We start from the raw sequence: 144,179 nt of genomic DNA, 5'->3' as shown, positions 1-144,179 counted from the left end.
TCTGATACCCAACCTGACATATAGACACAGACAAACAGGCACACACAGATACAGACATCCATTCCCACCCTCATGCTCTCATATGCAATTACTCAACACTCAACCAACGTGGAGACAGACATAGAGAGACACTGTACACACAATCACACTCCCCAAGCGTACTCTAAGCCCCGGGTCTAGGTACCCTTGCCCCTGGAGGGGGAAACTGCACCCAGACCCAGGTAGTGCTACCCTTTTCCCTGGGGTGGAGAGAAGCAGGGCAGACCGCCCCGACTCCGCAGCAGCAGGGAGGCCCCACATTCCAGACCCCAATCGGACAGCCAACTCCTCCTCCTAGCCCCCCCCCCCCCCCCCCCCCCCTGCAGTGAATGGGGGTGTGTGAAGACTCCAAACCTCCCTCTGCCCGCTCATATGTAGTGTTGATGCATGTGTGTTCTAAGGTGCATTTAAAACCCAGGAGGGCATGGAGCTACCTGCCAGAGAGCAGCAGGTAAGCGCATAGCCCCTCCTGATAGCCCTCAATGTCTACGTGTATTTAAAATTGAGAGGTGGGCAACGACGCCAGGGGTGAGGTGTACACCCTGATGGTCTTTTGGATTCCGTGTAGCGTGCCCACCCCCAAGGTCCTATATGTATGTATGTGTTATGAGAGTGTGAGTAATGTGAATGTCTAAGTTGTGAGATAAAATTGAGGCACAGGCAGCCAGAAGGGGACAGAGGGGGGGATGCCTTCCCTGCACCCTGGTGACACATCTTTACCCCAAGGCCCTGCATGTGTGGGTGATTGTGGTGGAGCGGGAAGAGGGAGGCAGCTGGAGATGGGGAGGGAAGGAAGGGAGGGGCGAGTGGCCCCTCCCTGGGGCCAGCTCCCCCGCTGACCCCAGTAGGCACCCCCATACTCTGCAACCTGCCAGGGAAAGGGGGCCCAGGCCCGTCCGGACCGGGGCCCAGTACAGCAGTGCCGCCCGGCCCCACAAAGCCCGGGACAGCCCACCAGACCCCACCTCAGAGAAAACTGCACCCACCCCGTCATCCACTCATCTTCCAGACTACACAAGACAATAGACGCCCAGGCTGAGATCTTCCTCCACCTCTCCTGTATCTCCCCCTCCTGCATAGTGAGTTCCTGAAGAGAAGAGAGCTCCTGCAAGATGTAACAACCTCCCCCACCAGTAGAAGAGCCCCCCAGGTGGCTCGATGCACCGGCGGCACCCTGCGCCAGGACTGGGCCCCCATACACCCACCCGCCCACAACCCCGGCGACACACCAACCAGGACCCAAGTCCCCGAGGCCCAGCCAGGGCCCCAGCCCAGAGACAGAGCGCCCCCAGAACCTCACGCCTATCCCGGACCCACCCAGGGGCAGCCAGGCTACCAGGTCAGTAACCCACGTCCGTCAGCACAGACCCTCCCCTAGCCACAAGGAAACCGTCACCTAAGAGCCAACAGAGCCCTTAACAGGCCATGACCGCAACCCCGGGTTGAGCCCTCCAAGGAAGATGCTCCTGGGGAACCCCCCGACGCCCTAAGCCTGTCCCTACCCCCACACCAATCACAACAGCGAAGGTAGGACCAAACTATGACCCCCCCACCCCCACTAGGTGATGGAGCTGATCAAAGGAGCCCAGAGCAATTGATCTGATGTGGTGGCAGAGGCTGTAGAAGACTAATGTAATCTAATAGATAATTTCTATATTGGTTAGAATTAAGATTATTTTTATTTTTCCAGTTCATGAGGACTGTTTTCTTGGCTATGCATAGGGCAGTGAAAACCATATGGGCTATATTCTTTTCTGTAGTGACATAATCTAAGCTGCCCAACAAACACACTAAAGGGGAAGTTGGAATGTTACATATAAGACACTTTGATAAGTCTTCACATATCTCGCGCCAAAACTTCTGAACTGGTGGACAGAACCAAAGAGCGTGGATATAATTGTGAAACAATCTGAGGGAAATCTGTTTATGATGAAACTATTATCTCTGAGCACTTTGTTACATAAACAGCAAATTAATGCCTTTTAAGTACTTCAGTGTTGCTATAACTTTTAACAGCTTAAAAAATTTGAGTAAAACAAACGTTTTTTTTAAATAGTGCAAAAATGTCAAAGCAAACAAGCAGAATTTTAATCAAAACTAACTGAAAGTTAAAACTATTTCTTACCACCTACAACGGAGAGATGTAAATTACACACTGACATGAGTTAGGTGGAATAGACTGAGCATTGATTAAATTTTCACACCGCCCTTATGCAACAGTCTGGCTGCATAATATTAACTTGATAATGGCATGATCAACAGCACTCATGTGTCAGGAGCATAACTGAGAGCTGGGTATGACAATTTCTACCCTGTCTTGTTATCTTGCAAAGTGTGTCACAGCCACCATGTCACACCTCAAAGGGCCCAAACAGATGGACAGCTTAACATTTTTTATACACATTCTCTCACCTTGTTTGACAATGTAATGACAACCCGTACAACACATAGCTGCATTCATGATCCCAGATATCTACAGTATGTGTGGCTGTCTGATTCTGTCCAATCTGCTATAATAAGGCTTCGCTGTGTTGTCTGATATTATTCCCTACAAAGTTAGAATGCATGTCAAGGAAGACTTATATACCATATGACCCTGGTTTCATCTGGGATAAGGTTAGTAGGATTTATCTCTTATTTTTTTGGTCAGTATTGTTTAAGAAAATACTTTGCCACTGATGAACCCAAGATATATTATTTGTAATAAGGTTATGGCAGACATGGATAATACAAGCAAAGGCTAGACTGTAGGATCTTATGGCAATGGGTCTGAAATTGTCCTTAATCCTTTTGGTTGAAGCTTGAGTCAGTATGTGTGTAAGACAAACAACCAAAAGACAAAAAAAAACACAGGCCCATTTATTACAGGCCCTATAGAAGGTCAGAGTACCCGCAGTGGTTGAACTTATGTGTGGCCTTCACTCTGGTGGATAATGAGTTCATACATTGATATTTATAGTTATGTCACATCAAATGGTGTCATCACAGAATGAAAAGCCAAATAACTGACTGGTAGAAAAGTTAAAAAAAATGTTAAAAAAAGAAGAAAATATCCTTAAATGATTATATGATCATTGTTCTCACCTCCCCTCTTTCTACTTCCTACCACTCCTGTTCGCCCTTCCTTTTTGCACTTTGGTTCTTCCCGCTGATCTACTTTTCTGTTTCTCCTCCCTTTCACTTCTCTCCCAAAGTCTGTGCTCCCTCTCTCCGCCCTTTCACTCCCCTTGAGTCTCCCTCTTTCTCCTCTCTACTGTCTTTCCTTTTTCACCCCCACCCCCAATCTATAGGGATAGAGACTCAGTAGAATTACCATCCTCTTGATCTATAATTACCACACAACTCTCTCTACCCCTGGCTCCCTTTCTCCTTGCTTACTTGCCAGACAGTCTCAGATTGTACACAGGATACATGCATCATTGTTGAGCATATGTATGACAAGTGTGTGATAGAATAACCAACATATTGAATAAACAAGAACGAATACATGATGTCTGCCATCACATCTTTTAATTTTCATAAAAGCTCATATAAATACAAGGTAATGTTCTGTGCACAGGGAGCCTAATTGTCTAATTGCATATCCAACTGTGCAGGTCTTATATCTATGGCAACGTTTGTGCCTTTTCCTTATTTAACTAACGACTTCTAATGATAGCTTGTTATCTTAGTGTAACTTTAGTTACTGCCCTTCAATTTTGTATCATTTAATTTATGTAGACTGGAAATGACCTTATGTTGCATATTAGGCTGTACAATATTATTTTGTGACTTTGCATTATATATTTAATTCATTATTATTTACTGCACAAGTTATTTATTATAACTCCTTATGAAAGGTAATTTTGGTTCCTACCTGGTAGTGTTTATGGTGGGACTCTTTAGAGTGTAACATGCTCTGAGTATTGGGGAGATCAATGGCTGTGTCCCAATTCAGGGTCTGCACGCTTGGAGTACGCGCACTACGCGTACTACGTACGGTGTGTACTATAAGTACGAGAAGTGCGGAAGTGAGAGGCTTGTGAAATGGGACGGTCTAGCCTTCGTCGCACTGTTCAGGTTGCCTAGCAACCATGATAATAACCGCGAGTAACGTTACATACAGCATTGTGTGACAGAAATGAAGGAGAAACAAATGTTTTGTTAGTCATGCATTTTCGTCTTGACATCACTTTGATTAGTTGAGTATCTGAGGCTGAGACCACGGGACTGTAAAACATGATTGTTGGGCTTCATTTCTGTACTGAGCAGTCATTTCAAGATTAGTCAGTAAATAACAATTAGTTGTTCATGAGACTAAAATCATCCCACTGTGGTAATGTAAATATAATATGGCCAATATTATAGTATTGTCAGATTATTATGATATATATATATATATGTATATATAACGGTGGCCCCTAGAGACAAAGCACGTACAAACTCCAAAACACTTACAAAATCCAAAACACTTGCAAACTCCAAAACACATGCAAACTCCAGAACACGTACAAACTCCAAAACACTTACAACATACAAAACACGTACAAAATACAAAACACATGCAAAATCCAAAACACGTACAAAATACAAAACACATGCAAACTCCAAAACACTTACAAAATACAAAACACGTGCAAACTCCAAAACACGTGCAAACTCCAAAACACGTGCAAACTCCAAAACACATGCAAAATCCAAAACACATGGAAACCCCAAAACACATGCAAATTCCAAAACACAACGGAAGTGCTCCAGGACGCTAGGGGCAGTGTTGAGCTTTTGTTACCTAGTAACTACACAAGCCAGGAAGTACCAATGACCGGATTTGGGGTCTGCAGCCTTAAAGGCCGCATTTTAAGGCTGATTACGTCACAGCGACACGACGAAGGCTGTCCCAATTCAAAGGCTGCTCGAAATGCGGCCCTTAAATGCGTCCTTAATTTCCCTGAATTTTAAGGATGGGTCAGTGTAGCCTTCATGGCCCAACATATCCCAGACTTCATAGCACGGCGGTGGTGTGGATAATTTTGCCAAAAAAAAACGGCGGAAGCGGAGCGAAGAGTAAACTTTCAGAAGTAAGTACTGAATATTATGTCACTTATTTATGCGCAAATGTTTTTATAATAAAGAACATTAAAACATTACTGTTGGCCACATGTCGGGAAAGTTATGTGACATTAGCGACGTTTGTACTAACTTGGTTTTAAAGCCTTTACTTCAAAATATACGCCGTTCAATAGCTGACTTTAATCTTACAGAGAATGTGATGATTTTATGCGTAATTAAAGTCAGTCATGTCAGTCAGCTGACGGTTCACTCGTTAAGCTGAAAGAAAGATGCTTTAATCACAGGAGTCACACATGTGTCCACTGTACCATCTGGGAACTCTTCTTGTTTAGCACTCGTAATAACACAAACACTAAATCCTGCTTCTCTTGTGCTGTTTTGTAGCAGTGTGTACACCTGAGACTGTCACCTGTCTGTCTGTCCTGCACTCTCTCTCTTTTTCTTTCTCTCTGATTGTGGAATAAAAGTATGAACATGTATTTATAAGTTACACTTGTGTTTGAATCCTGCAGCTTATCACACATTTGATTTCTATGTGTGACACCTGCAATTGTCCAGAGTGAGGACAGACTGAGGGACCCACTGCTGCACATCATCTGTGAGGCTTTGTATCCCTGATGATCCACCAGGACAAACTCAGCAGTGTGTGAGGAAGAGGAGGAGGAAGAGCCAGCAGCAGCTGACAGATGGAGAGAATAGACAGACTGTTCCCTGTTTGTGAAGGACTGCTAGAAAAGTTTAACATAACTAATTGTCTGTCCTGAATCAGTCTTATTAGGTAATGTTCAAATAATCTTATCATTCCAGTGTTTTCAGTGTGGGAGAAAGTACTCAGGGCCTTCAAGTTACACACTATGAAAGGCAGCAACAAGTTTAACATTCAGAAACCTAAAGTATGTATCAGCAGCAGAATGGACCTAAAAATAAATGTTTGTTTCAGTTCTATGAAGCTTTGAGTATTTTGGATTAGTAGTACTGCTGTGTTTGTTGTATCATATTGCTGTAATTGTTTATATGCTTTATATATTCTGAGGTAAGTTGATCTATAGTGTTACATCATATTCTATAAGGATGTTATGTGTTTGTATACTTTCTGCCCAGTTTGACCCATTTAGCAGAAGTCAGCCTGTTTAAGGCTCTGATATCTATTCTGTATGACTTAAAGCAGTTATGACATGGTCTGATTTTCTCACCCAATAAAGGAATATTTAATATATCAGTCTACTCTTCATTTTTATCAGAAACAGTTATCACAGCTTGTACATTTTCTTTTTACACATGTATGTAAGCATTGAGCCAAATTTAGTAATGCCAACATACCGAAGGAACAACATTTGTCTCTTATATATGATACACCTATATATGCACTGTCAATATACATTTTGAACCAGCTGCAGATGTCAGAGTAACAACTGACTGACCCCCACATAAAGTGCGTTACAGTAGTCCACAGGGGAAGAAATAAAAGCATGGATCACGGTTTCAAAGTGCTGCCTAGAAAGAAAAGATTTCACTCTTGCCAGTCGCCTTAAATGATAAAAACTGGACTGGTCCAACTTAAAACCAAGGGCAGTAACAACAGGTTTAAAATAAACTTCCAGGGGTTCCAAATCAAAAGAAGAGGACTCACAGGGGCCACTGGGTCCAAACACCAACAAATCTGTTTTCTTTTCATTCAAATTTAAAAAGTTTAGAGCCAACCAAGCTTTAATGTCATCTAGGCATGTCAAGAGAGGTTTTATTCAGATGCCATCCTTCTGCTTCAGTGGCAAATAAATTTGTCATTCCTATATACTTGTCTTTGAGTGAAGATTTAAGGTGATAAGACATGTAAATAACTGCAACTTGAATCTGTACTGAAGCTCAGTATTTGACACAGAGTTCATGTTCACTGCTGTAATAGCTAATAATGACTAATATAATAACTATAATATTGGCCATATTATATTTACATTACCAAAGTGATATAACTTTAGTCTCATGAACAACATTAGCTAATTGTTATTTACTAGCTAATCTTAAATGACTGTTCAGTACAGAAATTAAGCCCAAAAATCATGTTTTACTGTCCTGTGGTCTCAGCCTCAGATACTTATCAAATCACACAAAGCTCTTGTAGAAACAAACAAACAAATGAAAAAAATATGTTCTCCTTCATTTCTGTGAAACAAAGTTGTATGACACGTTTCCAGCGGTTAGTATCATGGTTGCTAGGCAACCTGGGAAGCGCAACGGAGACTAGACCGTCCCATACAGCCCATGTGTTTGCAACAAACTTGCCGTTTATTTTGCAAATCGAGCTCAACACTGCCCCTAGCGTCCTGGAGCACTTCCGTTGTGATTTGGAGTTTGCATGTGTTTTGGAGTTTGCATGTATTTTGGATTTTGCATGTGTTTTGGATTTTGTATGTGTTTTGGAGTTTGCATGTGTTTTGGATTTTGTATGTGTTTTGGAGTTTGCATGTGTTTTGGATTTTGTACGTGTTTTGGAGTTTGCATGTGTTTTGGATTTTGCATGTGTTTTGGAGTTTGCATGTGTTTTGGATTTTGTATGTGTTTTGGAGTTTGCATGTGTTTTGGATTTTGTACGTGTTTTGGAGTTTGCATGTGTTTTGGATTTTGTACTCGTTTTGGATTTTGCATGTGTTTTGTATTTTGTACGTGTTTTGTATTTTGCATGTGTTTTGTATGTTGTAAGTGTTTTGGAGTTTGTACGTGTTCTGGAGTTTGCATGTGTTTTGGATTTTGCATGTGTTTTGGATTTTGCATGTGTTTTGGATTTTGTACTCGTTTTGGATTTTGCATGTGTTTTGTATTTTGTACGTGTTTTGTATTTTGCATGTGTTTTGTATGTTGTAAGTGTTTTGGAGTTTGCATGTGTTTTGGATTTTGCATGTGTTTTGGATTTTGCATGTGTTTTGGAGTTTTTGCATGTGTTTTGTATGTTGTAAGTGTTTTGTATTTTGCATGTGTTTTGGATGTTGTAAGTGTTTTGGATTTTGTACGTGTTTTGGAGTTTGCATGTGTTTTGGATTTTGCATGTGTTTTGGAGTTTGCATGTGTTTTGAATTTTGTACGTGTTTTGGAGTTTGTACGTGTTTTGGAGTTTGCATGTGTTTTGGATTTTATACGCGTTTTGGATTTTGTAATGTGTTTTGGAGTTTGTACATGCTTTGTCTCTAGGGGCCACCTTAAAATATATATATATATATATATATATATATATATATATATATATATATATATATATATATATATATAGGCTTTAAAACCAAGTTAACGCTGAAAGTACAAACATCACTAATGTCACACAACTTTGCCGACATGTGGCCAACAGCAATGTTTTAATGTTCTTCATTATTAAACATTCGCACATAAATAAGTGACATCATATTCAGTACTTACTTTTGACAGTTCACTCTTCGGCCGCTCCCTTCTGCCGTATTTTGCGGCAGAATTATCCACACCCACCGCCGCGCTATGAATTGTGGGATATATGGGACCACGAAGCGTGCACCGGACCACGCTTGATATTTGGGGAAATCGATGGTGCATTTGGAGTATGCATTTGAAGTACACTTCGGATTGGGACAGCCGTCGTCGCGTGGCGGTGACGTAATCGCACTTAAAATGCGTACTTCAAGCGTGCAGACCCTGAATTGGGACACAGCCATTGAGTAAATTTTTGAATGCACACTTACCTGCCATGTTGGTGTTTGTTCTAGAAAATATTTTTAAGAGAAATGTAGCCATTCACCCACATCCCAGAGAGACCAGGGAGCGCTACCACAACAAGAAGCTAGCTTGCCAAAAATGTCTTGTGGTGTATGTGAAGTCTAGCTCTAATTCACTTTCTTTTTATAAGGGAGAGGACTTTAGTGTTTCAGTCATATAGTTTTGTCACAGCTATATTGCCAAACTTCAAACATTCAGCAATACAGTGGCCTGGAGACCATAATATTGCCCAAATTATTGCAACCATGCAATAAACTTGCAGACTCATTGCCTTTCATTGCCAGTCATTTCATATCTTCAAAGCAGCGTTGGTGTTTTCACGCCGGTGGTTAAACAGCAGTAAGTGCCAGTCTTTTATCAGTTTATGACTAAATAGAGTCAAGTTAGCACATACATGCTATCTGCTTGGAATGATGATCCTTATAAAGTTGCCTTATAGTAGGCCACCTGTGCAATCGCCTTGTAATCAAAAGTGGTCACTCGCAGATTGAGTGAGCAACATCTGGAAAAGTACTGTTGGCAGGTCAGATGCCACAACTACTTCCAAGAAAAACTAAATGCAATCACTGCTCAACTACTAATTTTCCTCAGTCACAAGGAGGTTGCCATCCTGTTTTTTCTCTAGTGTGACTAGGCCATAAAAACATCTGCAAAACCAAAAGTAAGCTATAAGTGAAGAAGCCAAACAGAAAACAAACCACTGGCTTGAGGTTCTTATTGTTGATATCTGCTTACTTGCCGATTTGTACATTGCCAATTTAAAATAATTCTCATGAATATCAGCTACAACTTTGTAAAGAATCAAAATTATGCTGAGAGATAACTTAAAAAAATCTACTAAACACTTAGTAAACATAACTGAGTCGTTATTGTCAATATTAAAAGAAATTTAGAAAATAAACTTTAATGATCTAACAATGTGCCATTATTATGAAGTGTTACTATGTGTAGCATTTTGTTCTGTTTTAGACATATATAACCACTGCACTTTTGAAAATTGTGGTCATTAGGCCTGCAGACTCTCTGTTGGAGGGCTTTATAATGCTCTCAACACTTAACACTAGTTGGTCTGGAATAGCACTTAATGTAGCAGACTCTCCATACAAGTGTGCAAACGGAGAGGGAGCGGGTTGGGGGAGGGCGTGGGAATGCGTTGAGATTGAGTCTCTGTGTGCCTTTGATACCTAGTGAGATGGAACGTAATGGTGTCAGCCTAGTCTAAGTCCACATACAGAAGACTATATCTTTCATTCTGACAAATCTGCAGTAAATGTTCACCTTTTCATCCATGATAGTGATGAACAGTGGGGATCACAGTGTTAGCTGGGCAATTCATTCATTCATTCATTCATTCATTCTATACCTATTACTATGTGGACTGAAATGTTTCTTCGGATGAAACTGTGTAAATCCCTGAAGTCAGAATCCTATTGACCCTACTGGTTCTCTGACTTTTACTTCACTAACATAATTAGGTAATTTTAAGCTGTCTTGTTTTATTGTTTTTGATCAACCTTTGTTGTTATTATTTATTTTATTTTATTTTCAGTTGTTACAGACGGGACAGACATGACTGAGGGATAGGAAAGGGAGAAAGAAAGATGAAGGAAAAGAAAAACAGAAGGGAAGAGGGACAGTGAGAAAGGGCACTTAAAAAGAGAAAGAGAAAAAAAATCTCCTGGATCACCTGTTGAGAGAAAAAGAAGAGAAAACAAACAAATAAAAAACAGAGCAACATACTAAACACAACACCATCACGTTAATCTAGCTAAGTGTAAACAGCAGTAAATACTAAATATTGAATGTTGTTGTGTAGCAAGCAGGACCGACAGCGCACAATGTGCTCGGAAATAACAGCCAATAAAGGTGTAGTTTATGTCTATGAACAGTGAACACCCGTGTGCACACCTGTGTGGATCAGCGCGCTTATATTCAAAAGGTTTCCCCATGTAATGGTCTGCTAGAGGATGTAGAGATCCTGTCTTGTCTTGTTTTATTGGACTAATATTTTGTTTTTAAAAATTAATTAGAGTGTAAACCTTTTATTTTTTTAGTGTATTTGTACCTTCTTTGAGTGTGAATACTGAAATATGCAGTAATAGTGGGAATGCCATGCAGTACAGGTTTCGTGCTATGCACCATAACCATTTTAATGGTAGTTATCAGCCATGACCAAAATCTTTTCCTAACCTTGAATGAACATTTTAGTTCCCCTGTCATAAATGTTATAATTTTATAATTATGTTTTTTCAAAACTGTCAAATATTTCTGTCCCATTACTATGAATGTGCATGAAGAAATTTAGACTTCTCACTCACCAGTCCTCATACAGATATACACTGAGACATTCAGCCAATATTTTAGGGAAGGAGAAAATGAGTAAACACAGGTTTGTCTGATATAATACTTAACTCTGCAGCTGGTACCCGGAAAACTGGGAATCACAGCATTAAATGGAATATAAACTCAACTGAATCAGTCAGTCCTTTATATGATGAAATCAAAGATGTGTGAAGCAGTGACCCAGTATACTAGCCCTACCATCTATAGCAGATTTGAGAGCATAGTGGGTTCCTGTTCTTAACTAGCATTAACAAGTCATCTAAAAAAGGAGTCAGTTATCCAGTTGTTTAACTACGATGAAATTAATAAGGCAGTAGATGAGGCAGTGAGGGTAAACACAGTTTGTAACCTACACTTCTATTCTCCTCAACATCTATTATTCATTGGCCAAGATGATTCTTTCATGAGGCAAGCTAGTTGCACATAATTCATAACGCAGGCTGTGGAAACTAGGACAGAGTGAGATACAGGCAAAGAGGGGGGAAATGGGTAGAGAAGGGGGGGGGAAGGATGAGAGGGCTGAGTGAGAAAGAGGGTGACGAAAAGGATGAAGACAGAGGGTGTCAGGATGAGGAGGTGAGAGAGAAGAAGAGAGGCAGCAGGATCTGGGTTTACAGAAATGTGGGGAAACATGCCGCATAGCCTGTTCCAGTTCACCATAGAGAGAGAAAAAGATGGAATTTGGAAGATTGAAATACAGGAGAAGAAGAGCAACAGAGAGATAGGGATGAGGGGGGAAAAAGGAGGAAGAGAGCTTAAAAGAGGGGAGGAGGTTGCATCTAGCTGATGTGACAGACATCTTTATCAGGCAAAGGGGGGGGGGGGTGGAGCCTAGAGTAAAAAGAGAAGTTTATCATTGGTGCTTTGTTTTACCAAAACAAAGGGGGAATACATTTGTTTGAGCTTAACTGCTGTGGTGGTGAGACAAATGGATTTCCTGTGGCTTTTTCTCCACAGAATCTATACCAAGGAGAAGCCATCTTGTGATCTAATAGTCATGAAAACTCCATTATTATTCTTAACTTGACAATAGGTTGCTCAGGGGAAATTCCCCTTAATGCAGTTGCATTTAATTTTCGTCTTTAGAAAGCTTTGCTAGCAAAGCTTCTCTAACACATCTGACGTAAAACAGTTCAATCTTCCACTTGTGGTCAGTGCTGTCTGAATCTCCAAGAAAGAGGAAGATGAGAGACGTAAATGAAGAAAGAGACAGGTGTAATTATCTGATTGAAGAACGAGACGAAAGTTTAGCCCACTTCGCTTTGGTCTGGTATTAGGAGCAAAAAAAGATCAGAATTCAAACAGCCCTGTGTGTGTATGTGTGTTTGAGGAAGAGACGGATGACAGGCAAAAACAGAGAGAGAGGGAGATCACAGAGAGTGTGCACTTTTTCCCCTGCTATATAGCTCTGAGCCATGTACACAGCAGAAAGTCACGACCCCAAAGTACATGCATGATCTGAATTCCAATGACTTTTTATACTGAGACAGAGCAGCTGTGACTGTGTGTGTGCATCTTTGCTTGTTGGGTGGAAGCACACCAGGAATAGTATTCTTGTTCAGAACCTACAAGAAGAATGCACTGAGGTGGTGGTGGGGGAACCACAGCACGACTAAGCAAACTGACGGACGCATTGCAGAGCATTTTTACTATACTGGAGGCTCGGTCATGTGTCACTTGAGAATTCCTAGAGGAGCTGAGGAAAAAGGAACAGAATGCTAAATTGTGGCAATGACATACCACCCTGGTAGCATACACCAAACACACACACACACACACACACACACACACACACACTTGGAAAGCTAATCACTGTGCAACCTTCTGCTTTATAGACAACTGGGAAAAAACTGATTTTAGAAATTTACACAGACAGACATGCTAGAATATTTGTTTTCAAAAATGAGTTCTACAGGAAACACCATTATGACGTGTTTTTGAGCCAGCTAAAATCTGTGTTTCAAATCCTTATTATCTTTCGAACACTGGTAAACTGAGTTATCTATGATTAAAGTCCTTCTATATGTAAATTTTACCACTTGGTACCTTTCTTGGCAAGCATTCCAGGCACTTTTTATTATATTTAATTTTTTATTTTATTTGATGTCTAATGTATTAATTTTTTAATTTGTAGTCTTCCGCGAGTGTTATTTAGATAGTCCTTCTTTATTTACAAAACAAATGCACTGTTTTTATTGCTGCCTCCATGTGGCCAATAAAAAAATAATAAGTACACATAAGTTTCTAAACATCCTTCTTATTGTTAAATCTTATATTAACTTAGATGTTGTTCTGGGTTCTTTTGTGACCTCGTGGATCAGTCAATTTTGGAGTAATTTTGATAGGGTGGCCCCTCCATTTGTGGATAATGGTTCTCACTGTGGTTCACTGCAGGCCCAAAGCCTTACAGATATGTTTGTAACCCTTTGCAGACTAATAGATGTCAATGGCTTTATTTTTCATCTGTTATTAAGTGTCTTTAGCATGTGGCATGATGTGTTTCTTTCCGATATCCTACTAGCCTACTTCACTTTGTCAGAAAGTTTCTATTTAAGCGATTTCTTGATTCAACAGGTCTGTCAACAAATAACAAAAAAATCGGGAAGAGGGCAAATACATTTTCACAGCACTGTATGTCAGTTTTCTACCTGTGTCAATGTATGTTAATAATGTTATGTTTTGTCCCCAATCCTAACCTAGTATGTCTATGTGAGAATAAACAGATACGCATTCATATATTTGATCACTGTTGTTTCTCTTTAATACAGTGATGTACTTTGTCTCTCATATTACAGTGTATGTTACACGCAAAGTAAATCTGTAAGGCCATTAACACATTGCAAAAAAAGAAAAATTACAATCAATATCCTTAAAGGCAGTTAAGTAATCTTTAAGCATGTAGAGTACTGAAAGCAGTTACACGCTCCAATCTGAATTAAAAGCAGCAATTTTATTGAAAGTCAAAAAAAGGTCTGGCAGGAGTGATGTAATGCATGTTGGTGTGTCATTTACTTGGAGATGTATACTTACATTTATAAAAAAGTAATTTACTCTAATTCACAGTTCATCTATAAGAGAGGTAGACAGGGTCATCTTGTGTCGCAGATCATTGGAAAGCGGGGTCACCCAAGGTCAGAAGCAAAATCTACTCCAACTTGATTTCTTAAGTATGTTATTTAAGAAGTAATATTTCTTTTTCACTTCACCTAAAACCCCTGGATAAGCACTCAGCAGAAACTTTAGAAGGCCTTGGATAGGAACACACCCATTTGAAATCAATAGTGTGAGACAGTGCCACCTTTAAAGATCAATAGTATCACTTAATGGAAGTGTTGGGTTTTGTCATTGTATTTTGTAATTTCTCATTATATGCAAAGAAAAAAGAATATACCCCTAAAATTTTAGTAGGTCAAAATGATGCAAAACTACTAGTGACTTATTTCTTTTACGTAGAACAATTAATTGCTGTCTGTCTGTCTGTCTGTCTGATATATATGATATATACAGTTTTTGAGACTTCTACATCATTAGCGGGATTGCTTTTAGGCAAAGCCAGATGTAGCTAATATGGTGCAAATTAAAAGTCATATATGGATTTTTTTTTTAAAACAAATTTGTCAGATGGTTAATATATATATTTAAAATATATATACATATATGTTTCTGACAGTTATTTTATACTTCAGGCTTTAAGGTGTTAAGAAAAAAGACAGATAGACAAATAGTGAGCTCACCTGGATTTATTTATGCATTGTCCATTACACTTTCTGTGGCCAACATCTAATAATACCAAAGTTCACTTAGATTAATTTAATGATGTGTTAGATGATGTTGGCTGACTTCCAAAACCAGGTCATGTCTTCAACTTGAGGAAACACTTTTAATGCCACATCCCATGTCAACAGAAGGTATTTACAGAACCTTGATCACTTTTGTGTAAACTAAATTGCAAATATATTTACAAGCTGGTAGTAAATACAGTGCATGATTAGGTTGTTCGAGACTTAAAGGATTCATGGAATGAATGTTGTAAATTACAATTCCAGAAAAATAGAAAATCCCAGTCTGAACCCCCCTTTTATCCATACCTCAGAGAAACAACACACTGGTATTGATTTCCTGCAGAAAAGAAAATGAGAATATGGCAAGACACAATATAATATTTAAAGCTCCAGAAGAGTTGATTCACTTGTTTTTACCACATAATCTTATTCTGCAGCTATAAATAAATAGCAAAAACACATTTTGGTGTTGCTGGGGTGTGATTTGTCCAGTCGGTAGCAAGCAGCTAATAGATCTTTAGAGTCAACGTGATTTTTTCAAACTGAAAAAAAAAAAAAAAAAAAAAACACAAAAAGATGTAGAAATAATCATATACTCTTATGTCTTCCTCATAAGACTAGAAAAGATTCTCACATTGTTCTCACTTCATGTCTACAGCAATGCACACACAGTAATGATTTAGAACTCATTTATTTGACAGGTTTAAGTTTAACTTGTGGCATTGTCTGCTTGTTTTCTCCGTCTTTATTGTCTCGGTCTCTTCTTTTTTTAACACTGTGAGGCGGTAGGTTGACAGCCCCTGTAAGAAAATGCCATGTAGCATTTCAAATGATTGCTTAGTTATTCAAAATACCTGTCTGTCTCTGTATGTGTCTTTGAAAGCTGCATGGGTATTATGCATATGTCAATGAGTGCATGTAAATGTATTTGTGTGTCTAAGCGTGCTAATTGTAATTAGTCGTTTCCTGTATCAGGCTGTTTGCAGTTTGAAGCTCAGGCTCTGCCAAGTGCCCCAAGGGTGTGTGTGTGTGTGTGTGTGAGTGTGTGTTTGTGTGTGAGTGTGTGCGCGTGAATGTATTTGACACTGGTGGGTCTTTGTTTGTATTGGGGTCAACTGACATCACACTTCCTCTGCACTAGTATTCCCTGTCTGGCAGTCTGTGCTTCTGTGTGAGTTTGTGTGGATATTACCACTGGCAGAGTCACAAAACCCTTAATAAAGCTGTCACCAACCCAGTGACTTCCCCCCTCCTTGCTACTTTGCACTACTTTGCTGTATGATTCTGTCTTCTTTCTCTTGAAATGAATCACAAAACCAAAATTGTGTTCTCTTGCACTTCCCCCACCCCTTTCTGTCTTCTTATGTGTTTATTTATTTTTGTCTTTGTTTTTTAAGTTGTTACATCTCTCTTTCTCCATTGTTGAATTTTCCTAGTGATTTCCTCCCCTCCTCCTTTTTCTTTCCTTCACCTCTTTTTAGGAATGGAGGGTTTACAGAGCTTAAAATGTGTGTTGTTAGGAACAGGGCCTGTCTGTGTACCACTGGTTAAAACAGCATTTAGCTACCAGACTGTAAATGGCATTTAAGGGAACCTGCTGTATATACATGTAGCTATACATGTACATAGGGTTGGGAATTAGTAAGAATTTAGTGATTCCAGTTCCATTATCGATATCACTTATCAATTCAATTTCTTATCAGTTCAATTATGTTATTTAATTACTCTCAGGAAGTAATTAATTATACTACTCTTTACATTAGTTTTGTGTTACCTGTTGAAGTTCAGGATCTAGCTGCCGTGCTGGGATTAGCATTCCCTCAGCTTTGATATTAGTATGGATTCTTGGCTAGCTTAGCATTAGCATGCCATCTGCACACATGCTTGCAAAGAGCCTAAGCTGTGTTAGCAGAATAATGCTGCACCGTCCTTTTGTGGAATAAAAATATGTCCATATCCACGCTGTAGACTGCTCTGCTGTTGCCCTACTCTGACACACTAACTGAAATCAGCTGATTGTAGCTGAAGTGCAAGTAGAATCCATAAGCGGTATTGATACTCGGGCAGATCGATGCCTCAGAATTTGACTACTGGGAACTGATTCTCTACAAGAGTCAGTCCTCGATTCCCATAACTGCCCATAACTATTCACTGAAATATATCTTATATTTGAAACCCAAATATACATAAACGCCTTCCCACACAGAAATATCTAACAGAGCTGTCATAGTGCTGGAACTAAGTAGATGAGGCAACTACCAGGGGTGCTTTGTGCCACAGAAGGAGGTTCGGCTCTCTTTCTTTCTAGCCTATACTTCTTTGAAGTTCCAATTTCCCTCTCCTCATGTTTACTAGTTGTGTATGCTGTATGTGAGAGAGGAAAACACAAGAAATTCAAGCAGTAAATGACGTGATATTCATTATGTTACAGTTAAAGTCTCAACTCATCTAATGCAGTACTTTCCCAGCCAATAAAATGCATATATACTTTGTAAACAGGCACTGGACTACAGAAAGTAGACTTTTTTAAACTGACATTCCAAAGAACTGTGGATGTAAAGCAAAGATACTGCCTTTATGATGTCTTATGAAAATTTGAATACTGATCTTTATGAGATTCTTTTATGCAATAAGAGGACTTCAAATTAAAAAGCTAGCACTTTGGAATTTGTGTATTTTCGCTCAAATTATGATGTAATTATATTTACCTTCAAAAACTTACCAGGCGATACACTAGAATTAGGGAATAAGAAATAACTGCAGTGTAAATAGTTTTAAGTATTGTGGATTGGGATGATTTTATGATTTATTCTGGGGGAAAGGATTGGAAAAACAAGCTTATAAGCCACTTCTTTTATGTAAGTATTAGCTGGATATCAGGCACAGGTCCCTAAAGATTTGCAAAAAGCGTGTTAAAACTTGATTCTATTGTGCATTATACAGTTTTTTTAGAACGAGTACTCCATCACTTTGTGGAAGGAAGAGACAACTTTAATTTTTTTTTCCGTTCTTCAATTTTTTTATATGATGTTATTTTTAATATATTTTAATTATTTTCAAATTGTATATATTTCACAAAAAATTACCATATTATGAGTCTTATCAATTTGCGATTGTCTGCTTCAAAAACCATTGACATTTATAAGGTTTTATCAGTGTACAACCAGAAATCTGTCGCTTCAGCATTTTTTGGCCACAGTGCCTGCAGTACATGAAAAACACATAAAGCCATCAGGTCTTTTTTTACGTCTCTTTTTATTGCTATCCTATATGTCTGGCTGCAAGCTGCTCTCCCAGCTCGACTGTAGTGTTGCCAGCTGTGCAATTGCTCCCCTGACAGGTAAATCATGAGGCCTGATGAAACAAGCTAGCAATGTAATGTCAGCTTTTTAAATAAAAAATTTGTTTTGCCTCCCAAATTCTTGCTCTTCACATAAAATATGAGTACTGTAATGTGTTATGACCATGGCACAGACAACATCAACCATGAGATTTCTTATGGTGTTGACCTTCAGGAATCCTTGGCATGGTCAATAAACCAGACATTCAACACAATAGACATTTAGTGTTTTCACCTTAGAGGATACTGTAATAACTCTCACTTTATATGTAATACGTATTAAGTTTAATATGAAAAATGCTGCCAGATTTTGGCTTCTGAAATAACTTTTTTTTAAAATTTGATCCCTAACAGTTTGTTCAACTACTGGATTCATTATAAAGCCAGTCCTTGCCAAAGGATGTAAATTTGAGGGTAATAAACGAGCTATTAACCAAAACTGATTTATTTTTGCATCGTTACACTATGAAGATCAAGTGAGCCCATCTACAAGATGTTATTTAGAGAACCTCTGCAGTGTCTACCAGCTGTGCCAGCTCTTTCCTGGCAGGCAGCATATTCACAAAACCATCTGTGTATGCAGGCATCAGAGAGCAACACCAGCGGAGTATATATGTCCTCCTTTAAAGTGACATTGTACCTCTGCTTTATCCACAGATATGAAGAGCAAATGCTTTAATCATGCTTCTCAAAGAAGTTATCTGGTGATACACTGAACCCATCCATCTATATTTTATTTTCCTTTTTTAAAGAACAGATATTTTAACATCATTTTATGAAATAACGTGCAGTCAACGGGAATAAAATACAGCCATTTTCCTTCTTTCTTATTTCTAGCAATGCAAGGTTGGCTAAAATATGCAAAACTGTAAGACAAAATTTTTTTTTTCTTTTTCTTTTCTTTTTCTTTTTTAATAGCAAGGTAGGAAGTGATTCTGCTGAGAAAGATTGCCCCTGACCTGGCTATAGTGCCCTTAATTACTAGCATTTTATACTGCATAGACGCACAAAGAATAATTTCTGCAAGGTATGGAAAAATATTGGTCCCTTGTGAAAATGAGGGACACCCTGGATATAAGACCATAGTAAAATCCCAAAGTGTGACAAATTGTAGTCAGTTGCACTAGGGGGGAGTCTCTAGTCTGTCTAGCACAACCACATACCTTGTCAAATTTGTATTTTAAAGAAAATTTCATGGGTTACTTCTTCTCAGAAAGATTTGTTGTAAAAGCATTTTATTCATATACGTACAAATGCAAAATACAGTGTTATTATTAACTGCAAGACACCAGTCACTGAAGAGCTCTGGCTCTAACCCCATTTCTGCTGGTAAAAAAAAATGTATATTTTGTGTAGTGTATTTAATGCTCATATGCCTCACTTTGAAAAAAAAAAAGGGGGGGGGGGGGGATATAGGCATTAAACAGGCTTTTGAAGTTTATTGGTAATGTGGACAAGAGATATTTTATTTTGTATTCTTATGGTGACGATTTATAATCAGAACTATCATTGATCAATCATTCATCATTGTCGAACCAGTTGACAGAATAATCTCTGAATTATATCTATGGTAATCTGAGCAAAATATTAATGTATGCATATTATCATCACTTTAATTAGTCTATTGTTGTTCTCTATCATTCTTTCTATCTGCTTAAGCTATTGCAAATGGTATCCATATCATTGTATTCACACCTCTCGAAGCTGTGGGTCCAGTAGGGCCTTCTACATTCACCTACACACATATTCAGGCCTACACCAACATGCACATAGAGAGTCATGGAAAGTACACACGTTCACTCCCGCATGTACTAACAACAGGGAGGTCGTCTCAGGACAATCTCTCGGTTGGACACACAGTCTCACAAAATTGCACAACATATCACAAACTTGTTTGTCTCGAAAGTAGTATCGGATGTCTATATAAGGAGAACTTTGGAACTGTTATCATTTCCAGTAAGATCTAGCTGTGATGTCATCAGGGTAATATAAGGATGGGGAGCGGTCTGCTCGAGGAAGATTGGAAGATTGTAGGGTTGCTGTTGCAAGTTTCTTCCCACACTGTACTGTGTGCTTTAATAAAATAATTTGTGTTGACCCACTATGGACTTCCAGTCGTATGTCTCTTCCTCAAAAATTCGAACCATGACAGTAATCAGTAATTTTTTTCTGTTTGGTTGATTCAGTTTTTTCTTTTCTTTTTATTGTTTTGTGCTTCGTTTATGTTTTTTTTAATATATATATAAATCTTACCAGCTGTTTAGGTTTTATTAAAGACATTTTAATTCAACAGCCATTTTCAAGAGTCGACCATATATATCAAATATAGATATTTAAGTCTACATGTATAAGATTTATTTCATTTTTTTATGTAACAGGAAAGCAGGAGTAATATATGGTAATTCTCCAGGGAACGTCTTTCATATTACCTCATTTATATGCATCTACGCATGCCAGCAAGTTTATTTCTGCTCTATAGGGTCTCATTCCTGAAACATTCAGATTTAACATTACGTGTACATGTGTAACCAAGGGGTTGATACTTGTTTCTGTCTTAGTTGGTGGTAGTAGAACGGAAGCAGTACAAATGTGAATATTCTAGTGAACCTTTGTGATCCAATCCCACATGTGACTGACACTAGCTGGAGCAAAGCCATAAATGTTTCCCATTACCAATTGTTAGAATATTAACTTCTGGTTAGAGGGTTGGAATGAATCTGCTATTAATACAGATATTATTCATAATTAATGAAAATGCTAATAGCAATCTCTGCAGTTCCATTTAACTGTGCTCTTATTTAAGGTCTGTGTCAATGTAGTTACCCAAAATTCAAATTAATTAGTAATTGAAAAACAAGTCAGGAAACCAGGACCATGGCACGTGCTGTATTGATGGTGTTGCCATAATCCCCTTCCATATTGGACATAACCCCACTAACACCTGCTGACATCTGGTTTCTGCTGTCGTGGGGAAGAGAACAGTCAGCATTCTTTCCCAGGTCAATTGATTCTTCTGTGGTCAAAGGTATTCATGGGCTACGCCCCCAATAAGCAATAATGGAAACATAAAATTAGGGTCGACACAATTTCCACCCCTATTCCAGTGTAACGCTGTGATGCAATTTCAAGAGGCGACTCTCTGTTATCTCATTTACCCTTTTGAAGCTCATTTGAGAGTGATTTGTTGCTTTCTGTTCGCTATCACTTCCACACTGCAGTATTTCATCTGTCTGGCATGGCAAAAGAAAAGAAGCAGCATCGGGTTTTTTTTAGGTTTTTTTGTGTTTTGTATTATTGTAGGGTCTACCTTACAATATAAAGCACCTTGAGGTGACTGTTGTTATGATTTGGCGCTGCGTAAATAAATAAAATTCAACTGAATCATTTGCAGAACTTCATTCACAATTAATCTTTAATCTACTCACGTTTTTAAAACTGGCATTGGTTATTTTTAAGTTTGTACAATATAAACATAAAACACACCCATGATGGGATATGGCAATATAAGAGGTTTGCTGAACACATTTTTGTTGTCTTATTGTTGTTCCATAGATGGATCAATGCTATTAATACTGCAGTATGGGAACCCAGTGGTAATTGTCTGAAATGCAGCCTGTGGGCATAACAGTTAAAGCTTTGGGGCTTCTGCTGAAAACAGTGGATGTCTGGATAATGGATAACTGATATCCGGGGCAGCACTTCCTGTTCCGTGCACTGCTTCCTGCCTGTGATTTAAAGGTTGCATTCACGCCAATGCATTACATTAATGTTTGCCTGAATGCAGCTTATTCCCTCTCAGACATGCCTGGATACTTCTACATGCCTAAAAGCTAACAGCAAATTAAAAGAAAGAAAGAAAGAACTTGTCCTATGGGTACTGTAATGCTAGCGCCTCTGACTTCATATTGTTTAAACAGCAGCATTCAGTCATGAACACACGTTTTGTCACTGATATAATGTTCAAATATATGATCGCACATGACTCTGTTAGTGGGCAAGATTTTCTGTGTGTTTCTATATCAGAAAATCTGACCCTCAGGTAGCAGCTGATAAATTGTGTACATTGTATTTTAGTGGAAATGTGCAAAAGGAACAGAGATAAGAGATGGACATGAAATGAAAGAGAGACGGCAGCCTTTTGTTAACGCCACTGAGCTGGACTTACAATTGATTGGATTACCCTGGATTCTGTGTGTGTGTGTGTGTGTGTGTGCGTGTGTGTGTGTGTGTGTGTGTGTGTGTGTGTGTGCGTGAGCCTACATCATCTATACTTCTGAAGGCTACATGTCTATGCAAAGCTCAAACAATGGGGTGCGATTTAGAAGTCATTTACTTTTTACATTTCCCGTTTCTTTCAGAAGTAATAGAATTTCTATATCTTTGGTCTTGCTTTCATAATTCTAAATTCTTAACTGATTACAGAAACACAGAGGTTTTGAGACATTGCTTATGGTTATTTTTTTTTTAATAGAATCTTTGGAGGACCACGTTTGAAGTGTGGTGATATGACAATGAAGTGTAGGAAGGGAAAACAAGTGGGAAAGTTTACCACCAGAACAAAGTAAAGAGAAAGAGAGTAAGAGTATAACATAGGATGTATTGGAGAAAAAGCTGTGGGAGAGGAAAGCAAAGTGACAGAAAAGTGCATGGACTGATGTGGGGTAAGACTGACTGAAAAGAGAGGGAAAGAGGGGGTAGACTGGAAAAGACAAAAAGGATGAAACGGATAAAAGAGGATAGGGGAGCTGGGTAATGCCTCTGGGAAATGGAGAAAATCCATAGTAAAAATATACCAAAATACTGAGGGGTGAGGGAGTGGGGGTTGTGTTATGTAACTTCAAAATGGTAGCTCTGATTTTTAAAATAATCTGAATTCTGAAGCATCCTCATGTATCCTCCAAGCTGATTTTTGTATAATCAGAACAAAGACACTGTGTCCTGTGACTTAGACTGCATGAAGTTGAGGTGAACTGAAGCCTCCCAAAATTTAAGGGTAAAAACAAATGAAGAAACAAACAAACAACAAAAGGAACCTTCACAATGAAATCTTTTACCATCTACTGCTTCTGACTGCTTTATAGAACGTGGTACACGATAACTTGTCCATATGTACATAGCGCTGCAGAACTGTACCCCCCCCCAGCATGTTTACACTGAGTAGGAGATGCTCTGTATCTCATTGTACAACTGTATAGTGACAATAAAGGCATTCTATTCTATTCTATTCTATTGTATGTATTACATAATGCACATGTTTTATATTCATACCACATTATGCATCTGGCCACTTCTCCCAGCATTCGTTCCCTGTATGCAGCCAGAAGGACTCACCCGCACTACGGCCTGGCCACTCTTGCTTTGCATCTGCTCTGGAAGCGATTGGGAATGACATCTACTCAGCCACCAAGTGGTAGGCCATCACAGAGCGGGGTCAGTGGATGCTGAGGCTCACTGTGTGCCTGCAAAGTCAGTGCAGTCCTCAAAACTTTAGATTAGCTCAAGAAGAGTAAGAACAATAGTAAAAACCTCACCAGAGAGAATGCTGTGAAAGTATTTCTCAAAGTGGGGCTGGTTGCTAATTTCTTCTTGTGCATTAGCCCTGGTAGTTTGGAGGACAATGCCGTAGCTCCCACCTCCTTCTGTCTCCTGTGCTTTTTCGGCAATAAGGGCGTTTCCAGAGTACTTCAGACTTTGGAAAATCTCTCTGAACTTCAAAGTTTTGCTCCCCTCCATCCTGTGATCATTTGCTTCATCAAGCTTCACCTGTAAACACAGGATAAATAACATAGACATATATAATGATTGCTGTGAAATCAAGTCTTACATAGGTTATATTTTTTTCAACATACAGTGTTGTTGCTTTCCTTTTTTGTTTCACTTTTAGTCTTACTGCATTGTAAGACTTACACCAATACCAAGACCATAAATCAAAGTACTGTCTTTATTTAGTGTTTATGCAACAGCTCATCTTACAGTAAATCCTTGAGCCCTTTTTTCTCTTCAGTCTTCACTAGGAATAAGTTCTTCCTCAGCCTCTACATACACTTTTTTATATAAAGTATATATTCTGTAGGTCCTGAGTTAGGAGATAAAAAGTGTGAAAAGAGAGCAGTAGGATTTGGAGCAGCATGCAGAGGGGAGCAGCCAAAATAGAGGGAGAATATCAGCAGCCCTGCCTGCCAGCCTCACTGAGCTGCTAAGCAGGGCTTAACGATGCCCAGGGGGTTGTGTATGTGTGCGTATGTGCATGTCAGTGTGAGTGTGTGTGTGTACATTTTTTGTGCGCTTTCCTTCTTTATAAGCCCAAACAAGAGCTCCATGTTTCGGGGTCAAAGAGAGGCCAGAGAATTTGAAATGTATAACTTTGTTTGAGGGCAGATAACTACTCAAGCAGTTAGTAAACTATGAAAGGCAACGTAGGTTGTTTTATTTGCATCAAAACAGCAGAAAGAAGAAGCTCTGTTATTCCTTATTCCTCCCTACACTGGAGTCCATTTGTGGTGCTTGAAGGTCGCTTGACAGTTGGATACTTAACTGTCTTTTAGACAGCACGGTGCCATAAGGAAACATCTGTCAGACCTGCCCGCTCTTTCTACAGAGTCATGATGATGTTGTCAGCTTCTTTTTCTTACCTGACAGCAAGGAGTTTCACCGTGAGAGTTGAACAACTAATGATGTTGACACTATCTCCCAGATTGTTTGTCCTCTCCTGAATGAACAGTCAACCTGAGCAACCCGTTGGAGCTACCAGTGCATCAGTTAGGACAGGTCTCTTCCTCTATGGAACCTGTAGCAGACCTGGGGGTGTAATATGAAAAAAAGATTAATGGGTTAGGGAGCTATGGTGAGACTAAAGCCAGAATATTCTCTTTTCACATGACTCCAGCAGTAATGTATGTTGTACCTCACCTGTTCAGGTGGAGGTTATTTTCAGTTTTAAAAGTAATTCAACAGTAAAACGTGCCAACTTTAGAAAACTATATTTGCAAGCCTGTTGAGTTGTACATTTGTGAGGCCGTAAATGGAAGTAATACAATTACAGCAGTGCAAAATGTGTGTTTGACAGGGGAATTAACATGCATTCAGTAGATGAACAGAATAAATATTTCTGATTGGTCTGCACTGTGCTGATGTTCCACATTAGAAAACTGATACATATTTTAATGTATTTAATGTATTTATTGTAAGTTGTAGAAGTAAATCTAGCCATTTTCTTAACAACTGATCCAACTTCAGATTGTGGACAAGCCACCAGGCTATTGCAGGGCTTACACAGAGACACAAACAACCATTCACACTTGCATTCACACATATGGCCAATTTAGAATTACCGGTTAAACTAACGTGTATGTTTTTGGACTATGAGAGGAGGCCAGAGTTTTCAGACTGAACCCAAGCAGACACAGGGAAAACATCAAACTCCACACAGAACAGCCCAAGCTGGACTCAAACCCAGGACATTCTTGCTAAAAAACATTGCTAACCACTTCTCAGAAGCAACAGAAAACCAACTTCCAAATTTACAACATTGTTTTTTTTTCCAGCCCTGTGACCAATTCCTCAGAGGTTGATCAGTCCATATTGCGCAGAGGACAATAACATAAAAAAATACCTTGGTTAACAAATAAATTTCAGATTCACCATTGTAACTATAACTTTGGGATCTAATTTACTTACTTACTACTTTGTTGAGACAGCTAATGCAAAGAAAACCTGTCTATTTTCAGCTTGCTTAGCAATGTACCCTTCTGCAGTTGGGAAAGGCAAAGTTTAGCTGTTAACATGATGGTGCCTCTTCTTCATGGTAGGTGCTCGAGTGTGCCAGCATGCACAACAGAAGGCCCCTGGAACTTTGCCAAAAAAGGCAGCCAAAATTCATGATAGTAACTAGAAATACTCATGCTGTTGTGAAAAGTAAAAATGTTTATCATTCTCTTCTTGAGCCCTAAACAGAAACATTTCTATTCTCTTACAGTTTCTACACATCATGGTGGGAATATTCTAGAGGGAATACTGTAATAAAGTTGAAATATCCCTTTAAAGCCAAATGTGTTGTAGTGTTTCACTATTTAATGTCATGGTATTCTGAAAAATCCCAGAGTTTCCTTGAACAAGGGGCCAGCTGGTCAAGTCCAAAAGCTGATTATTTGGGGAACTGGGTGATAATACTGTATGTGTGTGCATGAATCTTTGTGTTGGGGTTAAAATACACAGTAATGTCGTGTTTATATATAACGTGCATGCATTTAGTTATAAACTTATTTTTTTATGGTTACACCCTGGAAAAACACATCAACATTATATGTCCTTCATATTAGTAATATGGTGAGAATAAAAGAAATCACTGCAATTATATGACTGCATGTTCATATGGGTAAAAGGCATTTGGTTACATACGGACAGCTTAAAAGGTTGAAAAGCTTAGATTCTTTCCAACCGGATTACTGTAAATACTAGAAAATATTATGTCAATTGGTCCAGCAGTAAATATGTACAAAAAAGAAGACATGCTAGAGTCAGCTATTTAGTTGTAAAGTGAGATCTTCTCAGCTGGAAGGCTAGGCCAGTCTCGACTCCCTAGACTTGCAACAAAGGTGTTTAATGTGTACTGTGCCAACAAGACGCTCACTGCAACAAATGCGTGTGTGTGTGTGTGTGTGTGTGTATGTGTGTGTGTGAGAGAGAGAGAGAGAGAGAGCAGAGGAGACAGGCAAACCTCTACAGTATTTACAGTGTGTGTGTGTGTGTGTGTGTGTATGTGTTGCACTGACCCTCTCTGACCTTGCTTTCCCTTTCCCTCCCCTACTGTCATGAGTGAGCAGACACAAAATCACAGCTGACTATTCAGCCCCCAAGGTACCATCACATCTGATTGCACCAAACCACTGGTTTTGGAAAATGCTTCATGGTGCTCTACCATGTAGTGATAAAAAAGACATTCTGCCACCAATGAATAAAATGGGAAATGGTTGTGGTTTTCAGATGAATGGCATGCCTATTTATTTATTTATTTTAGCATGTGTATTTACTAATATGTGTAATTTGAACTTACTGGCCATACTGTTATTAAAGAAACCTTCACAAGACATCAAAAGGACAATACCTGCAATTTGTTGTGAAGCAGTATTGTCTTTTTCTATATCTTTAACTGGCTATATATACATTTGCTAATAGGAAAAGCACAGATATTCAGAGTCACATGGAGAGTTATTACTCTGCCATGCAGAGCCCAGCCTGTCACAGGCCGCAAAACAGCTCTGATGAACTGTACACTTCCTGCCTGGCACGAAATGGAAGACACACAGAGTCAACAAATGGATGGTGAACTTAGTGGTGTATTTAGCAACTAAAAGGACAGAGCTAGTAGAGACCCACAAAACATAAATGTTGGAATGAATGCTGCATCCCCCAAAAGAAAAAAAATATATACAAATTCTTTTTTTTATTATTATTATTTTCATGGCTAATCTAATCTTGTTTGAGGATCTTAGTCTAAGTGCAGCTGTTGTATCCTCTAAACTGATACATCTGGAGAATGCCTACCACTTCCTGCATCGTCTATTTTAGGGAATTCCACCTGTCCATCCTTGCTTTTATATAACTCCATTATTGCTGACCTAAAAATATCTAAAAGTGAAACCTCACTCTTTCCACCCATTTACCAAACAGGCATAGAACAACAAAAATGCATTCTCAACCAACAAAAATGAGAAGATTCATCTGATGGTAAGGCTCCTTGCGGGGTGAATTTTTCTTACACTTTCCTCCGCAGACCTTTTATAGAATTAAACCGACACCTCTAGGAGACAACAACAGTTTCTGGCATCCCAGAACCACCTCCACACCCGCTGTCACTGCTGATCAGACCCCTACACGTCTACAATACACTACCACCTTGGAATTACACCTACAGTTGCATTTGTGCTTGGCAAACAATTTTTTCACATATTTAAAAGGACGCAATATTTAAAATCTGAGGTTGTTCATTTTCTGTAGCAAAAACAAAACGTGGGGCCCTGTGCGCCTATCAGCGAGGTCACTGAGTATCTTGATGTGTTTCCAAGTTGGGGTGAGAGAGAACTCAATACCTGTATCTATCCATGTGTTATGTATGCATGCGTACATCTGTGTGCATACACAAGGAATGTAGGAGGTGTCCGCAGGGTAACACATGTGAATAACACCACGAATTGCTTAGTGATTAAAGAATGTAATTTCACCACAGAGAATGAGAGAGAGGAAGAAAAAGTGAAAAGAAAAACACATACAGAAAACACAAATAAGTAACAGAGATAAAAATACAAAGAGATACTGCATTAATTGGTCTAAATGGATAAAGGTAACAGAGAAAATGTAGAAGATGGTCACAAAGGAAAGGAAAGCTCACATTACAGAATCAACATACAACTTCTTAAAGTCTCACATTCAAAAATTATGAACTGATTTTAGGCAGTTTGAGGAATTATAATCTTACAACACAGATTATAAGAAACTAAAACTCAAATACACCAAAGCACATTTAACTGGAAAGCAAGACAATTGTACCGAGATGGCTGATGGTGCACTTTTTTTGTTTGTGTGTTTTTAGTTGGAGCAAATAAACTCAATAAAAATATTATGAAAAACGAAAAAAGTATTTGGAGACTGTTCCAGTTTGTCTTAGTACACTGAATTGACATCAAAAGATAAGATAAAAGATAAAAGTAAACTGAAAGCCTTGAATTAAACCTCTTAAGAAAGAAATCTTCATCTAGATGGGATAATCAGTGATTACACAATTAGTATACCTGTAGACTCATACTTTAGGTTTATGTAAAACTAAGTTGTATATTTCTATTAAAAATCAGGGTTACAAAGTAGTTTCTTTCTTCTTTTTTAAAAAAAATAATTAATTATTTTTTTTACTGCTAAAAGCGTTGCAGAACACAAAAGAAATAAGAAGAAGACAGGGGTGAGAAACCATCAGTTAAAGAACCCTCAACATTGATGGATACAACATAGATGTATAGCTCTTTGTCAAGAACTGTGTTGCATGCCAAGCATGAAAAAAATATAAAGTGTTAAAAATATTTTCTTCCGCCGATCCAATCCAGAGTCAACGAGTGTGGGGGATCCTATCCCAGCTATCACAGGACTAGAAGCAGTCACTGGTCTAACACAGGGCTACCACAGAGCGAGACAGACAATCATTGTCAGCTGTCTGTAGCCTGAAAATGATCTATAAAGTCCACAAACGAAAGTGATTATATGAGACACAGGGGCTGGAAATGCTGCCCAGAGGCAATATTTATTGGAAATCCACATCCTGTTCACTACTACTGTACAGAAGATCTTAATACTACTACATTAACTGTATTACCAGTAAATTATCCTACTAAATAAGGATTACTTTTGCTTTTACAGTCTGTTTTCCCTGACGTGATACACCAGGAACTACTGAAAGATTATAAAGCAAACACTGCTGCAGCAGCAGTCAAATAATGCGTCTTTAAACATTCTCTCAGTAGTTAAAATGGCAGTTGTTGCGTTATAAAACATGTTGTCAAAAACTGAATACAAGCACTGATAACCCACATAACTGAAAGCAATGCAGCTGGACTGAAGCAACAGGGATATGTGTTTTTTTTTTTCTTTTTAAAAAACACCTCAAAGTACCTGCGCTCTGTTCTTTACAAATCCAATTTTGTAGCAAGTCTCAATCGTGCAGAAACGCAGAGCAGGAGAGGGCAACTTAATACGAACGGTAAGTAATGCTTTTACGGTCAACAGAGGTAAGTGAGGGGTAATCGATTATTGGAGAAATGAGTTCAGCGGCAGTGGGGTTCACCTGTGGAGGGTCTGTGATTGGAGAGACTGAGCTTCACTCCGCCTCCCGACGCGCTGCCCGCCTTCCCAAAACCAGAGCGCACTCGGCTCCTCATTGCCTCCTTCTTGCCGCCGCATAACATGATCCCCATCTTTCTGAGCGGACGCATAACGCGACAGATGGTTTCACTACGCTTTCCCCTTCTGTTCTGACCGAAACTGCTGTTGTTTTAGAAAAAAATCTTGTTGCTGGTTTTGGGGTTTTTTGGATGCGCCATGCAATCTCGTTGGTGGAGTTGTGGCATTCGGTTGGTGACATGGACATGGGTTTGGAGCCTGGCATTGCTTGGAGCGTGGTGCATTCCCGCAAACGAAGGTAAACTAAAACAGCAAGGATTTAGGGTTACTGACAGCGCTGTTTGGCGCGCGGTTAGGTTTTAACGGGCGCCGAAAATCGGTTAAAGGTCTGCTCGTACCACAGCTGGTGCCCAGACCATCGGTCTCTGACTCCTTGGCTGGTCTATTCGTTTCTGGAGCCGTTTGACGGCAGAAAGAGGTCATATATAATATTAATACAAACAGATTATCTTTATGACAGCTGTGTGCCCCGTGTGTGCAATGACTCTGTGTTCCCAAACTGTAATGGGTCGAATAAAAAAAGACCTTTGGACAGAACATGTCTCTTTCTGATAACCATTCCTCTGAGGACATGGCAGCGCCAACAGACGCACAGTGCGCTGCAAAAATCTCCGTATCACTCTTTAGCATTTTTGTCTTTAGCGTGTAAGGTGCTCACCATAGACTGGACGAAGAATGCAAATTCACATTTTTATTTTTGTATTTATTTCTTTTCTCTCTTGGTAGTTACTGTAAAACGACTCTAAAATTAAATTGACCACTTGGCTTCCCACTTATTAAAATGCTGACGTTTAGGTGTGACAATAACTTAATTTCCCTGAAAACTCATTTAGTTTGGGCTTGCCTTGTTCCTTTATAGGTTTGTTCATGTTTGGTTCTTTCAGCACTTATCATGTCAGATTAATCTGTGACCGCTCATAAATTTCCTCAGTTCCACAGTATATTGCAAAATACCTGCAATATTCTTATCATCTGAACAAATGCACACCTACACTGTCCTACTAAATGTGAAAAGTGGGCAACTGTAAAGTGGCATAAAATAAGGATAAATATTTGACAATGTAGGCAAAAAAAAAACTGAGTAAGAAGTGTAAAATAGTCTGCCAAATACTGTTCCCACGCCATTGTCTGCATGAGCAGCATTTTAATAGCTCCAGATGAATACCATTGTTTGGAGCTATTAGACAGCATTATCCGGGAAAGAGAGAACATTCATCAAGCAGCATATTCTCCACATGGCAGATTTATTTGGTAAAAGTTTATATTCACCAAAGTTCTCAATATTTGGCCACAGGACACTCAGGGGTCCTGGAGGGTTTCGCAGGGCGTCATTGGCCAGCACATGAAAAGTTCACAAAGATTGTTTAGATTATATCTTTCTATTCTTTTTTTTTTTTTATGAGTCCAGGAAATCATGATGTTTCGTGTTCAGTTTATGAATATATCCTTAATGTGATAAGGTGCACCACTACACTGTGGTTAAAATACACCTAGTACATTTATTCGTCGTTAGTATCAAAACCTGCTGTCAAAATACTTGAATACCCCCCTTTTTTAAGCCAAAGCCTTTTTTAAAGCCAAGCTTCAGGATGCAGTCAATGAAGTGAGTGAAGGGGAAATAAAAAAACATGCCAGCATTTGATCTTTCACATCTGGCATATACGCAGACATTTGTTTTCTTTGTTGTCTTCAACTATCAAGTTAAAACCTGTTCATCTCATTCTAATTTGCAGAGAAAAGATATTAAACTTTTACTTAACCAAACACAGAAATAAAGCTGTTCAACACCCAGCCAGTCAAGAACCATTTACCAGAGGTTAACCATTTAAAACCAACGTTAGATTCATTTGACAGATATTTGCATTGCAAATGATAATCACCATAGCACTGCATGCATAATTGGAGAGGTGAGTGAAGCCCATAATTAAACTAGCCTCTTCTCTCATTTGACTAATTAATTGTAATTAGTAAAAAAAAAAAAAAAAATACAATTAAGGAATTTATTTTTTGCTTGTGTAGACAAATTTGAAAAATATTTGGGTATTTTGGCCACTTGCCCATCTCAGGTTTTGTTTTGAAAAAGAGGAAGTTCTTATCTGACAGCATGCTACTAACCTCATGTAAATGTTTTGTTTTCACTTATTCGCCAGTCTAAGTACATTTAAATGACTTACTTACTAAATCAGGATGCAATTGTTCAAAAATTAAAATAAATAAAAAGGAAGTTGTGCACACATTACCATGTTGAAAATTCCGTCTCTTGAAACTAATCAGCTCATTTTTAAAAAACTAATGAAATTCAGAGTACATCCCAGAGCCTCACATCTGTTACATTATTACTGTGTTTGATTAATCATGATGTGTGACACGAGGAAGATATGGGGTTTGGGGAGCCTAAACGGATTTTAAAAGCTTTCACTTTACTTTTTGTTGGCTGTGGCATTGATCAAATGGAAATGGTGAATCTGGAGTAATTACACCAAATGGCTTGAAAGAAAGAATATTTGTCTGCCTCTCTCTGTGTGGGAGGGGAAAACAGACCATTAATCCCAGAGAACTCTGAGCTAACACGTAAATTGTCAAAATCAAACATTACAAGGTACACACAGGAAAAAAAGAAAAAAAGATGAGGGGATTGCATTAATTAAAATTGCACATTTCATATGTGCAGGTAAAAGTAACAGGTAAGATATGGTTACACACGAGACTGTTAAAGATAACTTAGGTCAAGGAGTAAAACTGCATAGAGTGTAACTGAAAATAATTTTCTTTTGTCTAACAGCAACAACACTTAACTCGAGGAGAATTTTATCAGTATTTCCAATGTTAAAAATCCACACATCCTTCAAAGGATTTAAAATATGTATCCTTGAAGTAATGTCACTCAAGACTTTAAATCACTACATTCATTTAGCTGAGATGACTTTTAATAATAAGTGCTATAGATCATTGTCATAGCCGAGCTCTAACTTGTTAGGTGGTTTAATCCTTAGAGAGAACAAGAGAGGGAAAGAGGTAACATATCCCTTATGATCTAGTTCAGTATCACTTATCTCTTCTTTATGGCCTAATTAGTTGTCTAATCGCCTCCTAAGGACATCTTTTATTATTCTCTGTAGAACAGTGAAGACAGTAAGACAGGAGGTGTGTCTGCGTCTGTGTGTTTGTGTGGTGCTCGGGGTTGCAGAACGTCTGTGTCTGAGATATTGAGCAACGCTGCATACACCAGTACACCTTGTGATGCAGATCATTTATGGATGCCTATCATTTTGTTTACATTAGGGCAGGGTTCATGTGTAGTTTGGTTGTTTTATGACAGCACATGTAACTGTAAATGTTACACTCAACAGCTGGTTAGGAAGTCACCAATGTTTCTGAAATTGTGTTTTTGGATAGTTGGCTGATTTTTTTTTTTACATACATTAATGGTTGGTTTGTGTAAATGTTACATGTGAAAACCTGTGCAGGTGGCTTTAAAGAACAGCAGAAGTTTTACCTTATCCAAGATTTTTAGGAGGTTAAGTCTTAAAGATTTGTTTTTACCAACCTGGCTAAGCTGTGATGGGTTAAAGAAAAAATGTCTTCTAATGCATAGTGTGTCCACCAGTCCCCTGCTGGACTCAAATGCAATTTCTGTTTTTCACTTCTGTGTCATACCCAGTCCTATTTTTTGTTGCTCATCATCAGATTTCATGTTTACAACATAGATGCAAAAACATTTCTTATGAAGTTAAACATGTGACAGAGCTTAACCAAAATAGAATAAAGGCTTCAATTTAGACATGAACTACTTAGTCATAAAAACAGGTAGAGAGACGCGGCAAGGAGAAGTATCCCCTTTGTCTGCTGTTGTAGGTAGATACAGATAATGTTTGCTTCAGTTAGCAATATTTTCTAATGTCTATCTCTTAATCTGCTTCAAGTATAAAAGCTCGTCTATGGGTCACTTGGTTGGACTTTTCTTTTATTGTTTGAGTACACATTGTATCAAAGAAAGAACAAGCCAAATGTTATCGTAGAGGAGATAAAGAAAACTGAACTCCGCTTTAACAGAATATGAGCTCAGTTTATGACAGCATACGGTGTTGTAAACTGTGTCACATCATTAATATACTGCGTGTTAACCTGCTTTGTTCTCGCCCAGTCATGTGGCCACAATGATTTAGTCAGATTCTGCACCTGGGTGTTAACATCTGCCTATCTCAGCCACATCCAGTATGTTTATAATGAGAGCTTAGGTTCAGTAAACATCTAATATTTTCCAGATGTTGACATGTGTTTTTGTTGAGATAAAACTAACAAGCCACTAAAGAGAATATTGTTTAGTGCCTCCAAATATGTCAAAAAACTGAGATGACAATTGCCTTCACGAGAGGCTCTTTTGTCAAGACCTGTTGTGCATTTGATGCAGAAGAAGCATGTGGAGGCACACACGCAACTTGCGAGATTCCGCTGTTACCAGTCTTGCACAAGAGTTGATGGAAACACACTTTAAGGATTTGAAGTGATCAAGTAATTGCACTTGACAGCTTTCAGCCGGGAAGCTGAGCAGGGAGGTTTTCTTTTTTTTTAATGGATTAGTTTGAGTTTGAGTTGTGTTGCAGACACTGAATTGTGCGTACAAAGTTGTGTGGGAGTTTTTGGTTAGCAAGATCCCACATTCTCATTCATGCACACATTCTAATTCAATAGATTTTACATGTGGAATTATTTTTGACAAATGAATGTGGATAGAAATCCTTTGACTTGGGCAAATATTTGCTCTGATGAATGAATCTGTAATAAGTATAATGTCTGGCTTCTATTTTCGTAAGCATTTCTTTGTGACTAAGGTGTCATCAGTTCTTAGCACATCCATTTGAGTCTATTCACCAATCAGGCTTTGTGATGGCCTTCATTAGCTGAATATGTGTAAATCATTTTATCTTGGTGACTTGGTATAATAAGGGAGGGGTAAACAAAGTGAGGATTTACATTTCTTCTTCCTTTTACATTTCTAATGAATCAGCTTGTTGCTCATCTTTACTAACAATTCTTTGTATTCTCAACCTTCAACAGTAAACCTGCTGGATTCCCGCTCTGTGATGGGAGACCTGGGATGGGTGGCCTACCCTAAGAATGGGGTGAGTATACCTCTTTCTAAGATGTATTGAAAAGGTGTTGATTTGTAAAAGTGTGGGTGAGATTAGACAAATACTAAATCTCCATTTTTACAGATGCTGCAGTAAGTTGTTAGCAATTATGATGTTTTTGATTCATGATTAGTGATCTTTTTTTTCTTACCCATTAGGAAAGTAAACTCATTTGTGTGCAAATCAAAAGACACTTATAATTATAGTTTACACTGAAGCATACTGTAAGTTATTCTTTTGTTATATCAAGGTGAAAGATCATTTTATTTCCAAGAACTTTCAGTTTATTATCAGGGTAAATTGAATTCATGAATAATATATCGAAAGTCACCATGGAATATTTTATTCTCAAGCCAGGAATTGAATTTCCATTTCCAAGTATTCCCAAGGTGAAGGCTAATTAGAGAATGACTTACTAGACTTACTAAATTGTTATTTCATGGTATTATATAGTGTATTTTAATGAGGAAAAATGGTGCTTTAAAAATGATTAATGTCTTTTCGATTTTCAATACTACCTTAGAACATCAGACATTAAGCTACCACTGAGTCTGCCATACTTCCGTGAAAAATGGAAGTGTGGAACATCTGGGGGTTTACAGTGCCGTGGCTTATTTAAACAGAAATGTTTTGTGCATCGATTTGATCCACATTAAAAATCTCCTAGTGGCAAATCTTCTCTGAAAAGATGCAGCTATACACACCGTACCAATAGTGCTGACCATAGCATTTTCTTAGCTTTGAGTATTCAAATCACAGCCCACTCTGTGGCGGTATGTAGATGGGAAAGATAGTGCTGACAAAAGCAGCCGTATGTGCAATCATATTAATGAAGATTTCATTATGGCGTGCGAGTTTTTAACAGTACAGCTGCATAAATAACTACATATAGGGGAGATGGAGAGAGGAAATAAAGGACTTCATTAGACAATCCAAGGATCCCTTAACAATGTCTTAATTAGTTGTTATGTTTATATTCAGCTGCTTTTTAAGACGACTCATTTTGGGGGGTTGTCTAACAAAGACACACCAAACATGTCTTTATTTCCCAGTTGGCCATTATAACGTGTTCAGTGTTGGTACAACAGCACACTATTTGCAGTCTTGGACATTTTTTCACACAAGCACACACTTTCACACTTCAAATTTTGGCTAAATAAGAACTTGAAAAGGCACGAAAGTTATTTATTTAATTATTTTTTAAGTCTCATGTTCCAGATGGCTTGTTTTATTCCTGGTTTTCTCCTCTTCCCTTCATCCCCATCATTGCCTTTACTTCCGTTCTTCCATGTCCCTGAACATGTGCAAGACTCCTCATCTCCAATTTCTTCTTATTCTTGTCCTCTACTTGCCTTTGACTCTTACTCTCTTCTCTTTGCTTCCTTTGGCATTGTTTTTTTTTTATAAAGATTTGACAGTTTTTTAAACTTGAATTTAAACAAAGGGATTAAAATAAGAGCTTTAAATGTGTCTTAAAATGTGATGGATGACCTTGAAAAACTTGGACAGATTTCAGAGAATGCAGTAACACTAAACACAGCATAATTACTGTAACAGATAAATGTCTTGAAGTAGGAGAGTGAAACACTCTAGTGATTTACATGGTAGCTTGAAATTGGATACTTGGAGTGGAAAATCATGAATACTGTGTTATAAAATCCTGTTTCTAAAAGCTGGTTTGTGTTTACGATGAGTTCCTTGAACTTTGTTGTTTAGAGTTGTTGTTTCTTTGCTTCTTTATCCACATCTTTTCTCTATATACAAGCTCAACATTAACCGAAGTTTAAAAAGACCTCTGGAAGTTGCTGTTTCTAATTTGGAAGTCTGAGTGGAAAAAAATCACCAGGCCTCGCTGGCTGGTACCCAGAGTTATTTTTGTTTATTGAGACTTGGATCTTTATTCTGTCAATGTGGAAAGAGAAGTAGGGAGAACTGGATATATAGAACGATAAAATGGGATTTTTCCAGATGAAGATATGCATGAGAAGCATGAGAAACCAGTATTTCTTTGATCTCGAGAACAGAATGCTTTCATCTTAAACTATTTTTGATAGAGGAGAAAGTTCCCGAAATAAGGACAATAGCAATTGGAAATTGGAAATCTAAAAGGTAAAATATAGTAGCTTTATTTTCATTGGGATGTAATCATAGGAAGAGAGCAGATGATAAGGCAATTATTGAACTTGTTGTGGTGTTGTGTGTTCATGTGAATGGGGGAAAGACCAAAACAGCTTTTTAAAACAGGCTGTAAACATGCTACTTTTTTCAGCTTATTTTACCCTAAGTTCTATTAGGATTGACTTGAGGCCAAGCCTCATCTGGCCAGTGAAGAAACTGCAGTATTTGGTTTCATTTATCAGCACCAGAGACTGACAATTGTTTGCACATGAAAAGACTGAGCAAGAAATGCTGTCGTAATTGAGGCTAAACATGGAGGAGTTTTGATTCATCAACATTTGAACTTTTTTTCAATGTTGATATCAACTGTATATCTCCCTATTGCCAGTGGAGGAGCATTTACTGATAGTTTGGATATGACTTTTATGTTTAATTAATTATTTTTAGATGTTTAGGGTCATATAATAAATTCTAGTTATGTGCTCTACATAAAAAAGACCACCATGTACAGTGCTGTTCAAATATCTTGGGCCACCAATTCTTTATGTTTTGCTAGGAAAATGGGGAGTGTGTGCAGGGTTTTATTGAAATGTGCAAAAACACATGCATTATATATAATGCAAAAGCAGAGTTTGTACAATTCTAATGAGCTGGAAAGTCAATATTTAGTATGACCACCTTTATTCTTCAATACAGCCTCAGGCAAGTTCCCTTGTAATTTCTTTAAGTAGTCTGCAAGAATAGTTCTTCTGGGTTCTTGAAGGACATTTTAAAAGTCCTCTCATGCTTTCCAGATAGTATTGATATTTCTTTGTTGATAATTCCACACAATTTTGACAAGATCTCCAACACCGCTGGCAGAAATGCAGCCTCAAACTATGACAGAGTTTTCCACCACCACACTCACTGTTGTACCTCTCTTCTGACCTCGTTCTTACCTGTTGACAGTGATTTGAATCAAACATTTAAAATTTGGATTCATCACTCCATCAGACCCGTTTCTACTGAATTCAGCCCAGTTCCTTTGTAATTTAGCATTCTTCAACCTTTTGTCCCTGTTTCCCTTCCTTAATAATGGCTTCTCTACAGCCACCCCTGGAAGGGCCTTGTTCCATATTTCTTAAGGACTTTCAAATACTGTTCATCTGCTGTTGTTTCCTCTAGTTCTTGTTTTACTGTTACTATTTTATGCCTGTCAGACTGTGTTATTGTTGACATTTTTCATAGCTTTAACTAAATAAATTAGAAATTTGTGTGTTTTTGCAAAAGGGTGCTTGTAAGAAAGTGCCTAAAGGTAGAATTTAAAGTTAATTCTTTGCTAAATTATCTGTTATGTGTGGACAAAACACTGGACTATTCCTCCAGATAGGGACCTTTTTTGCCTGAATGACTCATAGGTGAGATTTAAGTGGCTAAAAAAAAACCAACAACAAAAAAAATCTCTGACAGTGGTCAAATACAAGAACTGGGCTGAAAATGTGTGAAAAGGTTTCCATTTTCCAAAGAAAAACTTTCAGAAAGCCTGGAGAACAATTGCTCAAGACCACTCAAGACCAGGCAGGAGGGGTGGTTTCAGCTTTTTGAATAGGACTGTAACTTTGGCAGATAATAATTAGAGAAACTGGCCAAGATATTTGTGGTATCCTCGACATAATTAACTGCTATTTAAGTATATTTATTACACCCAGAATTCCTGATACCTTTTATAATTGGCTTGTTATAGTGACAAAATACTTCATTTGTTTATGTGTTTTGCAGTCTTATGAAATTATAAACAGCTTCAGCACTCTGAACTCTGAAATTCATGATTCAGAACTTTTCAGTTTCTAACAACACGCTGTACAATTAATCTTTTACGTTTAACTGCTCACTGATTAGGTAATCAGTGAGTCATTCAACTCTACCATACAGTTTCATTTATGAGGTGAAATTTAAAAAAAGCAAAACCAGACTAAATTGATGTAATCACTGATTCCCTTGGCTGAACAGCCAGTTAGAGAGCTCTTTTTCATCAGCTGTATCCACTGATTCACTGTGCTCAATTGACCAAAGATAAAGACAGGCTAACGCCAAAAGTACCGAACAGACTTCAAGAACTGTGGCTGAGCACAGATGCTAAATGATATCCCAATGACAGCTTACAGCAGGCTTGTTTTGTGCAGCAGATTATATACTATTTAGCTGATTTTCTTTCCAGTTACAGTAGAAAGATGAAAGGAAGACAAGGTGAGTTAGAAAGAAAAGAAAGCGGACAAGTTGAAGTGAATGGAGAAGCCAAATAAGTGTTGCAGTGTTGCAAGAAAGACAAAGTAGTTTGAAAAAATTAGAGAGGTTAGCTGAAATCAGGGAAATTTTGGAAGATGAGAAGTCAGAGGCTACAAGTGGAAAAGGTGATGTGGAAAAAGGAGGAAGAAGGCAACCTGCATTCACTTTGTTAGACTTTAAGATTGTATAATTAAAGTAAGAATAAAGGACACAAAGGGAAAACGACGATAGACGTGGGTGAAAAAAAATAAATCAGGGGAATGAGAGAGGAGACTATAGATGGAAAGAGGTGGTGTGTGTGTGTGTGTGTGTGTGTGTGTGTGTGTGTGTGTGTGTGTGTGTGTGTGTGTGTGTGTGTGTGTGTGTGTGTGTGTGTGTGTGGAGTAGTGGCACTGGTAGTGTTAAGAAGCAAAAGGGCCTGTTCTATTACAGTGTCATGATGGTCAGCAGTAATGGGTGATAATAATAAGTTGGTTACAGCGTTGTAGACTTACAGCCGGAAAGGCACTCAGCACAACCACAGGGGGTCTTCAGACTAGATGTGACACACAAAAATACACATATAATAGTCCAAAAACCCCCAAAACTAAACACACACACTAATGAGGAGCTAGAAGGATGCCTATAGGGGAGTTGGTTTTTTTTTTTAGTTTGGAGCAAAGTGGAGATGAAATGACACACAAATGAAAGAGATCTTAATCTCTTTAGACTGAGTGTTGGGACCATTTGCACTCCTACAGGAATAGCAGCTTTTCCAAATTGGCAAAAAAAATTCCAAGTCATGCAGACAGTTGTGTTTTAGTGTGACAAAGTAATGACATATATGTGCTACTCAAAACCCTGCTGCTGGACAAAATATATTGTTGTTAGCTTTACTCAAAGCTTTGTGAAACTAGATTGAAAACCAATGTAACATAAAGTTGTCCTGATTGATGTAATTGGTCACAGTTGTTTCTGAGGTACTAGGATATTGTCTAAGTCTTCTGAAAAACATGACCTGGTAAATCCACTAGTTTACTGTCGGTGGGGATAGAAAATCATTCCCCTTTCACATCATGAAGAGGCAGTCTGCACACAAAGTTAGGTCTATGCACTGAATCGAGAGGTTATTTCTGGAGTGATTGGGAAGGAAGAAAGTAAAGTTGAAATAGATCTAGCATTAGGTGAGTTTATTGTGTGATTAACTTTTAGACTGACTGTTTCTACATTGCCTCACATTACGAATGTGGTTCTGCAACTGCAACCTTACTGCTGTGCTGTTCTGTGCGCAGATCAAAGTGTGTTCCTCCAGTAGGTGCAACTAAAAAGTCTTAGAGCAGTCTGTTTCTACATCAGCGGCATTTTCTGGAAAGCCAAAGCATGAACCTTGGTAACATTTTGTTACTCATTTTAGTGGCTGTTTGCTTGTAAATGGGTTATGCTAAATGATTGTTTGATTATTCACTTTAAAGTGTTAGCTCAAGTATCATATCCTATTTACATTAGTAATTAAACTCTATAAATACAGTTGAGCTACAAAGTGGGAGGACTTCCAATTGCAACAATGGCAACACCACTTCCAAGCACACATGCCGAACCAATTTGTTCACAGCAGAGTGAGAGGAGGTCGTCTGTTCAACTCCCCGCTGGGATACCAATAATGACGCTGTGTGGCTCTGTGTGTGTGTGTATGTGTTAAGCTGTGTAAATCTCAGAGCAGGCTTGTGGATCTGTGCGATCTAACAAGTAAGAGGCTTAATGTCTGTACTGGGACTGACTGGGCTGAGGTCTGGTGGAGATGGGGACTGGCACACAATTAAAAACAGATATCTTTGAATAGTTTGCACTCCATATATGTGAAGACCCTCATTAGCATAATACACTCAAACCACCAATCAAGACCTAGGTCTAAGCCGAACTCAGGAACAAAGTTTAAATCCTCAAACAGCGTTTTAATAAATCGCATAAGATGATTCGCTTTCCAACAATTTCAGGAAGACTAAAAGTGAAATTGCTTGTTACAAAGATAAAGGTGCAAGACTATTAACACACTGCATGTGCACACAATATCTATAAATACTTAAATGTCTGCATCCATTAGCAAATGATTCTGAAACTGAATAATTACAATCAGAAAACAAAAGAGACAAAACAAAGAGACACACTTAATCAGGGAAAGTGTAAAAAAAAAAGACAGCTGGAGAACAAGACAGGGAGAAGAGAGCGAAAAGATAAAGACAGAGGGTTGTATACAATGGATCAGCAAGGATTGATTAATATGGGCTATTAAGCCATAACACCAGATCATAGTCTGGTCCCTCTGGCCATATTACAGTGACATGATGAAGCGCCTATATTAGTCATGAGAGAGGGCTAGTGATGCAGATAATAGCCATCTCCCACGAGACCTGCAGAGGGAATTAATGCTGCTGTCTGACACACGCACACATGCATGGATGCATATGCTCACACACACTTGAATGCTGACAAGGTAATTTGCATATATGCACATGCAGAAATGGATTCACACAGACACACACATTCTCCTTTAGAGATATGGTGCTACAGATGAACACACAGGTGCAGGTTAAATCCTCTTTTTTTTTTTTGCTGACAAGAGCGCCACCCCTCATTCATGGTAAATGCATGTGTACCCTTTAACACGATCTCATTCCTTTCTCTCTATTGCAGTAGGAGGAAATGAGGTGGAAGTGATGAGGATTATTTTGCTATCTATACCTTGACACACACACACTAACATGCATGCACACACACACAAACACACCGTTAAAATTTCCACACCAGCGTTAATCCTTTCAGAAAAGCATTGCTGTTGCTCATTCTTAAAGCATTACCACGGTGTCAGATTCTCTGTATGAGTATAATTTCACATTTTTAAACAATACAGGCAACATACTAGAATTTACTGTTTACTTCTTTGTTATATGTAGAATTATAAGCATGCTTAATTAGACAAGTGTGTCCTAGTAGACTGAAAATGTTATGATGTAATACTGTAAGTGTGTTACAAAGGATGACTTATGGTTTTGAAAAAAAAAAGTATTTTATACTTTATACATTTTGGTAATATTGTACTGTGTGTTACACTCTTACATTTTTAGAATAGGATGGTACATTATTAATATTAATATTAATTTTAAGTTTAAGACTAAACTGTAGTTGGGCTGACTGTTGGTAACTGTTAATGGATTAATTTAAAAAATCAGAATGCTAAAAACTACCGATATAAATACGATTATCCCCACACCTATTAAATTGATGTTGTGACTCTTTGGAGGTTCAAGCAGTGACCATAGTAAAGTAATATTCACACATTGATGCATTAGCTACTAAATATTCTTGTATATAACAAATTTAAAGCCATTTCATCAAAACATTTTTCTGTACTTTAAGCACGTTGTAAAATTGACTTTAGTGATGTTTTTAATGCAGGATGTGCATGGGAATATTAAGCATTTAATCATTTGAAAGGAACAAGGTCTTTCCACTAATATTTTGGGGTCTTTTTTCTTTTTCAGTGGGAGGAGATTGGGGAAGTAGACGAGAACTATGCTCCCATCCACACCTACCAAGTATGCCGTGTGATGGAGCAAAACCAGAACAACTGGCTCCACACCAACTGGATCCTGACTGAGGGTGCCCAGCGGGTATTTATTGAGCTCAAGTTCACCCTGAGAGACTGCAACAGCCTGCCAGGGGGTGTCGGGACCTGCAAGGAGACTTTTAATATGTATTACTATGAAACAGATGGGGACGAAGAAGAGATGGAGGAAGGAGAGATGAGAGATGGTACCGGGATGACAGAAGAGGAAGACAGGGCAATGAAGGAGAGCAGGTACATCAAAATTGATACCATAGCAGCTGATGAGAGCTTCACTGAGCTGGACCTTGGGGATCGTGTGATGAAGCTTAACACTGAAGTCCGCGATTTAGGTCCTCTGACCCGGAAAGGCTTCTACTTGGCATTTCAGGATTTAGGGGCCTGCATTGCTTTAGTCTCAGTGAGGGTTTTCTACAAACGCTGCCCATTCTTGGTGAAGAGCTTGGCTGAGTTCCCTGACACAATCCCAGGCTCAGAAGCCTCACAGCTGGTAGAGGTAGTGGGCCGCTGTGTCAATAACTCTCTGCCTTTATACGAGCCTCCCAGGATGCATTGCAGCACAGAGGGAGAGTGGCTGGTGCCCATTGGGAAGTGTGTTTGCCAGCCGGGATTTGAGGAAATCAACGGATCTTGTCAAGGTGAGAGGGTAAAGTTTGCTGTGAAATTGAGCTAATAAGATCATTTTGAATAAATCAGCAGCTTTTAAGATGATCGATTGAAGTTAAAGATCCAGTTTTTTAATCTGTCTAGTCGTCACATTTTTTGTTACCTTTTTAGGGCTGTGGGTGCACATACATGTTTGTTTGTTTTGGTTGCTGTCTTCATCCTGTGTGTATTTTCATATCCATGCACATGTTTATTTTTAGTATAGTGTGCTTGAGTGTGTGCATGGATCTGTTTATTCTTTTAGTAAGAGTGCTTCTTACGCTGTTGCTGCGTGAGTCTGTGAGTGTTTCTTTCTAGCTTAGTGGAGGGTATTCCCCTGTGGCCTGCAGCACTTTGCTGCTCTCATACTGTTCTGCTCCAGCTCGTGCCCAAACATTCCCACCACTGACCTTAACTGCTATTTCCATGGGTACCTAGGGTCTATGTATTTTTCTCTCCTTTCAACCTCTTCAGTCTTCCCCTACGCTGCCTTTAAATTACTCAATTATTTGCATGCTAAACTCCACTTATGCAACTGAGAGTAGCTCTGAACGGCATGGTGGACTTTAAGAAGAAATTTCAGAGAACATTCGTTACAATGGCACAACGCTATGTGATACAGTAAAGTGAAATGTGTGATTTGGTCACTCTTTGTGCTTTTTATTTTCACACAGTCTTCTCCCGAGTAAGTACCAGTCTCTAGTGATTAAATACATGATTTGTTTGTGAGCTACTGATGTGGAAGTTTTATTCTTTAGCTTTTCTGATTTAGATATGTGCATGTGGAAACTGGATTGAATGTTAAAGGAGGGTGATTGGCAGATGACAATATGTGAAAGAGGTCTAATAGTAGGGTTTTTTTTCTTTCAGAACCAAAAGAGAACTAAGCTTTGATTAGTTCTCAATAATCAAATGGTAAAAAAGTGAACCATCTCTCCAGTAGCTCTACAGTAGCTTCACTTTGTCAGATATGAAATATCTGTGGGGAGATCATTAGGAAATAGCTGTCAGTAGGCCACTGGCCTGCCTGAAGTCATTCTCCCACAGACTGTACAGACAGCCAGACTACTGTTACGGTTACAGGCTGAGAAGGCAAAAAAAAAAAAAGTTCCAGAACAGCATTTTTGTGATCATGAATATTAAGAACCAATTACTGTCTCAGTATTATTAAAATAAAAGGATCATCTTTGAAGCTATACTGCTGTGTACTACTGCATGAATACTGACTGGAATGCACATGCAAAAGATAAAAGAATGGCTCTACAGTACTGTGATTACCACTCATTAGCTTGCCACCTAATTATACACAGCTAATTATGCTTTACAGACTTCTGCCATTTGATAACTTTTGATTTGACCACATGTGTCAGCTGAAGCCTGGAGAATATTGAAAATTACTGTACACTGTAAGTACAGCAGTTTCGCTGAAAAATGACGCAGACTTTTTGTGACTTCTTGTGCCTCGTTAACATATTTTGCATGTTTTATTTTTCTGATGCTTGACTCAAGGACTTAAATTTTTTAACACCTACTTGCACATTTAATTCTGTCTTAGCTGTTGGTCACCCTAATGCTTATAGTTTATTAAACAGACTGCAGCTGTGTTTTTGCATGCTAACAATGCTGCTGTTGGCATTCAAGTCGGTTCTAAAAACTTGATGGATTGTTAAATAATGATGTGAAGACTTGACTCAGGATCTGCTGAGTGGTGTAGTCTTGATTCCTTAGTACCGTCTATAGGCAAATATTAGCATGCTAACATGCTAAACTAAGAAAGAAACATTATAAGCCTTGGGCTAAACGGGCCCTCACCAAACATGAGCTTGTACTTTTTTTGTCTTGTGAGGTCTCTGGTACGAGGCCTGGCTACAAAGGGTTTGTCATCAAAGTGCTTTGCTGCACCTTATGCTGGAGGGAAGCTCCCAAACTTCTGTAGCCTTGTGCACTTTCTCTACATGCTATGCATATTCACATTCATCATTCTGCAAGTAAAACAAAATGCAAAACAAAGGAAAACTTTTTTGATGACTTTTTTAAAGTAACAGGACAGTGACATCATTACAGAGTATTAAAATACAAAAAAAAGAAGAAAGAAATCTGTGAATTCCAAAAGGTTTCCACCCAAAATGGCTTGGCAAGCATATAACTGCAAAGGGATTTGCAAATGCATGAAGCTTGTCTGGACAGCACAAAAGATTAAAACTGTACTTCTGTGGTGTAGACTGAGCTATAAAGAGAAAAGTCAAAAAGCAGCACTCCCTTTGTGCGCTTTTGTAAAGGGTTGTGAGGTGTTATTTTGATGTCACTGTAATTAAATCTGACCCTGCCTTGTCTTGCAGCTAACTGCCTCCACGGGCTCTTTCTTTCTGCCTTCTTGTGCCAGAACAAAGTTACAGGGTTTACCTGGTTTTCATGGTGTCTTTCCAAGCTCCAAGGAGTGTTCTGAATTCTTGGAAGATGAAGTTGTGTGATATGCAAATTTTTGCCATTAGTTAAACCTTCTGGAATAAAAACAAATCTCGGGAGCTCGCAGTAATATCATTTATCTCTTTTTTTTCGCAAATTGTAGTCCATATTTCCAGCAAGCTGAAGTGAAGTGAGTAGAAAAGATTCCTCACTATTAATTAGGCTACATGGGGATGTTTTTCGTCTTTACAGTTTTGTATACAGATGAAACTGTTAGAGTGACACCCTTTGAAAATGTCTACAGAGAGAAACATGGCAGGGTTTCCTCAGTAGCAGGTTTGTAACCATATGTGTTCTCTGCCTTGGTAAACACTTTTTCATGTGTATTTCAGTCAGTCACATTGGAGTGCAAAGTGTTGATTTCTGTTTTTCAGACACTGAAAGAATTCCTGGACTCCATACTGCTAGAAGTCATATTTGGTGTCTTTTTATGGACAGCACAGGAGTAGTTTCTAGCTAAGAAATGGTTGTCCTACAGATCTGTTGAGCTGGATTTTTAGAACCTTAATTTTAATTGTATGCTCTTTCAGTGGATATGTGCTATAAAAAACGAACAGCACTTTTTAAAGAGAGATGCCTCATTGGTAAAAACTACATTTTAAGTGAATCAATGGATTGAAGGTCAGAGGACACTACAGTGAGTGAGAAAATGTGTAAACCCTGGCTGTATTGGCAGTGTGTGTGCTGCTTAGTAGAGCATGATTTAATGTTGCCTTTGTGAATGTAGGACAAAACTCATTATGGACAGCTCTTCATCCTCCTTTTTGTCTTTATCTTCCTCGCCTCTCTTACTTTGTACCTTGGTTTGTCCATTACCCAGTCATTTTGCTCTTGCATTTCTTACCCCCTTCATATGTCTGCTTCTTTTTCTTCTTTGACTGCCTATCATTCATTGTTTCTCCATCCTACTTTTTTCTTTTTCTTTTTCAGTTTCTGCTATCCAGTGCATTTGCACTCTCCTGCTCTTGCAGCTGTCTTTGACTCTTCCCTCACTTTTTTCCTCAGTTTAAAAGATCTGCCTCTTTCACTATCAACACATCACACAACTGTCTTTACTCTACATCTGGGAGATACATACACACAGCACCCACACATATACTTTTCTCTCAAAAGTTCATCTCTATTTGTGGAAATAACTCAGTCACCAAACAATTGTAGCATGTAAAGGACAATCTGAGCTCTTAGGGATTTATGAAAATGGTGCATCATCCCTGTGGAGCAGCAACTGTGTGGCCATGCACTGCTGGATTTGTTGCAGTTTATTTATTGTTCCATTCTGCTACTGTCCAACTTTGTGGTACGTTTGACAGCACACTTAATAGCATTAAATTATGCATCATCGTGCATCAGAAAATCCAGTTTTTTTGTTTTGCTTCTGCACAAAAAAATGAAAAATACATATAAATACATATATATATGTATACACTCTATAAATAAATGTCTTGTAAAAGAACAAATTTTGTCAGATACTCATACATACATACATATGGTATATCATAATATATATGAATGTACATTCAGCCTTTTTGCTGCTATCCTGCAGCTTTGTAAGCCTAATAGGACTGAAGGGAGGAGGACAGCACATCCATGGGTAGATGGTTTGATGGATAGACAGAGTGATGAGAAGAGTACAGAGAGAAGTGAAGGCAAAACAAGGGGACACAAGATGAATTGGAGATTTCTCACCACAGGGTGTGGGGGCATGGAGACAGGGAGATGGATGAGTGTTGTTCCAGGGGTGATGGGGATAGAGAATGGATAACTGTGGATAGAAATGGCAGATGGATGAAGAGAGAGAAAAGAAGGAAGAGGGTGTAGACTGACTTAGTCTTTGAAATGAGGCCTTTTTGATTGAATACTAGAGAGAATAGAAAGAAACACTGGAAGAATGCTTGAATTAAGGGTTAACTAAATAAGAGCTAAATAGAAAGGCAAATATATTAGCTTTGTCAGGACATGTCACACAAATCGGGTTAGTAAAATTAACATTTTCCTTTTTTACATCAACTCAGCCCTCAGGTGGGTTAAGAATAAACCCAATTTATATTTAAATTATTTAGTCTACAAAATGTCAGAAAACAAAAATTACAAAAAAGTTACACAACCTTAGAGTCTGCAGTCTTGTTTACAAAAGATACTATTTTATATGAGAGTAACCATACAAAAAAGAGGAGGCATTAAATTCTCACATTTGAGCCGGTTGGCTATTGGAATATACAATGTAGGGAAATATTTTTGATGTGCATTAACAATGTTTAACATTGAAAACGTTACATAAACAAATGTTTAAATTGGTGCATTAATGGCCTTGTCTTGCTGCATTACCATATTGAAATGGCAATGGAAACTGAATTTATTTTTCAGAACAAGTCCCAAGAAAGTTTGACATCATCAGAACAGTTTGAGAAGCCTCCATGCTAAACCACTATCAGAGCAAAGGCCTGCAGAGGCTAATTGGACGGCCTCAACCTAAATATGTAGATATGTTGGCATAACTTATTGATCTGTCAGTCTTATATAAGATGATCAAAAGTCCAGTCACCAATATGGTGGACACATACTTGAAAACACAATCATGATTGAATTGTTGAAGAGAGATGTTGAAATGGTGAAATAAGGCCTGAAATATATTTGAATAAATTGTTTTTGGAGTGACATAGGATGAAATTCATCTACAGCTGAAATGATTAGAGAGTGACTGGAATGTTGGCAGCATTGAAAGTAAATAATGGAATAATGGTATATGTGAGAGTAAAATGATGAAGTGGAATGATGCAATAAATATTGAAAGAAGCGTGCAGTGATAGAATAAGGGCTAGATTCAATGTGGAGAAAAGGGAATTCAGGATGACCAGGATGTTGGATGTTGAAAAAAAAAGAGCTAAATGCTTTGGATTCAGAATGAGGGGGAAAAAGGTGGACTGAAGCAGGATTGAGCCTTTGTGATGTTTGGATTTGGGCTACACTGATTTCACATGACAAAAGAAGAAAGACTTAGAGGTACAATACGGGCAGCAATGTTGGGGGAGAGAGAAAGGGATATCGGGGGAGGGGATGAGGAGAAAGACAGCAGATACGGGATACAAATTAAAACAAGTGTGACTACTGGTATCCTTAATTAACAGAATTACTTGTAATAAAGAAAAAAACCTGCTTGTGACTGGAAGGATATTACATCTTTGGGATACATCTCAACATTTTTTAATATTTTGTTTGGAGATAGTTGTCTAAGTGTCAGGGGTAGAGTTGGATTTCCCTTGACGATACTTTGTTTCAGTGCCATGGCTCCCCTGATGTTCCTCTGTGTTTGCCTGCCTGTCAGACGTCACTGCAGCATATGTCAAACTTGATCTGGCCACAGTCGTGATGCTGCCATCAAAAACAGTCTCACTGGCGTAGTGATGTGAAGAAGCTTTCTGCCTTCTCCCTCTAGGGATTTATGGGGATAGTGAACAAGCAGCTCACACTTACAGTGTGAGGCTTGTGGTTGATGCTGTGGTGACAAGGGTATTACAGTCTCTTGCATAACACAGAGATACACACATGATCATGAAGCATCTGTCATTTTAGTAGAATTACCATCATGTGCCGATAAGGATCTGAGTCTGACATGAATACTCTGGGTGTTTTATTTTTTCCTCAGTTCAGTTCAGTACATTACATTTTTTTTCACTATATAATGCATACCACATAGACCTACATCCTAAAAGGAGAGGAGAACATTTTCTTTCATCTCCCATGCCATTTCAAGTAGTACTTTTTTTTTCTTAATGGTAAGATTATAAGAAAAAAAAACTACAGGAGAAGAGGAAATGCTACTAGCAACACATTGCTTGTACTAAGTTGGTCCCGCTATTGCATCAAAACTACCTTAATTCTTCATAACAGAAATTCAACCAAATGCTTGAAATATCCTTCAGAGATTTTGGTCTATATTGGCATGATAGCATCATGCAGCTGATGCATATTTATTGGTGCACATCAATTATATGAATCACTGCTGTATCCTTAATTAAGATCTGGTGACCGTGGAGGTCATTTCACTATAGTGAACTCATTTTCAAGTTCAAGACAGTTTGAGATTATTTGAGGTTTGTGACATGGCACGTTATTCTTCTGGAAACAGCCATCAGAAGATGAGTACACTGATAATAACCAGATGGACGTGGTAAGCAACAATACTCGCTTAGGCTGTACTCAGTTGGTACTAACAGGCCCAAAGTTTAACCAGGAAAGATCCTGCACATCATTACACCAGCCACCACCACCAGCTAGAACCCTTTATACATTGATGGTAGGATTGGCCTTACTTAGGCGCTTTCATGTTGTTTACACCAGATTGTGATGACAGACAACGTTTTTCTAAACTTCTGTTGTCCATTTTTGATAATTAGATCAGAATTCACTGGACCCAAAACATCCAGTAGTTCAAGTAAGATACTTTCCAGCCTGTATCTATGTCTTTTTAATTCATGTCATATGAGTTTAGAGTATTCAGATTCCCATACAGAAATGTTCTGCCATCCCTCATCACAGTCAAAGATAAAGAGTGCAAATATCAAGTGGCAGGAAACCATCATCTCCTAAACTATGAATTGACTAGATTCATCAAGGAAAGAGCCACCATTATTCCTTTTAGATCCTGCTCAACTGGAATCTGCTAACGGCTTCTTTCATTGAACTCTTTCCTCCTGCATCATGCTCTCTCTACAGCTTTCTCCCCACCCCCTTCCCCCATCATCTCCACGTGGTGATGCTGTCATGACAACTAAAGTGCTTCCTGAGTGCTTGTTGGGTAAACTGACTTTCCCAGAAGAGCTTCCTCTCTTTTACCCTTGCCCCTGTTAACATGCATACACACCCACATGGTTTTATCTATACTTGTGAAGACCTTAATTGACTCATTGTCATTACCATACCTCTGACCCGAGCCATAACCAGCATAGCAAGTTGCATAATCCCATTTGTTACACTAACAGACAAATGCATCATCCTCACTCAGACAATACCCCTAAAAGAAAATGTCTTTGAAGAAAATGGGCCAGCCATTTGTCCTCACAAAGATGGAATAGCAAACGCTCATGCACCCACACAGACACGCAGAAACACACGCACGCATTCCTGCAGTTGCTGAAATATTCATAAAATGCTTCATTCAGCAGAGCGAGGTTCTTTCCATGAAAGCCTGGCCATCTCCAGAGTCCGAGCCAGTGGAAGCTTAGTACTGATCATCTTGGCACTATATTACCCATAATGCATTTAAGAGAGGTGATGAGTTTCACCCGTTTTATAAAACCATCATAGCTCTACAGCAATGATGCAATGCAGGCATGCTATTTTTTGTGTTGAGTCAGATGGCTTTAAAAACGTTGAAGCTAATATATATGTGTGTGAGTAATATATATATATATTACTTGATTTCTGGTACCTTCTATCTGATTAAAAACAGGCGGATTATACCATACATGCAAATTTGTGAATTAAAAGTCATAAGAAATTCACAACCTAATTTTATACACGTCACATATCACTGTCCTATCACCTTTTTGCAAGAGCATGGTTGTACAACTGAGATCCCGACCTTTGTACACCTAGTTTGTGGATCTGTGCAATTTTTCTTCATGGTTGTTGGTCCGTTGATGGAGTCTAATATTTGGAAGTAAATTAATGTCAGCTAAATGCTGAAAGGGCACTATAGTAGTTAAATTGTTTTCCCAAGACATCCAGTCAGCATATTATGATTTATCACACATTTCTTATATTTACTCTTTTTCTCTAGACACTTACTGAGCCAATACATTGGGTTTGGTTCGAAAGCTATTGTGACCTGGATGCTTGACCTTTGGGTTTCTGCTCGTGGTCTGATTGTGAGAATAAATGAGTTGTGAACAATGGCCTCCTCTGTCAACCAACAGAAAGGAAAACCCCATTCACTCGATTGTGTATTATTACGGTATTATCATCCTTCTTTGTTTGTGTTCACATAGAAACATGCACAAATATGAGCATGCATTGGCACATGCACACAAGCAGAGGCACACAAACACAGTAATACAAAAATAATAAAGGTATGAAGCATCTCATGCATGCACACCCTGAAACACGTGTTTATGATTGTTAGGCCAGTAGTTTGCTGTGGGACAAACACAGGAACAGGATATTTACTGTGTTTCCTCAGCTGGTTTATTAGTTCACAATAGTATCTGCTAACAATATAGGCAGTGCATTGAAATTCAGCCTTGTGAGTATTTGGATTTCTTCAGTCAAAGTTTACTTTTTGGTCAGTCCTGCTGACTGTGTGTGCTGTTGGAAGAGTGACGGGAAAGATGGAAACGTAAGTGGTTGTCACAGAATGGTGTGAGCCATTTGTGTTTCCATCCTCATTTCATCTTTTTATGGCTGTTTGGTGGTTCAGTGGTGCAACATAACTGCAGTAAAAACAACTACAACAGCTACATATACAATTTACTGTGTAGTCCGGTATGCAGTGTTCTCCAGCAATCTGATGCATTGGTATGATCAGTAATAATCCATTAACATACTATGTAATTATACATAAGAGATCTTTTTTTTAATATATTTGCATCCATACAGTTTTCTTAGCCCATATAAATGAATTTAAATCCAGTGTTCAGACACAGTATGTGGTCCTTAACTTTAAATTCTCTTTCATTTTAGTCCTTATCTCAGTACGTCTCCTTCTCTCTGCCTTAATCGCTTACTCGCTCTAATCCCACCAAACGACAGACAGTCATATAAATCAACATGTTTACAGTGAAATGTTTCCAATTAAAGAGGACGTTCGTTAAGAAGCATCAACGGACACCGCTGGATCCTTAATTGCCTGGGATGCCAGTGTATGATGCATATTAATTACGTATTAACCTTACAGTCAAACACACACAAATGCACATTAGTGTGTATTGCATATTAATTACCTATTACCCTTTGTGCTGTGCATTAAGAGCTGCGTGGCATCAGAAAGACAGCTTGCCCAAGGGCAACACACATACTCGTACACACGTACATTAATACCACCAACGCCGTCTATTCAGGTTGCATTCACAATGAGGAATGAGCCATTTCAGTCAGCCAGGCATGACCATAACTAATCTCACTGCAGGAAGTGTGTCTGTTAGTGTGTATACATATGTGTTTTCGGTTATTTGCGCATTTAAGATGGTTAAAGAATTAAAGCACCTCATCCGAATCCAGCTGCCTGCATGTCCCTCGCTATTGTTGTGGAAATACGAAAGGTGAGTTGGTCAAAAACAGACAGTAAATGCAATGTAAAATAAATGAAGTGAAAAAAAAATCACTTAAAAATAGCACTTATTTTTTAATAAACCTTTAGTAATCAAGCTGCCATGTAAAGTTAATGTAGACCACTTGCATGTTATGCAGTCCTATCTAGACAGTTGTACTGTGGATCTTAAGGCTGCCCCTCAGCTGTTTCTTGCTCTCAGATTCTAGACTGTGTTCTTAAATTTACTCTCTGTGGCTTTTTAAGCACTTAATCCTATTTCCAACCTCCAGTTTGCTTCTCTGACCTTCACAAACCTTTGCATTCAAATCCTTTAACACATAAGTAAGTGAAGAGAGTGATATTGATATGTAGTCATGATATATGTTGTCAGCTGTACTCATACAATTCAAAAAACACATCTATAGACTTAATTTCTCTGCATGTTCTTTGTTCATTTGCATGTAGAGCATGGGTAATCTATTTATCCTAAATGAAAATGGAAATGAAGTAGAATTAATGATAATAAATACCTTAACAAGTAGTGATTAGTCAACTAGAATTGACTTTTATTAAAGTGGCATGCAATGGATTTTTTTTCATGCCAGTTTGCACATTTTAATTGCAAATGTTTATATCATTTTCATAATCATTTACAACTTCCAGGGGAAAGACATTTCCATACATTAATTTAATTTAATCAGAGCGCATCATCTCGCCTTTGACGCCACACTGGGAGCAAAAGTCTATCAGTCTATCAAACATGGAATAGAAAAAATAGATCGATTTTTCAGCTAACAAATAGATTTATTTTGCATAAGCAGTAAATGTCAAAGTAACAATGATTTATTTGATTTTCATTATGGTAGAGTGGTTTAACTATTTCCCAAGAACAATTAGAGATCATATATGTGTGTATTCTCTTGAGTGACAGCTGGCCACAACGGTGGCCAACAGACAAATTAAGAAGAAAGAAAAAAAAAACATCCAGAATGTCAAAACGAGTTGAACAGGAAATCCAAGTAGGGAGCCATCATAGTACCACACTGTGCCCACACCATACTGTTTGACTGACAGGTGATCTTTGGGGAGCGCCACATACACGCACACAAAGTTACAGACACGCACGCCTGATGATGAGAGCTTACCAAATCAAAAAGAGATGAAAAATAAATAAAGATAATCCATCATCTTGGCATTATACCTGAATGTAGTATCAGAAATTATTAAAGAAGTTTTTCTTTTCTTTTTTTTTCATTTATTTATTTTCTGCTTTGACTCTACTCTCCAACACTCTACTTCACTGTTTGGGCACAAATATGCTTGTCTATGTATGTGAAATGAGCTGCCATCGCATTTTTATTGATTTGACCATGGGGGTTTGGAGGATGAAGCCAAGGAGAGCTAGAGACCAGACAATGGCAATAAATCTATATGCAACCACAAGTGTGTAGGTGTGTGTGTGGTAACAGGCTCACAAAAAGATTAGGTGTGTCCTACTGCCCTGGCTCGCACACCCATGTTGAGGGTAGTACATCATTGGCCTAACAAAGCACATTAAGTAAGGGAGTAACCATCAGTACAGAAGCTGAAACATTAAAATGCTTCATGAAACAAAAATACACAAAAATGTATCTCATGGAATAACTTTCTTAAACACCTGAATGAAACAAGCCATACAAAGGCAGTTAAGCATAGAGAATGTCACCAGATGTAATCCTGTCCTGAAGCTTCGCCAGCTTCATAAATGTGTCAAAAACATTATCTTGAGCCCCAACTTATAATTACAGTATGTGAGGCATTCGAAATGCCAAACAGATTTTATAAAAGGCCTGTTTCCGTGTGTGTGTGTGTGTGTGTGTGTGTGTGTGTGTGTGTGTGTGTGTGTGTGTGTGTGTGTGTGTGTGTGCGAGAAGCAAAGGTGAGACTTAGAGTGATCCAGGGCAGAGGGAGAATTTTTCAGGCCTAATGTTCCATGACAACAGACCAAGGTTCCGTCAAGGTGAATCAGAGCCACTGCTGCCTAACGACTGAAACACACACACACGCACACACACACGCGCACACACGCGCGCGCACACACACACACACACACACACACACAAAAACCATCCCACCAGTCTTCCTTTGTCTCGTCCTTTCTTCTTTTCTCTCTCCTTGTCTCATCCTTGTAAGCTTGGTTTTTCTCCTCCTATCATTTCCTTTTCTCAACTTATCTCTGTTTTTAACCATCACGTATTGTTTCCGTTTCCTAGTTTTTGTCCTCCTGTCCTCCTACCTGAGGTTTAATTATGTAGTTCTTAATCATAGCTGCGATCTGAGTGGGCTTCACAATAACTGGGGAAACACCAGCTCCTAAATTTAGAGGACAAGCAGAGTCTTTTTTTCCTCAATTCTCCCCCTTGTCCTGCTTAGTGATATAGAAATATGCCACTGACTTTGCAATAACTTATAGAACTTCACTTATCAGAAATTATCTGGATGACAACAGCCAAATCGTTAAGCTGGTTTGTGAGATTGTTGATGTATGAGTGCCATTTAACATTCACAGTGCATCAGCATCCCGTCTACCTGCCCCACTTAGATCAGCCTGAGATCTGTCTGTGTGTGTGTTTGTGTGGGAGGAAAGTCAATTTTGCCTGTTTTTGTTCTTGTCGTATTTGTTTGTAAATGCTGCACATATGGCACCGATATTGTGAAGCAGATGCAAGTCCAAACTTAATCAGGTGCTGGTTATAAATCATTGAACTGAAGATAATTCAAGAAGGGAAATCCTTCAATGAGGAAAACTTTTTGATTAAACAGTGAAACATGAAAAGCAAGGTTATACAGGTTGACTAAAAGAAATAAGCCCCGGAGGGATATAAGAAGAAATCAGACTTCAAAAGAAACAATATAAGTGTGCCAAATGCTTCTTTTAATTTCAACTATGAAACTGCTGTATATCTCTGACAAGGAACCTCAAAACAACCGCAACCACCCAGGGAAAATTTCCTACCAGTGTGATGCTGACCTCTTTTTTCAAAAGAAATAACCATGTCCTTTTCTCCCCCACTTTTTTTTGTATTTGTACCTCTCTCTGTGACCCCTTTTCTCCTTTCTATTTATATGTCCACTTTTATCATCTCCCTATCCACCCCCAAACATCCTCTCTCCTCCCTGTCTTTCAGTCTGCAAAGTGGGGTTTTACCGCTCGCTGCTGGAGTCTTTGGCCTGTAGTAAATGTCCACCTCACAGTGTGGCCAGACAGATGGGAGCCACTGCTTGCAGCTGTGAAGACGGATACTTTAAGCTAGACTCTGACCCTTCTAATATGGCGTGCACACGTGAGGATATAACCCCTTTATATTTGCTCATGCTCACTTTCAAGGCTTTTGTTTATCCATATGCTTCTTTGTATTTCTAGCTGTATCTTCTTCTAAGCCCTTTTCATCTCCCTCAGGCCCTCCATCTGCTCCTCGTAATGCTATTTCTAATGTCAACGAGACCAGCGTCTTCTTGGAGTGGTCCATGCCTATGGATACAGGTGGCAGGAAGGATGTACGCTATAACGTCATCTGTAGACAGGTCCTGCCAGACGGAAGGGGCTTGGAAGAGTGCGGTCCCAATGTACGTTTTCTGCCACGCCGCACTGGCCTGTCGAACACCTCAGTGATGGTGGCTGACCTGCAGTCACACACCAACTACAGCTTCTTATTGGAAGCCGTCAACGGAGTGTCAGACCTAGCCAAAGGCCATGCAAAGCAGTATGTGTCACTTAATGTGACAACCAATCAGGCAGGTATGTTCCGCCAGATTTGACTCATCATCATATTCACTATACCTGTCCACCCCTCCATTTGAACTTATCCTGAATTCTCCAGCAAAAGTCAAATGTTTTGTCATAACTGCTTCTTCTCCACGCTTATTTAAAATGCCACAGACCAACTGGCATGCCAGATTCATCGCATGACAATCTGGGTTTGATAACAAAGACACCAGATGATCAAATTATCACAGTATTTGTCCAACAAATCTGTTGCTGTATTAATTTTCACTTATGCATTATCCCTGCAGCGAAGGAGAGAACATGACACAGTGGACAGCCTTTTTTTTTGTTTTTGCATCCAGCTATGTCATCGAAAAAGCAGCTTGGTCCCCTCAATTAGGCGCATCAATGAGATTCACAGGAATCTGTGGCATAATGAAAGCTCTGTTATGTGTATGTGTCGTGCGTGGCAGCAGGTGTTATTCTGCATGTCTATCAACAGTGATGGATCATGCTGATGCCATACAAGTTTACATTTGAATTTTAGGTTGGTGAGGGCTATGTTTGCTCAAGTGTGAACAAAAAAACAAAACCTAGGCTGGTGTGATGTTCAGCATTCATCATTTTTGGGAGTATGCATTATATGTGATGCCAGAGCAGCTTAGCAGATCTTTGTAACCATGAAGTCAGCTTAAGCACCAAATGAAAACCACTAAAGTGGCCAAACACATATTGGATAATGAAAGAGTCCAGCTACTTCACATAGCTGTAAATACTGGATGCTTTGTTAGCTTCCGTTTAAATGAAGATTAGGATTCACACTCCACTGCGAACCTATTTTTTTATGGGTTAAGAGTTATGTGCTTTTGTTAGTTTTAGTTTTATTTGCTTGTAATGAAATGGGTAGCGCAAAGCATAATGCAATGAGAAAAATGCAAAATTACTACTCTCTTCCCCAAGGCTTCTGTCAGGAGAAAAGGCAAGAGGGGGAAAAAAGCTATGTTGAAAGAATGTGTTTGTTCCATCCAAACAGATGGTTCACTGGCAGCCAAAGAATAGCAGTTATTATTAGTAGTATCAATGGGAGGAGCTGTACAAGTAATCAGGAAGGTACAGTTTGTGTTTAGGAGGACAGGAAAAAGAGCGAGGCAGATGGCTGTCTAACAGTCAAGACTACTGGCAGTCCTCTAAATGTGTTGTCACTGTGGCTGTCAGCACACTGAGTGGATTACACCAGACTACACAACTCAAATTCAGTTTATTTCAGTTGTAGCTGGATTAAAGTTAGGCAGTCACTGGACCAAGTGGAGATTAGGGATTACGTTAGATTACACATGGCTGACAGAGTCACAGACCAATAAAGTCTGCTGTACTTTGGCTTGTATCTGGTACATGCTACTGTAAGTGAGGGTGTTTTTTAACATTACCTTGAAAACAGAATCGTGTGAGCATACTGAGAGCAGCTTGGTGGTTAACAGTTCTAATTAGTACAAATATAAACAAGCATGAATGTACAACCTGGCCGTGCCATCTGAAATGCACTCTAAATGCCTTACTCTGTGTAAAAAAAATAGTAGAAAGTAGAAAATAGTAGATATAACACCTCTTTCCAGTGTTATTATTCAGCTAATTATTAGCTAGATTCATTAGCCAACATAGCAACATCCTATTCTGAAAGGTGGCTCAAGCGTGAACTTGTGCTTTCCCAGCATGTGTAGGGTTTTCCATTTGAAGTAGTATTTAAAGGTGCTGGGAAAAATAAAAAAATGAGGAAACTATTAGGCTAGTAAAGAGAGATGACCCTAATGCTATAGATGTCACCAAGACTCGCGTATACCATTAACTGTGCAAAGGTTATAACCCAATCTTCATTTAATATTTTTCTAGGGAAAAAAAGAAAAACGGTGCAGCAAATTATTGAAGCATGTGTAAACATACATAGAAATACAATATATTAGGCAAAAGGCAAGGCAGTTTTTCTTTTTAATGTCCTGGCTGAAATTCAACCCCATTCACTTTTATATTTCCCCCCTGACCTCCTTACATCTTAGACAAAGACGTGAACCAAAGATTTCATACAATCAGACCTGTTGCCACTGCATTTCAGTCCAATTCTTGTGTAATTTGGCATACCGCAGCCTTTTTCCCCTGTTTTCTATCGTTAAGAATAAGACCATTTCTGATGAGTGTCCAAAGACCTTCAGAAAGCCTAGAGAACTACTGCTCTACAATAAACATTACAAGAAAGGAAGAACTCTGCTTGGAAGCAAAAATATTAAAAAAATAAAGAGGGAACTTTTGTCTTTTGATTGACAAGTAACAGGTCTGTGTTAGTGAAAGAATTTTAGTTTTAGGTAAGAATCCACTTAGAAAGCCAGCTTTGTTTATGTAATACAGTTTATGATGCTAAATACTGTGAAACTGTGCTTTAAATATTGCATTTTGGATTCATTTACAACATTTTTCAATGTCATGATAATGACACAGCCACTTGTGTAATTGTGCTATGTCATTGTACTTGTGTAAAATAATAACAGCAGTGAGTGTTGCCTGCAGCTGCTTTGGCTGATTTTATGTAGATTGTATTGACTTAGGAGTGAAAACTTTCTAACATCTTTTAGATGTTGCATCTGCTTTTAAAACCAAAATTATTTGTGAATCATTTCAGAACAAATGAACTTAAGAGTACTAAAGTTAGAAGTAGTTAGAAGTAAGTCCACCCCTAGGAATAAGAGATCCTTTTAGCCCAAGGATGTTTTTTGAATACAGCTCCTAGCTCTTTGTAGCAGTGTGCACCAACCGCTGTTTGTGTAATGTGACTCACAAAACCAACAAAGTGAGCACTTCAACTACTGGAAGGCTGTGTATCAAGTGACTAACATTATTTGGAACAATCATTTTCACAATAATCCTGAGGCAGTAATTGTAATGACTGATTTAAAATGTTCTGATCCATCTGCTCTTTAGTGACAGATGTACTTACTAAGTGAAAACCTCAATCAGCAGTTTAACCACCTGCATTTTTGTTGTGCTCGTATGTGACTGGTCTAGAGTGTGCTTCTGCTCTCTGACAGTAAAAACAAGGTACTGAGACAAAACTACTGCTAAGGCTTAGGCAGGGAGAGAGATAGAGTCAGAGGATCTGCTGTTTGATGTGTGAAAAGTGTCACACACGATAAGTTATCCGTGAAATAGGTGATTTCACAGTGTCCCTGCGAAACCCTGCTGAATAATAAAGTGTTGGTTGTTGGGAAGAGGAGATCAGGAGAGGTGAAAAACGGGAGAAATGTACGACAGAGAAGGACAGAACAACAGGGTAGAGGGGGCAAAATGTGGAGGGAAAATGATAGGATGCTTGTGATAAGGAAAGAAAAGGTTACAGCAAGAAGCTGTAACAGCAGGAAAGATAAGCAGAGGACGGAAGTAAAGAGACAATAGTGAGAGTCTGGACATTAACTGCTTGTACACATTCAAAAATACAAAGAGCACTGTAGGAGCATGGAAGCCCACATATTTTTCACTGCTTTGATGTTCCTTGACACACTGGTATATAAATTTGATAAGGTGGCTTGCTAGCACCTGCCTTTATGAGGTAGAAATTAATTTTGAAAAGAAAAGTAAGCCACCAGAATGCTCATACAAGTTTCCCTGCAACCCAGTGATTGTTTCCCATATGTTACATTTTAAGCTCTGTATTTGCTCAGACATTGATGAATGTTTGAGTGGAAACAATTAGCATATTGCTCATTCTACACACTCAAAAAGGAAGCTTTGAAATCTAAATAGCTTCTTTTTTTATTTAATAAGCACAAGTTTTACAGCTTTGTTTTATTAGGATAGCTCTGTCTGTTTTAAAATATCTTATTTCAGGTTATTTGTTCCTGCTGTAGGCACATTGAGTACCACTTGCACAGTAAATGCTCCCAAATACGTTTTTTCTGCTATTGGCTATTAATCAAATGTACCATGATACATTAGCTTGCGTGTGGTAGAAATGTGCTGCCTGCCACTGCAGCTATTTATTTTACTTTGATGTGGAGCGTGCAATACTGTGCAAAAGTCTTGAATCACCTTTCATTTCTTTTAGATGTTGCTAACAGGGAGACATTCAGTCCTTGTGCATGACTATTTTCATATGAATATCGTTTTTGTTTGTAAGCCACTTACACTGACCTATGAGTCATTCAATTATAAAAAGGCACCCAACTCAAGGTATGAGCCAGTGCGTTTTCTCTACACATAACTTTAAATTGTATCTTTAATCACTTTGTTCCGAACACTTTGTTGCAAAAACACATCATTTGTTTCTATTTCTTTAGTTGAAACTATGATTAATGCCATAGATCACACTGTTTGACAGGTATAACATAGTATTTCTTCACCCAACAATCCCAACACTATCTTAGCAAAGAGGTTATATTGTTGGTAGCATTGCATTCTTTCTGTCTGTATACATGATAGCTCAAAAAGTACTAAATGAATTTAGATAAAAGCTTTGTAGGGTTGTAGAGTGTGTTTATTTTAACAATCCATTCAAATTGGCTAACATCCACCAAGGTCGTCAAGGTTAACTCAAGGATTTAGTGGTTTAAAAGGAACAAAAAGCCTTCTAACATATAACTTAGGAAACTGAATCTTATAAGTGTGGTGTGTATTGTCAAAATATAGAAAGGCGCTAATAGCTCAGTTGTTTGTGCATTAATTTTCATTTACTTCCTCTAATTTTTAAAAAAACAAACAAACATTTATATCCTAATTAATCCAGCAACAGTAAATAAATGTTATAAAATAAAGGGAGAGTGATGGGAATGGTACAAATCCAAATTCTGTAAATACACCAAATTGGAGCAGTTTATGTTCACAGCATTAACTCTCCAAGCCACAATTAAAATATTCCAGCTATTATATTTTTTTGTCAATATTGATGTGCTGGTAGGGAAGTGGATTGTGGCAAGATGCTGGATTGGTGCAAAGCCACTAATTGAATGTATTGCATCAAAAGAAAAGGCAGATTAAAGTTTTAAAGTTCCTCGCAAAATAGATGATAGAGGTTTGGTACTTTGCAACCCTAGTGAAGACATCTCTGTCCCCTATCTCCAATTCATTCTGTCTCAATCTATCTATCAGTCATTCCGAGAGGGTAGTTATAAGATAAAAACGAGATCGTTGAAAGCCGGTATTGATTTTGGTGATGTGCAGACATATAGTGGTCTGGGAGATTTATGTTTAGCACTGTGATAATGTTGCTTTTATTTGTTACATTGGATAGCTGTATTCCTCCAGTGAATGGGTTTTACTTTTCTAAACTCACTCTTTGTAGAAAAAAAAGTATCAGACAGATAGCAAATAGAGCATTACCAGCCACCAGGCATAAACACCAGGAGTTCATCTTCATTTGCGTTTTCATTGGCATACTGTACGTGCTCATTAGCAGTTATAACACGCAGTGGAAGTGTTTAAAGCTAGAAGTGTCATTACACTGTTTACCCCGTTGTTAAAATAAAAGTGTTGCTGGGTCCCGTCTACACTCTTTCAACATGTCTCCTCCTCGTCTTTCATTTTTCACTTTTTTTGCCTCTTGCATTCCCTCCTCCTCCCCGTCTCTCTCTTCTATCACCTCTCCTTCTGTCTCGATTGAAAATCTGGGTTTTAAAGCACTTGTTTGAGTGTGACTGCTCAGTGCTATTTTGGGTATATACAGATATTGTATATATCTGTATTTGGTGAAAAGGAAGCGACAGAACCAAGTGAGCCAAAAAGTGTTTAATCGCTGTGTTTGCCGCTGACCAACATTTCCTGTTTTTATGTGTGCTTCAAATGTAAACTGACTTTGCATTAAGTAAAGCAACAGCTCAGTGAAAGAGTGTAAAGTAGCTTGCACATATTTCCAACTAACTAAAATAGGAATGGCTATAGTTTGGATTATAGTCTAGAAAAAGTCAACAGTTTTAGTTTGTCTAAATTGACAGAAAAATAATTTTTTAAGAATTACGAGTTTGCTACCTTGTCGTGGTGGAGGCATTTGTGTGTCAAGGGATCTCAGGGGCTATGTTGACAAGGGGCTTTCATCCCCTGGTAGGCTCTCCCATGGGAAATTAGTCCTGGGTGAGGGACCAGAAAAAGAGTCATTCAAAAATCTCTATGATTGAAAGATCTAGGAAACAGTTCACCCTGGCTGGGATAGGGTTACCGAGGCCTGCCCTGGAGCCCTGGAGCCAGGTCCATTAAGGGTGCCCAACGGTGAGTGCCTGGGCCTTAGTCCATGGGGCGCGGCGAGGCACAACCCGAAAAAGAGACATGGGTCCACCCTCTTGTAGGCTCACCACCCAGATGAGCCACTTATGTGCCAAATGACAATGCAGAGTACCCAGCCTTCTTGGAGTCCCTCGGTGGGGTACTTGAGGGTACTCCCCCTGTGGACTCTGTCGCCTTATTGGGAGACTTCAAAGCTCATGTGGGCAATGACAGTGAGACCTGGAGTGGCGTGATTGGGAGGAACGGGTTTCTGACAAGGATGTCTCCTAGATGCCTCCTGGGTATGGTGTTCCGGGCATGTCCCGCTGGGAGTAGGCCCCGGGGCAGACCCAGGAAATGCTGGAGAGATTATATCTCTCAGCTGGCCTGGGAACGTCTTGGTGTTCCCCCAGACAAGCTGGAGGAGGTGGCTAAAGAGAGGGAGGTCTGGGCTTCTCTGCTGAGGCTGCTTCCACCACGACCCTGCCACAGATAAGTGGAAGAAAATGGAAGGATGGATGGATTATGATTTAGGTAATTTTTTGACTAAATAAAGATTTTAAAGGCATCAAAGGAACTTAACCTCTATAATTAGTGTCCTTATTGTTTCTTTGTGAAAAATAATGTTTGACAACATTTTTGATGACAATTTTGAGACAAAATCCCTACTTCAAATCTAAGAATGATTTATATAACCCTAAAAATCACAAGCTTTGGTAAAAGGCTGTACCCTCTTTACAAATCCTTTTCAAAACATTTGATTAAATATAGAATGGAAAACTGCATCCATTTTTGGAGGGTGTAAACTTAGATTTTGGTGTATTGTTACCCATAAAGCTGCTGGGAAAATAAACCCTCTCTCTCATCATTGAATCCAGGCTTTATACCATTTAAGCATTGAGTGTGTGTATGTGTGTGAGTTTCGGTCTCTGGTTTCAGGCTTTTAAGATATTCCAGATAACACTTCTGTGCAACCATCCACTCAAGATACAGTTACTGTGTTTGTAGCGATGATTTATTCTCTGTGGACTTCTGCTGAGGCCATTGAAACCTAAACGGTGTTTAGCATTTGCAGTAGCCACACATTCACATGCACATCCACGCGCATCAACATTCACACACACACAGGCTATAGGGATGTTGCCTGAGGGAGCATTTTGCCTAGTTAAAAGCTCTTTATGTGTCAGAGACTCTCCAATTGTCCCTCTGAGAGATGAACCAATAGATCAGGTTACAACAGGATGGCTTTGCAATTGATGTAAACTTGCAGAACAAAGCTCACTTCAAAACTGAAAGGATAAATGACAGAAAAAATACATAAATGAAAATATAAGCTTTAAAGAAATACAAAGAAAAGAACAAAATACACAAATATCTTGGATTGTGCATAAAAGTGACACATTTATGTTGTTATTTTGTTGTTTGTGTTGATGCTACATTAGAAGAGTTTTACAGTGTATTTCGTAACCTTTAACGTGTGCCAAATTTGGTACACTAGACACTCAAATGTGAAGACTTAAACAGTTGAATTCATATGCTTCTCTGGCAGCACATGCTCAGCAGCAAGACATAAAGGGATGGTTTAATTAGACACAGGTGCACCTTGTTGCCAAATTGCAAACATGCTTCTGAGGCAGAGCTGCTTGGGAACCAAAAATAAAAATTTTTGAGCTGGAGCTTGACAGACAAAAGCAAACAACCTCAGAGAGGAGCCTAAATTCCAAACATGAAACTCATAAGAAAAAACATGGCAAATTATGTCTTTGAAAGAAATCACCAAACAGCAAAGATAGATATCCGTTACTGTGTAAGTTGTTACATGAAAAACCTCTTCCTATTGTCGCCATATTTAAAATCCTCTTTAGGTTTTTTAATCTACAGTTAAATTTTTCATGATTTACAGCAATCACAGCATGCATGACAATTAGTTATGTGCATGTAAACATCAAAGGATGAGGTGTCCTCAAAAGAATGATGTCTTGTGAATGCTGATGGGATGCAGCAGATTTTACAACATTGGCACACTTTGCCACGTGCCTTTGTGCCACTGTTTATTAGAGTTTTATGCCTGTGTTATTTAGTTTTAATAATGTGAAATGCAGTGAGAAGTGCAGTGGGTTGCATCATATTTAACTGCTGGATTGTGCTATTTATGTTGATACTTCAAACCGTACTATTTTCTTTGAATCTTTGTTTCTGCAGCACCGTCCCCTGTGAGTGTGGTGAGGAAAGGTCATACAGGGAAGAGCAGCATTGCCCTTTCTTGGGCAGAACCTGATCGTCCCAACGGCATCATCCTAGAGTATGAGATCAAGTATTTTGAAAAGGTAAAAAAAATATATATATATATTTTAAAATCTTTTCACAAAGCTGTGTACCTTTGTCTACTGCCCTTGGGCCAGCTGTGTTTTCCTAGTACCTCCCTGAACCTCTCGTACAGTAGAGGTTTCAGTTTTAAAAGCACTGGTTTGCTAGTTTAGTGTTTTAATGTATACAGTTTTGAACAATATGTACTATGAAATTAAATGTACTATACAACAGAAAACTCATTTGTAGGGTTCTTCTTGTTCAAGCTTTTGCTTTTAGTTGTACAATAGATATCATATTGACTTTAGTCCACAGACACACACACACATATAAACATTTCTGTTGATAAATGTCATTTTCAAAGTACATAGCTAATGACACTGGTTGTATCTGGCCTTTCTTAAGAATATATATATGTATATATATATATATATATATATATATATATATATATATATATATATATATATATATATAAGAAACTGACCATGCTTGAACAACCTCTAGCAGCACTTCCCCTTTGCCCTGTATAACACATCTAATTTGTTACAGCTACAGATGTGTGTATCTTACTGAAATTGTGTTTTAAGCCAGGTCCAGTGAGAAAACTTTGACTTCAAAAGTCCTTGTAACAGCATAATAGCCTTTTTCCCCCCTTTTTTGTTAAGTTGGGCTTAAGTAGGGACAGCAATTTGATGCTTCTGTGCAGATCATTGTTCCTGTGCCCTTCCTCTTTTCTGCCTGTAATCCTCTGATGTCTTCTTTTCTAAGGTCACAATAAAGGTACATTGGAGAGCAGGGTAGGGTTTGTGGTCAGTGGTGAGCTAATGGCATCTGGCTAATGGAGGCAGCATTTAGCTGAGTTAAAACCTGATGTGGTTACAGTTGGAAAAGTGATCCCTACACACAGGCATTTAGACACACTCATGCTCGCATATACCACAGGTAGCTGCGGAGAGAAAGCAGCAATAAGCTATATGCATACAATTTGGCAATACAATTATTGCCAAAAGTACAAAAATGTTAGTAGAACACATGAATAAATTAAGCTAACATTCTCTTTCTTCAACTAAAGGAACAGGACTCCAGTTACACAATAATAAAATCCAAGGATACTGAAATGGTGGTGGAAGGCCTGAAGCCCTCTTCAGCTTACATCTTCCAGGTCAGAAATGGGTTTCACAAATTAAGAGACTGATAATGGAACTGGGAAGGAAAAATATTTAAATATGTAGCAATGACAAAATAGTTTGTCAGTATTGCCTAAGATCAAGCAAATCCAAATGAATTAAAGTGAAGTATGGTGCATGAATGATATGATGCATTACAGGTACGAGCCAGGACCTCAGCAGGCTATGGTGCATTTAGCCGGCGCTTTGAATTCCAGACCAGCCCTTACTGTGAGTACACCAAAGAGAAGGAGAGAATGACAATACAATGAAGTTTAACTTGTACACAACTCCCACCTGTGTTCTGGGGCTGTATCAACAACAGATGCCAGGTGTGGTTTTGTGTTTGTGTACTGTGTGTAATCCCATGTCTTTTCTTTGGCAGTAACTGCTACTAGTGAGCGTGCTCAAGCTTCGATAGTAGCAGTGGCCATCACACTGGCTCTGGTCCTGCTGGCAGTGGTTGCTGGATTCCTGCTCAGTGGGCGGTAAGGCATAACCTATATACCTGCAAAAGAAAATATGATATAAAAGTATATCCATGTGCATGTGCATGTATATCACCAATATACACGCACATGCACATGGCAATAAAAACAAATACAAAGTATTAGCATGAGAGTGCTACTGTGTTACTTTTAATAATGTTCCTGTTACTGGAAATATTGAATTAAAGTTACGGTCTGTAAAATCTAACCAGATGTCAGTAGATTGCAGTCAACGGAGTTCTGTTTTCTTCCCAATTTACCTGCATAATCCTAACTACGGTGGTCACTGTAGGACAAACAGCTCTGGACTTGAGGTGGCTGTAAAATTTAGTGATAGGAGTCCGACAGCAGTTGATGAGTCAGCGAAGCTCGCTGTTGTCTGATGACAGGGATATTGTGTTGAGTTGTTGAGGATATCCTGAACTTTTCTGGTGGCAAGTGCTGTTGTTTTTGACGGTGTTGGCTCCTGTCAGTGGCATTAGTGAAACTTTTTTGGAGTGGCTCAAACATTGTTGAATAAAATGTGAGAAGGCAATCAAACTGTTTATCAGCATGAAAGTGTGATATTTTTGACACTCGAGCCTAAAATTATCTGGCATGGTGTTAACTTATTACCAGCTGTTGTTGATTAGACGGGAAAGTCACATGTCAGTAATTAATTGTGATATCAGGAATAAATAAGTATGTTTATGTACATTATGCATGTTTTCATGTGTTTGAGCCCTGAGTTGGGTTCAGAAGATGAGGCTTGGACATTTTCTAGGACATTTTCTCCAGATGCCAGTTGGGTTGTATGTTTCATTCACATTTTTGCTTCTTTCATGAAGAACCATAGGTATGATCTTTCATTTCATTGTAATTTTAAGGGACAGCTTAGATTGAGCAGTTTGGAGACAAAGTTAGAGAAGCAAGGCTGAGATCACCTGAACGTGCAGAGGAAGAATAGTGGATATTAGGCGAAGGATGCTGAATATGGAGCTCCCAAGCAGGGGGAAAAGGAAGACCACAGAGAGATTTGATGGATCTAGTGAAGAAGGACATGCAAAGGGTTGGAATGGTACAGGAAGCTTATGGGATTGGGTCAAATGTAGGCAGATGTTCCACTGCGGTAACCCCTAGATCAGGGGTGTCGAACTCCAGACCTCGAGGGCCGGTGTCCTGCAGGTTTTAGATATCACCATTTAAATCAGCTGTGTTGGATCAAGGACACATCTAAAACCTGCAGAATACCGGCCCTCGAGGCCTGGAGTTCCACACCTGTGCCCTAGATGGAGACGTTTAATGCTGAGGTTAAGTTTGTTGTTACTGGACTATGAAAGTGCAGTTTAAGAATTTGAAGTGTTCAATGGAAGAAGAAAAAAAGAGGTCCAAGAGGTCAAAGACATTTTTTTTTCTTATTTTCTCCTTATTTAAAAAAAAAAAAATAATGCAGATAATAGTGCATATTCTTCTCTGTTTATTTTATGTACAATATTGTATGTTAGTTCAATAATGGTCCATCATCACTTTATCCATTTCTGACCTTATGCTGAGTAACAGACATTACAAATTTCAAATCTCGTTTCTGTCCCAGATATTTCTCTGTGGTTGAGCAGCATTATGGGATTAGACACATAGCTTGAAGTAAGACTTTTGTGATAGGTCAGGATTAAGGGTTGCTTTTTAGGTTATAACTACGGGGTGGATTCATATCAGTCAAGTGGATTTTCCTCACATCTGGTAGCACAACCTTGCTCATAAGCATTTACCATTTTTCAGTCTACAAGTCTGTCGCATTTGCATGCCCCCATGTGCATATGACCTTCACTTTATCAGTAAAGTCAGGAAATTTTTTTAATTATGAAAGAATGTTCCCCACGTGCAGACACAAAACTGCAGACGGAGTGATAATAGACAGTAGAGAAAATAGTCAAGGCCAGAGTAAAAAATCATTAGAACTCTTGTATTCCTCTGTTTCTTCAGGGTAGTTAAGTCAAAGCTCACATTTCAGTTTCTCTACTATATTTTGAGGTTTTCTAAGAATGAAAATACATGTTCGTTTTTCTCCCAGATGCATATTGTTGCTTCATTTACGAAATTTTCTTCTCTCCTTCAGTATTAGGTCATCATTTAAACAGTTTAGGTTTGGTATATGCACAATTTTAAATAACTGTATTTAATGTTGAACATAAAATTATGATGTTGGAAAGAATTCAGAAACAAATCAGAACGATACAGAGTTGATTTCTGGTTTAGCCGAACAGAGATGAGGATTGCGGATCATTCCGGGGTTTTGTGTGTGGGGGAGGAGAGATGGAAGAATGCCAAATTTTCCAACGATGGATTTAGGGCACAAGCACCACAACCCCCTCCCACCAATGCATCTCCCACACACCCACTCATACATGACTCTCCAGACTACACACGCGTGCACAGAACACATGTGTGGAGCCTAGCACATACGCACTGGTGTATGCATGGGTTAACACACATGTACGCACACACGCAAACACATGCATGAAGTTGGAGGGCATGCTCAAACCCCTTGACTCAACAAATCCAGCAAACTAAACACCCTCCAGGCAGACACACAAAACACGCACACACACAAATACAGACACACAGAGTCCACCCTCTCCAGCTGCCCATACAAACCCCTCTAGCCAAGCCTGGTTACCCTATAGAGAGGTCCGATGGGAAAGACTTGGACATGGCCCCGCTGTGTGTGTGTGCGTGTCTTCATCTGTCTTCAAGAACTAAAAGATAGGAAAGATTCTACCATCAGAAATACTTGTTTGACAAATGACTAAAATAAATCAGTAAATTTACATTGCAGATATTTTAATTAGTTACTCTGTATCTGTTTGTTGCGTCGTGTGTTTTTGTGTTTGCATATAGGATCAAGTTTAAATTCATTACAAATGTTTAATCTGGGTTATCTGTGATTATCTCTGATGCCAGTTGCAAAAATATTGACTTATAGAAGCGTTTTAAGCACAAACACACAAACATACAAATGAATGTCGGTTTTATCCACCAGGCTTAACATAATGGAAAAGAATATAGACATAAACATAAGCCTTGCGGCTTCAAAAGTTCTGTTTTCAGTTTGGCCTTTCTTAAAAAGTGACAGATCTCTTTTTCCGGTTGCAAAAGTCAGAGTTGATATGTCGAGAAGGGCTTTCTTGGTTATTGATATTTTGTGGAAACTGCATTCCTTTGCTGACATCTTTTCTTTTCAGCAATATTTTTGAACACCTTAAAAGATGGGTTAGCAGATTCAGTGAGAAAATATAAAGCTTATTTTGCACTTAGATTCTTGGGGGAGGTGGCAGGGTTTGCTTTTCTTTGCTTGGGCTATTTTGTGAGATCACTATTCAAAAAGTATATTTTCCTGTTTTTTTTGTACTAGTTTGTACTAGGAAATAGTTGCCAAATTATATCACTTTGAGAGGAAACCACAGGGATCATTTCTTTTTTACTGCCTTCATCTCAAACTGCATTAATGCCGGAATTCATTCAGTCTACCTTGGAGACGGTGATAAATGTCAAAATACTTGCGCTATTTCAAAATAAAAGTCCCATTCCGAGAAATATCATCAGATTTAGTTATTCCCCCTCAGTGTATGTGTCATTGAGACAAGTATCATTTGACAACGATGCTTAGTCGCTGACTTTACATGTATGTATTTAACAGCGCTTTGACATGACACTGACACTAATGTTTTTGGATCACTTCTTCCTTAGGCGCTGTGGCTATAGCAAAGCAAAGCAAGATCCCGAAGAGGAAAAGATGCACTTCCACAATGGCCACAGTAGGTTAAAGCCCAGACTCGTTCTGTATGTGTCTATGTATGTGGGCTTAAGTTCATCCAAAGTTTACAGTACATGTACAGTACAGGGTTCACACAGCGGTCATGTCTGGTCATGCTATCTCCTTTGGCATGTGCGTACTATAAGTACAGTTGACAGTGTTTTGCTAGAGTAGCTATTCACTGAATGGCACTGCCACAAACCAGGCTCATAGCTACCAGCAAACACACAGTTGGCAGACAACACATAGAGCTATGATGACTTATAGATTGTGACAGCTCAATATATTTGTCCACATTTTTGGCATGACACCCTCTATCCATCTGTTGGTATGGAATCAAAGCCAACTGTGATTGGTATATCAACTCCAGAGTAGTCAGGAAAATAATACCATGTGGGATACGGTTATATTGATTTGGACTGTGAAATAAAATGTTTAAAATTAGTGTTTATTATCTGCATGCCAAATTTGCAGGATGGATGAAAAGATGGTTGTCTTCTGGGAATAATTAATGGCACTAATTAATACATGTATCTTTTTTTTAGGCGTATGAATCTATTGTACTCAAATAATAATGTTGCTCTGTGTGTGCTTCTGCAGTAAAATTTCCAGGGGTGCGTACTTATATCGATCCCCTCACCTATGAAGATCCCAACCAGGCAGTGCATGAATTTGCCCAGGAGATTGACGTTTCATACATCTCCATTGAAAGGATCATTGGTGCTGGTGGGTAAAAAATAATGTCTGCATCTATGTGTGTACACCTTGGAGATCCACTGTTTCATATTTGGAGCATCAGTTTAAGCCTGTCTGTATTATCCTTAATTCAGAACCACAAAGGTAAACCTGTTTAATCGGTGCCCTGAAACAGCTTAACGTCACAAAATGCCTTGTTAAAACACATAGACTAATAGCATAATGACTCGAGCCTAATTCTACCTTCTGTAGTATTGAAACATTTTCTCATTAACACTACTGCAGTGTATCATATTTTCTACAACCTTCATAAACCTGTCACATTCATAATTGCATAAGCTTACATAAGCATAAGTTAAGAGTGTGCTTAAAAGCAACATTGTGCACAGACATAATGTTTCCACTGACAAAAATGTTGACTGACCACATTTATTAGCTTCAAGCGCTTTAGCCAATTTCAAGATTGGCCCCTTAAAGCAGCGGTCCCCAACCTTTTTTGCGCCACGGACCAGTTTATGCCCGACAATATTTTCATGGACCGGCCTTTAAGGTGTCGCGGATAAATACAACAAAATAAAACTAGTACCGGTACCGAAAAAAAGAAGATTTATTCATAACACACGTGAAAAGACCCAGGAAAACCGAGTTAACGATAAAAACGATAACAAAGTAACGCTGAAAACTGATAAAAACCCTGAAAACCACACATTTCACACCTGAGCCTCAACTGTCGTGGCCCGGTACCAAACGACTCACGGACCGGTACCGGTCCGAGGCCCGGGGGTTGGGGACCGCTGCCTTAAAGTAAAGAATATAAGCTGTACGAACACAGTGTGTCAGGCACAAAATTTCAGCTTTACTTAAAGAAAATCTATCTGTCTAGTCAAGGTTGATTTGCCATTTCATAATAGTTTTTACAGGTCAGGTTTAACTGAAATGTTGATGCCACTCTTAATGTCTACCTTTTTTTTTCCTCAGGGGAATTTGGTGAAGTGTGCAGTGGACCGCTGAGGCTGCCCGGGAAACGAGAGATCCAGGTTGCCATTAAGACCTTGAAAGCAGGCTACACAGAGCAGCAAAGACGTGACTTTCTTTGGGAGGCGTCAATCATGGGCCAGTTTAACCACCCAAACATCATCCGTCTGGAGGGTGTGGTTACTAAGAGTGAGTTATCAGCAGTTATCAGTCCTGTAGTTTAACAGGTTTTCCTTTTCAACTTTTTTTCTGACTTACACTTAGTTAATGTCATAGTCTGCTTGTCAAGTTCAACAGTATCTAATATATTAACTTTTGAAAGCAACTGGAAAGCTGACAATTCAATTTCAACCCTATAATCTGTTTTAACTTCATGAAGATTAACATATTTCTTTCTTCTTCTTTTTTTTTTTTTTGCATAACTGAGTGTTGATCTAGCTGCTAAGTTTAAGAAAACACCAGCAATAAGAAAAATGGTGCAAAAGCACACAAAACACAACGGAGATAGGGGAAAAAAAACAGAAAAAGGAAAAACGAAAATGGAAATAGGAGAAAACAGATTTCCAAAAGCACAAGGGAAGTGTTTCTGGGGAGACAGAGTGTGTGTTTTAATCTCATGATTCATATAATACTAATGATGGATTTTTAGGCTAATAGTTAGGCTAACACACTTAACCTCTCATCTTTTCTTTCCTCACAAAACCGATAGATGCTCCACTTCCTTTAAGTGTCTCCCAGCACAATTCTTAGCATATTTTGGTTCCCGCACCTGGTCCGTCAGGTTATTGTCTCCCCAGAAACACTTCCCTTGTGCTTTTGGAAATCTGTTTTTTCCTATTTCTGTTTTTGTTTTTTCTATTTGTGTTTTCTATTTTTCGGTTTCCGTTTTCGTTTTTTCTATTTCCGTTGTGTTTTGTGTGCTTTTGCAGTGTTTTTCTTATTGCTGGTGTTTTCTGCAATCCGTTTGGCCTCTCAGGGCCACCGTATAAGTTGCTGTTAAGGGTTGTTCTCATGCGTACAAATGTTTACATCTCAGTTTAAATTTTGGAAAAATTGCATGCACAATGTCAGATAAAGAATTGATTATTTTAACTGAGAAGTAAGTCATATTTCAAGCAAAAATTGGCACACATGATATGTCCTTATTCTATTTTTTTGTTTTGTTTGTATATAATATAAACTTTGGAATTAGATCATTAGAGGATATTTTACTTTGTGTCGCTATCTAGATAAATGGTAAAAACAAAATCTTCCAGCTAATGTCAAAACTATGATTTCAAAATATTTGCTTATTAACGTGAAGTATTTTATTGTTGATTTTGTTTTTTCTTCTTCTCAGGCAAGCCGGTGATGATCATCACAGAATACATGGAGAATGGCTCATTGGACACTTTTCTCAAGGTAAAATATACAGGAGAAGGGTCTGGGGGAAGAAATACTTAAAAAATGACCCTTGATAAAATACAAACCCACTCTGATTCTCCAAAAATCTCCAAAAAGTTTTTTAAGCAGAATTCTTAGCTTCATTAACAAGAAATTATATCATCTCAGTTTTAGTGTTGTCTGTAACATCTCAATGGACTGAAGGATGCTGGAAACAGACAGTGGTGCACACATTGAGACAACAGTGGTTCATAACAGAAAGATGGCAGTTAAAGCAGGTTTTATAACAGCTTTTAAGCAGAAAACAGATACAGATGTGTTCAGGCAATGAAAGTAATATTTCCTACTAATAATAATGTATTTTGTATGGCACTTTTCAAAACATAGAGTTAAAAAGCGCTTCACAGTTCAAATAAAAGCCACAAATTGAAGATAAGTATACATGTTCAAACATACATACGGTCAGGATTTCATTTCAACATAGATGCAAAAAGTCGCAAATTTTGGCAAAAAATTAAAGGAACGCTAACCTATACACAGTTTTCAGTAGTAATTTTAAACAAATAAGAGTCGCCTGACCTGACTGACTGAGGAAGTCTGTTTCACAGTTTGGGTGCAACAACCTCAAAAGCACGGTCAGCTGGTTTTAAAATCAGAACGAGAGACAGTTAGGAGACCCTGGTTAGACAACTGGAGAGGCCAGCTGCATTGATAAGGTCAAGGAAGGAAGATAACATGATGAGAAACACAAAATAGTAGTGAATAATCAGAGAATCTGAGTTCATCTGCATGGGGCAGATTTAAGGCATATTTAAATATTGAAATGCTTTCTCACCTTTACTATAACACAGATCACCTCACCAGAATATATAAAGTCACTAAGCCTTCAGAGTTGGAATAATGCCTTTCCTGCGTAAATGAAAGTACTGCCTTCATCGCGAGTAGAATGTGGAATATAATGAAGAGGCAGGCTGAAATAAATATTCCCTCTTCAGACCACTTAACAGTCTGTTCACTGCCTACAGTGGCACAATGCTCAGGTAGCAGACAAGTCTAATTCCTGCATGTGAAAAACTATAAATTTCTTCAAGAGTCTTGCTAATGAAGAGATGAAATACATAAGATCCAATCAGGATTCAGCACTGAAGATAGTTAAAGTGTTTTTTAAAAAAAACAACAACAACAACAACGGAGGAAAGGGGAGAGTAAAATGCTTCTGGTTTGAGGTGTCGGTTTACTTGCTTGAAAGGCATTGCAGACAGGAACAATCAGAAATCTCATCTGAAGGGAATGATCTCATTTTGGCTGCATCGAAAAGGGGGATGCTGTGAGACAAAAAATACAGATAAATGTGTGTTACAGAGCTGTGGTGAGTGAAAACTGCTGATATGACTGTCCTGTGTGTCATGGGGAATAAACCTGAATGGCAAAGTGGAAGCAGGGAAGATGGGCCACCAGCAGACGGTGCAGCACAGAAAACCCTTAGAAGTAATTACATGGATGGCTGGTGTACTGAGGCCAGTATAAATGACACAGCTATTTGAAAACCAGAGGCTGGACTAGGTCCTGGATTAGCTGTCACAGCTATGGACAATGTACTGTGAGGCTGCTAACTCACATCTTTGGCTTAACATCTCATTTCACATGTAAGTGGGATGTTCTGCTGCGAGTGGACAGAAAAAACTATTTGTTGAAACTGTGAGCTGCATGTCTGCTGTCAAAATGTGAAGAGTGGATGAGGGGAATGTTGATAGTTTACATTTGGATTGGAAGGAGCAAAAGCTTAAACTAACAATGAGAGCCTACCGATGAGAGGGGGAAAAGCTAAGAGGAAATCTAGTGAAAGAGTCTTCCATACCAGGGAAAAAGCCATCACTGTGTGTGCAGTTTTCAATATTAGCTTAATTACTAATGTAACTTGTCATCCAATGCTGTTGCTTGAATTAATTATTTCTTTGGCAAAAAGCGTGCTTCATTTTTCTCACATTTTGAACAACCGATTTAGCATCGTTCTTCTATACAGATTGGAAGAGTAGCAGAAAGGTTAAGTCAGGTATTGCAGGGAGGAAGGGGACAGATGAATTACTTGGGGAGACACGCGTCTGTACAGGAGACAGTCATTTCATAAAACATGATGTGATTCAAGGCAGCAGGGTGACACTGAACTCTGGGCAGGAATCATGGAAATATTAATGCTTTAGGTCATTTCATAGAGCAGGAGGTCTGACTTGAAGTGCATAGTTGATTGGATGACCATCACTGACACTTATAGAGGAAAAATGGTCAGCTCCAGAGCTAAATACTAGAAATATAAATGTAAATTATGTGTATTTTCAGAGTAAAGTGCTTATGGATATTCTCTATAATTATCACATAAAACTAGAGGGTTAGATAAGCTGACTTGCCTTGCTGACACAATAGGCGAATCAGATCTGTATTGATCAGTGGTTATGTGGCTACAACCAAACCAATACTGGAGAATATATTTCAGCTTTTAATCTTTCTTCCTGGTTGGTAGCTGTTACAGAAAAACAGAAAAAGTAATCCCAACATTTGCTGCAGTGGCACCATAACAGCCATTGGCAAAATCCAGGGGGAGAAGTTGAAAAGGAGCCTTTTCCCATCTTTCTTTATATTATCTTGTAATTGGCCCAGGTCTGCAGGTTTACACAGTTTAAAATCAACAGAACATATACAGGGTTGCCCAGTAGTTAAGTGCTAAAGTTTGATACAACATGGGTAAATAATTCGTGCAGATGCTGCCTGGGTAGCATTTGCTAAATGTCATCCCCCCCTGTGCTTACTTCTGCCATTTTTCCCACTGTCCCTATCAAAATAAAGTCAGAAATGTTCACATTTTTTATTATTATTATTATGTGGTGCATATATAGAGTTGTCCCTCTTGGGGGGATACTCCCACTGGGTTTAAATCTGGGACTCTCCACCATTTGACCCTAGAACTGAAGAAGCTTCTCGGATGAGAGGTGAAATGTCTTCAAGCAACTTAAAGAAGTCCAGACGCTTTTCTTTCCAAGCTCCTTAGACTGCGATGACCTGGATGACTGAGAACCTTCACAGACATATATAGAGTTACACTATCCTGTCCTGTCTGGCAGCTTTTATAAGGCCAGCTCTATAAACTCTCTATAGGCCCCTTTTTTTAAGGTTTATCTGTTTATGTCTTCATTTCTATTCGTGTTATTTTTTGTTAATACATTATATGTGGTACATCGTATGTGATACATTATCGACTAGATTTATTTACACTATATTCAATTGTTTAGATAAAGACACCAAAGCAAATTATTAAGAATGTCTTTCCACCTTTGTCCCTTCTTTCTACATAGAAAAATGATGGCCAGTTTACTGTAATCCAGCTGGTTGGTATGCTGCGTGGGATTGCATCTGGCATGAGGTATAAAGAAAACCAACAAACACACTGTGTTTTCGAACTCATTAACGTGCAGTGTTTGTGTTTAACCCTTCTTCCCTTTGTGTTGACAAATGTAGATACCTGTCTGACATGGGCTACGTCCACCGTGATCTAGCAGCTCGTAACATCCTGGTCAACAGTAACCTTGTGTGTAAAGTGTCTGATTTTGGTCTATCCCGAGTCCTGGAAGATGATCCGGAGGCTGCATATACCACACGGGTAAAGCTGCACAAATTTCTGAAGCCAGTGGTTATTACATATCTTAAAGTTGTTTGTCAGGCTAACTGCCCAAAGTCTGTTCAATTTAAATTATATAAGACTGTAATATATATCAGAGCAAAGATATTTAAAAGGTGCATGCAAGCGAGTAGCATTCACTTAACTTTCTTTTGATCAACTAATAAATTAATCACCTGACTGCCTCAGTGTGGGTGTTAGGGAAGAGGGCAGCACACTGTTGTCTTTAAAGTTATTTACATTTAATATGGGTTGTGTCAGAGCATGACTCTGCCTTATCAAACTTTGGATTAAGTGAAAAACTGACACACAGAATAGTCTTCCCACTAAATACACACCTAGACACTTTAACTAACACACACTGACACACACACACACACACACAGACAACAGCAGCAGGCCTTAAATTGAGCTGTATAACCCAGGCTGAGTGGCGTTCTGTCAGCCAGAGATGGCCTGCTTCCTGCTGGAGGAGGTCCAATTAGTACTCAGCTCAGTCTCTGCAACACTCAATTAGCACTGAGTCTTGCTGCCTTAGTGCCAAATATCCTGTCACTCACCTCTCACTGCCAGGCTACATCTCTTCTTGCTCTCTCTCTCTATCACTGTCTGGGTCTCCTTCCCTGACAGAGCAGTGAGAATAACATAATTCACACCCTTCAAATAATCAGAGCTTGAGATATCCTGCTGCTGTGTTCATCAATACTGCATCAAGCTAATTTCACTACTCATCAGCTGAAAACACACTTTCCTGTGGAACTCAGCAGTCTTTCTGTGAACTTTTTTTTTATCTTTGCAATGAAAGCATGATAATGAAGATGAGTAAAAAATAGAGGAATCACAGGGCCCCCGACAGTTAGGATAGGGAATTTGTATAAGAAAGTGAAACTTGGTATCATGAATGTGTTCCTAAATTGGTATCCATTAGGGGAAATTTGGATTGGACCACATGCGGAAGAAGTGTCTCAATTAAGGTCTGTTCTTGGTTTCCATCCTCATGACACAAAAGATGAAAATGTTGAATGACGGCAGCTGTATTTACTGCTGTAGCTCTGGACAAGCGTAGCTCGAGTCTATTTATTTATGCGAACATATCAGATTTTTTCATAATAAAGCAGCACAACACACGAAAATTTGAGGTTATATTTTCCAAGCCCGAGGTTCCTTTAAATGCCTCAATGTGTTTGGCTCATCTGGTAAACACTGCATTTTGTTACAGGGCGGAAAGATTCCCATTCGCTGGACGGCTCCAGAAGCAATTGCATACAGGAAGTTCACCTCGGCTAGCGATGTGTGGAGTTATGGGATTGTCATGTGGGAAGTGATGTCATACGGAGAGAGGCCCTACTGGGAGATGTCCAATCAAGACGTAAGTTTTAAAGACATTTTAAGGAAAAGTTAGTTTTCTTTAATCTTGTGAGTAACGCATGTAGTATTTGCTGGATTTTACAACTGCAGTCATATCAGATGGTGATGCGTGAGCTTGCAGTACTTGATTCATCACCACACACATGCATCAATTTCCCACCCACCCACTCACACAGGCAACATATGCACGCACAGCCCTCCAGTGACCTCTCCAACTCCTACTTCAGACTCCACCCTCCTTTTGGTTGTTAGGCTGTCTGTCTCGAATCTAGAGAGGGGGAGGAGAGGAGGATGAGAAGGAGAGGAGAGGAGAAGACGTTTGATGTTTAATTGAAAGCGTTATGCTGGATTTTCTCTGATCTGCACAAGAAAGTGCAGGCTCTCACACTCTCTTTCTCTCAGCTATCACCTTCTGTTGCCCACTGTCTCCTCTTCCTTCTCACTTCTTTCTCTTGTCCCTTTTTTTGTCTCTACAAAATGCACTTTTTTGCGTCTTGTCCGCCCTCTCTTTCTTCCCCCACTTCGTCTCTCATTCCCTTCCTCTGATCTTTCCTCCCTGCCAGTCAGTTTTTCTACCCCCTCAGCACGCAGTGATTTGCTGCTGTGCTTCTCTCTTATGCTAGAGTGCAAGAGTACATATGCATGCGCTTTAATACATGCAAGCGTATTGGAGTGCCATCACATCTGTCTTCTGTGTGAATTTGACACAAGTAAAGGCTGTCATAAACTCAACAAATCAATTCCCTGTAGTGTCTTGCACTGGCAGAACTAGGCTGAAAACTGCAGCCTGCTTTCCACTGCAGCGTCTAACGGAGGGAGCTAAGGTTTATTTATTATTCATCCAATTCAATTTCCCCCACCAAAACATTTCTGTGATTCAGTACTGCATCCTGTTACTTGCAGAAATGATTAACGGGGTTATGAGGCCCGTGAAATAAACAACGTTGTGTTAATGTTGTGTTATTTTGCTGGATTCACACAGGGCATTGGTGTTGGGTTGCTAACTTCATGGATATTTGAGTATAAGGTCAGGTAGAGAGCAAGCACATCCCTCAAGCAAGTATCAGAATTCAGGATCTTGCTCAGGAGAACTCAATTTGAAAGTAATCTTGCCTTGCTGAAGTGTGTCATGGTTCTGCCTTTAAAAAAATATTGCAGGATACACCAAACAGGATGTACCCTCTGCATACTTCAATATATATCCATGTTGTAGATTTTCATTTTATAGTCGCTTTGGAGTCTTATTTCCTCGGGGACAGCATACCAGAATCTTTTGAATAAACCTGATTATGGTGTTTTGAAATTCTTGTGCCTTTTACATGCTCAGTGCAATAAGAACAGAAACTGAGAGCATAAAAACAGCAAACTAAATCTCAGTTACTAAAAAAAAGACACAAGGACAAAAGTTTGACATATAAACACAAATAAAAGTATCAGCAGCAGTACAGGAGTGCGCATAGGCACAAAGTGGCACAGTGGTAATTATATTAATGCCATCAGCAAACGCAGAAAGTGATAACAGAGAGTAAATTACAAGTAATACTATGGTAGTAATACTAATCCTTCTATCTTGTAAAGAACAGATGAGAAGGTATAAAATTATAGTATTATAGAGTGTTAATGTTGTTAATGTGTAGTTGTTCTTTTTTGCTTTTTTTGCTCTTTTGGGGGTTTTCAGTGTTTGAACTATCAAAACAGATGGGAGTTGGATAATCTAATAGCCACAGGTAGAAAGGATCTGCTGTAGTGCTCAGTCCTGCACCTTGGGGCAATGAGCCTTTTCCTGTGTGTGCTGTGGTGAGCAATCAGAGAGGAATGTATAGTGGGATGGATTGTACATAATGCTGAGGAGTTTCTTTAGCAACCTCCTTTCAGACACCTGACATCAGCTGTTTTCACCCTGCTGCCCCAACACACTGCCATATAGTCATACGTCCCACCTTAGAGTGACAAAACATAGACACCATGGGCATTTGGCATTGCAGGACCTGAGCCTCCTAAGAAGATACAGGCAACTCTGGACCCTTCTTAAAGACAATATCTGTGTTCCTGTACAAGTCGAGTTAGCTGTTTATGTGTAGTCCTAGGGATTCATCCATCACCCCAACATCTGTTCCCCTGATGATGATAGGGGAGGGAGGAAGAAACTGCTTCCTAAACTCTACAATCAGACAATAATCATGAAGTTAAAGCAACCTTTAGTTATCCTACTCGCATAGATGATTGAAATTTACCTTTTGCTCTTACAGTATAACTGTTTGTACATTATACACAGGTTTGTTTTTTGTTTGTTTGCTTTTTTAAAGCTAACCTGCCTGTCTTTCTTCATCTCTCTATCTGAAGGTAATAAAAGCAGTGGAGGAAAGCTATAGGTTGCCAGGTCCTATGGACTGTCCTGAGGCCCTGTACCATCTTATGATGGACTGCTGGCAGCGAGAACGCAGCAACCGTCCCAAGTTTGATGAGATTGTTTGCCTGCTAGACAAATTCATCCGGAACCCCAGCTCGTTAAAAAAGCTTGTCAACTCCTCACACAGGTAGGATGTAACACTGTACTTTGCACACCATTTAAAATATATATTAGTTATAGTTTATTCCACAAGCACACACACATACAGATGATATCATCTAAATGGCTGGTTTTATTAGAAAACCCTTGTCTTTGTTAAGAAATGATGTTAGCTTTCTATTAAACATTTCTAAACACTTATTGATGATGCTTCTGCTTCTTGGCTCTTAAAAATGAAGTGTATTCATTTACACATTCATTTTTAAGCAAATTAGGCTCAGCACTCTAAGCTAATAGACTTCATCTTTCAAGATAAAATGTAAATAGAGTCTTACTGAAGTCCTGTGTAGCAGCATAGTTAAAACGTAGTCTTTGGCTGCTGCACACTAGCAATAAAGAGCAGAGAAATAAAGTGGCTTAATTTTCTTAGAATGAAGCATTAGTCTGACATGTAGTCAGTGGGGTGTCCTTTGATTGTCGTAACATTTGAACATTCAGTTAGTATTTCCTCTCCATGTATGTGCAGTGCATTAGTACATAATGGTATGAAATGGCAATAATTGCTCTGAAGCAGACATTTATGCAGACACTTCATTATGTTATTTTCTTTGCGGAGATAATGAAATAATGGTAGATCTTTTGTTTTCCTCTTTCTTTTTGTACACACACACACACACACACACACACACTGGAACGCATTTAATAAAGCAACACCTTATCTAACAGCCATACAATGACATATGACGGGCGTCAAGATTAAAATGACTCAAGCTATGCTTGTCCTTTTCTCACACCACACGCCTCTTCTAGTTATAGTGTGGAGAATGTTGTTAGTTGGCATAAATATTTCTGTTTGATAAGAGAGAGAGAGCCTTATTTGTAAGCATGAAGAGTGAGCCAAATGACAAAGACTTTTGAGTGGACAACATTTGCAGTTGTGTAATGGTGCATAAATAGCTTCATGAAGACTCATGTTCAAACATTTTGCTTTCTCTTTACCTGTTTTCCCACGTTCCAGAGTTTCCAACCTGTTAGTGGAGCATGCCAGCGTAGAAGGGAACTGTAGCACTCGAAGCCAGACTGTAGGAGAGTGGCTTGACTCCATCAAGATGGGACGTTACACTGAACTGTTTATGGAAGGAGGTTACTCTTCACTGGAAACAGTGGCTCAGATGACATCAGAGTAAGAGTCTTATGCACATGCACACATACATATAAATGCATAGGTGTTAGGACGTCTACTTTAAGGTGTAGTTTCATTCCCCCTGGTTTTAATATAAATCATTTGTAAGGCATTAACATGGGTTTTATCGCTGTCCACTGGGTATTTACAAGTGGACACTTCAGAGTACATCAGTTCATCTACAGGATTAGAATGTATCTTTGAGTTACATCAGTGACCAATTGTCATTGAATCTAATATATCTGTCATTTGTATCCAGTTGTTTCTTTACTGGTGAGAAGCAGCAAAGCACTTCATGTGCCTATTCTGCTATAGTTGTAAGTTATAAGAAGAAAACAAGATTAGGTCTATTCATTGGCATGTTTCAGGAAAAACCCAGTCAAACATGCCAAACATGCTTGAAACACATCTTGGTGATATATGTCTGTTTACACTTGAGTATTATGCCAGTAGTACATAAACAATTACCTACAGATTGTGCTTACACAGAAGACACTGTGGTCCAGTACTGAGCCCAGTCCAAATCCCATATTGTTTGAGCGATCTGATTTTAATGCATTGTCAGTGTATACTGGGTCTATTCACTCATGTCCTTAGCTGGATTGAAAGACCATGTTAATGCCAGGTTTAAACAGCATCACAGATGTTTTTTCCCTAGACCATTTAATGTAATGAACACACAAAGTGGTGTGAAGGTTATCTACAGTGCTTAACAAATTTATTAGACCATCACCCAATGTAAGTTTTATTCCAGTGCTGCCCTAAATGAAAGGTATTCATAATTACCCACATTTTTGTATGTTTCTGCAGAAGCTCTATAATCAAAATTATATTTTTAATGCTAAGCTATAATTATTGTTGTTTTCCATTCATTTTCAAATTTAGTGTAAAGCATATTATAGTAAAGCCAAATTACAGTTCTTTACTTGCATTCCTGAACAGGAACGTTTATTTTCAGCACTTGAATTTTAGACTTGGTGAATTTCTGACCTCTCAGAGAAAAGTGTGCCGGTTCAAATTTGGTTATAAAAATGTGAGTTCAGTTTGTTATTTGCCTAAAACTTTTTTTAAACATGTTTTTGATAGATTTCTAAAATATTTGTGTTTTCTCATTTTTATTACAGGGGGTCTAATAAATTTGGTAAGCACTGCATTACAAGATTGCAAGTCTGTGCAAATACTTCAAAATGCTTTTTCTCTTCATTGAACTAAGAGTTCATATAAAGATAATATAACTACAGAACATTGGTAAAAATGTCATCTATAACTCGAGGACGATTGAGAAATTGGTTTAACAGCAAAATCTCTTTAGTCAGTGTGTATCCAAAAGCCCAAACACACAATAATTTCTAACTTACAAAAAAGACTGGTTATCACATTCATTAAAAATGAATTTATTTATGTAAGTAATCCAAAATGCAGGCTTATTTTTAACAACTTTCTCATGCATTGCCTTATTTGTTAGCAGAATGCTTAAATATAGTGCCCTGTTTTCTGTGTGCTGTTTTTCAGGGATTTGCGAAGAGTAGGCGTGAACTTGGCTGGACACCAGAAAAAAATTATTACTAGCATTCAGGAGATGAGGGTCCATATGAACAGCACCAACTCTACTGTAAACATATGATGTGAAATACAAACATACAGACACATGCACACTCGTACACGCGCACACAAACACAGAAATACAATATATGGACCTACTATGTACTGGACCTAGAGTGGCTTAGCACTTTCTGTGGACGAGGATACCCAGTGTTCTACCGATCTAAACTGGAGGATCCACATTTTGTTGGTTCCTGTGTGTGGAGTTTGCGTTGGTGTCATTGGGAATATTGGATATTGCAGCACTAAAACCAAACTGAACTGGACTGAGTGGTGCTACTTGGAGGGATGATGATGGTGAGCTAAATACGAACTTAAGTAATGGTTTTACTTTAATTATTCAATTATATGACTCTGGGGATCCTCTTGGCACTGTTTTGGATTCCTAAAACACAGACAGCAGATCTAACTCTGAGAGCAACCATAAAGTTTTTGGCTGTATCACAGATGTGAGTTTATACACTGGGCTCGAAGGGAACTTTTTCAACCTGTCTCAGGTGAGCTGAGCCCCGTGGAACAAAAAAAGTACTTGCTGATTCTTTGGCAACTTTCTCCATCGAGATTACCGTTCCATCAGGTTTCACTGAATTCATTTCCATATATTGAACCATTATCATTATTTAAATTAATGTCAATATTTGCTTTGACATGCTGATGTGCTTGTGGTTTTGATTTTTAGCTGTTTCTACCACATCTTCATGTGCAAAACTGAAGCTAAAATCTATTTTAATCATCCATATTCATACTCACTGTCATTTACTTAATTATCTTCCAAAGCAATGAAAGACAAGAATAGATACTTGACCTTTGCTGTTTTAAAATACTAGATCTTAAGAATGGTTCTTACAGAGCCTAAAAAAGAGAAGTGAAAACAAACAAATAAAGACATGAAGATTTACACTTAAATATACTCTCTACAGCTGTTCTTCTGGGTGAATGTATAGCACTGCTACAATGTGGCAATAAAACCATTCTAGTCCTTAAAACCAGCTTCTGAATGAGGCCACTGATTGTATGTTATTCAGCTGGCTTTGCTCTATGTGTAAGACCTTTCACTTACAGTGAAGTTACTACAAAGCAATGCATATTTTAATTGTAAACTGTTCTATTAGCTAAAAAATTCACACATATTTTAGTGAAATATTCACTCAGATTGCAGGCAAGCAGCACATGGAACACTGAAATCGCTTAAAAACCTTCACTTCAAAGTCTAGGAGAAGATTTTGCTGAGATTCAAAAGAAGCATTTGCTTATTCATGAGTAAATCTTTCATCCAGATTCCAAATAACCTTAAGGTAGGATCCAAACTGGAACTGGACATTTTTAATTTGACATCCATTCATCGATCGCGCATTTTCAAATTAAAACTTCACTTCATGTTTAAATGTGGTTCCAGTAGAATACAACTGGAACAAACTGACACTCGTCAAAGGTTCATTCAATCCTGATGGAACATTTGTTCATGTAATAATGGAACTGCCATTCAGATTCTCATGGAAGGGATCACAAAGATTCTAACAAGACTGTTTACTGGTATTCTAATGGAACATTTTCCTCAGATTTTAAGGGAACTTCTACAAGGATTTCAATGCAGCCTTCTGTCAAGAGTGCACTCAGATCTTCATCAAGCCTTCACTTAGAACCAACAAACTTCAGGTACCGCAGAAAACCATCAGCAATCTGTTCAGTTTACCATGCCGCGGAGAATCTCTCACACGCATGTCTGCAACACCACAATAAACCTCACTCTAACAGGACTGCTGAAAATAAGGAGGCAATATTCATCTACTTGATAATCGTTTATTTATTTCTACTTGTTTGAAAAAAGAGCAAAAGTTATGTGGACAGTTTGTGTTTTATAATAATACTCTCTCTTGGACTACTGAGCAGCTTTGCCTACATGTCTTTCATGTATATAATGTATTATATATTTAAAGCAGGGAGCATTGTTCTTCTGTCTGCTATCATGTGGACAAGTGGATATTGACCAGTCATCTCAGAGTAGAACACATTAGTAAATAGTGACAGATATTCTGAATCGGCATTCCTGCTACATAGACCTGGGCCACTATCAAGTGGGGGCAACCAGCACACCTGTCCCCAGATAAGGGTCCCCAGAAGGGTATGCAAAAGAGCAAATATGTATCTTATGTTGTTGGTGATTATGTTTCATTTTACATTTTTTTTGGTGCAAGACCTAGAAATATTTTTCAGTGGCCCTAAATGAGAGCAGCAAGAAAAGCTTTGTTGACACTAGAAGTAGATGAGAATTATGAACAGGGACTGATGAATTTCTGGTGTATTGTATGGTATAAACATATACAATGATGTCAATGATCAAGCCCTTGCTTTCCTTCTCTTTGGTATGGTATGTTATACGTAGATTGCTACTCAGTGCTTTATTGCTAAAACTTGACCTTTCTTCACTGCATTGTTCACCTAAAGAGAAGCTACGTTCTCACATTATATCTGTGCTCTCTGCAGATAACATGCTTATATTTGTATCAGTTAGTGTACTGCTAGTGTTGGGGTATACAGATGGAAATGCAATGAGATTGTAGAAGTAGTTGGGTTTTTTTGTTGTTTTTTTCAAGAGGTGTTATCACCTGATTGTATGAAAGGTATAGAAAAGCACACAAGAAGAATGTAAAGGTTTTAAAGAGGCATTTCACTTTTTCAAAGAACATGCTTTCACTTTGAAACACTCAGACCCCCCACAAAGTTAATGATGAGTAAAAGGGATAAGTCCTTAATGGTGGTAAGGACCCTCTTAGGTAATGGCATTTAAGCTTTTCCACCTGCTGTCAAGATCAAACTTCTTGACTGCTTCCATAAAAGATTGTAAAGTGGGGAATGGTCACAGGTTAATATTCTATATTATTATGTGTTTCTGAAAGTCATAGTGTTCTAACAGAGTGAAAGTCTGGTACAAGATAAATATCTGCATAGCCTCTTTAGTCTATATACTTGGCTTGTACATTGATAAACTATGTTGCTATGTTGCATTTTTATTATTGGGGAACTGTATGCATTTAGTGATGAGAAGCATTTAACAGCAGGCAACATTTGGCAGTAAAACTTGCATCCATGCCTATGTAGATTATTGTGGCTGTGCAGGTATTTAATTCAGCAGGGGAAGGCATCAGTAACATGGTGCAAAATATAAGGCATGTACTGTACAGCGAAAGCAGTTGTGTTGGGCAGTTTTTATTTACGACCCAGCGAGTTATAAGGCTTCCTCAGTCTCACGAATACTGCTTTTAGTTTGGGTTTCGCAGTGTTTTGACCCTTCCTAGTTGTCATGTTATTGGCTTTTTACAACCACCCTTTCAGCTTACTTTCAAACTAAAATCTATGCTTGGGGCATGAAAAATTAGTGAATACGACACCCTTATAAGTGCCTCTCATCTTTTGAGCACCGTTATTTACTCCCCTGCCAAAATGCTATGCCCCAGCTGTTCAACTTTCTATACATGTTTGCCAACAACGTCTACAGGCAATAAGAAGAATGTCAGATAATATGCTTGTTGGAACTAATTTAATTTGCACTTTATGAGAATTCTGTTGCCCTTTGTTTGACTAAAATATCGATAGGTGACTGACATGTTACTGTCAGCAGGTTATCCTTATTATTTACTATTTAATTATTAGAATTACTGTGTTCCCTTCATACTCCCATTGGTCCCCATGGCATAATTTTTTTTACAGTTAAGCACAAGAATTAATCATATTTGTAATACAAATCAAAGTTATATGAGCATCATTGATGTAGAGCACCATATTTTCTAGTGTATGGCACAACAATACACTTTCATGATGTAAACACAGGGTTTGACAGGCATCTTTTAGAATAAAGGTGAATTATTGGCTTTTTAACAAGAAGTCAACAGAGCACTAATCCTTGATGTCAAGGCCTCAGCCAGTCTTGACAGCTTTTTAGCATCAACACTGTTAATTCCAAAAGTGTGAGAACATATATTGATTTCTTGGCATTGCAAACCATAGTAAATATACAGTCAAGCTAATTATATGCTCTGCTCAAAATATCAAATCATCAATTCAAATACTTTATTCTCAGCACTTTTTCCAATAGCATGACTTTATCTTTTGCTCACATTTAGCCAAGAAAAAAAAAAGAAAGCACAACAAACCAGCAAATACTAAAGATTTATGTGGTTTTACTCTTCAGTAACTGTCAGCTGAAACTCCGTCAGCCATGCAGTGTTTATGCAGGAGACAAAATTGTTGCGTCAAATTACATAAGACAACGGTCTTATGTAACATCTTTGTTGTTTGAGTTTCAGAAGAGGTAATCTAAGTTAGTCACACTGGTCCAGGCAGAAATGTCCATTAGAAGTTGTTGCACTCATACATGAGTTTTTGGGGGGTTTATTCCAAAATTACAGCACCGCATAAACCAGTAGATACCAGTTTGACTGGATTCTATGAAAGACCCAAAAGCAATATGTGACCTGACATTATTTGCAAAAGTAATTTTTGCATACACAAATGCATGGGAATGTAACAACAACAAAAGGTTGCACTAACTGATTAAGTTTTTTTTTTTTTTTTGGGGGGGGGGGTTGTCAGACGTGAACATACTGAAAATAGGTTTAGGAGTCCTTGAAAGTGAGTTGAATTGTATCAGGGCCCACAGTTCTAGCATTCTTCCATTACTACTATTAATATTAATATTACTACTATTTTTGATTAGTCGTTTCAGCATTTCTTATACTTTGGAGCAACTGTGCAAATAAAGTCAAAGACTTTGTACAACTTATTTTTGGTTTAAAGGATGTTTGGAATAAGCTTGAACTTATTCCACTTCTTTAGTGGGCAGCTTCATCTTAGCAACAGCTGATGAGGTGCATAGGATTTGTATTTTGTGCCATATAGAAAACCACACTGACGGGGGAAAAATGTCTCTTAAAGACTAATGTGGGTCAATAAAATTACAATTGTAATTCGAGACCACAGCATTTGCCTGTTGAGTAACATTTTTGAGAAAAAGCAATTCTTCAAATGCATATTTGCAGTGGGACAAACACTGTTTCCAACGGCACTGTCTACTTGCATTTGTGTTTTTAACTTCTCAGGAAGTGGAAAATAGGTACATTTATTTGATTATCACGTATTTGATCTTAGAAATGATGTGCAGCTTTCACAAAGTGTTAACATACAAAACAAGTATGTGATTAATCAATTGTCCCCAGCTCAAATGTAATTATTTTATCAGTTCACACATACAGTTTTAAGCGACTGAGTAACAAATTCATTGTGATTTATTGAAAGCACAGTAAAAATACTCAGCTACTGATGTGCTATTGGTTTGTTTTTGAGACTGTCATGTATTATGTTTGTGTTGATGTTTTTGTAGTGTGTTATCAAATCTATATTTTTGCAATAAAACATGAGTAAAATCAACTCTTGTTGTAACAATCGTTATCTGTCAACCACACTGCACAGGCACTACACATTACAATAATTATTAATAATAGTTTTATGTTTTATGCTTTGTTCCTGCACTGCAGTGATTTGTTTGTGACCTCACAGGAAAAAGCAATGCCATCATATTATGTTACTTTCAGTCATTCTGAAGGTGTAACTGTAGCAATATCATCCAAGGAAAATTTTTGAATTTTGGAACTGAGTTTTTAGATTGTGCATAACTTTAGTGAACAATGAGGCCAAAATTGTAATATACAGTGATGTGCAAAAGTAAGTACACAACACTTGTAGAAACGCCTTCAGCAGTAATAACTTGAAGTAATCTTTTCTGTATGACTTCTGTCACATCGTTGTGTGAGGTTCACAGATATTCATTTATTCAGCTCTCAAAGAATTAAGCCAGTTACGAAGGCAATAATGGATATAACCTGGTGCTAGCAAGATAAAAGGTGGTGTCCAGTGAGAATATAAATCTTTCATATTATCTCGTTTTATATTTTTCAATTTTGACTAGAGATGGACCGATTTGATACTGACCTAAATTACTGGATCGGATATCAGAGAGAAATAAAAAATGTAATCCGATCCATTACATATCACAAAAGCAATTCACAAAACTTGCGACATGGCGTAACTCAGCTCATAACCTTAGCCGTCGGAGCAGTATGCGTCACGTGATAGAGCGGCTGTGGCGTGCCAGACCTGTTGGCGGTCTGGTTGAGCATTTGGAGCCTCGCTACCAAACCGGCATTTCATCTCAGAGGAAGTTATCCCAGAGAGAAGTAAAGCAAGTGTGTAAGTTCATCTCTGAATGTTCGTAAAGCATCCCCACGTTAAGCTTAACAACCGATTTATGGAGCGACTGCCTCTCTCTCTCTCTCCCCCTCTCCTGCTGCTACTTCAATCATGAAACTGATCAATGATCAGCTGATCGGCTTTTCTGTCGCGACTCCCGTCTCTCTTGTTTGTTTATCGCTCACTTTGCGCCAGAAAGAGGAAATCAGCAGATAAACAACAGCAGCACGTTTAAGCTTAATAAGCAGTTGTTAGAATTTATTTAATATTACTTTCTACACCAGGATCCTTTTCTATGTAGTTGACGGCTGGTAACTGTGCAGGGCCCAGCAAAATTTTGCCAGGGGGGCAGGTAGGGCATTAACAGGGAAAGGGGGGCAAAAATAGATACTTTTCTTTCTAATTGTCATGTCTAGCTTTTAATAAATAATTATCTGAATCCTACAACCAAAGTTTTCATCTGATGTAAAATGTATAGAAGTCCATTACTGTATATAGTAACTATTAAGTCAAATTTATAACACTATAGCACTATAGCACTTTTTCCTTTGGGAAGATACCATCTGTGCAGTCTGCAATTCTGTTGAAGAAAGATGTTGAATCTATTTAATTATTGTAGAAAAATAATTGATTTCTGTGCATTTTTTTTTTTACACGTGCATTAAATTAAAGTCAATTACGTCAATTAAGCATTGTGAGGCAGAGGGCAGGGGGTGGTTCCCTATTTTTTTTCTTTTTGCTAGGAGTTGGCAACCCTATTAGTTAGGTTGCTTAATATTTCCACTAAGTACTCTTTAAAATACCAGAATAGGGAGGATGGTGTAGGTTTAAGTTTATTAAATTGATCAGTGTTGCTGAACCATGAAATATTTTGGGTGCAGTGTATTTTTTGCACAAAGGTATAACAGTATGAACTTATACAAAATGCAGCATAATATTTAAAAAAAAAAAACATTTTATTGATTATAAAATACGCTATATCGGATTTATATCGGTATCGGCAGATATCCAAATTAATGATATCGGTATCGGTATTGCACATAAAAAAGTGATATCGTGCCATTTCTAATTTTGACACAGCATGTCAGACAGCATGAGATCTGGACTTTGACTATACGCCACTGCAATATGTTTGTTTTTTTTTTCCTTTCAGCTATTCTGTTGTAGAGTTCCTGATACATGACATAGTTATACATCATTATCCTGTTGCATGACACGGTTGTGGCCAAGCTTTAGCTTTTGGACATATAGACTCACATTTGACTCTGAATGCTTTTGGTATTCAGAGGAAGTCATGGTTGACTCGGTGAGATACCGTAGTCATATGTCTACAAAAGAAACCCAAATAATCAAAACAGCAAAAAGTGCCACCCTTTGATCTCACCAGATATTTGTCTAAGTCAAGATATTACAATTTAGTATTTCCCCTATTAAATACAGAAATGTCTCAATGAGTATTTAGTTCATAGGTTATTGCAAAATGTCATCATTAATTTAAATGGTTAAGTCTCTGCACTTTCTTAACAAATCCCACAAAATAGGAAACAGAAAACACAGCATAAAGAAAACTCCTCCAAAAATATGAAATTTAAATTGCTAGCACCATGCTGTATCCTCCTGTTGCCTTCATGAACATCCTGATTCATTGTGCATAGATTCAACAGCATGCTGGAAATATTCCTCAGAGATTTTGTTCCATTTTGACACAATAGCATTGCATGGTTGCTGCAGATTTGTCATCCGTCCCTGATGTGAATCTCCCATTTCAATACATACCAAAGGTGATTGACTTGACTGACATCTGGTGACTGTCGAGGTCACTTAAGTTCAGGGAACTCATTGTTTGTTCAAGAAGCCAGTTTGATGTGATTGTGAGTTTGATAGCATTGTGATATGGCGTGTTACCTTGCTGGAAGCAGCCATCAGAAGGTGGGTACAGCGTGACGATAAAAGGTGATTGGTATGGTGAGCAACCATAATAAGGCAGGCTGTGACACGTGAACAATGCTCAGTTGGTACTAAGTGTGACAAGAAAATAGTCCCTACACCAGATATCAAGAGTCAACAAAGCCAGACATTGTTTTTCATCCTCCATTGTCCAGTTTTAGTGACTTTTAATCTCAATTTTCTGTTTTTAGCCAACAGGAGTGGCACCTGGTGTGGTCCTCTGCTGTTGTAGCCCATCTGTGAGACCCCAGAGACTTTAAATATATTACCATGCAGTTTGTGAGGTTACCTCAAGGAAAGTGGCAAACTGCATATAAAAACAGTCAGCAGCAATAAATGAAACAAGTTTCTCTTACTAATTAAATCACAAGGATGTCCCTGTGTGTTTCCTAATTGTATTATAGTTGATATTGACCAGTTAATTGACCAAACTGCATTTACTGCAATGTACTCTGTTTTTGTCTGTGTTTTCATCGCTTGCTGGTTTGATTGTAATGGGCTACTTTCAGTGGACATGTAATTACTCCAAGATGTTTCCCAGCAATGCAATTAGACATGCTTTATTTGTTAAGATACCAACTGACAGGGTAACAAGGGAGCTAGTTACCAGTTTTTTTCTCTTTGTCTAGGTGGAGTGTGGGGGGTAGAAACAGATGGATAAATGAATACATAGACAGTTGCTGATCCAAGGAGAAAATCAAACACTGCCCAAGTAAAGACAGGCATCCTAAAAAATCACACCTGCAGTCTTTGTACTAAGCTATTGACAATGCTACATCGTAGGCTGGGGAAAGAATCCAGAAAAATGCAGTTCATTGCCAGGTTATAGTGATAATGAGCTGTGAGGTTCTGTAAAATGTATTATGTTTTTAAAGCATGATGATGCAAGCCTTGGTAATGATGTGTCTGTTAGATGCAGTGAAATTAGCTGCTGATGTCAGCAACTCATTTTATTGTGTGATTACTCTCACACAAAGCAGACAATGATGTGAAAGCCTTGCCAGCAATTAACATAGTGAAATTATTCAGTAAGCATACCTGTTTGCATGAGAATGTTTTATCCTCAAAAGTCTACTGTAGACACAATGGTTATTTAATTTAATTAACACTTGAGGTCAATTCTTCGGTAACACAAGCTTTTTTTGGAGAAACTGTGAAATTAAAGATAGAACCTAAAGACAGGTAATAGCTCAATATCCTAATCCCCTACAACAGATATTGTAAAACATCCCTCATACGCCTACGCACTATTAATAATTTTTGTGATAACCTTGAATGGCGTGTGAAGGTGATTCTCAGTTCTAATAAAGCCACGCTAGTTTATATGTTAATATCAGCACTAAAGTGTTGTGTATGTGTGTGCATGTGAGGTGTGTTGTGTCAAATCAAACCGAGCTGATCTCTGGGGGAATCCACTACCTGCATGGCTCAAGGTGATTATCACACGCGCACACACACCAAACGCATGAAGGTGAAATTAGCCATCACACCATCAGCATGGCTATTACCAAAACCTCTGTATCAGCGGCTTGAAGAATAGAGCTGCAGGGTGTGTGTGAGTGTATGAGTGTGTGCTGGGATTGAACTGGGGCTATATTCCCACTGGTGCTGACTGGGATTGTTCTCGGACTGGATGGATGGGTTTCTGGCTTTGGGCTAGTCCAGGCTGTCTCTTACGTCTTTGTATGAATGCATGTCTTCACATACTTGCCCTTGTGTTCGTCTGTCCCCCCTCTGTGTTTTTACCAGCTCAAGCTTACCCACCACTACACCCCTACACATTTTCATATCATTCATGACATTATGTGCATGACTCTGTGTGACTCTCCCTGTGTTTTCATTTGGCTTTACGTTTTTTCCTCCAGTCTGCTCTTAAATGCTTATATGTCTGTTAGACTGTCACTGTGTCAGTCTAAATTCAGGTGTCCCAGGGCACGATAAAGTAATTTTCTCTTGAAGAGGTGTCAATGGTCACAGTGTCCCAAGGGTCATTTAAAAATCATTGCAGAGATGCCTCTTTAATCATTATGAATGACCTTCAGCAGAACCTTAGCTGTCAGCGTAGGTGTGATTGCATGTGTCTGTGAATGTATCTGTCTAAGTATGTAGCAATGTAGGCATGTCTGAGGGTATATGCATATATTTCTATTTAGTCTGTAAGAGGGTCTAAATGTGTCTGTTTCTGTGTTGGATATTTCATTGAAGGTGATGTTCCCTTTGGGGACCCTTTTCCCCAAAGGGTCTAATCCTCAGAACTGAAACCTAACTACTTGAAGTTTTTTCTTTGTTAAAGACTTTGACATGTTCATTTTATGTTTATTCCCAAATAATATGTGTGTGCTGTATTTGTAAACATTATTATTGTGGGGTCTTTCTATTTTACCTTACAATTGAAAGCATCTCAGGGAATTGAATGGAATTAAACAGCAGACTGACGGGGGCACAGACACAGCTGAATGCAAAAATGAATGATATGTATAATATATTTCTTGGTAGTTAAAACTTCTTTTTTTAAACCACTTCCCAGGCACATAAAAACACACACTGTGTTGTATATATGTGGACAGATAAAGCTGCTCTCCTCCATGTAGCAGCCACCCTCAACACCTATTAAACTGTTACTGGAGGTCTGACCCTGACCAAATAAGATGCTGGTAAATAGCCTTATCCATTCTGCTACTGATCCGAGAAGCCTGCCACGAGAGGGCTGTGTGATGTCAAGTGGCTGGCAAGGACACACATTTTACATGCACACACACACACCTACACAAGCACACACAAAAACCTTGCCAGTGGTAGCCGTCTGGCAAGTCTTTGTGTAGCACTGGAGATAATGCAGCACACACACACACACACACACACACACACACTGATCTCTTTCTCTCTACCTCTCTCTTTCTCGCTCTCTCTCTCTCTCCCTCTCTCTCTTTCTCTCTTGCGCCATCACGCATCCACACACACACACACACACACACACACACACACACACACACACACACACACACACACACACACACACACACACACAGTGTGTGTCTCCTTCATACAAAGGCAGCCAGGGGGGCATATTTGTCACTTACCCAGATGTTTTTCCAAGGTCCCTTATTCAAAGTAGTCAATCATATGAGCAGAAATGTCCCTAACGTGAGCTCCCTTTGGAGAACTGTCTGTGCTCAAATTTGTGTATGTTCACCCATGCATGTGTGTGCAAGGTCAGTAAAGGACACGATATGAAAGTGTTGTTAACCTAAGACACATGGAGGTAATGTATTAATAACAACTACAATACCACACATGCACAGCAGCCACAACAAAGGCAGAAGCCATTTTCCAGGTCTAATAAAGTCCATCACTCAAACAAACTCAATTTAACTGCTCACACACTTTCTGAATCTTTAAAAAAAAGTTTATTGACAAGTCTCTTAGAAGCACATAAATTCTATGGGAAAGGATGACACTGACTGCAATACGTTAACCAAAATACTGTATAATAAAAAAAAAAATCTACTTATCTGTATTTTTTGTTAAATTATCTTATCTAGTTGATTGGTATTAACCAGGCGCATGTTTTGTTTTTTGTTTTTTTAAATGATACCCTCTTTAAATCGCAAGGTTTTATATCTCAGTACAGTATACCATACAGGTACAATACAAATAAACTGGTACTTAACTTGTCTTACAATTAGTTAAATACAGCCTTAGAAAACTAACAAAACATGAAATATTTTACTGTGACTGTGTTATTTATTTAGCAAATATTAAGCCAAAATGCAGAAGCCGTGTGTGAAAAATTAAGTACACCCTTACTGATTGCTTAAGTATTAAGAGCTTAAATAGCACATAATTAACTGATCATCAGCAAATGTGAGCGCATGTATAAAAGAAGACAGTTCTGGAGCCAGTGCAAAGGAGGTTAGACATCAGCAATGATCCTTAAAAAGGCAATTGTTGGAGCAGTGTGGTATTAAGACCATTTTCAAACAGTTTGAAGTCCAAAATTCTGTAGTAAGAAAGATTGTTCACAGGCTGAAAACATTCAAGACAGTTGACCATCTTCTGAAAGTGGCCATCCCAGAAAATTCACCCCAAAGACAGATCGTGTTTATGCTTAAAAAAAACAAAACAAAACAAAACCAAGAGCTGCATCTCAGATTCTACAGGCCTCAGTTGGGATGTTAGATTTTAAAGTTCATGACCGTATACAATTAGCAAAAGACTGAACAAGTATGGCTTGTTGGAAAGGTGTGCCTCCTCTCTCTAAAAAAAAACATAACAGCATGGCTAGCTTTGCAAAATTGTATATGACCCAACCACAAGAGTTCTCATTTGTCATTTGAACCAAACATGGTCCAAATGACTCATCACAATAATTAGTGTCATGTTTGGTGAAAACCAAACACAGCATATCAGCACAAACACCTCATACCAACTGTCAAACACAGTGATGGAGGTGTAATGAGTTGGGCTGGTTTTGCAGTCAACTGAGCACCTTGCAGTCATTGAGTCAACCATGAACTTCTCTGTATACCAAAGTTTATTTGGTTTGTTAAACATATAAATACAGCGTGTAATATGCCATGCGTTGTTGTTCATGTCAGACCAAATTTATTTTATTTTCTAAGACCCAAGAATTGACCAAGGGTGTACTTTCTTTTCACCATGACTGTACATTCCCATGTGCTATTCTTTTTCTTCTCACCCTCATCCCATTCTGGTCCACATTATTTGGTGAGTTGGTCATATAAGAGAGGTGTATTTAAAAAAAACATTAAAAATGAGGATTAAAAATGAAAAAGATTTAGAAAGTTACATGTTGGACCTTGTATAGTGTATACTACTACATTTGGAGGTTGTTAGCCTCCTCAACCTTACTCTATAATGAAGAGGTGCTGCCTGCCTACTGAGCTGTCTCGTCTGATAATTATTTTGACATTACCCGCTGAGAGCTGGAAGGGAATTATCCTCCACAGCGTCTGCTTGCCATACATTTTCCATGTAAATGACCTTAGTCACTTTCTTTTTTGCTGTAATAACAGTAGATTTAAGTTAAGTTGATCTGTATGACTGCATCCATCACAATTTTGCAAGCACTGATTTAATAAAAAACTTAAAGAGATGAATGGATCTGTTATTATTTTGTCAGTTTCTCTTGCCTGATTAGTTGATCTAGGGACTACAGTTAACCTAACAGTTTAATTAGAATATCATGAGAATTTTTCACTAAACAATGTAAGGCAGTTCCTTCCTGTTGTAATCAGGGCATGCATGATTTTTGTATATAGAGATTATCAATAAAGTGCAATAACTGCACATTTGTGTATCAGTCTCTTACTTTAAATAAGTATATTAAAGTGTTGTTCTTTTTTTTAATTGACCAGGTTGATATCTGGTCATTAAAAACAATCAGATTGCTCTAATGTGCCCTATTATTTTTTTTTCAGAAGTTTTTGGTAAGCTCAGTTAGAGTTCACAATTCAGAACTCGTATTCAATATATAAAAAAGAAGAAGAAGAAAAGAAAAATCTACAACAACAGTAGCAAACTTGTACTGCACCAAAACCTTTTATAGTACATAATATGGAAATTTGTGATTTTTCTTGGATATGTATAAACTGGAGTAAATGAGTGTGAGAATGCCTTAGTTTGGGTGAAAAACAACCCATCTGTCTTAATATTCCCCATGCTCAGCACAGACAGACTAATGACTATAATGCATCACCTGGAAATTGTATTTCAATAAAAAGTAAGTGCACATGTGTGTATCTCCCATTTCTGTTTGGAACAGTTTTTCCCTCACTCTGTTTATCCGTATGGCAACAGCTGTTAATTTAACATGCTCTACACGCCACGCATCATATATGTCTAATGAATTTGCTCTCTTTCCAATCCTGTCTCTTTAATGCTCATACAGTGAATTTGATGGGTGGGGTACGTTCACTTCAATTGCCGTTAAATTTTCCATTAAAAACATGTAGATAACACCAGCAGTGCAGTGTGGCACACTGTAGTGGATGGAAGAATGGATGAGTAGATAAATTGAACCATCCAAAGGCTTTCACTTGAACCACCTTAGGTAGAGGTTTGTATTTCATCTTAAAATTTAAGATGGAATTGACGTTACTTCATCCAATACGAATAATGATTACAAAGAAAACAAACAAAAAAACGATTGTCCTTACTTTTACTGCCACATGCTTACTGTTTACACTCACTGTACACTTTATTAGGTACATCTTGCTAATAATTGTTTGGACCTCCTGGGGTTTTGCATTCAGAGATGCTCTTGATTGTAACAACTGTTTATTTGAGTTACTGTTGCTGTAGTTACTTTGGAAGTATTCTGGACATTCTCCTCTGATCTTGGTCATCAACAAGGCACACGTTCTCTGAAGTGGCTGGTGAGTGTATATTGCATGGTTGTGCTCATCTTGACTGACACAGAGCCAGTCATTCCAACCATGGATTCAGGAGTCAGTCTCAGCTAGTTTGCCATTCCAGGTGCTTAAACGTAGCCAGTTACTTTATCTTCTTTAACTATATTTTTAACAAATTTCCAAAGAATTTGAAAAGGTTAACAGCGAGCATGTTTGAAACAAAGGTTTTCTTCAGTTTCCAAGAATAATGGCTATTACAAGTTACATATGAGCATAAATCTAAAAGAAGTGCTTGTTCAGTCTTTGACCTTAATTCAACTACTGCTCACTACAGTGTGCAATAAGTCATTATTAAGTCATGTTTCTAAAATGACTATTGATTTTCTCACACAGCAAGTGCTAGCCAAGAGCAATGACAAAATGCAGAAGCAGAGATAAGAGTGAAGTTTCTATGAGATCAGTCCCTGCAGACGATTAGTTATTATCCACAGCTGCTGATGAATCGCTCATCGCTGTGCTGCTTTGATCACTTTGCTCAAGGTAATTTCCTCTTATTTTGTAGTATCCCTGGCAGAAAAATCAATGACTGTTTGAATTACTTTGAATGGCTGAATTTGTATGAATAGATAAGTAATGACTGAATGATTTCTAAGCTTTAATAGGGGGGGGGGGGCTTTCTGGGCACACAATTCAAATGTCTTTGTGAGGTTTAACAGCTTGAACTGAAATACGAGAATCCCAACTTCCTGACTGCTTGACCTCATTTGCCGCCGTGGCAGATTCCACTCACGTTGTTGAATGTTACTACTGTCACATTTTAAATACAGTTATTAAAAGCACATATTGTGTGCATGTTTGTGCATGTGTATGAAAACCAATTAATCTCCATGTCAGAACATCTGGAAGTCTACGCGTTCGAGTCCATTAATGCCTCAGAATAGAAGAGAATCCGAAAGAGGAAAGACACTCGTCCATGCATGCACACGCCCATGCACGCACACACGCAGAGCGCTGTATGTCTCTGATAGCTTCTATTATCTAGGTCTCCCTCCTGGCTGCACATCAAACATGGATGAGCTCCAGCCATAAAAGGCTCCATTTTCCTTTGATTTATACAAGGAATAAAAATCGGAAAGGTGAAAAGTCCAAACCATGCATATTTTATCAGCTCACTGACACCAAAGGCAAGACAGACCAAAAAATTTAACATATAGCTAAACCCAAAATAGACCATGATAGGACCAAAGACAGGAACTGCAATACTGAACCCCATTGATCTCAGTGACCAAACACCTTCTAACCTGATGTGTTACAGACTAAACTGATAATCAAATTTGATCAACATGGAGATGAAGTAGATGATATGTTTTATATTTGTTCTAAATTATGATGGAGATGGAGTGAACAGATACTGTGTTACGATCAATAAACCATTCCTCTGGGTCCTGTTTGTCTTATATCTTGTTAAAAGACACCAGTGATACCATCAGTACTGTGCCAAAGAGGGGCTTTATCTAGGTGTCCCTGTGGTTTTAGTTGTTATGAGAGAGAGGGTGAGGGGTTGTGAGGAATGAGTTTGTGTGTGTAGGTGGGGCTGGTGGGGGCTTGTGTGTACTGATAGAGTTTTGGTCACAATGAACATTATTATTATATTTTGTTTCATTGTCGGCCTTAGCAATGGTGGTATATTTGCAGCAGTATCTAGTATCTAAGATAGGTGTTGAAGTGGTTAGCATTGTTGCCTCACTCGTCATTTGGAAACTGTCCTTTGTGACCGTGACATTGAATGGTTGGCTGTCTCTCTGTCTTGGCCCAGTAATGGACTGGTGATTGGCTGGGAAATGCTCCTGCTCCTCTGTGACTTTGGTTAAGCAGTTAAAAAATGGATGTATGTCGAATAAAATTGTACACATGACATTGGACATCTCTGCTTAGACTGCTGTCCCATGTGGCCAAGACCTAGGTAAGGGTTAGAAAATGGATGGATGTCTGACTATAGACAGTCGTCAGAGACAATTTCATCTCCTTTCTTTTTGTTGGTTGAGGTCTTAAATATCTGTTAGCCCTATCACAAGCACCTCTCTGTACTATACTATATGTATCTATGCTCCTTCCTTCCACCAGTCTATTTTCATATCTAAATTGCTGCACACCTAGCCCTGTTCCCATTCCCTCCTTCTCCTCTCATCCTTCCTTCCTGTCTCCTCTTGTTCCTACTTCCCATTTTCTCCCCTTCCCCTTCTTTCTCCGTTAGCCATCCTGTCTGAATAATGCAGTGGCCACACAGCTGCACTACCATTGTCCCAGCTTCAATGTTAATGTTGTGTCCTTGTCACAATTATTAGGTCACTATCATCCATCAACGCTAATCATTGTCATACAGATATGGACAAACAAAACACATTATGGAGAACAAAGGCACACACATGTAGAGAACAAAGGCTTGTATGGAGCAAAGAACCACGTTGTGGTTTATGACACTCGTGTTAAATTAAATGATGCACTTTGAAAAGGCAAACACAACAGGCACTTTATCATCAGAGAGAAATGAAAAAAAGGAAATTAATTTTTTCTGTATGAAACCTTGATCTGAATTTAATGGCAGCATCAAGTCTCAAAAATGCTGGGATGGGGCACCAAAAGAACAGGACAACATTAGCAACTGGTTTCCTCAGTTCCCAGAGGTTTACACTCTGTTGCTAAAATAAGGTGACCATGTCCCAACCTTTTGAGACATTCTGCCTTCTGTTTTTATTGACACTTTGCAATGTATCCCAGCTATTCTATTATTGGGGATTAACAATGACAATGTTTGCTGCCACACAAGCAGACTGGGAGAGAATGGGAATTTGAGAGCATTTTATCAATAATAAAACTTCCGCATCTTCTGTGTCGATCACATCGTTGCTTTAAATTTCTGAATTTCAAGAATGGAGAATGCTTGGGACTGAGCATGGCTCTTTTGCAGGGTCATTTGTTCATCAGACAAATCCTTTTTCCTTAAAGGGTTATGTATAGATTTGGCCCACTACAGGGCTGAGGATGAAGGCTAATATGGATTAGGTTAAATAAGCCCGTTGAAACATGAAAGGCTGCTGATAGCTGATGTGGGAGTATCAGACATCTACTTGTAGAGACCTGAGGCTTTGGGGTATTGGCCGAGTGTGTGTGTTTCTGTGTGTCTGAGTGCTGCAAATGAATCGATAGCGATGAGAGCAGGCTGGGTTCTATTACCTATTTAATTATCCTCCATCAAACAAACACGGTAGCATGTTAAGATCACTTAGGCTGCAGTTCTTCACATACACACACCCTCACAGAGAGAGGGCAGCAGTCAATTTTATTTTTCAAATAGAAAAAAAAATGAGAGGATCAAGGTCACCAGCAGAGAAGGACAACGGCCCTTAACCCCTGTTCTCTGTTAGGGGGAAATCTTTAAAAAGGTAATCAGCGAGGCTAGTTGGCAAGATAGAATTGAATATGAATTAAGTAAGAAGAATCTGATTTCTCTGGGTTTATTTGATAAGAGTCAGTGTTAGTGTCTTTCCTTTTGGAACTGGAAACCTGGGCAATTGATCTTACGTACTTTTCATCAGCTCAGCCTCATCATACATAAAGCTTTGTCTGTTTTAAAGCATCTGAGCCGTTGTGGTCTACTGCCACCATCTGACTGCATGAATAATAAAGAATGGCAACATGTCAACGTAAAAACAAAACAAGCCATTTGGATGTCACAGCTTGGAAAGAGCAACATGGCCCCTGTCAGCGTCTGACAGACAGCTGTGAGAAGTGTGTGGTGTCTGATTAGTGCCTCTTTCTGTTTCTCTCTCTCTCTCTCTTTGGCATGATTACATAACAGGGGATGTCTAGTAAAATCTTATGTTGTGTATGTGTTGTTACAGTATGTGCTGACTGACTCAGTACATATGTGTGACATAGATTCATCCAGTAGTCTCTCAAGGATTTATTAGAGCGCCGTAAAAGTTTATAATCTATCTGCCCATTTATAATCTATAATGGGCAGCCTGCTCTTTCTCTTCTTTCTGCATCTGAGCATATCTTTTAGTAATCTTGGGCTTCTTGTGTATTTGTTTTTTTCTTATTTCCCTTTTCACCTAATCTTCTCTCTCTGTCACTCACTTGGCTCTGAAACTATTTCTGTGCCCTCCGAATTCCAGATTTTCTTTCAGATTTAGTTTTTCTGCCTGTTCATCAATGCAGAAGCACGTGGTTCTTCTGAAAAACGTAAGGATTCTGGCAATTTATGTTATGGACATTAGTTAGTTTGACTGCAGAATGGAGCTGTTAGGATACACGTATACCTGAAACCTGACTGCATAACACAGAAATAATCAAGCATTTGTTTTGAAAGCAATATTTTGGTTGCTTTGCTTTAGATGATGAACTGTGACCTGACATCATGATAAAGATACCACTGTTGTACTAATCTTCATAAAAATATCTAGTGCTGGGCGATATGACGATATATATCGTGTGGACGATAGAAAAGTGTCTATCATGCCATTTGTCTTCTATCGTTTCTAACCTAATTTTATAAATTATTACATAAAATATATCATTAAATAGCCTGTGGCAAATATATTAGTGTTGCCTTCTCACTATACATACTCTTAACTTTATGCAAGAGAAAATAAAGTATGATATTTTTTGCAAAGAAACTCCGTCTTGTGGTTTTGCGACATGGTGCTGCTTTACGTGCACCCGGATTTGCGACATGCTTTACGGTAACTTAAAACAATGGACGTGCGACAGGTTGCAGTTTCATGCCTGGACATACAACAGGCAGAGACAGCTACACAGGCAGCCCAAGAAGAAGCACTTTTACCGAAAAAAGAGGGGGTACGTCTGTGATTTGGTTACATTTTGGGTTCAACAGCACCAACACGGAGCAGAAGACGCCCATTTGCAAGCTATGCTATAAAACTATTCCTGCACCCGATGGCAACACAACAAATCTCTTCTATCACCTACAGAAGGTCCACGAAAAAGAAAACTCAAGAATCCAGAAAATCCGAGCTAAACCAAGTTGTGGAACGATGGGAGCAAGTTGGGAAAAGAAAAACTATAGCCAGCTGAAGATACAGCAGTCTTTCGCACAAGGCACGCCGTATGAGAAAACGTTCCAGCGCCATAAACAAATCACAGGAGCCATCTCGCGTTACATTTGTAAAGGCATGGCTCCTGTTTATGTAGTTGAGAAGGACAGCTTTCGTGACCTCATCAAAGTCCTTGATCCGAGGTACGTTATGCCCGGTCGTAAGCACTTCAGTAAAGTTGAGTTGCCTCGCTTATATGATGCATGCCAGGCCAAAGTAGAGAAGGATGTTTGCAGTGTCGTGCATTATGCCTTGATGACTGACCTATGGACGAGCAGAGATACGCAGCCCTACACGAGCGTAACCATCCATTTCATTAACAAAGACTGCACCCTCTGTGGTCGCTGTTTACAGACTGCATACTTTCCAGATGACCACAGGTCAGGTGGTATATCGTGATATATATTGTTATCGTGATATAAAATAATTCATATCGTGATAAATATTTTTTCCATATCGCCCAGCACTAAACATATCTGTACATGACTATATATATATTCTATGCATGGTCACCAGCCTTAGCTTTGATACCAGCTATTGAACAAACATTTGAGTTTTTGCGCTCCACAATGACATTCAAACAGAACTGTAAGGCAAAACGTACTAAGTTCAATTTTGTAATAGAGTCATCATCACCCAGAAGTGATCCGGACTCTGAAAGCGAGCTAATTTAAACTGCTAAATGTTTTATCAGATATCTGTAGCTTCCTCTCAGTGAAGAGCACTTAACACAACTTCATCTGCTAACAGAGACTAAGTGAATTACTTTTTCTGACTGAAATGAGCCTTTTCAGTCTTGCTTGACTTATGTCCTTGTATGTGTCACTTTTTCATCATGGAAACAGATTTTTTCCCCCTTTTTTGAGCACAGTTGCACTGCTGTTTAATCCAGGAGACTGTCAGTTCTATGTGAGCCAGTCACCTAACAATGTATCTGCAGGAGATGAACAGGACTCCCACTGCTGGAACTCTACAGCACATACCTAAAATACTGTCTTCTACTTTGCAACTCTATCACAGTGATAAGACAGGCAGTAGAGTGTATGTTATCTGCTCTAGGTCTTACACACAGGACCACTGCAGTATTTCACTTCTTCTCTCTCACTCTCACTTCTCCTTCCTTTTTCTTTTTTTTTTTGTTCTTTGCAGAGTCCCGCCTCATCACCTCTCTTTCTCTCTTCCCACTCCTCTGGAGTTCTCTCATCTTTCTCCCCCCTGCTGCATCCTCTCCCTCTCTCTACCTCTTTCCCCTCCTCCCCACATGTCTGTCTGTTCGAAACTGGAGCAACGTCTTAATCGAGGCTCCCGGACGTGACGGGAATTTCTAAGCAACCCCAGCTCTGCAGTATAGACACAAACACACATACACACACAGAAACATACACATTCTGCTTGGCAGCCAATTAACAGCCTGCGATCCCGCGCCAAAGGAATAACTGCATGTTGATGAGCTGGCGGCCGTGTGCGCTTGTGTGTGCATGTGTGTTTATGATGAGCTGGTGGCCGTCAGAGCCACTTACACAGATAGAAGGATATGTCTTTTATGTGTTCAAGGGAACGAGGGGGATTATGGTGCATTAAAAACCATCTCCGTGAGGGACAAACTAAGACAGTAACAAGGAAGTGTGAATTTGTGCCTGGGATTCTCTTTGTGTGTGCGGCGCTGTCCCGACACTTTCAGGATATGTGGGTGTCGGTGCGTATAAGAAGCATTAGGAGAACAATGCAGATGATTTACTTGGAGCGGAGCCTTGCTTTCTCCTCCTCTTCCTCCTCCTCATCCTTCCTCTATTTTTGTTACTTTTCATTCTTCTCCACCTCCTCCTCACTTCTATCCTGCCTCCACTTTTGAGAGTTCATCCAAAGGTGAATGCTTGACAAAAAAGAAAAAGAAAAAGTATCTTTCCCACTCCAAAAAATCATATATTCTCTTTATCTGTCAAAAATATTGACACCAACCATGACACAATATCCCCGAGCAGCAAACTGCTGTATTTGCCAGTCGAGGTTTCATCATCCGTCTTGTTTTCTTGAGAGACACAGTAGATGTTGAAAAGACTGTGGGTTTAAAACCTGGCTCCATGCTGTTTCTGCCCTACTTCTCTGCATCATCATCATATTAGTCTTTGTTCTATACTCTTAGGAAAGGTAAAATAAGTAAGGATAGATGAGAGGTATAAACTGCTATTAGAAAATCTGACAAAAATAACATTCTGTGCTGTAAATTATCAATGCAACATATTACAAGGCATGCAAATAATTAATTGATTAAAAATATATTTTTACATATTTCGGTTGGTGTGATTGTTTAGTTTGACGCATAAACAGTTGTTAATTTGTTTCTATGTGCAGAAGTATACATCCAGATGAGGGCTTTAATGTTAATTACCCTTTGGAAAAAACATGGAGTACATCTTGGATTGTGTAGTCTAGAGTCAGTATGTTACAATTATATGTGTATCATTACATCACATGGTTGTGTTATTCATTTCTAATCATAAAACTGTAAAACCACTAGTAGGAAAGTATTATTTTAACAAAAGGAAAATGCAAATTAAAAGGCAGGAAATCACAAAGCAGGTCTGCAAACAACTTGAAAAATAACAAGGAAAATTTATTTATTTATTTATTTATGCTTAGTATTTAATAGGGTCACTACCAAATATGGTATAATAGAAGACATATTTCAGAGGTATTTCAAAAGTTTTGCTAGTACATGTATGAGGAAGGAGATCCTGCCATCTAGTGGATGAAACCTCAAATTACTGTTGGAAGAATAATAAAAAGGCCCTATATATAGAACATAGCAACACAGAAGACGAGGTGTTTCATATTTTCTTTATAGACTCGTGAAAAGTCGTCGATTTTCAAAAAAAAAAAAAAGTCTGGTCTGTATTGAATGATTTCCACTAAAAATTGAGTTTAACTTTCGCACCATAAGTGAATATTGCTTCCCTCAAATCTAAGCTTGGTAGTTTTGTAGTCTCTTATAATCACTGGTAAAAACTTGTAATGAAGAAATCATATGAGTGATGTCAAAAGTCCTGTGAAACCCTGGAAGAGTTCCCAGTCTTTCATAATGCTGAGAGAATGAATGTCATTCATGTTCACATTATGCAATCTATAATGAAGCATATGTTTGGACTGTGGGAGGAAGCCTGATTACCAAGAAAGATACTTCAAAGTATCCATGATGATGGTGCAGTAGTTAGCACAGTTTCTTCACTGTGGCCTCACAGCAACAGCGAATCTACAGCTGGCTGGTTCGGGACTTTATGTGTGTAGTTTCTCACTGAATCTGTGTCGGATCTGTTCAGCTGCTTCCTCCTGCAGTACAACAACATGCAAGTTAACTTTACTGGTGATTCTAAATTTGACAAAGTTATGACTGTGTACTTGAGTGATCTTCTGTCTTTCTCTGTGTTGGCTCTTTGACTGACTGTAAACCTGTTCAGGCAAACAAGTCCTTCTTTTGCTGGAGTATGCTGTCGGCAGACACAAAAGCTGTGTGATGGATATATAATCTCAACTTCACTTTAGCAATTTAATGGAAATGAACAAATTCATTCTGAGTATTTACTCATGATGCTAAATTAAATTAAGGGGATATTTCAGAAATGATTATTATTTCATTGCTCATTTGGTCTTCAAGATAAACATACTTTTGTCTGACAGATTTAAAGATACACATATTTATTCAGTCTTACAGTAATGAACAGATTAAATGATTTCAATTGATTTTTTTCTTTACTTTTAATTTTGGCTTTGTCTGACATTCATATTCTTGTAGAAACATTATTGTTGTTTCTTTAAAGAAAAAAGCAGACATATTTAATCGTTTTACTGCTTCTGTCAATCTGGAGAAATTAATAAAAATGGGATTTGATTGTGCAGACCAAAAAAACCCCACTTAATATTTAACTCCATGTGGGTAGTTTTAATTTTGTGTTGGTTCCCAACAAATGACAGCTCTGCATGTCAAAGTGAACAAGAAAACATTCATCAGTTCAGGTGTTAAAAAAAATTAAAAACTGTGCATTTAGTTTCCACAAGGTCTATGTGAGCCGTGCTTTTTAATATCCAGCAGTCTATTTTACAAATGCAGTGCTACAGAATTCAAAGAAACATGAAGAACAAAATAAGAATTCCCTAATACACGCAATCATTTTACAAGTCAGATCATTTGAGCTGAGACTGACAAAAAATAAATAAATAAATACTTTAAATCTGATAATTATCAACAGCCAACTGTAGCAATTTAATAAAGTATGTTAAAGATGTACAGTTCTGATCCTACATTGAACATTAACTGAAGTCAGTATTCTTGAGAAACAGCCCCACAAATTGGTTATATGTGATAAATGCATCAAACTGCACTATGTTCTGCAATTACCATGAAAGAGTATCTAGACGTTCTTGGATTTTGGATTTGTGGTTGTGTTTTTTTAAATATCACATTTGAACAAAAATTTAAATAATGTAACTGAATATTTACTTAATCAAAGTAAACAATAAAAACTTGATGTCAGATCTGAAATATGTAGCATTTACGCTTATTACACATTTATATATTTTACATGTTTTTGTCACTGAGGCAGCCTATATGGACATTAGTAAATACATGCGGTAATCAAATAGTTTCACAGAAAAGAAGTGATGTCATAAATCCTGTGAAACAGCTCCACCCAGTGGAGATCTGTGGCAAAGACCAGAACATTCCTGAAGACTCTGGAACTCCTCCAGTTAGTATATATAAACTGGGACAGTCTCACTGCTGAGACAGAAAGCAAGACAAGCAACACCAAGAAGAAAACAGACACCTGAACAGTGTTTCATCTCACAAGAAGAGGACTCAACACTAAACACACTGAAGATGCTGTGCTCTCATGGAGTCCAGTCTGCACTCAGTCCATTCATGGACTTCTACTGGCCTGTACGCAGTCTGTGGCCAGAGATCAAGCCTCTGTTCTACCAGCAGGATCTCCTGCAGAGAAACCTACAGGAGCTGTGCAGCAGTCTGGAGCTGATGGATAAACTTCAACGCAGGATCCTGGAGGAGACAGAGTCTGTGCAGCCAGTTGGCGTCCAGCTGGAGAAAGAGGGAGACAAGTTTGCTCTGATGCTGGACACTCGAGGCTTTTCCCCAGAGGAGCTGTCTGTCAGGCAGGTGGGCAGGAAGCTAAGAGTCAGTGGCAAGACAGAGAAGAAGCAGGGGGACGGGAAAGGCTCGTACTCTTACAGACTGCAGGAGTTCAGACAGGAGTTTGATCTGCCTGAAGGACTGAACCCTCAAGCCATCACCTGCCACCTGTCCCCAGATGGGAAGCTCCACATCCAGGCAGCCAAAGCTCCGTGTGTTGAAGAGGCTGAGAGAGAGCTGACTATCAAGAGGAGCTCAGAGGACAAAGCACAGCAGAGTGTGTGTTCACAGGCAGAAGACAGCAAGGTAGAGACACACAGCAGCACACAGGACAAACCTGAAAACATGGACTGAGATATGAAATGATACCAATGTAAAATAAATGTTTTTGTATTGATATTCATTCAGTTTTCATGTGTTGAGAAATAAATGTTATCAAAGCTTAACTATGTTTTCTGTGTCTTTCTTTCTAAGTCCTACATTAAAAACAAAGAAAGAAAAAAAGCACAGAGGGGGATAGAAGGAGTTTTATTGAGGTGATCCATGCATCCAAGTTCTCCAGCTCTAAAATTCTAAACTTTATGGCTTATAAAAATAGAAACAAATGAGGACAAATTGAATTTGGTAGTTCAGACTGAAAGCTGTTGTTTTATTCAACACCATCTGGGTTTGATGAATGAGCTCCTGGCTTTATCTGAGTTAACACTTCATAGACCAGGTGGTTTCAGAGTAGTTCATGCAATCTTATTGTCTGTTCCAAAAATGTGACAACACTCGATGTCAAAGTGAACAACAGAACATTCAGTTCACAAGTAAGAAAAATCAAATACTGCGCAATTAGTTTCCACAAGTTCTGTGTGTGTGTGTGTTGCTTTTCAATTTCCAGTAATCTATTAAACAAATGAAAGTTACAGCCTTCAAACAAACATGAAGAATATACCAAGTATTGATAAATTGAGCAAATATTTTACAAGCCAGACTATTTCACCATATAATTTAACAACAATTATATACTGCACATGTGATAATTACTAACATCATGCTATTTGAAGTTAGCAAAACACATTTGCAAAAACATATTCTTATTAAGAATTATTAAGTGAACTCGGCACTCTTGAGAAACAACCCATCCTAGTGGATATATGTGGTAATGGCTATATGTTGAAACATGTTCACCTGTTTCTCTACACATTCTTAGAATTTGGAGTTTGTGTTATTTGATTTTAATAATATGTTTTGGATTATAAAATTGATTTGAACTAGTGTTTAAAAAATATCAGCATGAACCCAAACATTTTTTGATCAGTAGACAAATAGCTTTTCACATCAGACATGAAGTGCATTCAGTTCACAAGTGACGTCAGAAGTTCTGTGAAACAGCTCCACCCAATGGAGATCTGTGGCAAAGACCAGAACATTCCTGAAGATTCTGGACCCCTTCTGGGGAAATGGTGTACATCTAAGGCTTACCTCCAATGTTTGCATTTAAATTCGTATTTCAATCAATGGTCTTGTTAAAAACAAATTCACTGCATATATGGTTAGAATGGATATTCCAGTAAATATTGTATTATATTATACTTCTCAAGTAATGCAGAGTTTTGTTCTTTATTTTATTTTGTGTATTTTTCAGTCTTGGTGAGAGCAGGTTGAGGGCTGAGGAAGAAGAGGTCAATTTCCTGCTGGTCTTTCATCAGCATGAATCAGATATTTGTTTAGTAGATATAGTTTTTCTTCTCAGTCAAAGCAAATGAAAATTTGGGGGAAAAATAGTACATATTTCAAGTTATGGATGGGGATTTAAGTTTTTCCAGCAGCAAAAATGAGGTTCTGTTCCTGGGAAACAGCTCCACCCAGTGGAGATCTGTGGCAAAGACCAGAACATTCCTGAAGACTCTGGAACTCCTCCAGTTAGTATATATAAACTGGGAAAGTCTCACTGCTGAGACAGAAAGCAAGACAAGCAACACCAAGAAGAAAACAGACACCTGAACAGTGTTTCATCTCACAAGAAGAGGACTCAACACTAAACACACTGAAGATGCTGTGCTCTCATGGAGTCCAGTCTGCACTCAGTCCATTCATGGACTTCTACTGGCCTGTACTCAGTCTGTGGCCAGAGATCAAGCCTCTGTTCTACCAGCAGGATCTCCTGCAGAGAAACCTACAGGAGCTGTGCAGCAGTCTGGAGCTGATGGATAAACTTCAACACAGGATCCTGGAGGAGACAGATCCTTTCCAAAGCAGCATGGCTGTGCAGCCAGTTGGCGTCCAGCTGGAGAAAGAGGGAGACAAGTTTGCTCTGATGCTGGACACTCGAGGCTTTTCCCCAGAGGAGCTGTCTGTCAGGCAGGTGGGCAGGAAGCTAAGAGTCAGTGGAAAGACAGAGAAGAAGCAGGGGGACGGGAAAGGCTCGTACTCTTACAGACTGCAGGAGTTCAGACAGGAGTTTGATCTGCCTGAAGGACTGAACCCTCAAGCCATCATCTGCCACCTGTCCCCAGATGGGAAGCTCCACATCCAGGCAGCCAAAGCTCCGTGTGTTGAAGAGGCTGAGAGAGAGCTGACTATCAAGAGGAGCTCAGAGGACAAAGCACAGCAGAGTGTGTGTTCACAGGCAGAAGACAGCAGGACAGAGACACACAGCAGCACACAGGACAAACCTGAAAACATGGACTGAGATATGAAATGATACTAATTTAAAATAAATGTTTTTTTTAAATAATATTAATTTCTTTTTATATGTGTAATTGTGATTTATATCTGATGATAAATAAACATCACAAACACTGAATCATGTTGTGTGGGTTTTTTTTTTTCTATTTCATACATTAAAAAAATACAGCACATAAATGATAGAAAAAGAAAGTGATAAATAATATAATCTATTCCATCCATTCATGTTCTCCAGCTCCCAGCTGCCATAGGTGGCATACAGAGAATGAATGTCATCCATGTTCATATTATACAACTTACAATCAAGCATATGCTTGGACTGTGGGAGGAACATTGATTATCAAGAAAGATACTTCAAAGTAACCATGATGGTGGTGCAGTCGTTAGCACGGTCACTGCACTGTGGCCTTTTTTATTAATATCCATATAGGCTGTGTCACTTTAAAAAAAGACATGTAAAAATTGCATAATGTACATATAAAACAAGTAAAATATACGTTTTAACTTTGACTTCAGATTATAAGCTAGCATTTGTTTTTTATTGCAATACCCATATATCTCAATTTGGAGAATCTTTTTATCAGGATTTCAGATTTCACTTCATTAATCCCAATGTACTAAAGTCTTTTTTTAATGTTTTGTTCAGATTTTCTAATGCAGGTAATTAATAGATGTATAGTATTTCCCTAATTTGAGATAAAATAAATACATCTGGCAAATAAAAGATTACACAAAAGTTTTTACTGTTTTAAGTTTTTAAAGACAAATGACCTGAACTCAAAATCGTTTCTATTAGTATTTGTTTTATTGTTCCCTTTTGCATGAATGGTGCAGTAAGTAATTTCTTCAACATGTATTGGTAAATTCAAAAGCAAGCTTGACCTTCTGTAAACTAATCACACAGTATCTGGTTTTATTGAACTGATGATGGTTCTTTTCTTTAACATCGATACTCTTCATGACACAAAACATGAACAGTTTAAAGTGTTAAATGAAATACTCTCAAAATTGAATGTAAATAATCCATCTGGCATTGATGAAAGCTTTGTGCTTTTTTCTCTGCATAATCAAATTTCATTTTTGGTGATTTCTGTAAAATTAAAATAATACTAATGTATGAATAAGAAAAACAGTGGAAAAAAACCATCATTTCAGAATCATACTAACGATTATATGTTCACTGGCATGTCCATTCTATCCATTCAGGCAAGGCCTTTTTTTAAACATATGACTTAAGTAAAACACACAGGAAACATAGTTCAGCTTTAAACATTTTTAATTGTCATTACATTAAAACAAACAAACAAACAAACCAAAACATATAGGACCATAAATTATAATTTGCATTGAAAATAAACTTCTATTTTTTAATTGGCGTCATTTTAAGTCTCAGTCCATGTTTTCAGGTTTGTCCTGTGTGCTGCTGTGTGTCTCTGTCCTGCTGTCTTCTGCCTGTGAACACACACTCTGCTGTGCTTTGTCCTCTGAGCTCCTCTTGATAGTCAGCTCTCTCTCAGCCTCTTCAACACACGGAGCTTTGGCTGCCTGGATGTGGAGCTTCCCATCTGGGGACAGGTGGCAGGTGATGGCTTGAGAGTTCAGTCCTTCAGGCAGATCAAACTCCTGTCTGAACTCCTGCAGTCTGTAAGAGTACGAGCCTTTCCCGTCCCCCTGCTTCTTCTCTGTCTTGCCACTGACTCTCAGCTTCCTGCCCACCTGCCTGACAGACAGCTCCTCTGGGGAAAAGCCTCGAGTGTCCAACATCAGAGCAAACTTGTCTCCCTCTTTCTCCAGCTGGACGCCAACTGGCTGCACAGACTCTGTCTCCTCCAGGATCCTGCGTTGAAGTTTATCCATCAGCTCCAGACTGCTGCACAGCTCCTGTAGGTTTCTCTGCAGGAGATCCTGCTGGTAGAACAGAGGCTTGATCTCTGGCCACAGACTGCGTACAGGCCAGTAGAAGTCCATGAATGGACTGAGTGCAGACTGGACTCCATGAGAGCACAGCATCTTCAGTGTGTTTAGTGTTGAGTCCTCTTCTTGTGAGATGAAACACTGTTCAGGTGTCTGTTTTCTTCTTGGTGTTGCTTGTCTTGCTTTCTGTCTCAGCAGTGAGACTGTCCCAGTTTATATATACTAAATGGAGGAGGTCCAGAGTCTTCAGGAATTTTCTGGTCTTTGCCACAGATCTCCACTGGGTGGCGCTGTTTGACTGGATAAATGACATCACTTGTCAATTGCTCATCCATCATGTCTGACTTCTTTTCTGTGAAACTATTTGATAGGCTGCCTCAGTGACAAAAACATGTAAAATATATAAATGTGTAATAAGCTTTTACTTCAGATTATAGGTTTGCATTTCCATTTAATTGCAATACCCAAAAAATCACCACAGGTGACGGTTCATCAGGAATACAAACTTCACTTGACTATTCCTGTTGGATCAAAGACTTATTTTTGAATATCTTGTTTGGATTTTGTAATACAGGTAATTATTTGGTGTACAGTGTTTCCCCAATTTGACTTTATTTAAAGTTTATTTAAAATAATCTTTACCAAAAATTCTAGACAGTGCGTTTATTATTCCTCTTCCATCAAAATTTATGTTTTACAAATATTTTTATTCTACGTTTTTCCATGAAAGCTGCATTAATAAACGTCTCCAGCATACATCTGTAAATTCAAAAGCAACCTTGATATTGACCTTCTAAGAATTAATCACACAGTTTTTGATTTTACTGAGCTGATGAGGGTTCTTTTCTTCATGTACAGATGTTCTTCCTGACAAAGAAGGTTACAGGACTACTTGAAATATACTGTCATCAATGTACACAAATAATCAAGGATGTATTGTCTGAAGCGTTGTGCCTTTTTTTCCTATGCACAATCAATTTCCACTTAAAATACTACTACTAAAAATAATACTAATATATAAATATAGAAGTATTCTCCACTGTGGTCAAAGAACACACAAAAATAAAAACAAGGAAAAAAACATCTGTCATTTCAGAATTATATTAACGATTATGTATTCACTGGAATGTCACCTCTATGCATTCAGGCAAGGCAATTTTTTTAACGAAATGACTTAAAACACACAGTTTAGCTTTTATGATATTTATTCATTATCAGATAAAAAATATTAAAGCACACAGAATCATAAATTATCAGCATTGTTGAGATGCAACAATGTTCAAGTGTCTATTCTCTTGACTTATCCCTTCTGTCATTCTTTCTTCCTCAAAAATAGGACTGTTTATCGTCTTATATTATAACTAAAAGAGGTCAAAATTCAGCAGGAACCTTCTGGTCACTACCACAGATCTTCACTGGGTGGGGCTGTTACTCAGGCTTACTGACATTAAATCATCACTCCTGTGTTTTCTGGAACTTGCCTTCATTTGCATCACTGCAACACTAGATGCCTGTCTAAACTATCATTAGATAATATTGTCAGATCTAATCTGAGTATCATCTCAACAAAAGCACACATATAAATACATATAAATGTATATGTGTACACATAAACACAATTTGGGTGTTTGTTTTTATACAAAGTTTTAAAAAATATATATTTTGTGTTTAGTATTCATCATCTTAATAATCTTTCCTGTCTTTTCTTTGGATGGACTCCTCCAAATGCATTACTCTGAAGCCACTGTCTGCCTATTAGTACTAAGATCAATAACTGAGACCAGACAAGAATGGGCTACTAATATAATCAAGAAGAAAGAAGAGACGAGCGCGCCAAACACTAGAGTTATCCATAAACATTTCAGACTGCAAGTGCGGAAATATTTACTTAAATGTGATCTCTGCTGTTTGTGCCATGCTGCTGATTTGTAATGTGTCTATTAATGCACTTAAACTCTTACTGAGTATTTTATCTTTCAAGAAATGCTAAAGTTCGTCTTTTTTATTCACAACCAAACTCCAGTGTTACAACATCTATATAGCCATGAACATTGTCCATGTTTAAGGCAACTTATAGCGTTTTGAATAACAACTGCATAATTTTACTTTATCAGTGATTTTCAGATTTTCATGACTTGAAAGACGCTGTTTTATGCTTTATGATTGAATACAAGAAGTTGGAAGTAGTTAGCATCATAGATTGACGCTAAAAAAAAAACATTTTTCTGGCAGCAGAGAACATTAAAAAAAAAGACAAAGTTTTTTTCAAGGATTACAACCATGTAGATACACACCTTTCAAAGTCAAGCATTGCTTTTTTTGAGGTACAGGAGGCATCACATGAAAATTATACATTTAATCAAGCTGTGTTGCAGTTTCGAAGTGAAAGTTAAACATCAGAACATTTTAAGAGAAACTGCTGACTTAAAGGGAAGAAAATAGTGCCAAGAAATTTAAGAAAGGGGAAAAAAAAAACTATGTTCACCAGCCACTGTATAAATACATCTAAATCATTTACAATGGTAAAATATTTTCTATAGTTAACAAAATAAAACCTTTAAGTTAAAGAAGAGTAAATACATACAAATGGTGAATAAGGGGCCAGAATGTATGCCCTTAATCCGTGATGCCTTATTAACAAACCCTCTTTGAGGTAGATTGGTCTCCTATTCAGTTTTTAACTCCACACAGGAAATGTCCATTATGTGACCTTACTTAATGTGACAATGCCTGATTGATATGAAGATGAAGCCAGTGAGTGTGATTGTAGTAGTCATCCTGTACTCACTGAGTCCTATTTGGTTGGCAAATGAGCCTTAGCATTGACCAGGCAGGTTCTGGAGCTTTTTCCACAGAGTAACCATCTCCTTGGGACTCCGTTTGTGAACAAGCAGAACAGATCTGTATGCACAAGGATTTTCCCTTTCTCCTGCTGGGAGGTCAAATGTTAAAAAACCCGGGTGATGGGTTGGAGAAAGCCCGAGTCTGTGCAGGCACATTCCAAGATACACATCATCAATAGGGAAAAGGTGGACCCTCTCAGACACCTCTTTCAAACGTAGTGCAAGTGATCCAGAATACACCACCCCTCCTCCACCAGCATAGGGTGGATACACTCCTTTGTAGAAATTTTCTGGTATGTAGTATTTTGTGGACGGTTCACGGTTTGGCATTGCATTAGTAATCACGTCCCCAATGAACATATCCATCTCAGTTTTCCTTTTTAAAAGTAGCTGTAGTTTGTGCTCCTCCTTGTTCTTGTGCAGATAATCCAGAAGGGCATTTGTTCTGACAAAGACGTCATCGTCCCCTTTGAAAACAAAGATGGCAGTGGGACAGTACTGCTCGAACCATCGCCAGAACAGCAAGTCCTTTAGGGTCAAATTATAAAAAGTATCTCTGAAGTCCCACAGTAGAATATCCCCATACTTCAGGTTCTCTAGCTCCAGGAGATTTTTTAGGTCTGGGTGTGGACCTGTACCTGAGTCCTGCCTTCCGAGAAGAAAGACTGTGCGCACCAATCCACCTTTTTTATTTGATTCCCCTTCCACCAGACCACTGCGTCCCCATGTTTCACGGATTGCCTGCCTATTTTCAAAGTTTCCCACTTGAGATTTGATAGCCATGAGGAGCATGGGAGAGTCCAGATCAAAGCTACTGTTGTCTTTCCTACACATACCAGGTTGGTTGATAAGAAGGGGGTACTCCCTGTAGTACATTGACCTGATAAATGCCCTAATCTGTTCTGGCAGCCTGTTTATATCTTGCATGTGAGGGACTGAACACTTGTATGATGTGTTGTCAGAAATACATTCATTGTTAATCTCTGATAAAAACTTAGCTTTGGGCTTCCTCTGTATGCGAGTTGTGTTTCCTATCAGTAGTGGATTGTGCTCACGGTCCCAAGCATGCTGAAGCTGGTTCCACAGAGCACTGTCCTCCAAACGAAGGTTCCAGAAAGGCCCGAGTGGATGGGAGGCCATAGTTGAAGAATTAGCAGAAATCCCTGGAGCAATATAGTGGAGAGTTATTTTTGGCGGAGCGTAGGAGATGGTGATGAATATGGAGATGCCAATATAAATTAAAAGATGGCCAGTCATCATACAAGGCAGCAGACACAAGCACAGCAGTCTCCCATTGCGTTTGCAGCATTTTCCCATTGCCTGTGGTATACAAATCAGACACACACCTGCACACAGAAAAACATGAGGCTTTCTTTTAAAGATAACAATGCAAAGCAGAGAAAGAAAAATGGCACTGCCTTCACTGTACAGATTTATGCAACAGAACGAGTCTCATAAGAGGTTTTATAGCAAACACTGCCATCAACTCAAGGGAGGTTTTTTGTCTCCTTAGTGATGGTCCAGGGAGGTTTATTATCTGTTCTTCTCTACACATTCACAACATCATCTAATACCTACCCGTCGACAGGTACTCAGCCCCTGTAGGAACAATGTGGAAAATGTATTATGAAACAACAAGGATTATTTGCCTCTTTCATCAGTTACTGCTTCCATATTGTATTTGACTTGAAAAGAATGGCCTATTGATTCTACATCTATCTATCTAATTCCAAGGATGGATGAATAGACTAAACTTATCTGCATATTTTAGTCTACAAAATACACTTGTTAGAACTGCTACATGTGTTTCCTACAACTCTGTCAAACTCTTACAGGTTTAGGCAATGGACGAAAGAGGAAACACAGAAGTACTTACAAGTGAGGGAACTTTCGTTGGTTATGGCAAGTGGGAAAAAAGGCACAGTCACCTGTGGTGTCCACTTCTTGTTTTAGTTTTAGCATCCGGCCTCGTCATGAGCTGGTTATTAAGCCGCAGCTGTGTAGCACAGTTTGTATTGTAGTGCATCATTTGGTCCTTCAGCGTAGGGGACTTTCAACCGCAGCTGAGCAACGTGTCCCAGGTGAGTCCCATGCGCACCGAGCATGCGCTCCTTTGGCTCTTTGACGCTTAAACATAACGAGGGGAAAAAAAGAACAAAGGGATCCACATGATTTGGTGTACTGTCTCCTGCCAACACATTTATTTTATTTACATGCGTTGCAGGTGTAGAGGCTATTTACATGATGTAGCCAGATTGTCTGGACCCACCCAACCGCAAATTATAAATGATTAGTGGTTTAAGGTTTCACTTAAGTACACAATATATATATATATATATATATATATATATACATATATTCTGTGTGTCAGTATATTTGTGTGCGTGTAGATACAGAGATACAGTTAGTGTACAAGTGTATTATGCAATTTTATAAAGATAATCAAGGTAACACCGACATACCTCCATGCATAACACCCTGTGACGGACACTGCCTCAGACCAATAGAGCACGCGTCTGGCAACAGGTTACGGGCTAAACAGTCGAGGGCTTTGGGGCTAAATCCCCGGATGTGACCAATAGAACCAGTTGGGGGGCGGGGCATTGTGAAGTCTGCTTACGTTTGTTTTGCGTGAAGCAATACATGTTTGGTTGAGCTTTGAATGAGGAGCCATCATCCCGGCGGCTAGGAGGTGGAAAATACATTTCAAAGTATCTCCGGATGAATTCAAAATGAGCAAGCAGGCTTTTTTCACAGGTACTCCAGTGACTGTTAAGCTTCACTTTATCTCGGTGCTGGGTAAGCGTGTTTTTTTTTTTTAAACAGTGAAAGAGAATTGATTTGTAAGCGACAAAACATGCCACAGACCTGTTTGTCTGTGACACAAAGTAGCAAGGTTGCTAGCAGATTTTTTCGCACTCTTGTTTTTTTTTTTTTTTTTTGAGAGAGAGGGGGGGCGAGGTGAAGAGGATAAGGGGGATCTATCAGTCATTCCGAGACAAAAGAAACCCTAATATCTTCAGCAATATGTGGCTGAGGGCAAATGACAGCCAGCAATGAGACCAACTCGCCTTTTGTGGCTCGTTGAAGTCTACATCCCCTTGCCATTAAGTAGCGTTAGCTTATTCTTCGAATCGCGTGTGTTATGCAGGCGATCTCGGAGAAGAAGTAACCCAAACAGATCGTTGCAGACATATTATTGTTGCTTATTCCCTTCGTAAGATCCCGATAGGATGCCAGGATTTCGAGTTGACACGAATCAACGAATGGCCGAGGAGCAAATAACAAACGGCCTAATCGGCACGTTTTGTTCTCCTGACTCCTTAACTTGCATTGAGACTTTGTGTTCACTTTGAAGGCTCTCACACTCGCCAGCGGCTTGTCCCTGAGATTTTGTTATTTCGAAAAACCATTGCTTCTCTTCAGCATATTAACCACAACGCTTAAGTGATCATTCATGTGGACCAAATAATTGCTTTTCATTGAACTCAATCCGTGTATTGAAAAAGCCATTAAGCTTTCATCCAGTAGCTGTTATTTTGCGTACTGCAGCTAGAAATATTGCTTGGCGTGCTTTGCTGTTTGGACAGTATCAAACAAACACAGAATTAAGCTTGTAGTTAATTATTTTAAGGAAAGGTCTCTCTCTGGAAGTTGCTCTTACTGTAGGAGTCCAAGGGTTAAGCATTAAGTGAAAATAATTCTTAGAAGGAGCTTGGACTTTCAGAGTAACACACTAAGGATATTTATCCCTTCCACCTGGCAGCTAACTTGAGAAATCTGCATCTACCAGTAGTTCTGTCTGGATTTATTTGAGTCCATTGATCTGTAGTGCAGCTGTCTAATCCAAAAGCAATGGAGTATAGTCTTGGCAAGACTGAGTCCGCAAAGAAGATGCATTTTCAAATTTCCTTTAGTAATTCAATTACAGTTGTCTCTGGAGGTCCTGTTTGAATTGCACAGTCTGAGCATGTGCGCTTCCGTCAATAGGCTAGAAAATGGCTCTTTGCAATAAAAAAGACAGGTCTAATACAGGAGGAGGTTACACTTGCGAGTCAAAGCTCACATCAAGGTTCAAGGTTCTTTATTTGTCACATGCATAGTTATACAAGTATAACACACAGTGAAATGTAGCCTGACACGCTCCTCGACATGTGCAAAAATGGGGGGGGGGTAGAGGAAGAACATTTTATATATATATATATATATATAATAGGGTGAATGTGCAGTAGTAGCAGCAAGCAGGTGATAGACATCTGACTATTTTACAGAATAGACAATATAAACATATTTAAAATTAAAGGAATTTGGAATGTACATTGTGCCTTGGTTTAGAGTGTCTGGAAGAGAGTCCTGTCTCAGTGTCATCAGTGTCCTGAACTTGGTGTTTAGTGTGTGTTCCACATTTCATGAGCTGTTTTCTGCTTAGTTGCTAGTCCAGTTGAGGGTGAGGTTGAGGTTTAGAATTGCTCCACTCAGTTGTAGTGAAGGGGAATATCAGATTGAAAGTCTAAAGAAAAGCATCCTGGAAGCTTAAGAGTTTATCAGGAGTAGGTGGGCCAGCAGGTTTCATCTGAAATTCCCTCTAGGAACCTGCTACTGACCAGGATTAAACAGTGCTCAGTTTCCTTATGATAGGGTAATAACAGGTTTTGGTTACAGAAATGCTATAGATTGCTACCTAAGATGGGTGTTCTTCCCTGTTAAGTAAAAACAATACTTGAGCATAATTATATACCCTTTAGTTGTTTCCAAAGCCGACTATATACTGGGGAACAGGATCAAGTGCACCATCCACCATTTGGAATAACAGATTTATATGGGTTAGGATCCTTCAAAAGTTTAGTATTGATTTGTCTAGAGCTGCATTTGTGTGAACAACATGCATGTGATGCTGAATAACTACATTAGAGACCAAAAAATTTGGTGTAAATAGTGAAATGCAAGGGGGCTGTACTAACAAGCAAATCCAGTATACCAGGATGAATTGTGATATTTGGGTTCACTCACTCTAACATCGGCAGTCGGGCTAAGTGGTCACACAACGGTTCCTATCAACTCGATAAGTCAAGCTAGGCTTTTCAAGTCTAGCTATGAGCACATTCACACAGTGGTGTTGGCCACATATGGCACAAACATGCATACATTTACTGGTAGCGGGGTGGCCTATTCTACTTTAAAATAGAAAACTACAATAATAGAAAATATGAAGTGGTCAAAGACACATGTCAAGCTAAAAGTAGCACATTTACTGCAACCAAAGCAGCATTGTATGTGTCTGGTGGGCATTGTATGTCAATTATATAAATAAGAAGTATATTAATGTGTGGTTAGGAAGACTGGAGCAGCACATAAAAAAACTCTATTTAAAGCCCAGTAGAAAACCAGCAAGTAAGCTTTGTATGTGTAAGTTAGTAGACTTCTCAGCACCACAACTCTGTCATAGAAGCACAGGATGAGCATTAGCTTGGTAAGATGGATGCAACCCTGGTGGTTTTAGACTGTGTGAGAGCAAGTAACGAACAAAAATATAAACAGAATTTAAACTGGCAGGTAAGTAGAACTGCAAATTTTATACAAGGTCAAGGCTTTATACGAGCCTTAGCGTTCTTTTAGTGTTATATAACTATTTTAAAGGCTAAACAACAACATATAAAATTGCTTAAAAGCTGCTAGTAACCACAGGGTATGTCTTATTAGTTGTTGCCAGAAATTGACAAAAGTGAAAGTTATATTAAGTTAATAAGTAGGCAGTGGGTTTCAAAACTTGGGTTGAACCTAAAGTTCCTCCACTAAGCCCCAAATACTGCTTTGTAATATAGGACTGTGATAAATATGTATAATAAGTGTTACTCTGTTGCCTGTACTTGAAACATGTTTCTGTAAATAGTGTATTGGTGACATTTGTTTTTTTTTTTTAGGCTATGTCAGTTAAGTACTCAGATTTTCAAATCAAATGCAGCATGGCAACAAATGCTGTTCATCATTTCTATATATCTTTAAATAGCCAGTGAAATGACCTGTGAAAATGCGTCTCTGTTTAAAGTGTTTGCAAAAGTTAGGTGTTAATGGCTTTAATAAAAAAAAAAAAAAACAATATATGAGAGGTGAGAGATGGTTGTTAATACGGATGCATCAAATTTTTGTGCTTCGTGTGCAGTGGGAGCGGTGATAGTGGAAAGCTGTGATACAAATGATTAAAAAAAAAACAACTTTAAGTTTAAAAGAAATGCATTCAATTGTTCATCTCACTTAATATTTTCTTGGGTGTCTTACTCGTGCACAAATGTTAATGTGTGTTTTCTCTCTGTTTTCTAGGTTTCTTTGGATTTATTCCCCTTCAATCCCTGTATTTAGTTTGACTTCTGAAGACCAATGCCTTAGTTCTGATCAAACATTACTCGTAAAAGACATACATACGCTGGGTATATTAACAGTGAGTTCAGACCAGTCAACTATATCACTCCTCCAAACCCTTCTTTCCCAACTCAAGACAGATTAAGAGGGGCATCAGAACATTCAACAAGCTACCATGTCCTCCATCCTTCCCTTCACCCCACCTGTTGTGAAGCGGCTCTTGGGATGGAAGAAGACTCCAGCAGGGAGCGGAGGAGCAGGAGGAGGAATCGGAGGGGTTGGGGAGCAGAATGGAGGTGGACAGGAGGAGAAGTGGTGCGAAAAAGCAGTTAAAAGCTTGGTAAAGAAGCTTAAGAAGACGGGACAATTGGACGAGCTAGAGAAAGCGATCAGTACACAGAACAGCAACACAAAGTGTGTCACCATACCCAGGTAAGATGGGGACCCAGAGATCCTGTATTTCTATGTTTTTTGTCTCTGAACTGTAGATGCTCATTCACAACAGCTTTGTGCATTAATACATTTATATAAAGCACATGTAAACTTACAATTTTTTCATTTCCACTGAATGGTTAAAAATGAAGACTACAACAATGAACAATGCAGTTGCTTCTTTCAGCACTGTCACACTTCCACACAAAAACAAATCTGCTGGCAGCATGGAATGGTGTGCCACAATACCGCAAATTAGTGAGTGCAGTGAGGTATATCAACACACATGAAAGTAAAAAAAAGAGTGACAGGCACCCACACATTTGCAGAAAGAAGTCTCCGTTATGCAACAGTGGGTCCACTTCCCCAATACTTTGTGCCATAGGTTAGCAAGGCAGCAGAAGTGAAACCAGGTTGGAGGAAACAGATGTCCTGCATGCATTGCCAACCAAAACCATCTTGTGCTTGCTTTCATTAGAACTCACTAACCTATATGCAGAACTCGGGGGTGCATTCACACCGTCTGCAGAGTTTGCTCTATATTGATTTTTCTCTGATAATCTTTGATTGCATCAGCCTTGTGGTCTTCTGCACCTTAAGAATATGAACTGCCTGAGCTGATTTCAGTGTTTCCATTGAGAACATTATGCCGATAAGTGATCATTCGGATGAATTTGATCGAAAACAGTGAAAAGATTAACATGCCTGTTCTAGAATTTATCTTTAAAATCTATTCAGAAATAGTTTTGTGTCTTGCGCCAGTAGTTTGCACCATCTCGTCTCCTAATTCTATAAAGTTTATTTATAATGTTGTTGTTTAACTGGTAGCATACTTTTAAGTACTTTCAGATAACAGCAGGAGTTACTAATTAAATAGCTGCTTTTTTAATTGGCACTCTGCATTGGCCACTTCACTTCATGAAGCACTTTAAGTCCAGTAAGTTTTGTAGAAATTATGTTATTACAACTCTCAAGCAATAAAGTAAGAGACAACCAAATGTGAATAGCTGTTGAAGCAATGTCCAAAAACTTAAGAATACCTTTGGTATGTAAAGCATTCTGCACCAGTTAACAAACTGTTTGAAATAGGGCTGGGCGATATGGCCTAAAATTCATATCGCGATATAATTTGAAGCACGTGCGGTAACGATATATATCATGATATATTCTTTTCTTCTGTATAACGTATTTTTCCACACTATAAGGCACACTTAAAATCCTTTAATTTTCTCAAAAATCGAGTGTGTGCCTTATGTATGAATTCTGGTTGTGCTTACTGACCTCGAACCGATTTGGGCGTGCAGAAATCTGTTAAAAAATGTTTTAGTACAACTTTGGATAGCCGCACTGCTTGGTGGATTGTCAGAGCATTATGGCTGCTGTGGTGAGGAGCTTCACGGAGTAATCTGGGTCCAAAATTCCGCCTCTTCAGGTCCCAAAGTCAAACGAACACTAAGAGTTAAAATCGGTCTAAATTCTTTCATCTTTAATTAAATCATCAGCGTTGCTGCTTTATTGGGTGTAACAGTTAAGTTTTACATCCATGAAAACAGAGTTTATTAAATTTAACGGAGTTAGAAGTTAACAGGAAGTTAGCTCGCTACTTTACACCTAAACATTTCATACCATGTTCTGACTGAGAGATTTTTGAAACTAATTAAAACGTACAGCTCTGCTACCACTTCCGACATAAATGAAGACAGAAAACTAAACAGCAGTGGCGTTTGCATATGGGCTCAAAATGTGGTCATAAATATTTTGTACTTGTAAAAAAGATTTGTATGTGTAAAAAAGATTTGTATGTGTAAAAAGAATTTGTGTGTGGACTTAGCCCAAAAAAAACCCTGCAAGTTACAAGTACGAATTTTGACCCTATTTTTCTTCCTTTCATCTGATTGGTCAATGTCATGTCAATCACAAATGTAACAATCCAATCAGAGAACAGATGGGTTTGGCTGTCGGAGGGGCGCTTTTTTTGAACTGCAGGTCTTTGAAGGGAATAAATGCCCTTTTACATGCCAACCCAGCGTTTTCCTTCATCACCACGAAGGAAAACAGTCTGTGGTCGTCCGAGTTTGGTGATTTTTGTGTCACAGGTCTACGTGTTTAATATAGGGACTTCCACAGCCTTTTCAACAGCACTGCGGACCGCGGGGTGGGGGCGGGCAGTGTTTTGGAAATGACAGTCTTCATTACAAAGCTTTCTTCATTATGAATTAGCATACATGTTTTTATTGAACATTTGAAGAACCAGCAAAAAAAACAGAAACTCTTGTAGAGGACATAAAGTCAGAGATAGAAAAGACAAGGAGCAGGTGCATCTAGTACAGGTAGAGCTGCTGCAAAAACCCACAGAGCCCAGCAGCCAGCGCAACAAATTCTGGATCCTTTGCTTTTAGTTAGCAGTTAGCATTAGCAGCACATCCTGCGTCCGATGTGAAAGGACTTTTATGCTGCGCACTGTGACTCACAGCAATGGTCCTGGGTCAGCCCTGACTTTGTGTTAAACTAATCCTAAAGTAATAATGGTATTTCTAACCACTGATATAGCACAACTTTATCCTTTCAACAGCTGCTGAAAGTTAGGGGACCTAGCTGCTATCGGATATTTATATAGAGATCCTCCAGCTTCAAACTGTATTACCCTTCAAGGACCTGCAGTTCAAAAAAGCGCCCCTCCGACAGCCAAACCCATCTGTTCTCTGATTGGATTGTTACATTTGTGATTGACATGACATTGACCAATCAGATGAAAGGAAGAAAAATAGGGTCAAAATTCGTACTTGTAACTTGCAGGGTTTTTTTTGGGCTAAGTCCACACACAAATCTTTTTTTACGCACACACAAATCTTTTTTACGCACACACAAATCTTTTTTACAAGTACAAAATATTTATGACCACATTTTGAGCCCATATACACGGGCCAAACTTCAGTCAGGAGAACAACTGAGATCATTCATCCACAATACAAGGTTAGTTATTAATATACTGCAACAACATGGGACTAGAACAGCTGCGAGAGAATTCAACATTAATGAATCAATGTTACGGAAGTGGAGGAAGCGCAGTTTTTGGCTTTCCCCATATTTCAAAAGTGCTTCATCTCTTTGCTATGACTGTCGCCCGCCATAATTTGCAGATGATAATGGTTTTAGCCGCTGCGATGCTTTCGACCAAAACAGGCGCAGCTTGATGACATCATCAACATGCGCTATCGTGATAGAGCGATATAGTCAAAATCTCTATCGTATGTCGTTTATATCGCCCACCCCTAGTTTGAAATATGATGAACATTATATGATTAAAAAAGTTGATGGAATTCTATTAAAAAATGAGTTGTGCAGGATGTATAAGTTTGTTACAGTGAAGAATATTCTCTTAACACATTGCAGTTTTTGCAAACAAGTGAACAAAAAACAAAAGAAAATGCATCTATTTATTCTTTTCATTCTGAAACTGTTCGCCATAATACCTAGTTCAAATAGTCGCTGGCTACCTCTCTTACATATGGCTTCAGTATATTTCTGTTTGTCACATAAGAAGGTGTTGGAGGTCTCCAGATGAGGTGAGACAAAAAAGTCATGGAAACCCAACAAAGTACACGTGATCACCTTTCATTAATTCACTGAGGATCGGATTATTAGAAGCTTCCCTTCTCAAGTGTTTTATGCAATGTAGTCTTTCTCTCCTTTCTGTCTTAAGCTTCACATTAATTACAAATTATAATTTGGTATTATTTTAGTACCACACTACGTACTTATGCTGACCATAAATCAGCACACTCAGACTGGCCTGTCACTGAATTGATGGGTGCTATTCTTGATCACTCAACCCATTGCTTTCTATTGGTAGTTTTTGACAGATATGGAGAAGAAAAAGAAATGAAAATTCAGATCTAATTTACATCAGGTGTTCAAAGCAATTGGCATTTCAATAACATTTTTCTAGTCCTACATATGTGAAGCTGGAGTATTGGGGTAGAAACCCATATAGTCACAGAGAATGCTGGTCAGATTTACCTAGAATATAATGGAGGTGAAACTAGCATGTGTCTGGTTTGGCAGACTGGTGCTTTCCTGCTTTCCTTCCATTTTTTTGTAACTTAGCTTGTGAAACAATTGAGGGCTATGTGAGGTGACCAGAAATGTAAATGCAGCTAATGTGATGGAGTTTGCACTGTATTCCTTTTTTCCTTTTTTTGGCCTTGTAGCACACACAGGTTCACCTTCTGTATTAAGGAATATTAGATGATGTCCTTGGTGGGCAGATAGTTTCTCAGCAGTGCACTCTGGTCAGATTTCTGGCTGAGGTCAGACAGACATAATTACATTGCAGTCTTTAATGCATTTGTGTAGATGTACTTTGAATGGATGAGCTAATATATATATATTATTATTAAAGTTACAGAACTGAGCTCAGTGTTTGTAGCGCCCATACAGTGGTACTGTAGTGCAAAGCAGAGAATCACTAGAATTGCGTGTAAAGCTCAAATTAGTTGTTGAATATAACATATTTATCCAACATTACCTTGCAAAAAGTGGAATGTAACACATACAGTACTTTGCAAAAGTTTTAAGGTACCCATCATTTCTTCATATTTTGCTAAGAAAATGTAGAAATATGTGCAGTGATGTATTCAAACAGGTAAAAACCTAAATGTAAATACAGTATAAAAGGCAAAAACAGGGTTTGTACAATTGTAGTAGACTTAAACTAACTTAGGCAAGCTTTCTTTAAGTAGTCTTTAGGAATTGTTCTCTTGAAGGACATTCAAAGTTCTTTGGATGCCAGATGTCTTTTGTTTTGTTCTCTGTCTAGATGATCCCTTACCACTTCAATAATATTGAGGTCCAGGCTCAGGGGAGACCAATCAATGACTGAAACTGACAGTTTTCCATTCGAGTGTGTTTGGGATCATTGCCAAACTGAAAATTGCAGCCCATCAGATGCTTTCCAGATGGTATTGTGTGGTGGATCAAAATCTAATGATACTTTTCTGTAATCATGATACAATCAGTTCTTACAAGATCCCCAACACCTAGGGCTGAAATGCAGCCCAAGCCGTCATAGAAGCAAGATGCAAAGAAATGAGGGCCAGCACAACATTTTTGCACAGTATTGTATGTGGTTATGTACTGTATTCTAAACAGTGCATCTGAAAGTGGTCTAACTGTTGAGGAAGTTGTCAGAGATTTTAGCACAGATGAGAATGGCTCATCATATGTTGTCATCCATGTCCTGTAAATGAAAAAGACAAGACTTGCATGATGCTAAATGTCTGTTGTTTTCTTCTCATTGAGGAATGTAGGTTAGATTGTAGTTTCTGATATAGAACTGATAAAATCATGATAGTTACCGAAAGACATTTGTTTAGACAGTATGTTTTAAGGGTTGTAACTACACAGCTTGGATTCTTTTAGCTGCATACTACGTCACATCGCCTCTAATTTCCTTTAAGCTCAAGAAAGTGACGATAAAGTCTAAGATAATTTTTTTTTCTTTTGGTCTTTTTGTGGGTGGAGTGAAGGATGTGGAAAAAGGTATCTCGAGTATTGCAAGGTGTTTGTAGGTTTCTTTCTGACTGGAGGTAGGAAACACTGTAGCAGCTCTGCTATTTCTGGAGATAGTAGTTGGTGGTGATGGAAATTTTAAACGACAACAGCCTAATGTTTTGCGCATACTTTGGTTAAACTTGCAAGAAGACGCTTTTAAAATACAGTTCTAGTTTTGTGTCATTTATCTCCAGTGATCAATAGGTGAATAGATGAAGATCAAGGGTTCCCAGACAGGGGGCTTTTTGACGATGGACTCAAGAGACATTGTACTTTTGACCTTTTAAGAAAGGAAGAAGGCAAAGTGCTATCTGTGATTCTTGTAGTTGTAAAACTATGCAAGTAGGGTGATAAGCTTCGAGATAGAGAACCTTGCACAAACAGGCATGACAATCATTTTGCTCTAATCAGACAACAGGATCTCTCACACAAACTCCTTATGTGCAGATACACATTAGTGTTGTATCTTTTTTTTTTTTTTTTTCTTTTCTCACGTCTTGACACACGAAGTGTTTAGTGATTTTTTTTTTTTTTTTTTTTTTTTTTTAATGTCCTCATTCACATATCATTCATGTTTAGATTAATATATTTCTTCACATCACACTTCTCATATGTTTTTGAAAAAAACATGCCCAAATGTGTGGTTTTATTTTATTTTTTATTTGTTTGTGTGTTCTTTGCAGTTGTGCATTTTAGCGGCTTATTAGCCACCTAAGTCAAGTAAATGACAATTGGATGCATGCCTGGAATTGTATTATCTTACGGAGCCATTCTGTGTCACCTGATTGCACCACATCACTATTGTCTGATTTGGATTTGTCTTGCAGTCATCTGTCATCTTGTTGGTCTCTTACTGGGAAACTGAAGGTGGAGCTTTTTCCTTCCTTCATGCCATTGAGTTACCAGCTGTACATATCTGTGATTTCATCGTACTAATTTGGAATGAAACGCCTCATGTTTACCATCTGTTTGCTTTCATTTTGTATTTTTTTTTTTTCTTTTTCCACTTGTGTGCGTGTGTATGTGTATGCATGTCTTTGGTGTGCGTGCCTGTGTGTTTCTGTGTCTGTAGCAATTGCTCAGACCTTTGGGGTCTAGGCTCAGGCCACATGATAGAGCAGTGGGACTCAGCAGGCATGTACGGATATCCTGACCACAGCAGGTGAATATACTCACATGCATGAAAAATACAGTGATCCAACAGATTTACTACATATGTCTTCATTATTGCAAAAGTTGTGCAGAAAAAAGTAATGCCCATTGTTTGTTTTTTTTTAAGGTGGGGTCATTTCTGTTGTTTTTGTGTTTTTGTTTTTTAAACTAGATGTAATCACAACTTGTGCTACAAGTTTGCATTTATGGTTATTTAGACAATAAGGAAATAATGTAGCTGGTCATTTCCACTGAAAAGCTTTCTTTATAGCTTTTTAAATAATCAACTAGCAGGTAGGCTTTTAAAATAAGGTTTAGCCATGCAACATATCCAGTGACTTTTTAAAATATATATATATATTAGTAAGCACTTTCAAACCAGAAACTCCACATGACACAATCACCTTTCAGAGTTTCTGAGTTTCTTGTGAAGATCTTGGCGCATTATGAGCTGCTTTTCATCTTCTCTCGCTTTCTCAATTCTCTTAGGTCACTGGATGGCCGTCTTCAGGTGTCTCATCGTAAGGGCCTGCCTCACGTCATCTACTGCCGCCTGTGGAGATGGCCTGACCTTCACAGCCACCATGAGCTGAGGGCCATTGACACCTGCCAGTATGCATTTAACCTTAAGAAGGATGAAGTGTGTGTCAATCCCTACCATTACCAGAGAGTGGAGACACCTGGTAAGGGTCCTTGAGAATTGTGTGTCCTCTTACTTCAAGTACTTTTGGTTCTGGTGTTCAAGATGTCCTTGAACAACCCTATGAGCATGGTAGTCATAGCAAAATCATTGTTTTAGATCTCCTAGTCTCTTTCCGTTTTGTGCTGTTAAAATCAGTCTAAATGTGTTTATATTAGTGTTCATTCGTCTTTTTACAAGATTATATTTAGTGGAAAAATGCATATAATTATATCATATTAATTGGTATAACAATTTCCATCTGTACTTGTCAATAACACTTCTTTTCTCTTCAGTGCTGCCACCGGTGTTGGTCCCACGTCACACAGAGATTCTGACAGAGCTTCCGCCTCTAGACGACTTTACAAACTCCATTCCTGAAAACACCAACTTCCCTGCAGGCATAGATCCTCCTAATAACTATATACCAGGTATGTATGTTTTCCTTCATATTTCAGTAGTTTCACTCATTTGTTTAAAGTAACAACTGATCTTTCTGTGCTAACTCTTGAGCTTTGGTTTAGTATAAAAACCTCTTGGCGTTGTTTGGGTTTTAAACAATGGTTGCTGTTAAGAATACACAACTTATTTAATGTTCCTTTTTTACAGACACTCCTCCACCTGGCTATATGAGTGAAGATGGTGAAACCAGCGACCAGCAGATGAATCAAAGTATGGAATCAGGTAGATTAGTTGAGTTTAGCACTTGGAAATATCCTTAAGATTATACTCACATGTAAACTTCTGGATTTTTTTTTCCTCACACATGCACGTCATTACAGCAGTGTGTTTTACACAGGCAGTGTTTAAAATGCAAAACAGAGTACAACAAGATGTAATGTGTTGTATGTTTTTGTTGTCAGGCTCACCAGCAGAAATGTCACCGAGCACCTTGTCTCCTGTCAGTCACGGCCTGGGTAAGAGCGATTTATTGGTTTATTTCTTTATCGGTTATCTTTAGTTTCCTTGGAAATTATCAATAAATGATTCAATGAAAACTTTAAACATTACCACCTTGATTTCTTTCTTTCAGACCTTCAGCCAGTCACCTATAGCGAACCAGCATTCTGGTGCTCTATAGCTTACTACGAGCTAAACCAGCGGGTTGGAGAGACGTTCCATGCCTCACAGCCATCCCTGACCGTTGATGGCTTTACCGATCCCTCCAACTCTGAACGCTTCTGTTTAGGGCTTCTCAGCAATGTTAACAGAAATGCTACTGTTGAAATGACAAGGAGACATATAGGTACGGCATACACTGCCACACAGTCAAAAATAACATGGTGTAGCAGCTACTCTGTGTGGGAAAAGCTCTTTTTAAGGATTTTTACAGTGTTGCGGCACTTTAACAATACCTGCACTATGAATCTCAGATTCATTACACTGACGTCCTTGAGCTGTAAATGTGTCTTTACAGAGATTTCAATTGTAAAGGTCCTGTGAGAAATACAGCTTTTTGTTTCTTTTGAGAAATACAGCAGTTCTTTCAGTGATGGCTTTTAAAAATCTATCTGATAAAGACATGTTGCTGAATAGGTGTGACTGATTTAAGACTTTCCATAGCACTACGTCCACTGATATTTCACTCAAGTTCAAGCTTTGCTCCAGAGTAAGCCTTTGTGATTTTTTTTTTCTGTCTTTTTTTCTTTAGCTTCACATTAATTTTTCTGTGATACATTCTGCAGGTCGTGGCGTGAGATTGTATTATATTGGAGGGGAGGTGTTTGCCGAGTGCCTCAGCGACAGTGCCATTTTTGTCCAGAGTCCTAACTGCAATCAACGATATGGCTGGCACCCCGCCACAGTCTGCAAGATACCACCAGGTTTGTACATGTTTTATTTTATTTTTTAAATAAAGCTGAATGATTCTTATACAACAGTTTAAAAAGGTCCTGCCTGGTTTGCTTACAAGATACAGTATAGAAGATATACTTTATTTATCCTAAAGATGTGAATTTTGCAAATGTCTCAGAAAGGTAAAAACTAATCTGGGATCAAAATGAGTATTAAAAATGTTAAATAAGTAAATGTTTGGCTGACAATATTAAGTAGTAGCATACAATACAGTAAAAAAAATCTAAGTTTATAAAAAAGTGACTTACCTAGTGTAGTAGAAACAGCATAGCAAATATCAGATGCTATTAAAGTTTCTCAGTAGCAGAAAGTGCAGTACAGTGAAGTAATCAGTGTTAAGTGCTGTGACACTGCAGGGTTGAGATAAACTGTTGAGCGATGATTCTCTGCTAGGCAGATGTGTTAATTTGAACACAGTTATGGCATGAACCACAATTTCCTGTGTCAGTCAGTCTGGAGCTGAATCACTCTTAGTAAAAAGTGCACTGCTGCCTGTACAGTAAGTGGTTCAGAGGGCTTCTAACGTGTCCAGTTTGTATCACAGAGGTGGCCTTCCAGATTGGTTTATTTAGTCTGTTGGTGTCCGACTGATAGAAAATCCCTAGTGTTTTGCTGTACACATTGAAGGATCTCTGCCTTCTCAGGGGATACAACCTGCTCGTGCCCTTCTTGGGGAAAAAAAAACAAAACCTTAGTGTTGGTCCTCCTCCAATGGAAGTGTCACCAAACAAAGATTTAGAAAATGATGGTGCGTGATGGCTGTGCTTTTTGTGTTTTTTTTTTTAAATGAAAATAGCTCTGATATGTAGATCCCCCCCCCCCTCTGATATTGATGAAATTGAGCTTGAAGAAAGGGAATACAGTGTGACAGTCTTTTCAGACACTCACCCACACTCTGACTCATCTGTACCCATGTAACTTTGAACATTTCATCCCTGGCCAAAAGAGCAGTGTGAACACTATCATTACTGAAGCACACAGTGGTACTGAAATGCACCACAAAGATCTTTTGAACATTCAGGGGTCAGATTTGTAAGGCTTGTGTAGAATAATTCCCAACATGCAACACACCCACTCCTCACAATGGTTCAGCTTGGTACCTACAAATATATCACACCTGTGATCTTGCTAATTATAATATTCAGCTTACCGGTTTTGGAAATGCACATTTATTTAATTTGTTGTTAATTTGGCTTTATTTTTGTAAAATGTTACATGTGCACAAATGTGAAAAATTAAATGTCCTCGGAGTATTTGCTTTAACTAAATGAGATCTTTCCTGGTGGGGATTATTAGTCCCACACATCATTTTGTTTGTTTCCTTTTTCTAATGTATTTTTTTTTTCCTGTTTTGATAGGCTGTAATCTGAAGATTTTTAACAACCAGGAGTTTGCCGCACTCCTGGCCCAGTCAGTAAATCAAGGGTTTGAGGCTGTATACCAACTAACCAGGATGTGCACCATCAGAATGAGCTTTGTCAAGGGCTGGGGAGCTGAGTACAGGTGAATTTGTCTCTGAAGCACATGTTCTCTTACACTGCCATCCATAATGAATGGAGGGCTTTCTGGTCCCCATCAGACCAGAGAGTCGCTCAGTAAAACTCAGTAGTGTTGTCTCTCTCTCTGTGGACTGCTCAGGAATATAGTGTTTGCAATTTCTGAGCTGTTTAATTCATTTATTTTTCTCTGTAAACTGTTAATGTTGCAAATGTTGGCATGACTCTGATTGCTAACAATATTTTTCTGGTTCTATGAACTGAAAGGCTTAGGCCTACCTCCCCTTTTTAAAAACAACTTGGTTGTAATTTTGTTGTACACATCAGTGTCCATCTAAGTTCTTTATTCACTAAAAATGAGCTTGTGGGTAGAGGCAACATAAGTGTCACAAATAGTTGTGACAAAGCTTGTGGTTCCCTTCACCTCTGCACATTTTGCTTGCCATGATGTGATGGTTGAATAGTCAGCAATAGAAGGTGTATTAGTTCTCTGAAATCAAATTAGTTCTCAAGATGTTCTAGGGGGACTTTTCTGAAGCTATTGGACTGTTTGTGCATGAAAAAGACTGTAGTTTCCCTTAACACTGACTCATCGCTTGTATACCTTCAACTTAATGGACTGAACCTAAGTAAATTAGTCTTAAGGAGAAATAGTGAATCAGCAACCTAACTTGAGAAAGTGATGAAGGACTGGAAATTCAAATCTAGGTACACTCTCACTCTCTATTGCGGTGTCAGCAGTATATCTTACATGCAGGTCGTAGAGAAGCAGCTCGTGCAAGATTTTAAGTCGTCATAGTTTGTGTGTGCACATAAAATGTTACGTTTTTAGGAGCTAAATGCATGGAACATCATTAACAAAGGATGAGGACTGACTTTTTAAAAAATAAAAAATGAATATTGATATGAAATCCATCTATAAATGCTGCTTATTATCAATAACAAATCACATGAAATGCTACTTTTAGCTACTTTTGTCCCATACCCATGTGCTATATTTTTATCCTTGCAGGCGTCAGACAGTCACCAGCACCCCTTGTTGGATTGAACTGCATCTCAACGGCCCCCTCCAGTGGTTGGATAAGGTGTTGACCCAAATGGGTTCACCCTCAGTGCGCTGCTCTAGTATGTCCTAAACAGTGTCCTGCTTTTGCAGATGCAAAGTCAGACATTTCAGTGTTTGAACAGTGTATCCTAAAGGAGAGCACCATGCAGTCTTAAGTGATGTACAAACAACAAAACAAAAACAAGAAGAAAAAAACCCCCACACACATTGGACCCGGAGGACAAGAGCTTGACATCACTAATTGACAATAGTGGTTTATTAAGTGATGCCACAATGGACCCTGACTCTGTTGGAACAACTGACACATTCTAGTTCTCATCAAGTGAGATCACCTTGCAATATCAAAATGACAAGAGAGTGATGTCCTATTGGGCGAGCCTACATTTGTGCTCTGATCTGAAAACCCAAAGCAGGACAGAGCTTTATTATCCTCCTCACTGACACAGCAACAGCTGCTTCGGGGATCGAGCATGTGACCTTCTACTTGCTGGACAGTCTGTCCAAGTACTCGTTCAGATCGCATCTTCACTACCTATTTACCACAGCACAACTTTGATCCCATGTCAGTATTTCCGTTTACACGACGCTGACTAACAGTACTACTGCCACTCCAGGCTCACAATCGACCAAAGCCAACTTCACATCTTCATTTTCTGGCGACCAAACTTCCATTTGATTTGGGATGCTCCTCTCTTCTCCCAGTCAGTCATGTGCTGTTGTTATCACTGACCTCACTATGTTGGAATGCAAAGTCTTCTGCTCTTAAAGGGGTTTAATTACTCACGAACCCCATCTTCGCATTTTCTCATGCACACAAACCATATGCGCTTTTCTTTTCCTTTGTTTTCATAATGATAAAGTGTCTCCTCTTTATACGAAGCGTGGACTGGTTGGTGAGGAGTTTCCATTAAATAGTAGTAGTCATCACTAACCACCTAGTGTAGATGATTGGAATTAAAGTTGAGGATTACTTGAAGCAAGTGTCTACAATATGTCACACTAGGCCAAAATTTGTTCCTCCCATGCACCCTCTCTTACATTCTCCTTATTTTATTCCACAGTTACATCAGCTTGTTTGTGAAGAGGAGCTCTGTATAGACTTTGAGATGCACAGGCTTAAGATTAAACACAAGGCTTCACTATTGCTTACGTCTAACAAGAGGAAAAGATAAACACCTATTCCCTATGTTTCACATTTGTGGAAGAGGCATAAATCTCTGCAATAGTGTATCATTATTGACATTTTATCAGTAAGTAAAGTCCTGCAGTGTTGGACTGTAATTAACAAGCGTCCTCTATTCTGCACTTGCACTATCCTAAATTAAAAATGGTTGCCTTTCATGTAAAATATAGCAAGGTATGCTTTTAAATCGAAAATATAGAAGTGTTGAAAAGCCCACTCGATTCAAGATAATCACAGAAGAAGATTAATATTGTAGACTATTTACTGTAAAGATTTGGGCCCTTACATTGCATGAATTGGTGTTCATTTGATTTGAAAAATGAATAAATAAATAAAATTTCCTATCCGAAAGCCAGCTGGTACCGACATTGGCGTTTGAAAGCGTTTAAGTATTCAAGCTTTAAGTACTCCACAAGCTAGTTACTCTACAGTTATTTTCTTTACTTGTTTCCTTTAGCTATATTTTGTATTTTCCGAGTATTTTTTACATATAAATATATTTAAAATCTTTAAAGCTTTCTTCCTTTTTATTAGAATTTATTTTTTTTAGAACATACCTTCAGTTTGAAAATTATTACAGCTTGATGACTATTTGTGTGTGTGCGTGTGTGTAGCATAGGATATACCATTATCACTGAATTTACCACTTAAAGCACATTTAGTTATCATTGCGCTCAATGACTGACATTGTCCTAATTGATACCTTTCTTTCTTCAACATGTGAAATTTGGAGACTTTCACCATATTTAGGCTCTTACAGATGTCATCTTAGTGATACCAGTATTTCATCTCAGAGTCTGACCAAAGATCGGCTTAATCTTTAAATTCACCAGTGTCTGTTTGACCTCCACAATTAAAGATGAGCATTTTATGGTTATGTACCAAAGCTATTAGAAAAATTAAGGTGTTTCGATGACTAAATAACTGACCTTTTGGATATTGATGTATAATCCAACCGCCTCGCAATGGAGTACACAGCACATGGTATTAATTAATATAGCTCTGTTGCTGAAAGGTGTATTTGTGGAGTTGAGATTCCAGTGTGCAGTGAACAAACTGCATCAAAAGCTGATTGAGTTCCGTAATTCAACACATGCACATTAATTAACAATGAGTGTGTTTACTTGCACACGGGATACTAAGTTGAAGTCTCTGTACTGTAAGTGAATTCTTTACTTGGGATTTTAAGTGGGACGTGTAAATATATAATAATGGGACTCACTTGCCTCATTGTTGTGGCTCTTGCTGTCACATTCCCAGTATCCTCATTTTACATTCTCTAAATAAAAGAGCTGTTGTTGGTGTGCACGTAAACACATTCACATTTTCTACTTGATCAGTGATGCAGATGTGACATATTATTATTGCTATTATTTTATTTTTTTAGGTAAGGACACCAAAATGAAGGTTTAGCTTCTCACATAATGAGGGCCAAGACATGAAGTCCAGAAATCCTGGTACATGATACATTATTGCATATTCAAAGATGTCAAAATTCAGTAGGTGGGTTTTAGAGCGCACAGTTGGTGGATGACGTCTCTCATTAGGCAGTGTACTTCATTGCCTTTATTTTTATCTTTACTTTAGAGCCCTGCCTGTCTTTATACTGGTTTGACCCAGGCAAATGTTGACCTATACTTCTTCACCTAACTAATGCTCATCTGTAACCAGACTAAAACCAGCTCAATGTGGTAAATGTTGTTTATCTTTTTGTTATTTATCTGTCAACCTGTCTTATATTTTCTTTTTTTATTTATTAGGGAAAATGTTGACTGGAAGTTCTAGCCAGACTTTCCAAATGTTAAAGTGACGATATCATGGTGTATTATTGCTAACCCACGTTTGTTCTATGCAGAAACATTGATAAGGTTTTTTTTCTTTTCTTTTCGTTTTTTTTCTGATGGCTAGTCATACTGTTTTGTGCGTATTGCCGGGATCCAGCAAAAGCCTTCGCTTCTATTTGTTTTTAAGTGCCACCTAAGACTTTAGCCTGCCCTACAAATTACCAGCTCTCAGACGGAAGATGAAACCAAATAAGGTTTCATGAAGGCTGATTCAACACATTCTGAAGGTCCACATTCCTATTTAAGGATCACGTGTTGTATTATTATTGTTATTATTATTATTTCTTTTTGTTTCCTGATTGTGATGACAATTGTGTATCTTCAAATAAGCCTCTTTCAGGTGAATCGTCAAGAAGGTGGTTCTTTGGAGACAGTGAAGTTTCTACATGTCACTAGTGATGTGTTGTTATATAGTTGTACTTTTGTTTTTATCATACATGCTGTTCCTTTTGCTTGCTGTCAATGGAGCATATTCACTTAGACAGTCTCTTAGAATTTCTGTCTTTTCAAACACTTCACTTCATAGGCTTTCCAACTACCTTGCATATACAACTTCTTACAGTGTACACTAATAAAGCTGTTTTAATTCAACTGAAAATAGTGTCTTGTGTTGCATTCCAAATAGTTCTAGCCTTTGTTAGGCTGAGTGTTCTACATAAATGAATAAAGCTCATGTTGGTGTAGTCATCAGTTAAAACTGACAGTTTACCTGAATTTCTTTCATTTAAAATACTGTCCTTTATGGTGTTTTCGCTCTCGGCATAAACAGGCTGGTTCTTTTACCTTCAGAGCTGCCTTAATTCTTCTTGGCATAGATAAAACAAGGAAACAGTCCTCGGATGCAGAATTGTCGGCTGCACATCCCAAACTCATACCGCATATCTCAGGTGGTCTGCTGGATTGAAATTTGTGATTGTGGTGGCCATTTGCGCTTTGCAACATGGTGCGTTATGCTGAAAGGGTCCATCAGAAGATGGGCACACTGTGGTTTTAAAGGGTTGGACATGGTCAGCAACAATACTCAGGGAGACTGTGGTGTTTAAACAATGCTCATATGATATAAAGAGGCCTAAAGTGTGTCAAGAAAAAAATCCCCCACATGACTACACCATCAGAACCAACAGCCTGGAGAGTTAATAGAAACTAGACATGATCCATGCTTTCATATGGTTTATGTCAAATTCTGACCCTACCCTCTGAATGTCACAGCAGAAATCAAGGCAACGGTTTTCTGTGTGTTCTGTTAACCAGTTTTGGTGAGCCTGTGTGTAGCCTCAGTTTTCTATTATTAGCTGACAGGAGTGGTACCTAGTGAGTCTTCCTCTATTGCAGCTAATCTGCTTTAAGACACATATTGTGCATTTAGAGATTTTCTTCTGCATACCTCAGTTGTAATGACTGTTTATTTGGGCCATTGTTCCCCTTCTATCAACTTGAAGCGCTCTGCTCTGAACTCTGTCATCAATGAGGTATTTTCGCCCCCTCACTGGATATTTTCTCTTTTCAGACCAAGCCTAGAGATCGTTGTGCAGGAGAATGACAGCAGATTGCAGCAGTTTCTAAAATACTCAGACCAACACCAATGTCACATCAGTCACCCCCCCCCCCCCCCCTCCCGCTGATGCTCAATTTGAACTTCACTGAGTTGCTGCACACATTTTATGTGCACATAAAAAAGTGTTTGTTTGTTTTTTTGTTTTGTATAATGAGACATGTTTATTTGCTCTCCCCATAAAGATGAAAAACAGAAGCGAAACTGTTAAATATTAGTGTATTAGACCAACCAAATTATGATTAATTAGCTTAGGCCAGCAAGAACACCGTGAAGACACTTTTAAAATGAATTAGCTGCCAGACTTAGCTGGAATAAGTATCATCTCAACCACAGCTACAACAAGGACGGGCTCTTCCAGCTTATTAGCTAAACACTGAGTTCTTCGATGGATTCAATTAAACAGTAACACTTGAAGAATTTGCATTTCGGAGGTCCAGGTACTGTCTTTGGCTAATGTCCATCCTATAACTCTCGAGAGATATAAGTATAGTAAAATTGTTTAAATCAGTAAGTTGATGCACAGACGTCTATTGAAGTTAGCTTTGTTTAGACTGTCTGTTAGAAGTGTTTTAGCTTGTGTTTGCTTTTAAAGCCTCGCTAAAGTGTATTTAGTAAGGCTTATGTGGTGTTTATAGTGTATTGCATGTAAACTGAAGGGCTTTGGTGGTTTAGTTCAAATACTAAAAAGGATGGCATTACTATTAAAAATGTAAGCAAATCACTAGCCTAGGAGCCTAGGTTGTAGAATATGGGTTGGTCCTGATGCTAGATGTCTTATGATTGTCGGTAGGGGGAGGTAGAAGCAAACTAATGAAGCGCCCCAGGGGTGTGAGGCGCAATAAAGAAGCTCAAAACCTACTTTAAAATTTAAATTTGATTTTTGTGTTTATTTATTTATTTGCATTATTTTACTCCCAGTTCACATCAGTATTATTAACCTGTGCACGTGTTAATTTGTAAATGTGTTTTAAGGAAAGCCCAACTATTACACAGGTACACTACCTGTCTACAAGGACACTGACAGTTACTTAGCGTTGTAATGAAGATTTAAGTAGTTTGTATATTTCTGTAAAAAACTGACCAAACCAGTTTGATAATAAATGTTTTCTTCTTTATGTGCACACTCACAAGCATATATACAGACACTGGATCACAACCCTGAAACAGTAACTGACCTGTAACATAAATAAAATGGTAATCTCTCCCTCCCTGAATTATTTATATTTGTTTACTGTCAGTGAGTGAAACCGTCTTTTAACCCCCTCCCTTGAAGTGAAATAGTCTACTTAGTGATATGGTGGTTTTACAGTTAAACATCCCAGACACATTAAAACACATTAAAACCTTTGCAGTTAAAAGGCTGGGTGGAGTAAACAGTCTAGAGAGTGGAGTATCTTTTATATGTGTTATAGTATGTAATGTTGTTGTTGGTTTTAGATAATTGGTGTTGTGATAAAAAAAAAAAGCAGTAAAATATTTTTAGCAACACATTTTAACCTGTTTCGTGTAAATACTCAGCATTTTGGTCTTCCCAGTTAAATTTATGCCAGTGCACCTATTACCATCTTTTTTTGCCTGCCTGAATGAGTAGTCTTTCTAAGTGACCCACTCCATTACCAGAGCATCATTAGGGTGTTGTTGTTGATGCTTACCCTCCTTCCTTATGGTTTGGCCTTGGATCTCATCCAGTCCCCTGAGTCCTCTTACAGTACAGAGCAGTAAGCATTTCCCAAACAAATTAATACCATATCCTGAGTGTGCCTAAACTTTCTGGAAGTGTAATATAGACTATTAATGGTGGCAGTCATGTTTTTTTCAGTTGCGGTGGCAGAAAAGATTTCAATTTATATTTCCGATTGGTTAATAGACGCAAGAACGTTAATTGTTGTGACTGTGGCGTCTGCTTTATGGACTAGATATTGATCGGATGTGCTGGCTATTCATGCAGAGGTTGCAAATGCAAAATATGTTTCCCAGTAACTATGAGAGTAATTCGGCTTGGTAAATTACAGTCAGCAGCAAATATAGTATTTTGCAACTGTGATCTTACTCCAGGCTGTTAGTATGTGTAGTGTATTATGGATTTCACGTGAGCATGAAATTTTCTATCAATACCTTAGTGCTTTTAAAAAGTAGTTTATTTGAGTGTAGTTATGACATTTCATTGGTTTTACGACTGCTGCTCTTAACAGTATGGCTAATCTACGTAATGCGTACCGACAAGGGTCTCTGGACTTATTAGCTTGACTCCTCATCATACATTTCAGCACAGCTATAAATAGCTGACTTGTAATTTGTTTATCTATTGCTGTCCATGTCTCTGTCTTTGTTTATGTCTATGCATCTAAGGCAAAAAAAAAAAAATTACCTGACACAGGCGGGAGGATTTTTAAGAATACCTTTAACTCTCCCTGTCAGGTATTTTTTAATACCTGGTGATGTTGCAGCGTAGGTCCTGACATACAACCTGTGTGCTGACCCCAGACTGACATCTATCATTAATATGACTTTTTGTTTCTGACGTTGTGTTTGTGCCATTTGACGTCCCAGTGTAAGATTCCTTTCATGGGTTCCTTACATTTCACTTACCTGACCCCTTGAATCTAAACCTTATACGTGCTGCTTGATCCAACCGTGTGTGTGTGTGTGTGTGTGTACACGAATGATGTGTGTCTTTCCTGGACAGGGTTAAGTGGATGGTTCCTTGGGAACAGTCGATACATGTGTAGATGAACCCTTCTTACTTCTTGGCTTTACATCTTAGAAAGGCACTTTGTGTGTATTTGGGCACCATAGGACCTGAAGAAGGTTGATCATGTATAAGTTATGTTATCTAATTAAGACTGGGCCCTAACCTATGGCTGACCCCAAGGAAATAACAATGAACCATCTAAAAGCCTTTGTACCTGCTTACCTGTGGCCTCTTGGCCACACTAGAGTGTTGGATATCCTGTGTGCCTGTGTGTGTCCATGCATGTGTGTGTTTTGGCTGGCTGGTAGCGGAGGGCTACTCTGACCTGGTAACTGGAGCACGATGAGAGAAGAAACGAGAGAGCAAAGAGAAAAGGACAGCGAGAGAGCAAAGAAGAAAAGAGCCATCTACCCCTCTCTTACTTTCTTTCACCGAAGAGGGGAAAGAAAGTAAGGGGGTATAGACGGCTAGTCCATGTAATTAGGCCTAAATGAGTTTTCCACTGACTCAGTGGGTCGTGGCAGCGCTGGGACAAAGATATGCTGGAGGTCAGGGAGTCATCAAGTTTGGGGATGGGGCATGGTGTGGTCACATGAAGAAATGAGTGCAGCGTGGCAGGCAGCAGACCTCCTTTGGTCAAGGTTTCTTAGGGGAGACTGACACAACTTTTTTTCCCTGTTTCTTTATGGTTCTAAAAAAAAAATCAGATCTTACATCTGAATATGAACAACTTTTTAATGTGGGGGAATGCACAACTTAATTTCCCAAATGAAAGTCCATTCCTATGTCCACCCACAGAATTTCACATATTATCAACAGTTACAATTATTCTCATTAATATGTCCGCTAGGGATGAGTGACAATTATATATCTGTAATCTGTTCACATATAAAAGTCCCAAAACGGAAGCAAAAGCCATGCTTTCTGCTGCCTATTTGCCCCATAAATGTGTAATACATTGTCACCACAGGTGTAATTGTGCAAAAAGATTGCAAGGATACATTCTCTGCTGGAGGAATAACACGATATTGACAGTAATTAATCATATTAAATGACTTGTTTCACTTAAACAAAGAAAAAAAAAGTCTCTCCAGTTTATTTTTCTTTCAAAATCTAATGCATTCCTGTAGCATTGAACATGCTGCTTAACCTGATATTCTATTGACCGTCTTGCTTACTTAACAATCAGCTATCCTTCTGATTTACTATCAGAAATAGACGAATCATAGACAGCGA

General features: G+C 38.6%; 6 protein-coding genes across 11 annotated transcripts; 4 read left to right on the top strand and 2 right to left on the bottom strand.

Annotated features, from left to right (window-relative positions):
* Window positions 1-30,179: 30,179 nt before the first annotated feature.
* On the top strand, window positions 30,180-90,250 carry epha5 (EPH receptor A5). Of its 3 annotated transcripts, XM_084934863.1 has the most exons (20): window positions 30,180-30,469; window positions 35,290-35,354; window positions 43,265-43,985; window positions 56,872-57,027; window positions 57,144-57,482; window positions 65,886-66,010; window positions 67,066-67,155; window positions 67,321-67,390; window positions 67,545-67,647; window positions 71,374-71,441; window positions 72,041-72,166; window positions 73,115-73,300; window positions 74,451-74,512; window positions 77,842-77,909; window positions 78,005-78,146; window positions 79,384-79,533; window positions 81,876-82,069; window positions 83,060-83,224; window positions 84,349-84,365; window positions 84,737-90,250. In XM_084934863.1, the coding sequence occupies exons 1-20, from the start codon at window positions 30,370-30,372 to the stop codon at window positions 84,751-84,753; spliced, it is 2,964 nt and encodes a 987-aa protein (XP_084790989.1). In that variant the 5' UTR covers window positions 30,180-30,369; the 3' UTR covers window positions 84,754-90,250. The 3 variants fall into 3 exon arrangements, with proteins under 3 accessions (XP_084790989.1, XP_084790990.1, XP_084790987.1); XM_084934864.1 differs by lacking the exon at window positions 84,349-84,365 and having other exon boundaries at window positions 86,386-90,250; XM_084934861.1 differs by lacking the exon at window positions 84,349-84,365.
* An 18,874-nt stretch (window positions 90,251-109,124) lies between these two features.
* LOC146383555 (heat shock protein 30-like) lies at window positions 109,125-110,093 on the top strand. The gene has a single exon (XM_084932584.1). The coding sequence runs from the start codon at window positions 109,381-109,383 to the stop codon at window positions 109,999-110,001; it is 621 nt and encodes a 206-aa protein (XP_084788710.1). The 5' UTR covers window positions 109,125-109,380; the 3' UTR covers window positions 110,002-110,093.
* Window positions 110,094-111,586: 1,493 nt separating this feature from the next.
* LOC146383554 (heat shock protein 30-like) lies at window positions 111,587-112,441 on the top strand. Its single transcript, XM_084932583.1, has one exon. The coding sequence runs from the start codon at window positions 111,689-111,691 to the stop codon at window positions 112,325-112,327; it is 639 nt and encodes a 212-aa protein (XP_084788709.1). The 5' UTR covers window positions 111,587-111,688; the 3' UTR covers window positions 112,328-112,441.
* A 1,240-nt stretch (window positions 112,442-113,681) lies between these two features.
* LOC146383553 (heat shock protein 30-like) lies at window positions 113,682-114,443 on the bottom strand. Its single transcript, XM_084932582.1, has one exon. It carries the CDS (start codon window positions 114,331-114,333, stop codon window positions 113,713-113,715), a length of 621 nt encoding a protein of 206 aa, XP_084788708.1. The 5' UTR covers window positions 114,334-114,443; the 3' UTR covers window positions 113,682-113,712.
* A 981-nt stretch (window positions 114,444-115,424) lies between these two features.
* On the bottom strand, window positions 115,425-119,625 carry LOC146383552 (N-acetyllactosaminide beta-1,3-N-acetylglucosaminyltransferase 2). Its single transcript, XM_084934860.1, has 3 exons — window positions 119,543-119,625; window positions 118,957-119,207; window positions 115,425-118,679 (listed from the first exon to the last, which is right to left on the bottom strand). The coding sequence occupies exon 3, from the start codon at window positions 118,395-118,397 to the stop codon at window positions 117,054-117,056; it is 1,344 nt and encodes a 447-aa protein (XP_084790986.1). The 5' UTR covers window positions 118,398-118,679; window positions 118,957-119,207; window positions 119,543-119,625; the 3' UTR covers window positions 115,425-117,053.
* Window positions 119,626-119,707: 82 nt separating this feature from the next.
* Window positions 119,708-139,287, top strand: smad2 (SMAD family member 2). Of its 4 annotated transcripts, none has more exons than XM_084934857.1 (11): window positions 119,708-119,837; window positions 123,399-123,869; window positions 130,495-130,584; window positions 131,064-131,257; window positions 131,550-131,684; window positions 131,863-131,937; window positions 132,117-132,170; window positions 132,287-132,499; window positions 132,939-133,076; window positions 134,466-134,610; window positions 135,616-139,287. In XM_084934857.1, exons 2-11 carry the CDS (start codon window positions 123,613-123,615, stop codon window positions 135,737-135,739), a joined length of 1,425 nt encoding a protein of 474 aa, XP_084790983.1. In that variant the 5' UTR covers window positions 119,708-119,837; window positions 123,399-123,612; the 3' UTR covers window positions 135,740-139,287. The 4 variants fall into 4 exon arrangements, with proteins under 4 accessions (XP_084790983.1, XP_084790984.1, XP_084790982.1 ...); XM_084934858.1 differs by having other exon boundaries at window positions 119,708-119,879; window positions 131,863-131,925; XM_084934856.1 differs by having other exon boundaries at window positions 119,708-119,879.
* The last annotated feature ends 4,892 nt before the right edge of the window (window positions 139,288-144,179 follow it).

The sequence above is a fragment of the Perissodus microlepis genome, chromosome 7 (genome assembly GCF_051167445.1).
Source record: "Perissodus microlepis isolate ML-2025 ecotype Zambia chromosome 7, ASM5116744v1, whole genome shotgun sequence".
Lineage (NCBI taxonomy): Eukaryota > Metazoa > Chordata > Actinopteri > Cichliformes > Cichlidae > Perissodus > Perissodus microlepis.
Note: the sequence above shows the minus strand (reverse complement) of the source record. Positions and strands in the feature narration are given on the sequence as shown.

Coding starts and splice junctions, on each gene's coding strand:
- epha5 (XM_084934861.1), top strand. CDS start 30,370: ATGCAATCTCGTTGGTGGAGTTGTGGCATTCGGTTGGTGACATGGACA. Junction 43,986..56,871: donor AATCAACGGATCTTGTCAAG/GTGAGAGGGTAA, acceptor CCTGTCTTTCAG/TCTGCAAAGTGGGGTTTTAC. Junction 66,011..67,065: donor AGATCAAGTATTTTGAAAAG/GTAAAAAAAATA, acceptor CTTCAACTAAAG/GAACAGGACTCCAGTTACAC.
- LOC146383555 (XM_084932584.1), top strand. CDS start 109,381: ATGCTGTGCTCTCATGGAGTCCAGTCTGCACTCAGTCCATTCATGGAC.
- LOC146383554 (XM_084932583.1), top strand. CDS start 111,689: ATGCTGTGCTCTCATGGAGTCCAGTCTGCACTCAGTCCATTCATGGAC.
- LOC146383553 (XM_084932582.1), bottom strand. CDS start 114,333: ATGCTGTGCTCTCATGGAGTCCAGTCTGCACTCAGTCCATTCATGGAC.
- LOC146383552 (XM_084934860.1), bottom strand. CDS start 118,397: ATGGGAAAATGCTGCAAACGCAATGGGAGACTGCTGTGCTTGTGTCTG.
- smad2 (XM_084934857.1), top strand. CDS start 123,613: ATGTCCTCCATCCTTCCCTTCACCCCACCTGTTGTGAAGCGGCTCTTG. Junction 123,870..130,494: donor AAGTGTGTCACCATACCCAG/GTAAGATGGGGA, acceptor CTGTGTCTGTAG/CAATTGCTCAGACCTTTGGG. Junction 132,500..132,938: donor AATGACAAGGAGACATATAG/GTACGGCATACA, acceptor TACATTCTGCAG/GTCGTGGCGTGAGATTGTAT.